The sequence below is a fragment of the Ailuropoda melanoleuca genome, chromosome 16 (genome assembly GCF_002007445.2).
Source record: "Ailuropoda melanoleuca isolate Jingjing chromosome 16, ASM200744v2, whole genome shotgun sequence".
In the NCBI taxonomy this organism is placed as follows: Eukaryota; Metazoa; Chordata; class Mammalia; order Carnivora; family Ursidae; genus Ailuropoda; species Ailuropoda melanoleuca.
Window position 1 is genome coordinate 55,373,612 of NC_048233.1, and position 144,179 is coordinate 55,517,790.

The following is a 144,179-nucleotide window of genomic DNA, read 5'->3' on the forward strand; positions in this document are numbered from 1 at the left end:
GAAAAGATGCCCAACATCACTTAACATCAGGGAAATACAAATCAAAACTACAGTGAGATATCACGTCACACCTGTCAGAATGGCTAAAATTAACAACACAGGAAACAACAGATACTGGAAGAAACTTTTGAGTTGAGAACTCATGAGAAGGAGACAGCTATGGAATGATCTGGGGAGGGGAGCATTTTATGTACAAGTTTTATCAAGTATAGGTATGCTTGTTAGAAATACATGTGGCCTATTGAAGTGACAGGGGAAAAAAAAGCTTAGTAAGGCAGGGGATAGTGAAAGAAATGAAAGAAAAGGTATAGGGAGAGTAGTCTGGGAGAAAATAATGTAGGGCCATTAACTGAGAAAGAAAAAAAAATTCTTAACAGGTGGAAACTGGCTTGCCATTCACAGTTAGTCAGTGATGTTTTCCTGTTGAACAAGGTATTTCTCTAATATTTGTACATTTATATGAAAGTTATAATATTACTTAAGCTTGTTTTATACTCTCTGCTCTCTACACCCTTTTGTACATAGTTGTTTTCTTTTTTAAAATTTTTATTTCGTTATATTAGTCACCATACAGTACAACCCCAGTTGTTGATGCAATGTTCCATGATTCATTATTTGCTTATAACACCCAGTGCACCATGCAATATGTGCCCTCCTTAAAGCCCATCACCAGCCCATCCCAGTCCCCCACCCCCCTCCCCTCTGAAGCCCTCAGTTTGTTTCCCAGAGTCCACGGTCCCAACATGAGAGACTTCTGCTTCTTTCCCAATGCCAGGTTCAGTCTCATTCCGTTCTTCTGGCTGTCTAGATAAGAATTTTTAAGATACTTAAGAATGCCTAACAGCATTCAATCTAGATCAATGTCCTACCTACTTAAACCCTTCTCGAAAGTAACTAACACATGCTTAAATTCCTTGTAAGTCATTTCTAATACTCTCTTACAGAGATTGCTCGTGGTTCCCCAACTAGTTATTATCTCTGTCATTGAAGTGAGTCAATAAACAAAACTGAGTTTAAGCAAGTAGATGCCTAATAGTCTTTCATTGAAGGGAATTGACAAGACCATTATAAGGAGCCTGGCGTAGTATTTATCCTGGTTACAAGGAGAAATTTGCAGCACCAAACCCTTTTATTAGAAAAGTAAGAAAGGTTGCAAATCGGTGACATCGGCATCTACTTTAAGAGCTGGAAAAAGAATAGAAAATTAAATCCAGAATAAGAAATGCAAAAAGGCACTTGACAAAATTTAGTATCTATTCTTGATTTAAAAAAAAAAAACTCTCAGCTAACTAGAAAATATGTATTTATAAAAAACTACAGCTATTATCACACTAATTATAGAAGATTGAATATTTCATCTGTGAGAGCAGGAACAAGTCAGATATGTCCAATTTGATTCAACATTATTGAATTGAAACCTTTTGAATCTATTAAGATGAACATATAATTTTTAACTTATGAAAATATGAAATGCATTAATTGATTTTTACATGTTAAATCAAATTTGGATTTGTAAGATACCAAGGTTGAGGTCTTAGCCAGTACTGTAAGGCAAGGAAATAACCATATGTAGGAAAGGAAGAAATAAATCTGACTTTATTTGCAAACAGCACATTGCCTAAGTAGAAAACACTACCATCTACAAAAAACTACTAAAACTAATATGTGTGTTAACATGGTTTCAGGTCATATTGTGAACATACACAAATCAGTTATGTCTATACTCTAACAACAAACTATATGGAATTGAATTTTTAAAAATCAATAGCATTTAATAGCATCAGAAAATATGAAATACCCTGAAATAAATATGACCAAAAAATGTACTAGGTCTGTAAATAGAAAAGTACAAAGCATTGTTTGAAGAATGAAAAAGAATGAAATAAATAGAGAGATACACTATGTTCATTGACTGAAATATTCAATATTGTTTGCTTGTCACTTCTCTCCCAATTGATCAATAGATTCAATAAAATCCCATCAAATCCCTACCTGATTTTTTTGGGTAGAAATGGGTAAATTGATTCTAAAATACATATGAAAATACAAAGAATCCAGAATAGCCGAAATAACCTTGAACACAAGTAAGAATCTTGAAGGATTTATACTACTTAAATACAAGCCTTATTGTAAAGCCACAATAATTGTGACAGAGTGGCATTTGTATAAAGACGGACAAAAAGATCAATAGAACGAAATGAGTTTAGCATAACCACCGGCATACATTAGGTTCAGTTTCAACAAAAGTGCAAAGCCATTGCAATGAGTAAAAGATAATTTTCCAACAATTGATGCCTGAAAAATTTGGCGTCTGTATTCAAAAAATTGAAGCTCTACATTTTGTACAGCATATAATATTAACTCAAAGTGGATCATAAGTTAAAAATAAATGATAAAATTCCTAGAATAAAACATAGGAGAAAATCTTCATAACTTTTGGCTAGGCAAATATTTAGGAGATATACCACCAAAAGGAAATCTGATCAAAATTAAAAATATCTGTTCTTCAAAAGACACCACTAAGTAAATCGAAAGACAAGCCACAGACTGAGAGGAAATATTTCAATAGTATATATCTGAATAGAACTTATACATAGAATATATAAAGAATGATAAAAAATATTGATAATAAGAAAATAAGCAAAATAGTTTTATCTACACTTTGCTGGATTGGCAAGTAGATGGCAAAAAAAGCTCATACACTGGTTTCAACACCAAGGGCTTGTACAAGAATATTCACAGCAGCTCAATTTATTACAGCTGCAAACTGGAAACACAGAAGTTCATCAACAAGTCAATAGATAATTAAATTATGATATACTTCTAAAGGAATACTGCTTAGCAATAGAAAAAATGATGAATTGTTAGTACAGAAAATAGCATGGTTGAATATCAAAATAAGTTGGCTAAGTGAAAGAGATCAGACACAAAAAAGTACGTAGTATGTGAGTCTATTACATCCATTATTAGAAAATGTAAACTAACCTATTGTGACGGAAAGCAGCCTGGGAAGGGGAGGGAAATCTTAAGTTCCACATATTAAGGCTTATAAGTAATTCTAGAATCTGTTCCAGAAGGAAAAAGAAAATTCAGATGAATGAAAAATTGCGGCAACAGAGACACTTGAAAATTTTAGACAAATTGATAGAGTCTTCTTGATTCTAGTCTTTGGTCAGAAATCTTATTGCCATAGAATTTATAATATTGGTGACCTATCGGCAAGGCCATGAGCATTCCCAATAAGCAATACCATTATTCCCTCCTCCCTAGGACACCTGTCTCAAAGTCACTGCTAGACACTGCCTTCATATTGCCCAAATAACTTGACGCTCTTCCTCCTAATGTTTGGTTTTATGACTGTGGCTCTCCTGGAGGTAGGTCACTTAAGAAATCCTGCTAGTACCATTTCCAGCAGTGTGACTTTCTCGAACACTCATAGGTGAACATTCATTCCAGGAATGCCCTGATAAGTTTTTTTTTCACGGAAGATGGCTGGATTTGCATAACCTCCATTCCTAACCCTTGAGAAATTGTGAAAAGTAAGACTAAATATTTAACACAAAGCTATATTAATAAGTTTATGTAATATAAAACAGTTTGGTTCGGTTTGTATAATCGCCTATCCACATGGTTTCCAATACTTTGCTTCTAAGAGCACACTTGAAGAGATTAAAACATTTCCAAAGCAACAGCAAACAAGTCAGACATAATTGCAATTCAATCATTTCCTAATGGTAATGATGTCTCACAGCATCAATGAAAACATCCGCTGTTTGCACACTATTCATTTGATTGACTTTCAGCTTCTGTTTGACTAGGATTATTTGCTCTAAATTCCACAATCTTCCCTATATTCATTTTAAAGTTCTTAATGTTTAAGTAAACATGCTTTTATTTTGATTCAGATTTGAACCATTGCCATAAGTTTTCTTTTTATTTAGCAGCCAAATATACCCCATTGTCTGACCTACTCCGTACAACCAGCTTGCTTGCTGGCTTCCTTCCTTCCTTCTTCCCTTCCTTCCCTCCTTCACATATTTTGCAAAAGTATAAGTCAGAAATTTGTAACACAGTTATGAAGAATTCATGATAGAGAAATAAGAACCAATTCATACTGGCTGTTGTGCATTGTACCCCAAACTAGTTTACTGTAAGAAGTACTGGCCTTAGACCAACAAAGGCTTGCACTGGCCCAAGGCTCAAGGAGGCCAGTGTTTTGAAGTGACTTTTTCAAAATTGTCTATGCTGTCCTCTGATGCCTGGTACCAACACCGGAATGTCATTCCCCACTAGGTGATACACCCCACACCTAGATTAGGACCCATATGGGACTGAGTCACTACTCCTCCATTTAGAGGCACAGTGTGATGCAAATTTTTCAGGGCTTAGTTTACAAGTCTTCCCAGAGAGAAAGGTCTTATCCTATTTTCAAATTTTCAACAGTGCCTAGATCTAGCTCAACTTCAAATCAGATTACTTTAGGGCCCTACTCCAGTGGTCTGATGGAACAAGGAGCATGTCCTTTTAGGTTATAAATATATATATATATATTTTTTTACTTCAGACTCTATTATCCTATTACACCAATGTCCTTCACAGAGTCAAAAAATATCAAGTCAAAAAACTACATATAATGTATAATGTTGGAGATATAAAATAGTCAATAAAAGCAAACTCAGACCCAAATTTAGAATAATAAGATATAAATATGATAACATTTTTGAAGAATCTGGTGGAAAAATATTTAACAAATACACAGAGATAGGATCAGCAAAGAGGTCGCAATAAAATAAATAAAACTAAAGGGAAAAAGTGACATGAAATGAAAAATAAAATGTATGATATTTGAATAAAAATAAAATTATTAGCTCCATTTCATAGCAAATTGGACACAATAAAGGAAAAACAAGTAACTTAAAAACAGACAACTAGGTCAGTAAAATATATACAAACTAAAACACATGGGGGTGGGGGGAAGTGAGAATTTTGGAAAAAGCATTTGTGATCTCTAAATAAATAGCATGTAATTGGAGTCCCAAATAGATGAGAAAGATAGCATGAGGTAGAAAAAGTTTGAAGAGATACTTGCCAAAGTTGATAAAAGACATTGACTTACAGATCTAAGAAGTTCAGCAAACTCCAAACCAGATAAATATAATAATAATATGCCGAGATACGTTAAGTACTGGGAGAAGGGAATGAGGAGAAAAAGAGGGAAGGAAGGAAGGAAGGAAGGAAGGAAGGAAGGAAGGAAGGAAGGAAGAAAGGAAGAAAGAAAGAAAGAAAGAAAGAAAGAAAGAAAGAAAGAAAGAAAGAAAGAAAGAGAAGGGAAGGGAAGAGAAGGGAAGGGAAGGAAAAAAGAAAAGAAAAAGGAGGGAGAAGGGAGGAAGGAAGGAAANGAAGGGAAGGGAAGGGAAGAGAAGGGAAGGGAAGGAAAAAAGAAAAGAAAAAGGAGGGAGAAGGGAGGAAGGAAGGAAAGAAAGGAAAAATTTTTTAAAAAAGGAAAGAAAGAGAAAGAGAAAGAGAGGAAGGAAGGGTTTAAAAAAAAGAAGAAAGAAGAAAGCAGCATAAGAATAGGCACTTAAAAGAACAGACACAAATACTGTTTTGCAAGGATTGTCATTTTAAAATACTGAAAGCAAAATAAGGAAGGAAGGTAAAAAAGGAAGAAAAGAAGGAAGATGGGAAAGCAGGAAAAAAGAAGGGAGGGTAGGAAGGAAGGGAGGGAAGGAGGGAGGGAGGAAGGGAGGGAAGGAGGAAGGAAGGAAGGAAGGAAGGAAGGAAGGAAGGAAGGAAGGAAGAGAAGAATGACAGAAGTCAATGAGAAAGTACACTATAATTCCCACTGACCCTAGGTCTCTGCACCAGCATTCTGAGACTGTCCTCTGTTAATTGCCTTGTGTGGTTGTTAATTAGCCCAGTTCTTAGGTCTCCCAAATTAATGTGTGGGGTATTCTCTCACCAGTGAATGTACCCAAAATATTAAAACAGGTCATTTTGGGGTTTCAAGAACTTTTATTAGTTGCTTCCACATTTCCAATGGCCTATCTGCTCTCTCTGGACCCTAATATCAGGCACCTGTCAGAGGGCAAGGGACACTGAGAATGATACCACTTTAGTGTAAGAACATCACTTGAGGACAATTTCTTCATCTCTGGATTTTCTTTCATCATTTTTGGTCTCTCTGTTCCCTGAATTTCACCTGTCCACCACCCGAGGGCTGGAGGGGAACATGTCTTTGGAGGGAAGTCCATGGTTCCCCGAGTTGGGAGCTGTCAGGTCACTTTCTCCAGATGGGGCTATGCTTCTTGCAAAGTATTTTAGATTCTGAATAGTGGAGACACATTGTTAACTTAGGCGGGGACCAAGCAGTTGCAGTGCCCAGGCCCCCACTGGTGACATAGAGCGCCCCTTGGCTCGGGTGCCTCAGGATCCAGGACTCACCTGGTGCTGAGGCCCAGCCCGGGCTGAACTGCATGCTGTCGCCTGCCGGGGTCCTCCTTCCCTCGCCGCCTTCGCTCTCCCTCCTCCTCCGGGTCCTGTCGCTCCGCGGCGCCCGGCTCTGTCCCTGGCCGCTGCCAGCCCCTTCCTGCGGTGGGCAGACAGAGATGGACCGACGGACAGGCGAGCGCCGAGGTGCTGTCCCAAGAGGCGAGTCCTGCCCGGGACCGTCTGGCGCAGAGGCTCCCGAGCCTGGAGGGCGCGTTGTCACTGGCGCTGGAGGCGGCGCGGGGAGCGGGAGGAGGACCCGACGATGGCCCCGAGCTCCGGTCTACGCGCGCGCGTCGCTTCTAGCCCAGGGGCACCATTGATTCCCGCTTCTGTCCGGAATGGGGAGGAGCGGGGTGGGAGTGGGGGTGGCGGCGAGGAGAAACCTAAGCTGACAATGCCTAGATAGGTGTACTAGGCAGGGAATGGGGCCAGGTTCGCGGGGAAGGAGTGTCAGGCATTTAGAGTCGCAGGCAGGTGTCCGTCACCCGATCACACAGTTTAGGGCTGTAGGGAGGGCGTTTACACATATTTTTCTAATTAGAAATGCAGAAGACTCCCCCTAGTTCAGGTGAGTGGATAGGGGGGTGAGCAATGTCCAGAAATGCGTCCCGGCCCCATAACGCCACTGCAGGTTTCTTAACAGGTAAACGTGGGTTATAAAAAGGATTCGGGTCAATCAGGACGTGTGCTGCGTCTACGTTTTGAAGATTTCTGATCTTCCTCTGGCTTTAACCTCTCTACTCCCACCAGCCGCTGACAGTGGTCTGGAACTGGTGACCAGCGTCCACTCACCTGCAGGGATTCTTTTCGTCAGGCGAGGTTCATGAGAGAGACATAAACTTTAAAGAAATTAAGCAAAATGTTAAACAATAATTAACAAGATTTGGTGGTGTTGGAAGGAGGTTTGTGTTACTGTATTTTCTAAATATTCCAAAATTTCCGTAAAAGAATGGAAAACTCTGTGAACTCAACTGCAGTCCTTTCTTTCCCTCAGATGAAACCCAGAAAGGAGGAATAACTGAAGAGTTAATCAAAACAATAACAGTAATTAACTGAGAGTGATGGAATTGGAAAGAAGAGGATTTTGTTATTAGATTTTCTATTATTTCCAAGTCTTCTATGAGGTGCATGCCATATGCAGTAAACTTTACTTTGAAAAATAAATTACACAAATGAAATTATGAAACTCTTCTACAAAAATTTTTTGTAGAAAAAAAGAACCTTCTGGAAAATCAAAACATATTCCACAGACTGAGATAAACAATTGTGGACATTAGCAATAAAATAAGTAACTCTGGATCCTGCCATATAACCTGTTGTTTACAAAGCATTACCAATTCACTATTTCACTGGATTCCCACAATCTTGAAACAGTTAGAAATAGGAATTAATTATATGCCCGTTGTAAAGTTAAGAAACTGAACCTCATCAAAGCAGTTTATTTAAATTCCTCTGAAAATGGAGTTCCTGAGTTTTCCTGCACCTAAACAAGCCTTACTCTTGAGAAAAATACAGCTAACCAAGTGCTTGGCTCAAAGTTGGGTTTCTGCAAAGATTGCTGTTCGTAGAAGGGCACACAAGATAAATTGGTCGGTAGGGATGCTTGTCGGAAGGGTTCAGCCCAAGTTTTCCATCTTAAGGGTATATTATTGACATAAGAATAGTAGATAGGATAGTTCCCTTTATCTCATCCTTCTGTTATGTATATATGTAAAACTCCTTCCTGTCTTTTCCAAGCCTTATTATGAAGAGATAGCACATACACTAATCTATTATTTCCATCTTTTAGTGGAATTGAAGTAATAAGCATCCACGCAGAACAGAAATAATATATTTAAACCTCCACCTCACTAAAATAACTGAGAAGCAACATATGCAAACTGGATACACTCCATTGGCTAATGGTAAAAGTGACACAATTACAAGTAGGCAAAATCAATTCATATTTGAACTGCATATCATTTCGTAAGTGAAAATGACAACACCCTTTGTTAATAGAGGACTCTGACTTGAAGGTTACAAAATACAATTTTATTTTGCCCTTGCTAGAGTTTGCTAACAATAGTCTTTTCTATTCAGTTTGAAAATTAATGATCTGAAGTGCATTTTTCTGCGACATGTGACCATTTTTCCATTAAAAACGTGTAAGATAGGAAACACTATTGTCATTTGAAGCTATCATTATATTTGCATGGCAAGTTTATATTTATTATCTCATGTGCTCATCACAGAAGACAAGTGGATCCAGCATTTTTATTATTCCTCTCTTTTTTTGAGGAGTAGGTGGTCACAGAGAGGTCAGGTAATTTCACAGTCACTCAGTTAAAAAAAAAAGAGAGAGAGAGACTGTATTCCAACTCTGTATCACTTTACAACCTGTTGTGATAAAGATTCCTCTGAAACCACAGAAAGGGAAAAAAAAACTCTTGCCTCTACTCGAATTTTATTACTTTCTTCTAGACATATTAGCATAAAGTAGTAATCCTCAACATCTTTATCAATTTAGAAAAAAAGATCAAAATAAACTTTGTGTGGACATAGCCCTACAAAGTCAGTCCTGCATTATTTTTGCAATTTATATCCAAAAATAATCCCCAAGTTTAAGTTTAAGTTTAAGTGACCTGCTGTTCATTTTCTGTAGGAAAAAAAAAATTCTATCTTAGATATGCATCAGCAAACTTTATCTTGGGAGTGAAACTGTATAAGATTTTGAAACATTTGTGGGGTTTAAGAATTATATCTTGAATTGTTATTGTTCAATCACACATCAGAAGTCTTTTCTTCTTGTGGGCATTACAGAACCATAGTCCTTCAATGCCCAGGATACTCTCTCTCTCCTCTGTCACAGAGAAACTACAAATTCAGAAATTGATTTTATGGCTTCAGAGGTCTGATGTATGAATTTTAAAGATCGAGCAGTGCAGACAAGAACTCTTAGCATAGAACAATCCATAGTGAATTGCAACAGTTAGTGTTTCACTGATGGAGATACTGCGTATCTAATTGGAATCTTACATATAAATAAACAATTTCACTACAATCTCTCATAGTCCAGCTTTGATTTTCTTTCTGGATTTCTTTTTTTTTCCTCTTATTTTCTTAATCTTCTTTTTAAATCATATATCTGTTGTAGAGATAAAGAAGTTGAGCCTCATGAATGTAGTTTATTTTTCTTTGAAAACTGAGGGGGTTTGGGGGGTGGAGGTTTTTGTTTGTTTGTTGTTGTTGTTGTTTTTTAAATCTAAGCTAGACTTACTCTCAAGGAAAACACAATCCCTGGACTTCAGTTCTTGATGCACTTCCATGTTTTTAATCAAGTGGGCTTATTATCTTTCTCATGACTTTGACTTCTGCCAATATTAGATAATTCCTAAATACATATAAATCTGAGCGTTATCCATTATTCCTACTTCTTCCTCTCCCCTATATCATCAAGACCTGTGGACTTTATCTCCTATATGTTCCATTTCATCCAACCTACCACCCCCATCTTCATTCTCAACCAGAGCCCTCATTTAAGTATTCATGACCACCTGTCTCTAAACTGAACTCCTTCTTCCCTGAAGTGATTTATATAGACTGCAGATCTCCTCCTTGGTTTAAACATTCTTGGAAATGACCCCTACTTTTCTTGAGAATATGTGCCTCTCCTCTTGCTATTCTCTTCCATGTTGCATTTGAACATATTCCTTCCTCTACTGAAAGTATATACTCTAAATAACATTAGAGTGATTGTAAAGATGAAGAAATATAACTTGAGGGAACTTAATTCTGTCCTTCTATCTAACATACGGAGCATTTACTATGCAGACATGTTATACCTCATATCATCATTCTTCAGGATTTATTTGAACAGATTCCAAATGTATTTTTTCTATCTGCCCTGCTAGGGGTAAGCAGAGGGTGATATGGGAATGCTCAGAGCCTTCAAACAGTCTTGAAGCCAGAGAATGCTTTTCAGAGGAGTCAACACCTGATTATATTCCTTAACAAGACAAATGGATTTGCATATAATATGTTATTGGTTACATAAAGTTTTTCACCTACAGGATATGTATTATTTAATCTTCACCAAAATGTTATAGAGTAAGAACATTTATCCTAATTTTACCGATGAAAAAAATCTAGTCTCAGGAATATTATATAAGTTGCTGGAAGTCATACAGCCAGGAGATAGTTGGAGAGAGCTTGAAATCAGATCAACTTTAAAAAAGAAAACAAAATGAGAAAATTGCGGGTCAGTAATTAGCTCAAGGTCAATAGTGTCTGGGGGATATTTGATTTGATCTTCTGATTTCTTGTTCAAGCCCTTTTAATTCTACTTTCCCCACCCCCATATTTTTCATTTCCTCCAGCAACAAATGCCACCTTACATTTACTCTGTACACTTGATTAAAGATACAGCACTGCCTAATCCATGAAAACATTTGGAGATCAAAACTAATCTTCTGAAAATTTTCAAATAGATTAATGTCTATCAGGCACTCTAAATGCCAAGTGTTGGACCTGTTAATACCTGCTATAAATAACCAAGTCACACAATCAAGGCATTCTCTAACCTACTTAGCTTTTCTAATCTAAATTTTTGCAAAGAACAATGTTGAAACATTATTTTTACCAGTTTCCTGTTAAGCTGCCTATTTTCACTTTCATTTTAATGTTCTATCTTATTTTTTAAAAATTTTAATCCAGTTTATCACCAAAAAATTACTGCATTGGATGAACACTGGAGAGAATATTGATACATGCAATTATATTTTTTCATTGCTGGTAACATTCATACACTTTCTTTGGCATTTCTGTTATTCTTCCATAACCTCCTGAAATAAAACCATGCATAGGGTTGTTGATTGTGAATTTTACTCCACAGGTCAGATTAAAAAAATGTAAGAAATCACAATCACAATGGAGGAGCTCTATGTCTCATCACATTGGATCATTCGCACTTGCCTCACATGCTATTGACCTCAAAGCTGAAATCTTAAGTAGAACCAAACCAATAGTCATTCACCAAATATTTACTAAATGACTATTTTTGTGTGAGCAAGAAATGTAAGTTAAAGCTATATACTTACACACATGTACACACAAACTTTTGCATACATATATGTATATAAAACACTATTACACATGAATAAGATATATATATATGATCAAAGTAATAAATATAAATATATAATCAAGACACATATATACAATCAAGATATATAAATATATACACGGTTCAAGGGTAGATATGTGCTGCAAATTTGACCAATTAGTGATTCCATCTCTTGACAAAAAGACTGGTGTGAGTACTGAGAGAAATTATGCATGTGAACACATAACAGAAGATCACATCAAATGTGCCATTTGAGGATCTCCTGAATAACATTTGAAGCCTCACTTTACACTGTTTCTGTGGCTCCTGTGGACTTTGAAAGTAATGGTAGCTGCCAGTCATTTCATTTTCCCTCTACTAAGGACTAAGTGGGATTTTGCACCATGCCAGACCTTAATTTCATTCACTTTAACCAGATCCCGAAGTTTAGTTCCCACAGTCTGTGCTGGCTTGCAATTTAACAGCTACTCTTTGGATTTGCTCTTTAGACTACAAATATTGAGATTTCTAGGAATTCAATGACATATTTGAATGATAATATTAAAATCCTTTTATATTTATAAATGTACAGGTTGAAAAGATTTTGTTCATATAATTATGTAGATGGAGATAAAAAGATGAAAGGGATGTGTTGAAAACAATGACATTTAATATTTTAAAAACTTTTGAAGTTGTATGCTAAGAATCACAGAGTAATCTATCATCAGAATTCTTTAAATTATCAGTTGATGACTCAATTAAACATCCCTTCTAATTTTGCTAAAAGCACATTCTGTTTTCCTGGTCAAAGCCCTAAAATGCTTCCCATGTTCTTTCAGTGTTTGAAACAACCATATAAGGCCAGGCCGTCCCTGCTCTCCTTGACCTTACATCCTACAAATCCCCCCTTGCTCACTAAGCTTTAGTCATAATAAATTCCTTAGACACAGTAGACACTGCTGCCACTTTAATTGATTTTATTTTTTTTAAGATTTTTTTTCCCGTGGGTGGGAGGGGAGGGGCAGAGGGAGAAGCAGTCTCCCTGCTGAGCAGGGAGCCCAATGGGAGGCTGGACTCCATACCAGGACCCTGGGGTCAAGACCAGAGCTGAAGGCAGACTTGGAACCGACTGAGCCACCCAGGCGCTCTTAATTGCTTTTATATTCCTTGTTTCTTCTCTCTGAAGTGCTAAAGTGCGAATGATAACTTTTCAATAAATACCCTTTCAATGACAAATAATTGTCCTCTTTACTGTTGCAAACCAGCCTCCCTACCTTGACACTATCCACCTTCTCACGCTGTTCTTCATTTAAAACTCTTTATTACTCTGTTGGGTATTTACCAAAAGAATACAAAACCACTGATTTGAAAAGATATATGCACCCCTACATATATTGCAGCATTACCTACAAAAGCCAAATTATGGAAGCAGCCCAAGTGTCCATCAATAGATGAATGGACAAAAACAATGTGGTACATATACAAGGGAATATTACTCAGCTATGAAAAAAGAATGAAATCTTGCCATTTTCAACAACATGGATGGAGCTAGAAAGTATAATGCTAAGTGAAAGGAGTCAGTCAGAGAAAGGGCAAATACCATATGATTTCATTTATATATGGAATTTAAGAAACAAAACAAATGACTATCAAAAAAGAAACAAACTAAAAAACCAGACTCTTAACTATGGAGAACAAACTGATGGTTGCCAGAGAGGAGGTGGGGGGGTGATGGGTGAAACAGGTGAAGGGGGTGAAGGGTACACTTGTCATGATGAGCACTGAGTAACGTATAGAATTGTCGAATCACTATATTGTACACCTGAAACTAATATAATTCAGTGTGTTAACTATACTGGAATTAAAATTTTAAAAGTCTTCACTATTTGCTTATTAATTTATTATGTTTTGGTCTATGTCCTCACTAGAACATAAGCTCCATGAAAGCAGGTAACTTACTGAAGGTTATGCAGACGGCAGGAGAGAACAGGGTTGCAAACCAAGCAGCCCAGCTCTGGGGTCAGTACTCTTCACACTGTGTTCCAGCCAAACGCGACGATTCCCCTCCCAACATGCCCATTCCCTTCCCAATAAAACCATTTCTTTCTCTCCTGCCTCTTCAGCCTCCTTACCTGTCAATTATGATTTTTTTTCCCTCTCTCTCTTCCTCTACTGAAGGGACGAGGTCCTTGAGTGCATCTTAGTTCCTAATAACATGCCCGCCAGTTGACATTGCAATGCTGTGTCACTTTTGAGAATTTTTAATTTAAAAAAAAAAAAACTCCTCAATAGTGAAAATGTATCATTTATAGAAGATCACCTGTACCGGTCAGAACAAGGGAGGAGGGTGCTACAAAAGGAGACTGTTCATTTCTTTATAGAAGAGCTGTGGATTTTACAATATTCTGCATGACTTTGGGTAGCTGCCTTTCTCTTCTGCCAATCCAGTCCATTTAGGAAAAGAAATTAATCTAGCACAGTGATGGGAATTTGTATGTTAAGAGGATTGAACTTTTATCACAGGAAATAAAAAAATAAAGCTCTTATCCTTTATTTTTCTCTCTGTCTGCTCAGCTAAGATTGGAAACAAGAAAGGGCTGAGCAAGCTGCTCCAGAACTTTCTATATCTTGGGGAAATTTATGTAATAGGGTACAATAATAATTCTGGTTGTGTATTGGAATTCAAACTTTGATATACTTTTTGGAAATGTTCTAGCTTCTTTTGTGGGAAGAGTAAATTTGATAAATCCTGGGNTTTGGTAAATCCTGGGGCTAACTTGCCCTGGGGGAATTAAAGTAACTCAAATTTGGATCACTTTCCAATGGTGCATGCATGTACACACACACACACACACACACACACACACTTTTCTCAAATATATAGGGACTGAGCTGAAAACTAGGAGGAAACTTTATTCCAATTGCTGCTCTGCAGGGGACTCCCATCTAACATACACTTAACTTGCCTGGCAAATGGTGTCCTGGTTTTTTAAAGTTACAGGAACAAAGGTGGCATTTTGCCAGGCACGTCCTAGTCATAGAGGAAACAGAGACTTGTGAATAAAACATCTGTAGGGTTTGTCAGTTTGTTTGTGTTCTGGCTTGAGGCCGGTGTGGTCTAGAGAAAGTGAATTTGTCTTTTACAAGCATGATCACAGAATGGCAGTTTTGATGTTGATCTGTGAGATTGTTTCCTTCTGCAGAAGAACACCATGGTCTAGCTTTAGTGTCAGGTCAGCTCCGAAAGAAAAGTCAGAGGATGCTTTTTTTTTTTTTTTTTCCTTTCTCAGCCTTAAAATCCAGACATAGTTTCAGCAGTAACATGTTCACAAATATATAGATACAGATATACACATAACTCATTCATTTTTTTTTTTAATTGACAGAGAGAGAGACGGCCAGCGAGAGAGGGAACACAAGCAGGGGGAGTGGGAGAGGAAGAAGCAGGCTCCCAGCGGATAAGCCTGATTGGGGCTTGATCCCAGGACTCTGGGATCGCGCCCTGAGCCTAAGTCAGACGCTTAACAACTAAGCCACCCAGGGGCCCTGCATTCATTTTTAATAATGTAAGAGAATCAGCTTTTCCTATCTTTTGTCTCTTTTTAAAAACAATACCCGTAAGCACTTGTATATAACACTGGCAGTTAGAGAATACTTTCTTTAGTCAACTAACTTCAAATAAAACATTAGCATGCCTTAATTATATTAGATCAAAACTTCGTGTTGAAAACTGACCAGGAGCAAAAGTTATCTGCTAATACTTTATTAGAGTGTGTAATTTCAAGAATGCAGAAATGAAGGGAAAGGAAATTGAGGCAGGGAAGGAAGGAGAGAAAATGCGAGAAAGTCTGAATACAGCTTGGATCAAGCATTAGTGATGGCTCAATCTCATGGAATTGTCTTCGGATAAACTAAACTACACACTCACTACTACATAATGACTATTCAGTAAATGTTCAATTACTGTTCCCCATAATAGCTCTTGAAAAGTGTACCCCTATTTGGATGGTTTTATTTTTCCAATTCAACAACTTCTTCACACACAATCTAGTAAACAAATACTATAAGAATTAAGATTTTGACATTATAGTTTCAGACTATAAAACACACAAATGTACCAGATACAGCAGTTTCTAGTCTGTGAATATCAATAGGAAATAAGTTTGAACTGTGTACCTTATTTGAATAAGATAAAAATATTTTATTTCACATGCATTTGCCAACTGAATAAGATAAAGAGGTTGCTACTCCTAGATCTGGGCATTCCTTTATACATGTCTTATTTCCACATGTTTTGAAATATCCTGTGTTTAGTCTTTCTTGTGCTCTAAAAATATTCCTTTATAGCTTAATTATTTAGGTGCAATTTGAGTGCAGAATATGAGCTCCAATAAGGTTGAAATTTGGTGAATTTCCCAATGCAGAGGGAGAAATGTATTATCCAAAGAATGACTCCCACATACCCATCTTCCCCTGACAGTCACCCACTATCAAGCCTTATTTTCTGCCTTGGCAAGTAAAGTAAACCTTTATTACATTGCACTATATGTAAACTCTGTTCCTTTCCCACTTGTTGCTATTGGTTATGTAAACTTTATTCATTATTTTTCACTTGCTATATTTTTATCTTAAAAAATATGGTAGTAACTTGGGTTGAACTGGAATGCATCATTATTTGTCAATTACAATCAATGGAAAACATTTCTGCTTAAAAGATACTTTATTTATTACCATTTTTTGGATGTAATTATGGCTTTAAACACAGGATATGCATATTGTATTTCAGGACAGTCTATTCAGTTGAATAAGAGAATACATCCCCTAAATTTTGTTTCCCATTGGTAAATGTTCACCCCCATGGGCATTGGCTGCCCTGTTTTTCCAAGTTGTTCATCCACAGAGCTGGATCCATGGGTTCTCATTTGTCAGCAACTGGGAGGAAATGAGCAAAAATTTAATTAATTTAATTTAATTTAAATTTAATCTAAGGTGAGAGGTGTGAGCTGTGGTGGGCTGGTAAACTGGCTTTCCAAATAAAAGAACAAAAGAAGGAAGGAGGGAAGAAAATAGAAAGAAAAAGAGAGAGAATGAAGAAGGAAGGAAGGAAGGAAGGAAGGAAGGAAGGAAGGAAGGAAGGGAGGGAGGGAGGGAGGAAGGAAGGAAGGAAAGGAGGAAGGGAGGATGGGAGGAAGGGGGGAAAGGGGGAAGGGGGAAGGGAGAGAAAGGGAGGAAAGGGGAGGGAGGGAAAGAGAAAAATCAAAGAATGCCTGAAGTATAGCACTGGTTTCATTTGTCTTAATTGTGTTATAGAAATTTTTCCACCAAAGCCAATTTCAAGCTACCAATGATTTAACAACTGGCTCTCAAGTTTCCTGAATATTTAACATCAGCTCCAGGAGCCCGTAGGGGTTGCTTCAACAAACAAGTAAGTGCGAAGAATAGTCATGAGGTGAAGCATTACTCTGCGTGCAAGCAGCTGTCACTGTGGCTCGTATAAAACAAGTGGCTAATGGCCTTAGAGAAAGACGTATGCTACAGGATCTAAATGGGTATCTAAGAAGTACGGGGTACAGGCCTCAATTATCTCAAATTTATGTTTAAAGTAGTTTTTGCTTTTTTTTTGGTCTTGACTTCCATTTTCCATTTTTAACGACCATAGCTTATAAACACGTTCAACGGATATTTGTAAAACACCCCCCCTTCATCATGGCACTACCCTGTTCATATATTATTTGGTAGCACTGTACTATTCTAACTCTACTCGGATGTGCTGAAATTCATTTCTGGTGCTGGCCATCTAGAGTTAGCATAGTTCTCTCAAGTTAAGGACTCAGTCTCCCACAAAATTGTGGGAGTCTCACTACAAGACGCCAGCTACGTGTGGGGTACCCAGGCCACCTGCACAACTGGTAGACTGGCTACAATTTCAGAGGTTTCCACAAATGCCCTCAAGTTTGATAATTTGCTAGAATGACTCATAGAATTCAGAAAAGTGCTATACTTCTATAAAGGGTACGAAATCAACAGGAGCAGACAAATGAAGAGAGGAATAGGACAAGGACTGAGAGGGAGCCCAGAATCCTTCTTGCATCCTTACCTAGACTCTTGTAATTATGTTATGCCCAGTTGTATAATCCAAGATGATGTCCCTTTTTAAGAGCTATTCAATCTGCAACCTTAATTTTCCTTTGCTACGCAATGTAACAGAGTGACAGTTCTGGGAATTATGAGGTGAACTTCTTCGGGAAATCATTGTTCTACCTTACGCACTACTGAATGTCTGTGGTAGCCTGGTTGTAATAATCATGTTTTTCCTGAAAAACTACATCTATGGTCAGTTATGCTCCACCATCAGTACAGGCAGAGCATAGTAAGGGCAACAGTTACCTCATCGATTCTTTGTCACTCCCCACCTCACCACCAACTTCCTACATTTTTTTGCCAACTTCTTCTTGGGAAGGCTAGCCATGGTGGGACTTCTACTTTCAGCCTTCTTCTGAAGGAAATGACCTAATCATATCCCCTGAAGATCTGAGGTAAGAAGTAATGTAGGTGATTCTCTTGCTGGCAGCATTCTCTTTTACTATGGCTGCCTGGTCTGGTGCTGAGCATCAAACAGAAAGACGATTAATTTAAATGATCATTGGTTCACAAACCTCTAATTGCCTCCAAGTATCCATTGCCCATATTCTGACTTAATCATAAAACTGGGATTTTTAGATGTGAGTGTTGATACAAGTCCCAGGTATAGGTATAGCCTTTGACTAGGTTTTGGACAATGGAAATTAGCGTTGTGTGGAATTTCTGTTGGTTTTAATTAAAAGGAATTTCCTTCAACTACTCCTTTTCTTCCTTACTGCTATGTGAAACAAAAATGTAATGAGTAGAGCCCCATCAACCATCTAGGACCATTATTGGGATCATGGGAAAGCAGTAAGAAAAAATAGTACTGCTCCTTGATACAATGCAACCAATAGAGCAGAGCTGGTTGCACAGCAGTGCTGGGAAATGCTTAACCACCAGTTTCAGAGTAAAAAAATGCCTTGATTTTTAGTGTTTTATGATTTCTGTGAAGTAAATATACAGAATGAAATGGCTGATGGCAAGCTACCAATACAATGTATAGCATCACTGAATGTGGAATTGGGAAGAGATGCACACAATTGGCTCTTGCGTGTCAACTTTCATTCAGACTGCTTCTTTAGGGATTTCACACTGAAGGCAGAGAAAGAGCATTGTTGACTTGTAGTTGGATTATTTACAAAAGGATGCACTAGGACATGCAGGGACAAAGCTGTTGTGTCATGTTAATATGGAGACCTATAAGCAATGTCAGCAACCTCCCCCTGCAGACACCCATAACCCAACCAGGCCTCTGGCACAGCCTTAGAGCATGAATGGTTCTTGATTTCTGTCAGTTACGAAACCTTCTTCTCTTGGTTTCATTATTTTCTATCACTTTTCTGTTTTCTATTTCATTGATTCCCATCTAGTCTTCATTATTTCCTTCCTTCCACTTTAGGTTTAACTTGCTCTTCTTTTTCTAGATGCTGAAGGTAGAAACTTCAATTATTGGCTTAAGACCCTTCTCTTTTCTACCCTTAGAATTTAAAGCTATAACTTTTTCTCTAAGCATTGTTTTATACTGAATTCCATAAATGTTGATATGTAGTACCTTAATTTTCATTCAATTAAGAATATTTTCTATTTCCTTTTTTATTTTTGACAAATGTGTTGTTTAGAATTATGCTCTTTAATTTCCACATACTTGGGTACTTCTCAAAATTCTATTTATGATTTCAAATGTATCCATTATGATTGGAGAACATGCTTTGAGTGATTTCAATACTTTTAAATTTATGGAAATTTATTTTACTGCCTAGCATATGGTATCTCCTGGAAAATGTTCCTTGTGGGCTTGAAAAGAATATGTATTCTGCTCTCGTTGGCTGGAGTGTTTCATAGATATCGGTTAGCTGAAGTGAGTTGGGAGTTCATTCAAGTGTTCTCTATCCTAGCTGAATTTCTCCCTAGTGATCCCATCAACTATTGATGGTAGGAATTTGAATTTCTCAATAATCAGTGTTACTCCATCTTGTTAACAAAATGTTGTTGTAGAATCTATTTTATCTAATATTAGTCCTGTTTCTGAGTTTGTTATTTTAATTTTTGTTTTAGTGATTGCTCCAGTGTTGGAATAATTTGATGCAAACCAATAACTGGCTAGAGACTGAGCTCAAAACACCTCGACCCAGTAAGGATTCCACTCTACCAATGCAACCATACATGGGCTAGGTGTATATTCAAAGTTCAGGCAGGTTTTGAATCTGCCACAGTTTTTGCTTTTTCTCAGAGCCCCTCAAGTCTCTCCTATGTGTATCTGCAACTACCCAAACAGCCAGGGTTTGGTACAGAGTGTGGGGTCCCTCAGACCTCCCCTACGTGAATCTGCGGTCTCCCAGTTGGTCAGGCATGTGTGGTGAATGTATCAAATGTGCCCCCTTCCCCATCCAATTGTCACTCATACCCAACATCCCCCTTTTAAATTTCTAAGTACAGGTCAATTTTCAGAAAAGAAAAGCTGAAGGGTAATATGTTATAGTTGATGTAACCAAATTAGCAAATACATAGAAATATAGCCCATGATATGTGAGGCCTGGATAGTGAATCCGTGGCAAGAATACCCACCTGAGGAATGTGTCATAAATTTAAATCATCCCAAAAAAGATAAGACAGCTTTCTTTTCTGCCATGATTCACCAAGTCTGGACAAAAAATTTTAGTGCTAGGTATCACTTTTCTCCTAGAGTCTCTTCTCTTGTGTAGTAAATCATTTATTGTTTTCAACCAATGTTCTTTTTTATTCACCTTGCAGAGAATTCTTCAAATGAGACAGAGATTTACTCAATAGCAGTTTATCATGGCATGTAGCCTTGAACATTTTACCTTAAGTACATTCTTGTTTCTTCCTTATAAGCCTTAAAAATATAAGTAATCATAATGAAATCCTGCTGCTGCTAAAAGTCTTATGTGGCCCCATGGTCCTAATTAAATAACTAGTTTCTAGAATCTTCTCTTTTATAGCAGGTAGGCTTTTTTTTTTTAAAGAGTGTTTTAGTTTTTGTGGGTTTTTTTTAGTATTATTTTGAAGAATAGGTCTTCCTAGTATTACACATATATAGATCTATATATATGATGAAAGATATATATATATGATGAACAGAAAGATATTAATAGCTTATCATGTGACTGGCACTGTGAAGTAAATGAAGAGCTCAGCTACCCCTGAAAGTCCTCCAGCACACTTCGCTTTAGGAGAACGCTTTCTCAGAACCCAGCAGAAGTAGCATCTGCAGGCTTTAGCTATGATCAAACTTACTTCTAGACATTTTTATTCCTTACCAAATAGGTTCAATCACGGTAACCATCTACTTACATAGCATTAATAATTTACATAATGACTTAGAATCTATTATTAATCTTCGGTAGCACCGGGATAATAGTATCAAGTTATAGGAACCTGGAATGCATTTGTTAGTTTATGGTTTCCCATTGCTAACTGAGTTATTGTTAGCTTTTTAAAAGGTCCTTAGTGACAAAATGAAACGGGAACGATTTCCATCTGCTATAATAAGCCCTTGCATCGAAAAAGGGCTTTTAACTTCACCAAGCATTATTACTCGCAGTGCTTCATTTCATCTAAAAGGCAGTCTTGTCAGGAAAAGATGGCAGTTTCTTGATTGCTATCGGAGACAGAGCTCAGAAACTGAGACAGAGTTTAGTGACTTCTCAAGGTCACACTGCTTGCATCAGAACTGGACTGATACGCCAAAACTCATAAGGGAAAAAGGGGACCAAATTGGTGTTTATTAACTAGAATGAGTGAGGCCCTACACTATATACTAGAGGCAATGTTTATCTCACTCAAGAGAAAACTCCAGTGAGTAGGATGTCTTTCAAAGCGATTTCACAAAATGAAAATTTGAAGCTATTAGGGACAAGCCAATTTACCCAAATTATATTCCTAACATAAGAACTGGAATTAAAACCTAAAATTTCTGGGGCGCCTGGGTGGCTCAGTCGTTGTTAAGTGTCTGCCTTCGGCTCAGGTAATGATCCCAGGGTCCTGGGATTGAGCCCCGCATCAGGTTCCCTGCTCAGTGGGAAGCCCGCTTCTCCCTCTCCCACTCTGCCCGCTTGTGCTCCCTCTCTCGCTGTATCTCTCTCTGTCAAATAAATAAAATCTTTAAAAAATAAAAAAAATAAATAAATAAAACCTAAAATTTCTTATTGGCAGTTCAACACATGGTTATATACTCCCTACCCTTAACTGAGAACCAATATTAATGTTTCTTTTTTTAAAGATTGATTTTATTTATTTATTTATTTATTTATTTATTTATTTATTTATTTATTTGACACAGAGAGAGAGAGAAAGCACAAGCAGGGGGAATGGCAGACAGAAGGAGAGGGAGAGGGAGAAGCAGGCTCTCCGCAGATAAGGGACACTGGGATCATGACCTGAGCCGAAGGCAGCCGCTTAACCAACTGAGCCACCCAGGTGCCCCGATATTAATATTTCTTAATATATGTTAAGTACTTATAATACAGCAGGCATTGTATGAAGAGCTTTAAATCTCTATATGTCTAATTAGGGATGCCATGGGAAAATAGAGGAGGCCACATTTGCATTAAGACTTCCCTACTATATACGCCAAATCAATTTACTTGAGATTTGCTAAAGATGGGGTGAATTAATCAATTCTTGTATTATTCCCTTGGGTAACTGTCCCTTAAATTGGAGATACAAACAGTACTTGTAATTGCTCATGGCAAAACAATTTAAGTCATATAAATATTCCTATAAAGGCTCTGTTTAGCTGCCTCCTATTTTGACACCTAGCCTTTAAAATCAAACCAGGTATGTGAATTTCCCCAGCATTAATGTCACTTTTGTCTCCCCTTTAACTGGAAAAGCGTTTGTTAATATACTCTGGCATCACTGTATTATTAATTCACCAACTACAGATCAAGCCTATTTAACTTCTAAAGGAATGACATTGTTTACTTTTTATATCTCACTGGATTCACACACTCTTGGAAAAATAATTTCGGCATCAAAATAAAATAAAAGCCCGTATAACATTAAATATTAATCAACTTATTAAATTTCCACAAACATATCATCATCCCCCAGAATTAGTCTTATGAAGTGCAGTTATTCATATGTCAAGTTAAATCACAGTTGATGCAACTCTCTTTTTTTGGGGGTGGGGGGCGGCTGGTCTTGCCCTAGAGGATAAGCCTCCCGATGGAACTCACAATAAAAGGAAGATTTTTTTCCTGCTTGATGTTGGCATATGAATGCCGCTTGGTATTTTGACTTATGAAACTTGAGAAAGTCCCCAAAGAGACCCTTTAGATCTGCTGTCTAGGGGTCAAAATAGTGGACATTGTTTCAAAATGGTGCCTCTGTTGCTAACATTTTGAAGAGATGTAAAATCATGTCTCGCTTCTGAAAAGCAGCTTAGAACTTTGCGGCGGGGGAGGAAGAGCGTTTTAGCTTCTATAAACTTCCAACATCAGGTTTTCATTCCCTTGGGCTGAGTACTTAACTTCAACATGAAATATCTTCAAAACACAATTTAGTTTTAATAATTTGTAGTAATATTAATGACGAGGAGATCGATCCATCAAAGATGGCTCTGCTAGAGTGCGAGTCTATCACCTGTGTTTAAAAGAAAAGCTCTCCAGTCATTTGCTTAGATGGGTTCCTAAAATAACATTTCAAAATTTCTTTATCTTCCTAATGGCCACTTTTAAAGTGGACTGGAAATTTGGAATTAATCTTGTATTAGAAACTGTAAAAATAAAAATATTTCAAATAAAATATGTTAAAACATTTCCTTTTTTTCCCTTCTTAAACAGCAAATGCAATCAAATGTGCCAGAACTAAACTTCCTCAAAGAATCAGATGCACTGAAGCTTATGTAACTATCCAGAAAGTCCTTCCTGGCCTTCCCATATTGATACCTTACAAATGAAACACAAAACAAAGAAACAAACAAAAAAACAACATAGTATCTATTGAAGGAGTGGTTTAATGACTGAAATCTATCAGTTAACGGCTTTGTGTTGTTAAAGTTATTATAACAAATCACCGTCCAAATTGATCTCTCGCATCCCCTTCCCTGCCTCTATCACAACACAGTATTTGAGTATTTATATGAAAGTGTATCTTCCAGATCAGAGTCTGAGCTCCTTGAGACAATGGGGATTTTCTTAACACTTTTCAAATCTTTATAGCTTCACCTGTGCCTAATTAGAGCTCAATAGTGTAAAAGTGAATTGATTTTTTCATATGTCAAGGAAATTAACTTGTGATTAGACTATCGTGAAAGTCATTCTCCTTATTTCCTACATATTAGGAAGTTTTTTTCTAATAGTTATATTTGCTTATCAGACAAATTAAACCTACAATTACTACCTATTTATTTGATGCTTCTGCTGTTTACCAGAGCTATCTAAATCGATATCTCTACCTATTTTTGCTTATATGTGTATCTGTCCAGATCTAATTCAACTAATGACAACCTGATGAGGTACATCCTACTATCTTCCTTTGAATTATCCAATTTCTCGTAGCCAGCAAGGCGTGGTGTGCTAGGATCCAAATCGTTTCTTTGTGATTCAGAGACTGCACACTTAACAAGCCTGCCTAAGAGAAGAAATCTAAAAAAAGTAGTTATGCTCATTTCATTTCAGCTTGCTGTTTTACAGATTTGTGAATTTGTGGATGGAAATCTTAGTTTGTGACTTAAAGTTTCGAATGTGTAATTCAAAGTGTACAGCACTTTTACCTTTGATGAAGGGTGTATTAGCACCCCAAATTGTGAGTCACAGAACATTTACCTTCTTAGTGCAAGTGTTTGTGCCCCGATCAATCTAAGATATTTTAGGCAATAGGTAAAAATTCCTCTTCTTTTCTTTTGGAAGCCCTTTTCTTTTTAGAACTTCCTGCTTCCACTAAGTTTACTCCCAAAGACATGCACAATGAGAGTTGCTGTAATCCTGAAGTTAGTAGTGTAATTGTGAAAAATGAAAGTAAACATGCTTTTAATCATGCTTTAATCAATGTAAAAATTTACTGATCCTGGAAAGTTGATGTTTGTTATCAGATAACATGGTTCATACGCCATAATTTTTTTTAAGCAGATAACATTTGTAAAAGGGGTTGCCAAAGGAGTAGTTATTTGCTAACGTTAACTTATGTATTTACTTCAAAGCAACGTGCATTTATAATTGTTTACAAATGGCCAGTGCATTTGTAGAAGTCAGTCTCTTCCCTACTCCCCCATATTTGGTATAAACTCTGAGCTAAAAATTTATTTAAAATAGTAAAAAATTGTTCAAATTGCCAGTAGTGATTGGGTTATTTTTCTATGCTCTGAGACAACTGTTTTACTGCAGGATCCTTTCCTCTTCTCTTTGGGTTTTTGGTTTTTTTTTTTTAAATCTATAAATGACAAATGGAGAAATTTTTAAAAGTCAGCTAACCGAGCTAAGAGAACTAAGTAGACACTTGAAGAAGCGTAAGATCCAAAATAATTGGACCAATATTGAAGAATAATATATATTTTTTCTAAAGTAACGATCCATATGATCTTAACTCCTTCTCTAGAATTATCTATGTTTAATCAAATAAAAAAGGGCAATTCTTCCCAACAAGATATATTTTCTTGAAATTGAGATGCAGGCAACACCAAGGAAGAAAATTTTCCTTTTGAAACAAATTACAGACATTATGATCTATTTTATTGTTATCGTGTTCTATTTTATAGCTTTAGTTTCCAAGTGTTCAGGTTTTAAAATCTGCCATTAAAAATGAGATTATTTTATATTGAGTGCTTTGATTTTACCAAATCTGAAGATGCAACATTTTTCATATGATTTTACAAAATGGTTTCTGATACTTTTTTAAAAGTGTGTGTGTTTTTTTTAAAGATTTTATTTATTTATTCATTTTGAAGAGAGAAAGCATGAGAGAAAGGAGGAGTAGAGGAATAAGGGGAGGGAGAATCTCAAGCCGACTCTGTGCTGGACATGGAGACCGACATGGGGCTCAGTCTCACGACCCTGAGATCACGACCTGAGCTGAAATCGAGTCGAATGCTTAACCGACAGATCCACCCAGGTGCCCCTAAAAACCTATTTAAAAACAGTTCTCTTCAGTGGCGCCTGGGTGGCTCAGTTGGTTAAGCATCTGCCTTCGGCTCAGGTCATGATCCCAGGGTCCTGGGATCGAGCCCCACATCAGGCTCCCTGCTCAGGGGAGTCTGCTTCTCCCTCTCCCTCTGCTCCTTCTCTCTCATTCTCTCTCAAATAGATAAATAAAATCTTTATAACAAAAACAAAAAAACAACTCTTTTCAGTTGCTGAAGCACTTTGGATTTATCATCCCCTTTAAATGTCACAGCAACTTTTAAAGTAAGGCGATATTCCTATTTTAGAGAGGATGAAAAAGTTGAGGAATGAGTTACCATGCCCATGATGTTACTGAGAGTCGGCCCTGGAACTCAACCTCATGTTTTCTATTTGCAATAGAAATATTAAGGAGTATCAAAATTGTCCAATCATCGGGGCGCCTGGGTGGCTCAGTGGTTAAGCGTCTGCCTTCGGCTCAGGGCGTGATCCCAGGGTCCTGGGATCAAGCCCCTCATCGGGGTCCCTGCTCCCCTGGGAGCCTGCTTCTTCCTCTCCCACTCCCCCTGCTTGTGTTCCCTCTCTCGCTGGCTGTCTCCCTCTCTGTCAAATAAATAAATAAAGTCTTAAAAAAAAAAAAAAAGAGAGAGACTTCAAGGCATTGAACTAGAATTCTTAAAAAAAAAAAGTCCACTCATCTTTCACTAAGCAGAGAAAGAGAGTAAAATTCAGTTATGTTAATAACCTTCACTTCAATTAATTCGTTTCTCCCAACAAATGTTTTTAGTGGTGTCAGCTATGTGTACTATTATGGGGAAGAGCTGATGGCCTACACGTCCTCTTCTAATCATGTAGGGAATGGGACAGAGGGTGGGACGGACCCCATGCCCACCTACCAGCACTTGGGCCTCTGTTGGCCTACATAATCAGCAAATATAACCTCCATCTCTGTCAATCAGTGCATCATATTCCATGACATAAGGACTGCTTCATCCTCAGGCACCTGAATGGATGAAAACTGCAATTTCTGTTCCTGGGTTGGAGAAAAGAAACTTGCCCTCTGCAGATTTGGCAGCAAAGCTGAGGGCAATTGCCGTGAAACTAAATGCAGGGCAAGCCCTAGAATTAGATTGCAGTCATAAGATGGAATTGAGAGAAAGACAGAAACTGGGCCTCTAATGACATAGGTGGATTAAAATGACAACGAAGCCCACCTTACCTCTGTAATTGCTGGTTACACGAGCCAGCAGATTCCTTTTATTGTTCAAGACAACTTGCATTTGTTTTCAGGTTATTTATAACCGAAAACATTCTAACTGATATGCTGTACATATTACATAATCATATCATCAGTTTAAAAATGTTATCGCTGCTTACAAGGGCAAGTTAAAGCACCGTCTGATTTATGATCACAGAGTTCTCATGGAATAAAGATGGGTTGTTGTTGTGTAATTAACTTTATTTAACTGTGTATCTTGTTATTGATTTTTCTTTAACACTGCGCACCTCAAGACTAGATAACGAGCTCCTTTCCTCAAATTATTTTGTGACAAATTCTAAAACGGTCCTTCTGTTGTGATTAAAGAAGAGATATATGCAAGAGCTTGCCTTCTTGTCAATCACTCTCACTGACCTCACCGACGACACTCTTGTCTCAAGATAGTTGCCAGTCTGCAAGCTACGGCTCAGAGCTCAAGGTGGTTTTCAGAATGACAACAGAATGATGGATGGAGGCTGATCAAATGCATACTTGCTCCCATTTAGGAGAAAAACCATGAATGGGCTTTGCTGCGCTGCACAAAATAATCAAGTAGACAAGAGAGTTGAGGCCATAACCCACCTTACAAGCAGGTAAAGGCAAAAAATGACAATGTGCTGTCAGCCAGATGGAGCTGAAACTGTTAACAACAGCATGGGACCTTCATATCGCAGAATATGGGATTCCAAGGGAAGAGTTGGTTTGTGAAAAGTGGACCTTAAATAGACTTTCAAGAACCAGGTCCATAGAGAAGATGCCAAATTTAAGCCATGATGCATATGCAAATTGGGTTAAAGAATTGCAATCCGAATTTAGGTCTGGGAGGTAAACTGAATGAGTAAGGTTAAGAAAGTGGTATGGAAAACATGTTCATAGATCCAGATGATTTTGCCAGCCAAGATCTTTTATGGAATGGAATCATTTTACAAGAGCTCCACTCTAACCCCTGCCGTCATGTGCCTGCTGGTTACCTTATTACGTAGGCGTTCTGTACCCACTCCACACTTGCAGCCCTTCCACCTCCTCTGCTCACCGCCTGCAGTCTGAAAGCAGCCAATCTATATCACATCTTTTGTTTAAGACAGTGGCTGAGTTGGACCCTGTTGCAGTGGCAGATTACTGAGTAAGAGAGAAAGGCTTCCTGCTTCCTACTGTAGATATTCTGAGACATCCCAAGAGAGTTGTATGTTTGCCTTTCTGAGAATCAGTGACTAAAGCTTTTGCTTCATTTTGAAAAGCAAATGTTCCTGGGAAATGTAAATTTCAAACAGTCACATTCATTCATACTGTAGAGAGCAGAGTGCTCAGAGAGAATTCTCCCATAGAGGGCAGGACAGGCATATGGACACACTGCTTATACCTTAGCGATACCGTAAGTGAAACACATATTCTGTTTTATGGACATAGGAAGCTCAAGAAGAGTACGGGTCAGATCATGAACAACGATTTATAATGAATTGGATGAATAATTACATTCATAACTTTTCTGGTGACAGATAATATCACACTTACCTAAAGGATGTGTATTTGAAACATGTTTGAAAGTACCTAACTGAAAATCAAATGTTTATAGGAGTAACGGGACATTTACTCTATTACAAAGTATGAGCCGGTGAGGTTTGCAGAGGGTTTGATGACTTTTCAGAGCTTTGAGCCGTATAGACAGGCTCAGCCTGGTGTTTCTAATTAGATAGGTGTTCAGAGATACTTCAAACAAATATCTTTTGTTACCTTGGACATTATAGAATCACATTACCAAACAGACCATAAAGGTTATTTAGTATTTTAAGCTCTTCTTTTAAGTAAATATCCTCGGGATATTAGATAATTTTATCTTTGCTAATGGAGTAAATCAGTGACACAATAAATACACAGGTATATTAATTCTAGAGCAACTCAAAAGAAATTTTTCAGTGTGTTTTAAAAAGTTTTATTGAGGGGCGCCTGGGTGGCACAGCGGTTAAGTGTCTGCCTTCAGCTCAGGGCGTGATCCCGGCGTTATGGGATCGAGCCCCACATCAGGCTCTTCTGCTATGAGCCTGCTTCTTCCTCTCCCACTCCCCCTGCTTGTGTTCCCTCTCTCGCTGGCTGTCTCTATCTCTGTTGAATAAATAAATAAAATCTTTCAAAAAAAATAAAAAAATAAAAAGTTTTATTGATAAGATAAACTCCCTATTGTATAAATACTTCCAATAAGTCCTTGATGGTTTCTTCTTATGTAGAATGACACCTAAGCCTAGACTTTGCCCGGTCTGTTCCCTACAGCCGTCAGCCTCCTCCTACATACAAGTGCATGCTCTGTGATTCTGTTACATTTACTTATTCAACAGGACAGACCACTATGTGTTTTTTGAGGTTGGCTTGGTGTGACCCTTCAAAATCTAATCTCAATTTATCTTATGGATTTTTGTTTTCACCCTTTCTTTCTGCTCTCACAGGGCATCCTGCGAATGTCTAGAATTGGGAAAAAAATCCTTTCTACATACACTCATTCTTTGGAAAATGAATGTTTTTGTCTATCTTATAACCATTAGATGGGATTTTCCTTCTTCATTTTTTAAATTCAAGCACTAACTTAAATGTCAATTACTTATGGTTTCTTCATTTATCTCAACCAGCTGAATCATTGTTCCTTCTGTTGGGCTTCTTTAGTATTTGCTCAAACAGTATTACAGAGAGAAAAAAAAATGGAAATAATAAATGACATATTCAGAGTATTTACCATGTTCCAGTTTAAAGTTGAAAGTTTAAGCAACTTTAAACTCAGCAGTTTCATGAAGTGGATTGTAATCAGACAGGAAGATGGCAGCCAACTGCCCAGTGGTCATCCACCTGATGGAGAGGCCTGTTTGTTGAGGGACAACTATATGAAGAAGTCATCTTGCAAGCTGATCTTTCAGGAGCAGATAAGTCTTTTTAATGGCATGGCCCTCTTCAGCATTTCAACTGCAACTTGATGAGAGACCTGAACCAGAATTAGCCAGAAAAGCTACTTCAGGATTTGTAAAGTGTTTTCTTTTTTCTTAAATGTTTATAATACTCTTCTAACTGAACTCTCTGCCCTTGCACTATCTTCTCTTATTTTCGCCTGCAAGTACTGTGCTTTGTTTTCTAAGAAGAAAGCCTGACTCTATTACTTTCTTATTAAAAATTCCTCCATGGTCTCTCATCAACTTTTGATCTAGTCCATCTATATGTCTCCCCCAAGCACCCACTACCATTCTTTTCACCAGATTCTCCATGTAATAGGTAAATTAGTCCTCCAAAGTTGCCCATGCCTTAATCCCTACAACCTGTAAATATGTTATGCTACCTGAAGAAGGAGACTTTAGAAATATATTTAAGTCTAAGGACCTTAAAAAATGGAGCGCATGGTAGATTATCCAGATAGGCCCTATCTAATCACACGAGCTTTTAATAACACAGAACTTTCTTTGGGTGGAGGAAGAGAGGTATGGAAAAAGGAAAAGTTGAATAAATTCAAAGTGTAAGAGAGGCTTGACCCACTATTATTATAGGGTGAGGTAGGGAGGGAAAAGGACAAGTAAAAAGCATGAGAAAGAATGTGAACAACCTCTAGAAGCTAAGGCTGGTCCCCTGGCCGATGATCAGCAAGGAAACAGGGGCCTTAGTCCTATAAAAGCGAAACTGAATTTGATCAACACCCTGGCTGAGTTCGGTTGCGGGTTTATTGCCACAGTCTCCATGAAGCCATGTAACTGACACCTTGATTTCAGGATTCTATGCTGGAATTCTAAGCAGTGGGCCCTGTCGAACCATGCTACATCCAGACTCTGACCTACAGCACTATGAGATAGTAAATTGGTGTTGTTTTGAGGTATTAAATTTGTTACAGCAGCAACAGGACGCTAATACATTCTAGCATTGGAAACCTCATTGAGATTTCGAGAACATGCCTTCCTATTTCTAGCTTCCTTGCTTTTCTCAGTTCTCTTTCCTGTCTGTAACTTTACCCTGTCTTTTATTTATATGAGAGATTTATTTTTTTCACTATATATTTTCTATCGTCTTCCTAATAAAAGATTAGGTGAGCTCTACATTTCCTAATGTCCCAGCATGCTGGTGGCTTCTCTATCTCTGCAGAGCAATGCCGTGGTTAATGCTGGAGCACTAAAGTTAAATGGAATAGACAGTATTCCCCGAGCCTACCAACTGCTAGTTGAGCAGCCGAGAGTTAATTGTTACAGTGGCCCTTCCCCTGTTAAATTCAAATCAGCTATTACTGAATTCATGTCTAGACTGTAAGAATCTGAGTGCAGAGACCATGATTTACTCTTCTGTGTATCTCCAGGTGGAGACATAGTGCCTGCTCTATGATAGCCACTTAATATCTATTTACCAAATTGGTGTGTCAATCTGCCATATCACTCATAAAGAATATTTATCAGCAATGTCTTAAGGCTCACTATGAACTCATCTAACTTTATATTAAGTATCTATCTATCTGTACTTTACATATAAGGAAACCAAAGCATAAAGAAGCTTAATGTCCAAATGAATAGATGAGAGAGCTGTTTCACACTGAAAGTTCTTATTCCAAAGGCTATGTTATATCCACCTTATCACAGCACGTTCTCAGCATGGGAATTCTCCCTTGTCTCACGGATTTCCTCATTAACTATAAGCGTCAGATCTAGATCTGAGACTTGACATCCTTTGCATCATGGGATTTAAGTTATGCTTCAAACAGTTCCCTAGGCATGATTTGATTGGAGACATGGGGGGGGCACGGTGAATAGCCCTACACTGATGCTTGAGCACACCTTACACCCCCAAAATTTTAGTGGATGACTAGATTGGGATTAATTACCTTACTGTTATGAGTCTGCCTTTCTAAAATGACTGTTCAGATAATAAAAAGATTATTCATGAAGAACAAGAGCTTAGTCACTTTATACTGTCCTATCAAGTATCCAGAGAGCTGGTCACAAGTGAACCAGAATGAATAAAAGTAATAAAAGTCGCTACTGATAAGTATCAAGTCTTTTTATTTTATGGAATTTGATATGTTAGATGAGCAATGAGAGTAGAATTTTTGCCTCTTTCTTCATAACACTGGGCAAGCTGCAATTGGAATATTCAATGCCAAATGTTTTTGTTGTGAACAGGTCATATTTTTTGCCCCTGGAAGGGGCAAACCTTCCTAACCACTGGGTATCTGGATCTTGTCCATCCTCCAGAGGTCAGGATAGGTCCTTTCTCTCCTTATAACTCTCCCAGACTATAATGTGATTCACAAGCTCGAATATATGAAATTTTTAAAACCTATTTTTGTACTTAAAAAAATGACAATTTCATGCTTCAACCTAATATACTTGCTCTGATGTCATCATCTATTATCTTCTTTACTCTTTTGCAATAGAAGCATTCTGGAAGTGCTTTGGAAACCTATTAAGTAACCATATAAAAACTCGGAATTATAATACATACAGAGAGTTACCTATGCATATGTATGTGTGTACATTTGTTTATCCATGTATCTGTACGAACAATCTATACAAACTAGTAAAAAACTATATTTTTTTTTAAAAAAAGAGAAAAATGCTAGTGTTGTTTGAATACCTGTTGAGTGTCAAATCCTGTTAGGGAGTTTAAGCACATTCTGTAATTTCAGTTGTAAGCCTTGAGTTAGGTATTAGAGCATCAATTGTAGAGACAAAATAGATTCAAAAAATTTAAATCACCATATCAAATCCATACATGTTATGAGGAATAGAGCTAATTTTCACATCCAATCATCTGTCTCCAACCCCCCCCCAAGGGTAAACTCTTAAGCTCTTTTCCCTTCTACCTTGTTAACAAGCACAGCAACCTTGGAAGATGGACCTTCATGAGGGAAGAAAACCGGATCTCTAACACACTTGGAGAGAAATGCACAATTTGAACTTTATGTGAATAAAAAGTAAACTTCTGTTGGAGTAAGCTATGATGATTCAGAGGTTTATCTATTCCAGAGTCTAGTGTCATCCTGTACAAACTAGGGTTTTGTATTGTGCTCTTGCATTCAGTTTGTCACCTGACCTAGTGTGCCAGACTTTTGTGGATGAACTCTTATTTTAACATACTCTGTTTCTTTATATTGTCTTGTATAGAGATGGAAAAACTGTTCAATCTAGCCAAAGCTAATTATTTGATAGCAATTCCCAGAAGGATTCTGGGGCTGCATCTGTCCTACAGATTGACTCTTTCTGGCTTAGTGCATTTATTACCTAAACTGAGTGTGCAAGACACACTTACACAGAGATTAATTCCCTTGGCTTCCCTGGGAGACTGACAGGGTGGGGTCTTTGGCATCAGTTGTAGTGGATCCCACAGACCTTTGGTACCACTCAAGCTGGTGGGCATTACGGCTGGCCACTGACATGAGTCCAGTGGTGTGAATGTTATGTAGGGAGTGGGCTCCAAGGCTATAAATAGTGGCACAGAGCCCCAAGAGGTTAAAAACAAATGGGAGATTTTCAGTTTCTTCTGTGACATGTGAGAAGCTTGACCTCATTGCTGCCATCCTCACAGCAAGTAAAAAGCTGAGCAAACTGGAAAACAACTCTTCTGGATCCAAAATGGAATTGAGGTCTTAAGGTAACGTGCTGCGTCTAAAACTGGAGACACAGGCAAATACAGAGAATCACAGCTTATTTGTTTAAATTTTCTGTAAAACTAAAATTGCTCTAAAAATTATCTATCAAAAAATGGGAAAATGAAAAAAAAGAAGCCGAACAACTTTCCTAGCCTTATCTAGTAGTAAATGGAGGACCCATCATTCATAACCTGTAGTTTCTGATCCAGGGTTGTACCTGGAAGAGCAGTGTTGTGCACGCAGGCTAAGACAAAACACAGGCGCAATACAATGTTCGTGTTATTGACGCAGAAAAGATGTCTACAAAGGAGAAAAGAGAGCAGATACTTCTCTCAGTTAACATTTTTGAGTGTGATTCACCATACTAAATGTGTCCAAGAGCTTTAAACACTCAACGTTTCTCATCCTATATTTCCTTTGTCTTCCAGGCAAATCGTGGTTACATCTTGCTGCATATTGCACAAGGTTACAGCTATGCAGTGTTGTGGTATTTAAAGTGGTGCCATTGTAATTTGTCCTATTACTCTGAAGAATTAAGAGCAGATAAAGGTAATCAATTATGACAGCTGTTAATCAAATGACTTATGTTGGTATTTATTTGATGAATTAAAATGTACTTTTTAACACAGTGTTTTCAAATTTTTAACTTTACATTTCCATCTGTGAAAATTTCTCAGAACTATCCATTCTCTAGTTTGTGTTATTAGGACAACAGCTATCAGCCTGTTTCCTGGGTGTCCAGTTTTATTATTTTTATAGTAGATATCAAATTTGTGTTTCCTAGATATAAAATGATAATCTAATATTAAATTTCTCCACTCAAAACTAATGCCACCCTACTTTCTCTTACCTTCCCCTTGAGAATCTCTATTGTTGCCATCCCATGTTAATCCTTTTATGAGCCCTGGTTTCCTCTCCTGCCTCCCCGGGCAGTTTCTCTCCCTTCCCTTGACTCCACACCTGCTCCCCACAAGTTGAGTCTTTTTAGAATCCAGCAAAGTTTCACCATTTTGCTAATATAAAAAAAAGCATATGCCACCACAATTTCATTTTGTCTTCTGATAGACTGCCTTCAAAATCGTTATTTGATCTAGAGGGTAGAGAAAGACAAACATACACGCAGAACAAGAGAGCACTGGAATTCAAATACCATTCTTTTTATTATTCTTTATATTCTTTTTTAAAAATTCTTTTTCTTTTATCCTTTTATTTTCTTTTTCTTTTATTTTTGTTCTTTATTTTATTATTCTTTATGTTTATTAGTCAAAGAATTCGCAATGCTCTTGTTAAATCTAGTCATTCTAAACAGACATACATGAACCTCGATTTCCACTTGTTTTCAAGAGGCTGCACAGAAGAAAAAACACAGCAAGGGAAACTCAGCATCCTTGTTTCCTTTGCTGGAAATACCTCAGTTTTGCATTCACTGCCCTATGCAAATAGGTCCAGGGAATGCTGTCTTGTGGGAGTTGAGAAGAATTTTTGTAAAACAAGCGAAGAATGACCTCTTCGCCAGTTTCGAGGCTGAATAGTGAGAGATCCAAAATGGAGAAGAAACTACACACTTGTGTTGAAGAAGTAAAGGGTGACGACAAGGTGACTCGTGAAAGGCCAGTGGCATGGTAAGAAATTCTGCTAAGGGGGAAAGGAACGTTGGAAAGCCAGTTGGAGAAAAGCCCCCAGCAGAGGTCTGAGCAGAGTGAGAGCCCACCTGTGGGGGGAAAATGGCTGTTGAGGAATGTGTGGAAGGAGTGCTGCCAAAGGAAGGGAAAAAAACCAAAAACACCTCGCCAGGGGAATGCAACTCTAAGAAAATTAGCATGGCCATGGCTCATAGAAGAGTCGTCATAGAACTTGGGTGTCAGAACCTGAGAAAATAGGATAAACACACAGATTGTTAACCATTCATCATACGGCGCCTCACAGATTCTCACATGGTAAGACATTTACTAAGTGCACTAATAGGTATTTGTTTATTTTTTTGTTTTTATTTAGCATACAGGGACCAAGCACAGCTCTAAATACAACTAGGGAATGGACACTGATGCAGTCAAGAATCAGAATATTTTCATGACTATACTCCTTTCTCATGCTGATCTTTCATAGCTGTTCTGACTTCCCTCCTGCCTCCACTTCCTACTTGGCCCACGGTCACCATTAATCCATTCTTCGTTTCTATAATTTATCATTTTAACAATATTAGATAAACAGAATCATACAGTATGTAACCTTTTGGATTGGCTTTTTCCACTCACCATAAATCTGTGTCGATTTATTCCAATTGTCACTTGTGTCAATAGTTCATGCCTTTTTATTGCTGAGTAATATGCCATGTCCCACATTTTGTTCACTGTTCACTCACTGAAAGACATTCAGGTTGTTTACAGTATTAGGCTATGACTAATAAAGCTACTATGCATATTCACTTACTAGATTTTTGTGTAGACATAAGTTTTTATTTCTCTGTGATTAATGCCCAGCAGTGCAATTGCTGTGTTGAATGGTAGGTGCATATGGAGTTTTTAAAGAAACAGTCAAACTGTTTGTAAAGGGGCTGTACAATTTTACCTTCCTTCTCACTAGCAATGTTCGAGTGATCCAATTACTACTCACCCTCATCGGCATTTAATGTCACTATTTTTACTTCCAGCATTATGAGAGATGTTAGAGATATCTTATTTTGTGCTTTTAATTTGCATTTACCTAATGGCTAATGATTTTGAGCATCTCTTTCATGTGCTTATTTGCAATCTGTTGACATATGACACCATTACTTTTACCCATTTTCTGATTTGATTTTTTTTAAATCTATGTAGATTTGAGAGTCTCCACATATTTTGATTCTGTTTTTTTTTTCAGATGTATGGTTTGCACATAATTTTTTCCCAGTCTGTAGTTATCTTTTCACCTTCTTAACAAGGTTTTTCATAGAGTTAACATTTTTAAATTTAATGAATTTCAATTTATCAATTTCTCCTTTTACGTATGATGCTTTTGGTGTCAATTGTAAGAAGTTTCTTCTCAACCTTAAAGATTCTATCTTAGGTTTTCTTTTTTTTTTTTTAACTTCTTAAAAGAGATCCAAAATGAGTTAATTACTTTATATGGTATAAGGCTTAGATATTATATTTCTTTTTCTTTTTCCTGTGAATAACCAAATACTCTAGCAGACTTCCATTTGCTAAAAATACTGTCCTTCTTCCATTGATTCCTTTTGTACCTTGTCAAAAATCAGTTGGGCATATACACTTGTGTCTATTTCTTGGTTTTCTGGTCTGTTCTAGTTTTCTGTATGTCTGTCCCCTGCTAATACCGCGGTCCTGATTGGGGTAGCTATATAATAAGACTTAAAATAAAAAAGACTGATTCTTACCACTTTATTCTTTGTTTTCAAAATTGTTTTAGCTGTTCAGGGACTGTGTATGTCCATATAAGTTTTAAAATAAGCTTGTCTGTATCTATAAAAAGTAGCTTGCTGAGAAATTGGTAGTATTGGTATTAAACCTGTACACCAATTTTAGAATAATTGCATCTTCACTATGTTGAGTCTTCCAATTTATGAACATGATATGTCTGTCTACTGCTTTAGATGTAATTTTATTTTTTCTTTAGCATTTTGTATTTTCAGCATATGCCTTATACAGGTTTTGTCTGATTTATACTAATATCTTTTATTGACTGATTATAAATGGTATTGCATTCTTATTATCTATGTCCACACGCTCATTTCTAGTATATAAAAAATCTATTTGAATTTTCTTTTATTTTGGATTCCATGGCAATAGTGTCATCTGAAAATAGGGACATTTTCTTTCTTTCTTTCTTTCTTTCTTTCTTTCTTTCTTTCTTTCTTTCTTATAGGTAGGCCTTTTATATCCTTTTCTTATCTCGTTATATTGTCTAGAATTTCTAGCACTGTTATTGAATAAGAACAGTCAGATCCAGCTTCATGACCTGATTTCTGATCTTAAGTGTAAAGCATCCAGTCTAATCACTAAGTACGATATTAACTGTAGATTTTTTAAAAAATACAGATTGTCTTCATCAAGTTGAAGAAGTTCCGCTCCTTTTTTATAGTTCTGAGAATTTTATTCATGAGGGGATATTGAATTTTGTCAGATGGTTTCTCTGCATTGATTGATAATGACTCTGTGAATCTCTCCTTTAGCTTATTTATAGGATGGATTATATTGATTTACTTTTCAATATTGAAACACCCTTGAATCTCTGGAATAAAACTCACTTGATCATCATGTATAATTTTTAATACGTCATTGAATTCTACTTATTAATATTTTTAAAGTAGTTTTGTGTCCATATTTATGGGTGATATTGGTGTGTAGTTTCTTTCTTTGTACTATTTTCATCTGGTTTTGTTATCAGGGTAATACCAGCTTCATAAAATGAACTAGTAATTGTTGCCATCTCTTCCATTTTCTGGAAGTGATTGTGTAGAATTTGTGCTAATTTTTCTTTAAATGTTTGGAAGAATTCTCCAATGGAACCATCTGTACTTAGAGATTTCTTTTTGGGAAGAGATTTTACTTACAAATTCAATTTCCTTAATAGTTACAAGGCTATTAAATGATCTATTTCATACTGTGTGAGTGATGGTGGTACTTTGTATTTCTCAAGGAATGGTCCATTTTATCTGCTGTTAAATATAGGCATGTAGAGCTTTTTGTTGTAAACATTTATTATCCTTTGATATTTGCAGGTTCTCCAGTGATACCTCTTTTTCATTCCTTACCGGTTATTTGTGTATTTTCTCTCTTTTTCTCTATCAGGATTGTCAGACTTTTGTCAATTTTGTTAATCATTTCAGTACCTTTTTGTTTCAATGATTTTCTCTATTGATTTTCTATTTTCAATTTGATTGATTTCTAGTTCTACCTTTTTTATTTCCTTTCCATGCTTGCTTTTGGTTTATCTTGCTCTTCTTAACCTAGGTTCCTAAGGAGAAATTATAGAATATCGATTAAAGACTTTTCTTCTTTTCTACACTATGCATTTAGTGCTATGAATTTCCCTCTTAGAACAGTTTAAGCTATGTTCAAAAATTTTGATATGCTGCATTTTAATTTTCTTCAGTTCATTGTATTTGTTGATTTCTCTTGAGAATACCTCCTTCTCTTGTGGCTTATTTAGAAGTAATAATAACACTTTGATTTCTAAGTGTTCAGAGATTTTCCCATTATATTTCTGTCATTGAGTTCCAGTTTGAGTTCATTCAGCTTAGAGAACACACTATGTATGATTTCAATTTTCAAAAAAAAATTTAAAAAGTGTTGTTTTCTGGTTCAGGATATCACGTATCTTGACATATGATCTATATGCCCTAGAAAAGAATGTGCATTCTGCTATGATAGGATGTAAGTTCTATAAATGTCAATTAGACCCTGCTTGTTGACAGTGCTTTGAGTCCTTTATATCTTTGATGGTTTTATCTCTAGTTGTTCTATCAATTGTTAAAGTGTCCAACTCTAAGTGTATATTTATACATTTCTCACTTCACTTCCATCAGTTTGTTATTTCACACATTTTGCAGCTCTATAGTTGATGCTTACACATTTACTATTGCTATGACTTACTGGCAATTCAAACCTTTCATTATTATGTAGTGTCTCTCTTTTTCTTTGGTACTTTTCTCTGAATTCTAGTTTACTATGATTGATATAGCCTTGCTGTCTTATTTTGATTAACAATTGCATGATACTTTTTTTCATCTTATTGCTTCCAACCTGCATATATCATTATATTTGAAATGAAATTCTTATAGAAATATATGGTTGCTTTGTATTTTCAATCAATTCTGCCAACCTTTTTCTTTTTATCAGTGTATTTAAGCCATTTACATTTTATGTGGTTATTGATATGCTAGGGCTTAAGTCTTTAATTATATTTAATGTTTTGCTTTCTACTTATTCTAGTTTATTATTACTGCCATAATAAATTGTTATAAATGTAACAGCTTAAAACAACATAAGTATTTTAATTATATTATAGTTCTGCAGCTCAGAATTCCAGGGGTAGCTTGGCTGGTTACTTTTCTCTGGTTCTCATGAGGGCAAATCTAGAAGTTTGCTGGCCTGGGCTATTCACTGGCACTCTGAGAGAGAAACCAGTTCCAAGCTCATTCATTTTGTTACCAACACTCATTTCTTGAACTGTAGGCCTGTGAAGTTCTTGTTCTCTTGTTGGCTATCTGCCAGGAGGCTTTCCTAGCTCTGCAAGAGGCTTGTATTCCTTGTTATGCTGCCCCCTTCGGGTTGAGATTAGTAAGGGCATATCCAATGAGTCTTTATACTCCTAATCTCTCTCATTTATGTCTTCTGCTGCATCTCTTCAATCTCAGTAGGAAAAGTTCTGCTTTTTAAGACTCATGGGATTACATTAGCCTCATCAGGCTAGTCCAGGTTAATAATTTCTCTATTTCGAGGTCCATAAACTTAATTATATGGGCAAAGTTCTTTTTACCATATAATATTATGTGTTCACAGGTTCCAGAGATTAAGGCATAGATGTCTTTCCAGAGCCATTCTGTTTACTGCAGAGATTTTAGCAATTTTTCTGTAAGGGAGATGTTTGACATTTAAAGTGCCATTTACTATAGAAAGATCATGGACTAACAACAGCTTGAAAAGATGCTGGAAGCCTGGCTTTTGTCCAGGCTCTGAACAATTTTATAACTTGCAAACAAATGTGGTATTTGGTAGAGTATGATATGGAGCTGCATCAGCCATGACATGACCCATCAGTGGTGTAGAGTAAAAACCTGGAAGCCACAATCGGTGCCTACCATCTCATTAGTTTCAGAAAGAAATTCGCAGCCTCTGTTATTCTTCTTTGTTGAATACAATCTTCGGAGCGTGCAACCTCCTCAAGAATTAGCATAAACAGCAAACTAAAATCCTCTTCTTATTCAAAGTCCAGGCATTAAGTTTAAATAGTTTATTAGAGAGAGAAAGAGAGAGAGAGAGAATCTGCACGTGTGTGTATCATAATTTGTAATCTATAGTACATTTCTTCCCCTTTCCAGAAGATTTTCTTGACATAACTGAGATTTCTCTGTATTTATTCTATGCTTTTGAGAGAGGAAATCCTAGCATGTCATTCTTACCCACAGCCTTCTTTGGGAAATACTAGACTGTATTGAAGAGCCAGTATACAACAAGTATCTATTTCATTCTTTTTCTTGTGTGGCTTTTTATCATAGGATTTCATGTAATTTTTGTTTGTTTTGTTTTGTTTGTTTGGGGCTTTTTTGATCTTCATCTGTGCTCAGCAATAGGCATTTTATACATTTTATATTTACTTCCCTTTCCTCTTTCCCTTTTATGATTGCTAGTGATGATTAAGTATATTTTTAGTAAATGAAGGAAAGTAATACTAAATTTATGTCTAGACGTTCTCAGTTTTCACTTTTACAACTGAGTCATAAACTTTCACTTTGTGCTGTACTGAGCTTCACTATTACTTGACTGAAAACAGGAGACTTTTCTAGCATCTATTTCACTCTGCTGATGGCAGTTAGTCTCATATTTACAACATCTGAACTTCAGAGAATTTTCATTCTTTTACTATTTTATAATGGAGTTTTATACTCAACTATTAATTTATTTACTAAATAATAATTTAACAAGTATCTACTCTGTTTCAAAAGCACTTCTAAGATTTGAGGACATAATAGAGAACAAAACAGTTACACATTTCTATTCTCATGGAACTTAAAATTGAGTGGCAGTGCAGAGCACCTCCTAAGAACCGTGAGAGCTGTGCCCTGGACAACTCCAATGCGTGATCTTCACATGAATTACAACATGAGTGGGACCCACTGGGGGAAGGCAAGATGGCAGCCTTACTTAAGTGCAGACCACCAATAAAGTTAATAAACGGCACCAGCTGATTCATTAATTCCATAAATATCATTGAGTATTTACTATGTACCAGTCTACATTCCAGTTACTTGGAATACCCACTGAGTAAAATAAAGATACCAGTTGCATACATTTTACAATCAAATAGAATGATAAAGATAATAGAAATGATAGAAAGCTTAAAATTAAATTATACTAGAAGGTGCCTTAGGAAAAATATAAAACAAGATGAGAGAGATTGGGATCCTAGGGAGCACATTTTACGTTAATAAGTGTGGTTCTAGGTACAGTTTAAAGCTAAAGTTCACTCCTAAAAACAGAAGTGAGACCTCTGGATTTAATTAGCTCCTTCCTGAAAAGGGTACCTAGTAAGATCCCCATAATTTCAACAGTCTCTCAATGTCATTTTTAAAACAAATATTCAGAGAGAATTTTTGATTGCCGTGCATTTTCCTAGGAACTCCGGGACATGACAAGAGGAAGAAAGCATAGCTCTTGAACTTAAGGAACTACAGTTGAACAAGGAAACAAGACTCTTGCATATGCAAAAAATTAACATATGAGTAGTGTGTTAAACAATCACAAAACATTAGAGGATTATGATAAATTATACAATTTTAGACTGGAACATTGGGTAACATTACATGCATAAGATTGTTTTTGGGATATATCTAAAAGGATAGGTAAGATTTTATTAGTTGTATGTACAGTTCTGCTGTTTTAAATCTCTAAGCGTATGGCAAATAATAATATAAGCTAAAAGCCAAAAAATAACATTGGCTAAATATATGCAAAACTAAATCATAATTCCTTCCTTTGCCCTTATTCCACCCTATCCTTGTTAGCTTCTCCTTCTCATCCCAAGTTTAAATAATGCCACTACTATCTACCCAGTTGTCCTCACTAGATCCTTAAATTCCACATTTTCCCCTCACCATTACCCATAATCTTCTCTATCTTGAATTCATACCCTGATCACTTATTAAATAAATTTTAACTACCATCTAGGACCTGAGCTGGAACCTAGAAATCCAAGAGAGAAAAATGCAACAGGTTAAGCCTCCATCCTCCAGTCCTAGAGACATTGCCTTAATTTGGGCCTTTATCATCTTCCCTAGTACTAATGTGCTTAGCTGATGTCTTTTTCTCCACTCTTTTATGGCAATCTGCCCTCTGGTGTCAGAGTGATAATGATCTATGTAAAATATATATGTAAAATATGTAAATATGTGATGTTATTATCAGGACTTTATTTTTAGTTTTAGTTGCATGGAAAAGAAGTTCAACTCAAACTACAAATTTCAGGTTTATTTCTGGATTTAGGTATGGCTGAATTCAGTCATTACTTAGTCTCTCTCTAACTTTAGACTCTGTTCACTGATCCTTCTAGGAAATTCTCACTAAACAAACGAGTCACTTTTGCTCATCCCTCAACCAATCACTGTTGCCATGAGAGTGGAATATTCTGGCTGACAGGTAAAAACCCAGAGATATCTTTTTCACCTGACTCATGTTTACTTTAAGTGGGGAAGGGTTGGATCCCCAAAGGATAACTGTAGTGCAATTATTAGAAGAATAAAAAAGCAGAATGGGAGGGAGGCGGAAAATGCTGGGTAAGCAAAATCAACACATGTCTACTAAATCTGCTTAAATATTAGTATGACTCATCATTGTCCAAATCCTTGGGTTGGTAAGCAAGTCTTTTATAGAAGATGGCCCTGTCCACTTTATCAGTCTTTTACCCGCCATGTCCCTTTTGAGCAACTTTTTACTCAGTGATACCAAATTACCATCATTCTCTAAATATTATTTCAACCCTCCCACTTCCACAGCTCTGCTGTGCTTATTCTCTGACTGAAATGCCCCCTCACCTTTCCCTTCTAGAGCACTCCATTGGACACTTTCCCTCGTTCTACAAGAACTCTAAATCTTATTTGAACACACTTCCTTGTCTCTCCCTCCCAAGCAGAATTAATTTGCTACTTTTTTTTCTGATCCCATTTCACCTAGTGTTGCATTCTGGCCTGAATTATTTCTGGTGAATTTCTGTTTACATTTCTTTCTGCCTCTTCAACTACCAGTTGCCAACTATCCATTTAAATGAAAGCCTGCCTTATTCATCCCTACATTTCTAATCCTTGCATAATATCTGAACATGTTAGATTTTAGTAAATTCGTATTGATTTATAATCAGAGTAAAATAAGATCTGTAAATTTGACCTTAATTTAAAAAGCCAAAATAACAGAACTTACCTTTAAATATTTTCTGAATTTAAGACTAGGCTGAGTATTTTGTGCAGGAACAAAATGCCCAAGATATGTCTGGTTACAGACTCTTGCTAACAATGAATTTCATTTATGGTTCCCTAGGCTTATATCTATATTTCCTAGTGATTAAATACAATATATTTTACTGTTGCTGTGACAGGGTTGTCAAAGGTGATGACAAGGGCCTTTATTTAAATAGCTTCACAACAAATGGAAATAGATTCCCCTAAAGGCCTTTAAGGCTGGCGTGAAAACATAACGTACTATTTGGCCAGGTAGGCAGTTGTGATCTATCCGCTCACTGATCCAAAAAGACTATTAAAAAAGGAACAAAAGAAAACAAATATCCCAAGTTTCCCTCTATAAACTCTGTGTATGTAGTAGGAGAGTTGCTGTTTAATTTGTTTCTGCTGGAGATGAGGAGTGGAAGATTTATGAAGTAATACAGGTTGGGAGGCTTAGCGGGGACAGTGGACAGTGAAAAGAACTTCCAAATAGCAACAAACTTACAGAAGGTTGTTGCGTGTCTTTTTATATCACTTACAATCTGCCAATGTTTGATGTTCAACGCTCTTTGTTCTGTGTTCTATTGCTCTTGCTGACATTAGGAACTCAGAGACTTGGAGCAGTAACCATGTTTGGCACAGTGTTACAAAACACCGTAAGTGGGAGTGAAGCTGCCCTATGGAGCCTCCGACCCCCAGGCAGGCACCCATATTCACCCGTGGTTTGTACCCTGCCTACTTCCTAAAAGGATTTGTAGCAGCTTTCAATAAAACACACATAAGTGACGTGACACCAATATCGAATTGTAGGTGAGGATTTTGGCTATCCACTTCTACATGCTAGACTAATTGGCCTAGTTCAGCCTCGCATGCTCTTCCTTGGGGTCTTTCAGGCTGCTGCTGAAAGGTTCCAGAACTCATCTTTCAATGAGTCCTGTAGCTTGGAGAAAATGGAAGAAATGCAGGATGGTTAGAGTTCACGCACTGTTTATACCCTGCTCTTGCTCTCATTGAATTTTGCCTGAAGAGTCCTAGTTACTATCGGGTAAGGTCAATTTTCAATCAATGAAATGCTCCCTCTCTTAGTTCCTAAAAATGGTGTGTGTGTGTGTGTGTGTGTGTGTGTGTATTTATATGTTCTGTAATTTATTTGTAATTAAACCAAACACAAGCTAAATTTAAACACAATGAAAAAGCCATACAGTACAATGAAAAGAGAAGACCCTGGGCCTCAGCTTCTCCATAACACTACAGGCAGTGATGGTCCTGGCCCTTCCTTCCAGTCACGTGAGACACTGCACCCACCATCTGAATGGCAGCTCTGCTCTGTCCTTGGTACTCTCTGACTTTACTTTTCTCTGACCACTGATGCTAGTGTGATCTTTATTTTATGCACACCATTCACTTCCTCTTGGGAGATGTGTGCTTTCTATTGTCTTTTCCTCCTTTAGCTTTTATTTACAGTAGTGTAAAAGAAAAAAAATGAGAACTGTCTGTAATTTTATGTCAATATGTTATATTTGTTACTATTTTTAGGATAGTCTCCTCTATGGATTTGTGATAACTACCAACATTCATTAGACCTCCTTTCATCAGTGCCCTATGCTTTCCTGCTTGCCTGTACTGAGTCTCATATCTTCCCACCTTAGTGACCTTCAGCCCACCTTACAAATCCCTACTCAAATTCTGTCTTCGTTTTTCACCTTCCACATATTACCTGAAAGTGAAATAGATGTTTTATTTATCTCGGCCTGTTATTTTAATGTCCATAAGGTTTAAAGTAACAATCATTCTATTGAATGCATCTTCCCCAATATTAGTATTTGGAGCCTTCCCAAGTAAGAAGATGCCTTAAAAAAAAAAAAAAAGAGCATTGTCAGAAGGAGTGAATCTAGTTATAAGTCATTATGTTAGTAGCCTAAGAAAGAACATATTTAACATAGACTTGAAGACATAATGGATTTACCTGTTATACTATCCAGAAATTCCATTTATGAAAGGAAGCATGAACATGGGTTTAGGAACCAGAGTTCCCAATAAAATTCTCAACTTCATTATTTACTCATGAGAACTTGAACAAATTATTTAACATTTTTCAGCTTTATTGTTCTTCAGTGTTAAAAGTAGTTAAGAACCCATCTCCCAGATTTTTAGACATCAAGAAATGTAATTTCACATCTTCAAAGACCTACAAGTGACCGAAAAAGGGAAATCATTGGCTTAGGCACTTTTCCCTCTTTTTGACAACCCTCTTTTTTTGGTATTATTCTTCTCAACAGAGTTCACAGATCCACTCTAGATACATATTTCTAATGTTAAAATACATCCTTGCCTAAAGCTGAGGTTTGCTTTGCAGATTCTCCATCATTGGGGTGACAATGGAAAGGCCTCATAAGAATATATCTCTAGGCAATCCAGTATTTGTTAGGTGAAGAATCATTTAGTCCTAGGCATGATTTTAGAAGAGTTTAATACAGGGGCATAAGTAAATAAATTTCAAATGCCCAGATACTTTGAATTAAAATAGGTGCAGTTCATTCATTTGTTCATAAGTCTCTGGTGTACTGACTGTAACACCAAATAGCTATGGGCACTGGGAGCACAGTGAAGGGCAGGACCAAGACTGCTCTCACAGAGCCCGTGTGAAAGCTCTAGTCTGGATTTAGAATCCAGGAGCTGGCCAGTGTAGGTCTAGAGGATGTCTATCAAAGTCTATCATGACTATAAAGCTTTAATGCCAGTTAAAATCTAAAAGGCACAGTGCTCACAGTAGAGAAGAAGAAACATACGCTTCCAAGCCACCAGTCCTGGGAAGCACACGTCATGTGTTCACAGGGGATTTTATTTTTGAAAATTTGCAAAGAAAAATAAGCAAAATCCGTTCATTCCACTGCCTCTCTCCACTCCAACTTCTCCTATATTATATTCCCTTCATGCCAAGTGGCCTTAGAACAGCAATGGGCAGTTTTGGAATCCAGCTGAGAGACAATGACATAAGAGGTATATTTAATTTTCAGTTAGTAAGATATCATTCTGTGCCTGCAGTCATGTCTCTTCATAGATGTGTTCTTGTTAGTCATCTTGGGCAGAAATGGCTTCTGGGATTTTGCCCATCCTTCACTTGTCACTTACCTGGCAAACTGATGTGAAGGTATGGGGCCAAATATGGATATGGATATGAATATGTGGCGTAAATATATGCCATTGAGCTTAGTGCTGGAAATAAGGGAATATTACATCAAAGATAAGGTTTCAAACACAGATAACCAGAACTTACTTTTTGGAAAATGTTTAGTTCAGATATGAAAGCAGCCTGAGAGAAATATTTCCAAATTTGAAAAGGATCTTGGAGGTTTACTTGATATTACCAAATTCAAGTTGTGGAGCTTAAGAAACGTTTTATAAAATCAATAATAGTCACATTTCAAATAACTATGTGAGAGAAACGTTGGCCACTTGTCAAGAGGGGTGGAGTCGGAAGCAGACAGGCAGGGGTTAAGAGCGAAGGGGCCTGAGCAAGTGAAAGCAGCCTAGAAAGTGGTGCTCCCTGCCTTTCTAACGTGGGGGTGCAGTAATTTGAAGTGAAAGGTTTCCATGACCACTGCTGCGCTAATTGGCATTAGCATTGCATATAGCTGGCATTTTAAGTTAAAATTACTGCCTTGGTTCCTACTCCTACTGTTGTTATTAAAAGGCTCTCCTACCTCATGATTTAGAGCTGTTAGTCCCAAGAAACAGGTTTAGATGTTTTGATAGAACCATTTTTACTTTTGCCTCTTCTTTTTCTTAAAATCGCTACCACTTCTGTCTCTTACATGAGTTTCTCAGACTGTTTTTGAGAAAGAAAACCCCAACATTGGGCATAGCATTAATTTTCAAAAGGGTTTATAAGGTTCAATTGCATAGACATCACCTTGCCGTGTTATGGCAGTCTCTTGAAACTCCTATATGGTAGGAGAAATTTATTATCTACTCATTACCTCCAGACTCATACGATTTCTTTAATAAAATGATGTTCCCATTTTTATGTATTCATGCATTGCCCCAGAAATGGCTGTTTGGATGTCCAGCCAAATTACCAGATATGTTTGGGATAGTATGACATAAAATATATTATGTGATATATACTATTTGAGAATCCAAGTACTACTGCAAAGTATCTTAAAATATATCCACGTGTGTATGTGTGTGTGTGTTTAGAGAATAGTGTGGCACATCATTTCAAAAAGGTGAGTGAGCTGAATTGAGAAATAGACACTCAACATTTTTTTTTCCCCAAGTAGAAGGATGACAAGTAACTATTAATTTTCTAGTTGATTGCTTTTTCCCTCTGAGGATGTAATTTAGAATATTCATCTGAAAATTTCATCACAAACACAAAAACTCTTAGATTCCTATCAGCAAAACTACTTCTAAGAAGGTATATTGGAAAGAATCTGAAATTGGGGTGGAAATGTGCACTATCAAGGACAAAAGAGGTAGAATAAATTTTGGCTATTCGGAGAGGTTGTCATTGCCTTTAAGAGACAAAACTGAGACCAAACCAGTGATTGTGAGATTGTGGACCGAAGTGTATTTTCCAGCTTGAGCCGGTGAAAAACAGCACAGGAAGAGCCATGACTGGTTGAGAATAAGGAAAGACTTCTCAGTCTCAGTTTGACAGACACAAGAACTAAAGGTGATTTTGAATATGATTTGAATCCCTGTTAGGCTAAGAAATCAAGTAATCAGGTTTACTGTAGGAAATTTGCCGCCAATTTAAAACTCTGACCTAGAAAGAGGAACTGAAGTTGTAAGTTGAACCAATGGTAAGCTCATGTGTGAATCAGTTATTGTGCTCCCAGGTGAAAGGTTTTCTTGTCTTTAAGTATATAAAATATAGAAATGTAAATATAATCAATTAATTAATCTTAATATTATATATATATATCTTTGAAATATCACTGATCTCCTTAAACACTAATTCCTTCAAAGTAGGAATTTATTTCTAAATTTCTTTCTCTTTTCTCCCTCTTTCCCCCTTTCTCTTTCTGTCTCTCTCTGTTTACAAAAGATCACCACCAGGGGTGCCTGGGTGGCTCAGTTGTTGAGCGTCTGTTTTCCGCCCAGGGCGTGATCCCAAGGTCCTGGGATCGAGTCCCACATTGGGCTCCCTGCTCCACTTGGAGCCTGCTTCTTCCTCTCCCACTCTCCCTGCTTGTGTTCCTTCTCTCGCTGGCTGTCTCTCTCTCTCTGTCAAATAAATAAATAAAATCTTGAAAAACAAAACAAAACAAAACAAAAAAACAAAAAATCACCACCAGAAGATGAACAAACAACTGATTTTCTCCCAACCATCTGATGGGACAATGGACCATTTTTCTTCACCACTGCCCTTACTCCACCAGAAATTCTTTGGCATGAGGAAAACACTCCAGGGAAATCTATTCTCCATACTAAAGGAATGGCAGACTCTCTTTGTAATTACGTCATTCCACTCAATAGAAAATTATGTTTTATCTTTGTGAAAAGTATAATGGCAGATGTCCTTTTACTCCACTAGAAAATAAAAAAATAAAACCAGTCTCTCAAATGTCTCACTTATTAATTCATATGTTTTTCTATAATTCAAATATTCAGAAAGACATTTCCCAGTTTTGCCCTGGAGTCTCCAGCAACCTGAGGGTGAAATCTTTTACATGTGAATCCCTGTATCTCAAAGATTTTCACTGGTGCCCTGTTGTCTGCTAGATTAAATGTAAAGCACTCATGAAAGAGGCCAGACGTGAAAGTTGCTCACAGATTCAGAATTCTAATAATTCAGAATGAGTCAGATAAGGACAGGGAGAAACTAATTTAAGGTGAAGATTCTATCCTGAGTGTTCACCAAAAGAATTATTTACGTGGATGTCCCCAGTTCCTCTACCTTACAAAGATTTGCCTCACCTAATTTTTTATTTTTTAATACAATTATCATCAAGGCTTTTTCCCTTACATAATGGGGAACGGAACAATGTTCCCATATATCTGGAAATTTTGAAGGGATGCATATTTTACTCCCATTTCTTACTTCTGATAGAGTTGTTTTGACACTTGCATCGTGTTGGGATTCTTAAACATCTGTCTCTTTTCCATTCCAAGTTTGTGAGCTAGGTAGAAGGTTCTATCAAAAGTTTTTGAGTCAGTAGAAGAGATACATTATTCTATATCACGGCCAAGACATATTTGGTTTTAGCAGTTCTCATTTTTTAAGAATGACCCAGCATTTTTTTTTGCCCCTCCATAGACAGGACATAGAGTCCTATAACTTGATTCTATGCCTGCTTTCCTTGACTGTTGATGCTTTTCTAACTTAAATCCATATCTATTGCTACCTACCCAAGCATGTTAACTATTTCTCTTTCCTGATTAAGCTTGTCTTAAGGTCACTGCTTTGGAATATCATCTAAGAAAACTTTCATTAGCTACCCGATTCTAACTGAATCCTTAAAAGTTATGATTGTACCAGAAATTTAAAATTCAGCCAAAGACACTATCCACATATTTTAAAATACATTTTAGTCAATTGGAAAGAGCATAGCATCCTTACAAATGCTACTTAATTATAAAAAGAGATATTTGCCATTCCACATAAATCCTAAATATACCTCTGACATTCCTCTATCAATCTGTGATTGCACGGAAGGCATACAATATTAACATCTGAGAATTTGCCTTTAAGTGAGATCCAGAGTTATCATAAAGGAGAAAAAAAAAAGTATGCGAATCTTAGAGAGACAGAAGAAGGTAGTAGAAAATTAGAAGAGATATCTATTTTTACTTATCTTCACTCAAGGCAAATTAATCACAGTGGCAATTAAATGGATTGCAGTGATGGCAGGTGCTATGCAATTAAACCATAAAGTCAAATGATTTGGAAGTAACGCATGGCATAGCTAAGCAGAGAAGCAGAAAACAGAGCCTCCAAAATTTCTGCTTTACTACATACAATCCTGAGTTAATAAGCTTTCTTATAAAGTAAATGAATCAAGGACACACCACAGTTTATCTGTATCGTTTATCATATTCTGGCTGATCATAAAAATGTCAGTCTCCTTTTCAAGGTAACACCGTCGAAAACTTTTTTTCCCCCATTTCTGTGTATATTTTTCACAGTACTTCTAAATATTAAATTCTATTGAACTTTCTCTGGTTGAGGTTTCTTACCAATACTACTTGCAAGAGTAAAAACAAGCAACAAGTACAAAACAATACTGTGCTTCAGGGGTGCCAGGAGAGAAGTGACAATGATAAAGAGATTATGTTACTTCCTTGCTGTGTACCTATACAAGTCAACCTTTGAATTTGCTTTACTATTAAGAGAATAGAGATCCCGCCACGCTGCCCACAATACACTTTATATGACACATGCTCTTTGAGTATCAAGTCTGTGTCAGGTATGATTCTAGGTTCTGGGGAGATAATGGTGAAAATGACAGAGAAAAATACTCCCCTTCCTGGAGAACAAATTTTCATGGGGGGAAAAAAAACCCGGAAAATAAAATAAATGAAGGAATGCATAATAATGAGAAGCACTCTGAAGAAAAATAAAGCAGCGCAAATGGATGGAGAAGTAAATCCTGCCTGAGGAATTGCCATGTGACTGGAGTCTTCTATGAACAGACAGTGAAACATACTTACAGGCGGAGAAGAGCTTTGAAAATTGTTAATACACAAATACAAGTGCATACATATGCAAACATGTGTAATAGATGTAGAGAATATATACACGTGTGTGTACAAATACTATCTTCCTACTTCTTAACTTTAAAAAAAAGTGATAGGCATCAGCTTTGATATACAGACAGTTTCTGTTATAATAACCCAAAATATAGTCCCAGAAGTCAGAACAGGGGATTTGTTAGACTAGTTTCCTTTTCTGGCTTCCAGAATATTTCAGAGACTGTATAAAAAATTAGAACTACTGTCTCTGACAGTCTTTTTAGTCGTGCCACAATAATCCAAGTTCTATGAAAGGACGGTAATTGTCTTTTTTCCCTCACACCAGTTTGGCTAGATGACTAGTGACAGAGGGTGGCCGTGCATCAGGGAAGGGCGAGTGTTTGTTTACATTTGAGATTTCTGCCCTGGCTGTAAGGATGAGGAGTGGAGGCTTGCCAATCAGGTAGTCATCATCCGTATTCTATAAAATCAGCTTAATATCTATGCTGCTTCTCAAAAAATTAAAAACAAACTATGGACTATTTTTCTTATATATTCCAAAATAGATGCTCAATAAAATTTGATGAGTGACCAGACAAAGATCAGTTTTCATAGTAGTTACTCCCCTATAGGGGAGTTAAAAATTATGAGAATCTTGGAGAGACAGAAGGTAGTAAAAAATTAGAAGAGCTATCTGTTTTTACTTATCTTCATTCAAGGCAAATTAATTACAGTGGCAATTAAGTGGATTGTAGCGATGGCAGGTGCTATGCAATTAAACCATAAAGTTAAACGATTTGGAAGCAGTGTATGGCATGTGCTAAGCAGAGAAGCAGAAAACAAAGCCTCTAAAATTTCAGCTTTAGTACAGTTAATAAGCTTTCTTATACAATAAATGAATCAAGGCACACCCTTAGGTAGTTTATCTATATCATTCCTATTCTGGCCAACCATACACATGTTAGTCTCCTTTCTAAGGTAACATCACTGAAACCTTTTTTTCCATTTCATTTCTATTTTTAACTGTATTTCTAAATATTAAGTGCTATTGAACTCTCTCTGGTTGAGGTTTCTTACCAACAGTATTTGGAAGAATAAAAGGTACCCAGGAAGACAAACAAGCTATTTTCAACTTATTTTCCAAAAGTTTGCTGCAGCTGCAGATAGACGAATCCAAGCCTTTGATTTGTCAGAAAATTCCAAGCAAGGAAACCACTCGAGTGTAGCTGGTCGGAACACGTACTCAGGATATGACAGCTCATTGCTTTCACAGTTCTGTGCATCGAAGCGGTTTCAGACAAGCATCCAGTGGTTAGTAAACTCCCGTCCCCCTTCTGGAACCAACGCAAGGCACTTCAGATCCTTGAGTCACCAACCCATGGCGGTGATGAAACTAACCAATGGGTTCATTTGCGAAGTGCAGTGTCATCCCTGACTCACTGAAAATCCTTTCAGATTCTGTGGCATTTGATACATGCATTTTTGCCATTTCTCTTCTCACAAAATAGGAAATTAATTTGAAAAGATATTTTCAACTCTCTTCTTTGTGCTTCAGTTGCTGAACTTAATTTATTTTTACATTTGGGTTATAATTGTAAAATCTATCATTGTAGAATGAATCATCCCGTAATCATTGTAATGTAAGGCATTGTTTATATTAACATAGCAAATAAAATCATTCAATTTCTTAATCCTGCTTTACTGTGGGGAGTGTTGCTTTGCAATTTACTTATTTGTTCCTACAATTACCTGCTAAGTATACATTAGGTTACTAGGAAGATGCTGTCATCTGTCACAAACTGGTCCTGGATATGGGGTCTTCAGCTCCAAATGACCACCCCCCAATCTACTCTTTTCAATGCGATTGCTTCCTGAAGCACCTGAACATTCTCTCTACTGCTTTGTCCCAAATGTTGTCACAGACCTTTGCTTTAATTACCCTTAATAACAGCTGAGACCAGATGGCAAATTGTGATGAGAATGAACCACAGATTGAGAAATGACCCATGAGAGGTACAACCCAAGAGCAGTAGGAGTGACTTATAACTTCATAGAAACCCACAGGTCAGTCCCAGCTTAATGGGGTTCCTGTTGAATTCAGAACTTTTTCATCATGGAAGTTGTCAGCTTATCCCTGCTCCTTCATGGCATTTTTTACTCTCTCAATTGTCAAAAATATTAAAGATAAGAAAGAGTATATTACTATGTTTTAACTTAACATTTTAAAACATTTAGATAAATTTAAGGATTTGAATATGCTCCAGATATGTTTATTTTATGTGACATATTTCTTCCTAATCGTTGTTTATTTTATACTTTTTGCCTCTTTTGTAAATTATTATTACATTTTATTTTAGTTTCTATTCTACCACACTTCCATAACCCAGGTTTTAACCTAATAACTGGATAATTATCATTAACTTGAATTTCCTGCGTGTTTCTCTACCGTACCAGCATTCGGACTCTTTCTAGTCAGTTCCCATATATTATTGTGACACAAACTTTATCCATCTGAATTAATTTTCCCTCTTTTTTATAGTAATAAAGTTTAAACTAGGCATTCAAATACCCAGCTAGAAAACATCATTCCCAATCTGGCTAGAATAGCCATGTGACTAATTAATTTTTTTAGGTATAAAAACATTAAGTAAAAGGATCGAATTTTAAGCATATAATTTAATCCATTTCCACAAATGCTTAGATTTGTGTAATCCTCACCACTAATAAGACAGAATATTTCTATCACTACAGAGTTACCCTGTGCCCTTTGCAAGGTAATGCGTCCCTGTATCAAAGTAAACAGTAAATTCTATCACCATATGTGAATTTGCTTTTTCTAGGATTCATATAAATACACATTCTATTTTGTGTCTGCTTTTTTTTTTCACACAGCATTAGGTTTTTGGGATTGCTACATATATCAGTAGTCTGTTCTTTTGTATTGCTGAGAAGTATTCTATTGTATGAATATAACACAATGTTTTTCCAATCTCCTGTTGATGGATACCTGGACTATTTGCAGTTTTTGGCTAAAATGAGTAAAATTTTAATGATCGTTCTTGCACAAAGTTTAAGGTGGATATATGTTTTCATCTCGAATAAATGCAGGTGTATTGCTGAGTTGTACGGTAGATATAGCTTTTTAGGAAATTATAATATAGTTTCCCAAGTTGTTTGTAACATTTTACCTGCCAAACGAGATCATCATGAGGGTTCTGATAATATTATGTCATGAGTCAGCAATGTTTTTCTATAAAGGGCTCTCGAGTAAATATACATACAGTCTCTGTTGTAAAACTCAGCTTTGCTATTGCAATGTGGAAGCATCCACAGAAAATGCACAAATAAATGGGCATGACTGGGTTCTAATAGAACTTTATAAAAAAAAAAAAGGCAACAAATGGATTTGACCCATGGGTCATATTTTTCCACCCTGGCTCTGCATCATCTCCAACATTTGGTGTCACTAATATTTTTCATTTTAGTTATGTGGGTAGATGTGATTTTAAAACTTTGCAGTTCCCTGGTGACTAATGATGTCGAGCATGAGATCTTATGCTTACTGGACATTTATACATCTTCCTTTCTGAAATGTCAGTTCAAATTTGTTTCTCATTTTTATCTTTTTATTACTGGGGAGTAGACAGGTCCGTTCTTAAATGTACATTTGTGAATATTTTCTTTTGCTATGGCTTGGCCGTCTATTTTCTTCAGGTGGTGTCCTGAGCAGATGTTTTTCTTTTGCAAAAGTTCAAATTATACTTTATCTTAAAAAATTCCTAGTGTCTTCCCTTTTCTTTTTATGAAATCTTAGCTTACATTGGGAAGATATTCTCCAGTGATTTCTTTTCCAGAAATTTCATAGTTTTACATTTTACATATAGGTCTGTAACCCAACAAAAGAAGTAATTAGAAAAGACATCCTAGTCCTTGTCTCTGAACTTAGAAGGAAACACTGTCCCTTATTATCATGTATGATATTAGGTTGTTGGGTTTTTTCATAAGATGCCATTTACTGGAGGAAATTCCATCCTGTTCTTATCGTTGATAGTTTTGGAAACAGTGTTGAATTTTGTCAAATGTTTTCTATGAATCCACATAATTAAGCTAGTAAATGATAAAACCAGATTAGAACTGAGGCATTCTGGAGGCGGGGCCTATAATCTTATTGACTGATGTATTTAAATTTGAAAAAAAAAAAGTGTGGATATATATAATATATAGTTACATGTTTCTCAGTTTGAAATACCCAAAATAGGACATGGGCAAGACCTTTGACCCAGTACATGTAATCATTTTATTCAAACTAGGACATTAAAACAAAGAAGGCACTGGGAATTTGTGCACATACCCGTCCCCTACCCTCAAGTCACCCAAACAGAAGCCAAGAAAACAAAACAACAACAAAAAATTCAGGAACTTCTCAAGGAAATAGAAAAATGAAAGATGCGATCATTTCTTCCCTTTTCTGAGTTTAAATGAGTAAGTATAGTAAACATATAAAAGTACCATCTATGCATGATTCACTAAAATAGAATTGCTAGCATGATCCAGTTTTTAGTCTGTCAAAGCTGCCAGCTATGAGTGATCCAAGAATTTCCCTATAGTATTTTTCTTCAGCCTCTTTACCTCATGTCAGTATCCGCAGTCAATAAGTAGGAGAGACGGACTTCAGTGAGTCACACGCAAGCTGACAATGAGATGAACAGGACCAGTTAGCTAAGTTGCTGTTGAAATGAGCAATGACACTCAAGCTAATATCCTGATGTCCTGCTGCTCATAAAAGACAGAACAATTCTCTGTAGTTCTTGAAGCAGATGACAGGAAATATACACCATCCACTTCATAGAAATGAATACACATTATGAACTTCAGATAATTGTACCCATGGATGCCCTGAGTATATAAGCTAAATATACTGGACGTTTTCATATATGTCCTAAGCTGACATTCCCTTCATTCTAAATTGTGGGACAGCATTCAATGTAAGTAGGCTTCAAAGGTTAACATTATCATCAGAAAATAGCCAAAGGAATAACAGGACCTTGTCACTACAACATCTCCTTTGATATCTTATTCATTTATGAATGACAAACAATATGTTAGAGGCAGTTCATATTTTTGAAGAAAAGTCAATGTTGAACATATGAATTCTTTTCTTGCCTTTTTCTTTCTTTTTTTTGGATAAATGAATTGTTTTCTGATGGAGAAAACTCATTTCATCACTGGTACTATTCTTAAATATCCAGGTTAAATATGGTAAACAAAACATTGGGTGATATGATTGATGCAGAGAAAAATATAATTGCAACATAAAGTGTTTAAAAAATAAATGCACATGGAACACTACATCAAAAACTAATGATGTGCTGTATGGTGACTATCATAACATGATAACACAAATATAAAAAAAAAGAAATGCACATTTAAGTCTAAAATTCCATGTCAAAATGATAGATCCATATTAGAATTAGTACTTACCAGGTCTTGACAAACAAAATCCTGGATCTATTGCATTTAGGTACCATGCAATTAGTAGTTTATGTTTTCAGCAGCATACAGAAGAGCAATAATCAATTTAGTAATAATTAAGATAATTTGAAAAGACTATGTTACAGTTACCTTAATGTGTGAAAATTAACCAAGTAAATACAAAATATGAATACTTGAATAATGTATTCTATTTGATGAGCTATAAGTAATCATAAGGGTTGAACAATTAGCAATTTAAAATTTCAAAGAGAAAAATAGGTTCTCCAAATAATTATGTATCTGGCTTTTAAGACTTTATCTGATAATAAGCAAACATTTGTAAACAAATGCTAACAGTATGCATTAAGAATTGAGGTATTTTCAAATGTCTTTATTTTTAAAAGATCAAGAAATATTTTGCCTGCAAAATAATTTTAACAATAGGATGTAGAGTGACAGTTTTATAGAACATTATCTATAAATAGTTTTTGATCACTCTAAATAAAATAAATTGTAAAAAGAATAAAATAAGAGCAAATGATCAACACCTGGACATGTTTGACCAATCTCATCTCATCCCTACTGAATATTACAGAAATAATAATCGATAGTGTCTTTAACATATGAGTACCTGTGCTCAGGTTCTAACATGTTCTTATGGTCATTAAAGCGTAATATCAAAAATGTATATATTTTAACTGCTGTAATGTTTCATATGTCATTATAATGCAGTCTTAAATTATAAATGACGCCAAATAAGAACTGTCCAAAATATGAGAAAACCAATTTCTTCCTAACCATTTGATAACGTTTTGTACTCTTTTGGCCCACATTTGCGAATCACTCTCTTAAGAGCCATCTCACTTCTAATCTAACACTCCCTCGTTGATTTATCCAACCAATTCCTTCTTTTTTTTTTTTTTTACTGCTATCTACTGTTAGGAATTTTAAAATTTCAGTACAACCTAATCATCCCCTACAGGTAAACTCATTGAACAAGATAGCACAGTTACTGCTCTGTAAGTCTTTCCTAACCTTGGAATAAGAGTAGGGGAATTGAATATCTATGTTTTTGAATACATTTGGAGACTGCGTAAGAACAACATTGCTGTTTTGTATCAAATTGCCAACTGACACCTGTTCTGTGGAGCATTGTGCTGTGCATGAGAAATAAAGAGGTCTCGAAGAACATTTAGCCTCCTGGGGAAAATAAACATCATTAATCTTCGTATAAAGCAATGTACTAAGAATTACAGTCCCAATGTTTAAAAATTTTACTCAAATGCCAAAAAGGCCTAAGGGCCCCTGGGAAGATGTCATTTAAGCTGACTTTTTTTGGATACATAGTGTTTTGTTAGAGAAAGAAGAGCTTTGGAGGAAAGTTCACAGCATTGAATAGAGAATTTGCAAGCGAAAGTGTAGCAGATATAGGGGTATAGAAGTGAGAATGCATTTTCACATGGTTTGTTCCTATGCATACAGTGCTTATTACCCAATAACAAGAATGCTGCAATCAGCAGCCACTTTTATCCACGGTGTAGATAGATACAAATCAATCGGATTTCTCATTTGCTTTCACACATTTGAAACGACACTATTTACTTAGCAGATGCTCTGCACAGTTGCCTTGACAACTACTCTTTTATAACCATTGAGCCATGAAGACAAAAGTTCCTGAGCAAAGTAAAAAATAGCTATTCTTTTCAATCAGTTGCTCTGTTCAACTAATTAATCATAGTAAATGTGATATTGCTGTGCAGTTTTAGCCAGTTTCAGACCAATAATTAACATGTGTTCTGCTTGTATAATTGGTACCAATTATCTTAACAAAGGTCAAGAGCATCACTGAGGCTTCTAATATTAAAGATTTGTGATGAACAACATTTCCAGTATTATGTGAGCTTTCTGCACTGCTTGACCTAGAAAAAGACACTGTCTTGACCTTTCTGAATATTGATCTGTACAGCAGACCATGAACAAAAGATAACACAGAAAAACAATCATGGGAGCGCTTTAACCAAAATGGATAGGTGTTTCAATCAAGCAGTTCCAAATTTCTAATAAGGTACAGATGACAAAATGCTGAACAAGCAAGACAAGACAAAACAAACAGAAACCCAAAACAACAACAAAACAAAAACAACCAGAGTTAAACCTCATTAAGGCAGTAAATATGTCCTTGCTGCTCAGACAGAGGAACAGGTGAGTAGCTCATATTTTTCTGTTTCATCTTCGTATTTCTTACTAATGTAATAGTCAAAAGTCCCCTTTCTTTAACTTAGTCATTTACATGGATGAATTCAGTATGTAGAGACACAGAACCTTGAGACTGCCAACAGCAAGAGAGCTGTGTAATGGTAAACATGTCAGAAGTCTAGCCAGCCACTGTCCGCTGAAGGGGCTACCCATGCTCAGAATCCCAGTACTACTGCTACCGTTGTCTCCAGTTCAGAATTCTAACTGCATTTTAATGGCTTGCAATTATCCTGCATTTCAGATTTTTACTGGAAGATGTGTGTTCTAATCTTTGCTTTAAAATCTAACAACGATATAAATTTTGTCCAAAAATTCCGATGTCTCCTTTCCTCCTCTTAAAAATTGAGTTAGTAATGACTTGCCTCCCTACTGAAACTGGTTCATTATGGAAATCCAGAAATATAATAGACCTTAAAATTGTTTCGTTGTATTTCACATGGAAAACGTATATGACAGTTTTTATTATGTACGAAAGTTTTATTTTTTCCTAGAAAGAGTTCTTCTGGTGTTCTGAGGGATTCCAACTTAAAAACACGCAGACAAGTAGAGAGAAATCAAAGTATTTGTTACTAAAATTGAGCTAGAGAATCTGGCTTGGACTTGATTACAAAATGTGCAGTTTGCAGTATTTCTACCGAATTGCAATCATTCTCCCAATGACCTACAGAACACCCAAAGATTCAGCAGGCTTTCTGGAAGTGAAAGATGTCATAGAGTGCCCTCATATCATGGACAAGAGGAGAATGGGCTCAGCTTAAAGAAAGGACAGACCTCAATCAGAGACCCAAAAAAAGGGTAGAGCACATTTGTGAGGATAATTTTCTACATGTTGCCAATCGAGTGAGAAGAGTAAATAAGCAGAGAAACGTTAGTCTCCTCCCCAATATTTCCAAGATGGTGGAAATATTTATTTTATGAATCAAGGTAGAAATGCAGGGAGACAGGAGGAATTTGAACCCCCTAGATTCCTTATATTTTGTCATTTCTTATATTTTTTAGTTTCGAGTCCCACGCTTATAGTTAGCCAGGGCTATCGCTGGCACCCAGAGGGGAAGACAAGCAGTGCACTCAAGGAATCCTATTCTGAGCTTTAAGAAGCAGGCTGCTAATATGAACTGTTTGTACAGCTCCTTTTGAAAACTCCCAAGAAGTCCACATCCCAAAGGTTCTGAACTTGATTAGAAAGCTAGGGTGAATTTTTTTATCCCCATAACCACTAAAATATGTTTTAATCTTGCTTCAAGCCACTTCCAGGACTAAGAAAGAAACCATCAGCTCACTTTTTTATTTGTTCATTTGTCCAATTACATATTGAATAATAGATCGGTGAATAAATATCTATTCACCATGGATATAATAGAATGGATATAGCTCTTGCATATCAGATACTCTTACTGGTGCTGTTTTACATATCAATAAGTAAAAGAGGCAAACAATCTTTTTTCTTATGTAGTTGCATTTTAATGAGAAATTGACAGGCAATGATGTAATACATAGGTAGTAAATTATGTAATTATGACTACTGTGGCAAAAAGAAAAAAGGAAAAAAGAAAAGGGTGGGGTCCTAGAATAAGAGAAGGGAGATACCTTTTTAAGTTTGGTGATTACAATAGCATTGTTGAAAAGGTGACATTGAACAGAAACCTACAGGAGATGAAGAAATGAGCCAGCATTCCATGTTAAAGAAAAAAAAAAAAAGAGGTCTCAATATGACTTTATCATCTATTACTGAGAAATGCATTTCTTGTAAAAAAATTAAGAAGGTATGCATTCAAATGCAAACAGTGAAATGTCTAAAATCAGAGTATTTTAAAAAAAATCAATGTTCTGATGAATAATGCTATTTTAGTGACCCTAGGTTTATAAACTGCTTTTGGCAATAGAATCCTTTCTTTATGTGAATTTCATATAGTGTGGCACCCAGGATATAAAGCAGCTAAAAGCCTCAAAGTGGGAATGAGAAGCCTCATTATAGGTCATAGGTCGCACAAAGAACACAATTTGATTTCTCAAATAATGAAGTGCCAATTAAAATATGTAAGGTGGATTTATATCTGTAAATATGGAAATGTGTTTCATAACAAAGTGAAAAAACTGTACAGAACAATTTGTATTATGAGACTGTCTTTGAAAAGTGTGTGGTGTATAATGTGTGTATATAGGAGAAAAAGATCAGGAAGAATAACCACTAACAGTGGTTACTTCACGAAAGTGAGCTACGGAATGCAACAAAAGTATCGACATTGTTTCAGGGGCTCACAGTGACTTTGCATTGTTTTGCTAAATATGTATCCTTTTTTTAAAATTTTTTTTTTAAAATTTTTTTTAAAGATTTTTTAATTTATTTATTCGACAGAGATAGAGACAGCCAGCGAGAGAGGGAACACAAGCAGGGGGAGTGGGAGAGGAAGAAGCAGGCTCCTAGTGGAGGAGCCTGATGTGGGGCTCGATCCCGTAACGCCGGGATCACGCCCTGAGCCGAAGGCAGACGCTTAACCGCTGTGCCACCCAGGCGCCCCTAAATATGTATCCTTTTAAAAAAGAAACCACTGCTCAATGTTGTATATAAGTTAAAAAATACGTATTTAAATCAGATTCTTTTCAATTTAAGCCAAACTCAAAGAGTAAAACCAACATGATCATTAGGTACCACCGTGGAATTCTATGCAAACCCCAGAGATGATTTTTATCTGCCAAAGTACCCCTTTTGCACAGTATTATCCATCACTCAAACTCAGTATTAACACTGCTAGAGCAGATGGTAGTTTCTAAGATCAATCATACCCTATGGTTCATGGGAGGAAGCATCTCTCTAAGGATTATATGGACACTTTGGATTTGCAGCACATATGCCATCCAACACCTGTCAGATAACAACACTCTTCTCTGCTGATTACTAACTGCAACCTTGTCCCCTAATAAAATAGTTGTATTAAGTAAATGGAAAGAGGGAATGACTTATTGAAAAGATTTTCAACTGTATTTTTAAAGACAATTTCACTTAAAATTACCAATTCATATGCTTCTTATGAAAAAAGAGTTACAGACACAAAATACTCTTCCTCTCTGAAAAAAAAAAAAAAAGACTGTTGATTCCACATCTTTAAACCACAGATTATTGGGGGAGGGGGGGAGAACAATCCAGACAAGGCAAGAGAACTAATATATGCAACTTCCAATAATACAATATTTTAATAATGCCACAGGCACTTCGATAGTTTATGTGTCAGCCTGACCAAGCCAGAGGATGCTCAGATATTGGGTTAAGCATTGCTCTAAGTGTGTCTTTGAGGGTATTTCTGGATGAGGTTGACATTTGATTTAGACTGAGTCAAGCAGCTCGCCTGCCTCAGTGTGCGTGGACATCATCCAATTAGATGAAGGCTTGAATAGAACAAAAGTCTGAACAAATAGGGAGAATTATCTTTGTCTGCCTGACTAGATTAGAGCTGGGGCATCCGTCTTCTTTTGCCTTCAGACTCAGACTCAGACTGGAACCACACCATCTGCTTTCCTAGGTCTCCAACGTGTTGACTACAGTTCCTGGGACTTAGGGACTCCATCATTACATGAGCGAATTCCTTATTTTATCCATCTACATAGATGATAGATAGATTAGATAGATAGATAGAGAGATAACCTATTGGTTCTGCTTCTCTGAAGAACCATGACCAATACAGGCACTTTTTAAAATTAAAAAAAATGTTTACAAATAAAAGGTTTAAAATTTTCTCCTCATTCTCCACTTTGTAGGCCGCCGATCTAGAACCGGGAGAGAGACTAGCTGAACCCTCTCTCTGCCTACTTACTGGGAGTTCTATAATTCTGGTCTTTGCCTAAGAACTACTTTAGCCCTTTGGTTAGGACAAGATATGGCTCCTTCTTTCCAATTTGCAATTCCCTCGTAGATTTTGCAGGAAAAGATATCTGTCAGCATATAGCCCAGTAACCCCAACATCCAGAGAAGAGCCACATGTACAAGAGAAAATTCTCTTCCCATTGCTCTCTTTGCTGCAGTTTTTGTTCACCATCTTCTCTTCTATCCCTCATGATAATCTGCCCTTGATTCAGTTTTGTTTTTAATCCCTTTAGGATGTCAACAACAACTCTCAGTTAAATTCAAATAAGTAGGAAGATTAAAAATATAAACTAAAGGAAAATAATACTGAGTTGGGAACATCCAACTAGATAATACTCAAGAGAATCACTAGAAAATAATTTATCATAAAAATAATTTTTCATCTCTTCCTGTACATGAAGCTGGTGCTGAAAAATCAAACAAATAATTAAATAAGACTTTTATGCAGCCACACAAATCTTTAATGACTGCTTCAGAGACTCAAAAACAAAGTGAGTAAGAGATAGAAGAGATACTATGAATCATCTGGAACAGTGTTTCTCAACCTTTTCTTTAATATCTCCCTCCTAAGAAGCTATTTTAGATGTATTATTTTCTAACTGTGAACCAATGCAATTCTAACATCACACTTAGTACATCAGTTTACATACCAGGTGTACATCTGTGTTTTATACATAAAAAAAAGCAAGGTTTTTTTGGTTCCCCCAAAATGATTTTTACTCTCTTGGGGGCAATATAACCCCATTGAAAATACATAATCTAGCACTAATGTGGAAATGGAGGCCCTAAATGGCAAAATAACTTCTTGATGATCCAGTTATAACAGAGCTAGTATTCAGATATACTCTTTTTTTTTAAATTTTATTTTTAAGATTTTATTTATTTATTTGACAAAGCATGAGCAAGCAGGAGAGCAAGTAGGGGGAGCAGCAGGCAGAGATGGAGGGAGAAGCAGGCTCCCTGCTGAGCAGGGAGCTTGGTGTGGGACTCGATCCCAGGACCCTGGGATCATGACCTAAGCTGAAGGCAGATGCTTAACTGACTGAGCCACCCAGAAGCCCCGATATGCTCTTTTTTAAAAAAGATTTTATTTATTTATTTTAGAGAGAGAGAGAGAGTGCATGCGAATGGGAGAGGGAAAGGGAGAGGGGAGGGACAGGGAGGGGGGCCAACAGACTCCCCATTGAGCCCAGAGTGCTCATTTTTCTGCTGACCCCTTCCTAGTGGCGCCCCTTGATATGCTCTTTTCTAGTAGAAAATTCTTTGCACACAGTCACCTTATCACACCAAATCTGAAAACACATAATTTTGTGAACAATGGAACATAATTTTGGCTGGATAAACAGAGATACACAGAAGTGAAATAAAAATTAGTACTAATGTGAATTCACACTTTGAAATTGTATTGAAAATATAACTGTGCTTCGTTATAATTAATATGCTAATGTAGAAAATATCATTTGCTATTTTTGTTATCATCACTGTAATTATATGTGGTTCATAAAAGTGGCCTCCTTTATGAAGAGTATGAATTAGAGTAGACTTTATATTTATTAGACATTTTAGGAGAATTGATTAAATTTAACTTTCATTGGAAACTCAAAATTGGATTTTAAAATGTTATAGCTCCATGAGTTATGGACAAATTAATGGGTAGCTTAAAAATATTTTTCCCAAAATGAAATGTCCTAACTATATTATCAAGCAAATAGGTATGTTTTCAGTAGGAACAAAATATATACCTATATGGAGAGTAAGAGGAAAATTAAAAGGTAGGGACATTTGTCTTTAATATTTCATTTTTGTCTTTAATATTTACTACTCAGTAAGTATATACATTCCCTATGGAACCACCTGGAAAATATAAAAATACAAATTACAGAATCTGCTTCTTTCTCGGTGTTTCCTCTCTTGGTAGGGGGCAACAGCCAAAAATCTGAGAGTCATCTCTGACCCCTCCCTCATCCTTATTCTCATTATACAAAGTTCTGTATGAACCTGGAGACATTCACTGGTTTCAATCTCTGCTTTCACACCCCACACTAAGCCAGTAAAAGTACTGCATTGAACTGGCCTTACTGATCCCAGTCATGCCCTTTTCCAGCCATTCACCTCATAATAAGTACTGAGCCTAATTCAATATTTTTAAAGACAAAAAAGCAGTTGAGTCACATCATTGCATATATAAAATCAGGTAGATAAAATGATATGTTGTTTTCATTCACATCACTTTTTAATATTAAAGATAATGATTTTAAACATGTGTGTGTATTGGGGGGTTTCCTAAAGTTTCTGTTTCATATCCTTTCATATTTATATAGCTTGATTTTAAAGTATTTAAGATGATTTGCCTAAACTATTTGTAAATTTATAATTGAACTCTATGTAATATTTATTTACTGTAAGCATTTTCTAATATTCATCTTAACTATATTAGACTTTTGGCTTACATAAATTCTTTTTTTTTTAAAGATTTTATCTATTTATTTATATAAGACAGAGAGGGAGAAATCACAAGTGGGGAGGAAGGTCAGAGAGAGAGGGAGAAGCAGACTCCCAGCTGAACAGGGAGTCCAGGGTGGGTATCCATCCCAGGACCCTGAGTTCATGACTTGAGCCCAAGGCAGACGTTTAATTGCTTAATCAGCTGAGCCCCTTGCATAAATTCTTAATATTTACGTAGAAAACATATTTCTTTTGTATACGATTTTAGCAATACATTTAAATGTTCTTAAATATTTATTATGGTTTATTTTTTATGTTTTTTTTCCAAATTGCAGTTTGCTTTGTGTAGGTTATATTTACAAGTGTTAGATCTATTCAAAGATGCTTTCTTTATTTCTGATTTTAACTAATGTGTTCTTTTTTACATTACATTACTTTATGATTGATGTGCATGAAAACCCATGAGATCATCATGTTGTTTAACTTACTAGTTACATTTGGTGTTATAATTTTATCAAGATCATAATATACATTAGGAAACAATTTCCTTTATTATTTAAGCAGACAATCAGATGATACATCATGGAATACTTAGTTACAGGGTGTATAAACTTGAATAGCATGCACAGGAATATAGCTCTTCTGCTGCTTTGTTTCATTGGTTTTATGTTTGTTGATCATAACAAAGGAAAGGAAGGTAGGAAGATGGTAGGATGTTTAAGGTAGAAAGAAGGGCTAGCCAGAGATAGAGAAGAAGAGGAAAAGTCTTTAACATTGAGTGAAATGTTAAGGTAGCGAATGTGTATTTGCTGAATGATACTTCAAATTCTCATTACTCATTTAAAGTTTTTATAAAAAAAATCCCAACTTATTGCAAACATTTCTGTGGGAAAATTTTGTTATTCCTCTTTGATGTTTGCCCACATAGAAATAATTGTTTTTATAATCCAATATTTCTTAAAGTGAGGCATCTTAAAACGTAATTGCCTTATTATTATAGCTGCATCCATGATAGTCACGTCCACGTTGTCAATGTGCATTCAGACTTGGTGTTTAATGCATGTTTGTTCCATTATCTCCCAAGACAGGATGTGGTCTCTGTGGTCTTTTCTAAAACATGGACCCCTTGGCACACATATCCTTTAGGTATAGAATGAAAGCCTTTTTTATACTCATCAGATATTCCTAGCCATGGGCTGTGTATCTTCTTGGCCAAGTCTGCTTCTAAGAGCCAAGGGAAATCCTTCAAAGATACAAGGGGACTTGCGAATCTTTATTAGCCCAAACTTGCGAAGCAGCTGTAAAGTGGTGTGCTGTGCCAGTGAAGAGGCAGAGTAAGGTACCTTATCGTGTATTATACCCCGTTAAGCATATAAAATCAATGTTGATGACCAAAGTCCTCAAATGCATAGTTAGTAGGATAGCTGCCGTTACATTTGTACAGTAAAAACCAAACCAGAGAAATAATACAAAAAGTATAAGTACATCTTTCTATTTTATCTCTTCTATTGCCTTTTTTTTTTTTTTTTTGAGACAGAGCATGAGCAGGCGAAGGGGCAGAGGCAGAAGCAGGCTCCCCACTGAGCAGAGAGCCCAATGCGGGTTCAATCCCAGGACTCTGGGATTGAAGCCAAAAGCAGACACTTAACAGACTGAACCCCCCGGGCGCCCCGCTTCCACTGTCTTTTTATCTATAATGTCGGGTGTGTGTGTGTGTCGGGTGTGTGTGTGTATGTATGTGTGTATCTGTTTCTGGAATTATAGTATGTGTTCTAAATTCTAGAATCAACTTTGAATTGATATTATGCCAATTCACATTAAAATATAAGGAATTGACAATAGGATATTGTATTTACACATCCTCTGACCCTTTGTGTTATTGTTGTCATATATTTTAATTCCACGTATATTAAAAAGTCCCATAATACATTACCATTTTTTAAATTACAGTTAATTGTCTTGTAAGGATAGTAAGAAAATAAAGAAGAGTGACCTTTTGCAATTACCACTATATTTAGCATTCCTGTTGCTCTTTATTTCTTCCTGTAGACTTAAGATTGCATCTGGTGCTATTTTCCTTTGGCCTAAAGAGCTTCCTTTATCAGTTCTTACGGTATATGTTTGCTGGTGACAAACTATGGAAGTTCACTTAGCTGAAAATGTCTTTATTTCACAAACATAGCATTATAGATAACAAAACAATAGAAGAGATGGATTGGGTTAATATAAATACACCAAATTAAATCAAAAGAGGTCAAGAAAAGAAGAAAAAACTGATCAAAGAACACACTGAATAAATAGAAAATAAGTAGCAGATGGACAATACACACACAATTTTATCAGTAATTTTTAAAATATAAATTAAAAGATATTGTCTGAATTATTTAAAAAATAAGGACCAAATAGTATCTGCCTACAAAAATTGGAGAGACAGTTTAACCACTTCTATTTCTTTTATTCAAGAGAAATGAATATATATATGTGTGTGTGTGTGCGTGTGTGTGTGTGCGTGTGTGTGTATAACCATAAAGAGACTTATACTGGAATGTTCATAGCAGCTTTATTTATAATAGTCCCAAATTGAAAAGAACCCAGATGTCCATCAATAGTTAAATGAGTAACCAATTGGGATATGTTTATTTGATGGAACGATACTCAATAATAAAAATGAATAAGGTACACAACAGCAGGTTGTATCTTAAAAATACTATGGTGAGCCAATGAAGCCAAGTATAAAGTTTCATTTATATGAAGTTTCTAGAACAGAAAAATTAATCTATGGTGATGGAAATCAAAAGGATGTTTGTCTATTTTAACGTGAGAATTAAATGTTAATGAGGTATGAGTGAAAGTTTTAGGATAATGAGAACGTTTCACTGTTGTTTTGACTTAGGAGCGGTTACACAGATGTATTATACATTTGTCAGCTCATAGACCTGCATAGTTAAAATCCCTGCATTTTAGTGCATGTCAACATACTGCAATAAAAATGGAAAGCAAATATCTATAGAAAGTACTGCAAATCATTTCTGAATAGGGATGATAACAAATAAATACAAAATTAAGAAAATATCAGTTTTACCTACAAAGCCAAAAGGCGTGTTTGATACGTATATGGTAAACCCTATTATTGGATCTGATCACAAAAAGAAATAATCTCATAAAGGGAATTATCAATTTTGTCATGTTATAAATGAAACTCTCTTTTTCAAGGCTTTGGAAAAATCAAATATTTAACTTCAACATTTTAGAGGATAATTTATCAGTATGATATTACCTAAATATCATTACTTAATATCATTACCATGATTTTAGGCTCAGTCTAATTGGGGCTATTTCATGTGGTGGAAATAGGAAGGGCTTTAGAGTCAGACACTTGACTTCAACAACTAGTTATATTACTAAATAACAGATATTACTAAATACAAATAACTATTGAAATAATATTACTGACTCAATACGGCAACATTGTAAAGGAAAGAAATACAGTAATTTTATGTAAGGTCTCTGGCATATGGCAGGATCATGTTAACTCTTTTCCCTAATCTTGATTTACTAATGGACAAGACACTACATTAACATGAGTCCACCACTAAAAGCATCAGCTTTCATTGATTAGGTATCCTTCCCACTCCATGGAAAAAATAATATTGGTTAATGAGGATTGTTCTAAAATGCTAGGTAATATAATACTTTATTTTTAAATATAAATTTAGCAAAGGATCTTGGATATAACCTAATGTGAATTTTGTGTGGCTTTTCTTCTGTTCTCAGGTTAACATTATGCAGTATTGATTGCTTTCACTAGACAGTGTTTTTCTTTTGAATTAATAATATTAAAATGACATAAAATTTTCAGCAGTGAAAATGCCTGGAATTTCTTTCTTTCTTTCTTTCTTTTTTAAGATTTATTTATGTATTTGTCAGAAAGAGAGAGCGTGAGCAGGGGGAGCAACAGGCAGAGGGAGAAGCAGGCTCCCTGCTGAGCAGGGAGTCCGATACGGAACTCAATCCCAGGACCCTGGGATCGTGACCTGAGCCAAAGGCAGACACTTAACCTTCTGAGCCACCCAGGTGTCCTCTGGAATTGCTTTCTGATAGTGGTTACTGAAAATACTTGGCATATAGTCAGAAATACAGGATTCAGGGACTATGGTATTAGTGATTGTTTAACTTGTTTCTTTGAATTTTTTAAAAAGATAGAATGCTATTTTTTCCTGTTCATTTGGAGATTAAAAAAAAAAGTTTCTGTATTATTCCTGAAGTTGTTTTTGGATTTGGGCAAGTCACTTAATAGTTTCAGCCTCCTGAATAGTAGTAAAATCAAAATTGCCTGGAACCAGACTAACTGGATTAAAATTCTGATTGATATTTAACTTTTTACTTACCCAATGTGTATCTCATTTTTATCATATTCAAATGGTCATAATTATAGACCCTACCTCATAGTAATAAGAAGTGTAAAGGCAACAGCATAGCTCCTGTGCTTAGAACAATGCCTGTCACAATGCCTGTCTAATTGTTAGACATCAGTCCTTCACCTACCAAAGTCTCTGAAGTGGATCGCTAATGTTTTTCCAGTTCAAACTTCTTAAGTTTACAATTCTGGTTTTTTTCTATCTGTAATAGTTTTTGTCTACTATATTCTAAGACAGTTTCCCTGTGAGCCAATGTATTGTTTACATCTTATATGTTTGATTTTTATTGCATATTTCAGTGTGAAACTTGATTTACTAACATAGATTGCATTGACTTTAGTTTTTTCTTTGCATAATCTACACAGCCACAACATATTTTTTAAGATGGTAAACTATTCATTTGTTTTTGGAATATTGTGAGGTAAGATGGGTTCTATTTTAATTTCACTTTGATTCAAGATTTCCTAGTTTGTCCTCTCATAGAGAAAACTGTGCTCCAACGTCGTTTAAGGGGGCAAAAAAGAGGGAAAAAAGCTAAAGATGTGCTTTTTTTTCCCCTTTCTTTTCAGATTTGTATTATGTTCTGTCTCTTTCACCTTTATTTATGCTAAGAGAAGAAGGCAGAAAAGTCAGGGAGCATAAGACCTCACTGAAGTCTTGCTCAGCAGTGTGTAATCACAGAGGTCCCTGTCCATCATGCCCAAACAAAAATGACCAGGCAAGTTCAAGCAGATGGCAGCTTGCAAGCAGATGAGCAAATGGCAGAATTCTCCTCACATGACTATTTGTTTTCTAATCTACTCTAGTTACGTGTCAATGTAATATGATGAAACACTTGTCTATTTGATTCCAGCTGTTGGAACTTCTGCCCACATTTCTTCTTTCCCTATTTTACCAGTCTTCTTTCCCTGTGTAAACTTCTTGATTAAAGTGTTCCCATTAAATACTACTAATATTGTTATATGAAACTATGTTATTCCCTATATCCTGGATCCAATTTTTATCCAATGTACTTTATTGGGATTATCTTAGGCAGTTTAACAAGAATTTAGAGTGTGCATGGTTAAATTTGACTAGTAAAATAATTTTTTATTATATAGTTTTGTATGTGGTGATTTTTATGTGTAAATGATATTTCTACTACCACAGAAATATAGACGGAATCATTATCAAATGAGATGAGCAGAAATGTGGAGAAGGCTTCTGGTTTTTGTTTTTAATAAGGTGAATATTGTCAACCAAAGGTCTTTTTATCATATATTGGTACATATTTATGACTTTGTGCCTACCTTTCACGATGCACAGAGGCTCAAGAAAGCAAGGTTCTTACATAAGCAACCTCAATTTTAAAGATCTTAATGTGTTTATTTCTTTTACACATGTCCTCACGAATACCCTGACATTTGGTAATGAATCAAACTTAGATTATAGAAAAAAGCAAACAAAAAACTCATTATAAATCATATCATGCATTTGATAACCTTTCACCACAAGTTATATTGTCCTGAAATGAAGGTTTCTTGTTAGAATTAAGCACGGAAAATTTATTTAATTCCTCACATTTAATTACTTTATTTTGGAAAGCAACCTTTACCAAAATGCTAAAATCGTTTTTACCTGAATTCATTATATAACTGAACTTATAAAATTTCTTGATCCAAAATAAAACTATTCTCTTAGCTTTAATTATTAAATATTTTTTAAAGATTTTAAAGTAATCTCTACACCCAACATGGGGCTCAAGAGTCCCATGCCAGGCTCCCCAGATATTTTTTTATGTTGATTTTGGTTTTTGTTGTTGTTGCTTTTTGGTGTCTGTGTGTGTGTGTGTGTGTGTGTGTGTGTGTGTGTGTATCTGTGTGCATGTGTTCGTGTTTAAGCATTGCATTGAGAGCAGTAACAATCAGACTCAAGGTCTTATCATAGATTCCCCATTGTCTGGGGTAGGAGTAAAGTCAAAGTTGTTCCACAATTTAAAGAATTACATCGATTTTTTAATCTGTTAAACACAGTATTTCAAAGGATAACCAATGTTCTCTTTATTCTTTTCTCCAGGAGACAAAATATTATTTTTTCATTCTTAGTGTGTGTCTTCTATTATACTGGATATGGAGTAAAAGTCCAGAATTTATGATACTTTGAAAGGCCAAAGTTGCTGAGGCAGCACAGGGAAATAAATTGGGCCCTTAAAGGATAAACATACGCTCCTTGTAAATTACAGTGGCACTGTGAGTCTTCAGTAGGAGACTTTCTGGATGTTAGAATTCAGGAGGAGTTCGCAAATAAAGGCCTCCCAGATTCCTGGGCTCAGGCCAACTCTCTGAATCTTTAAATCTCTCAACGTTGCATCTCTCTGGCCATTATTCCATAGTCATGTCTTCCTCTGAATGAATGCTTCCAAGAAATCTCTGCTTTCAGGGATTCAAAGGATTAGATTGATCCCATTTGGATAATCTACCATATCTCCATTTTAAAAGTGTCTGTAACCTTAATCACATCTCCAAAATGCCGTTTTCAATGTAAGGTAATGTATCCACAGGTTCTAGGGATTTGGGGGGTAGAAATCATTAGAGGATTATTATTCTGCCTACAAGAATGTTAAGTACTTTCACTAATAAAAATAATTAAAAGATAGTGCAAAAAGTAAAGGAATACCAATGGTCTATACCAGTTTGCAATGGACTGAATTGTGTCCCCCCCAATCCATAGGTTGAATCCGATTCCCAATGTGACCGTATTTGGGAAGAAGGTCTATAGGAAGTACCTAAGGTAAAATGAAGTCACAAAAGCGGGGCCCTCATCCAGTAGGGCTGACGTACTGCTTGAAGTGGAAGAGACATCAGAGGTTTACAGACAGATGTCTGAAGAGACTTCAGAGGTTTCTCTCTTGCCATGTGAGGACACAGAGGGAAGGCAGCCATTTACAAGCCAGGAAGGGAGCTCTCACCAGAAAGGAAACTGTCTCGTACCTTGAGCTTGGACTTCCTAGCCTCCAGAACTGTAAGAAAGAAATCGTTCTTGTTTCAGCTAACCAGTCTGTGGTAGTTTGTCACAGCAGCTCGAGCAGACTGATAGAGCGTTCTACTCATTTCAAATTAGTAACGGTGTCTATAAAGGATACCCTTCATGCTGTAATAATCTCAGTAATATATTTATACACGTGTTGTGTTTGGTTTTGAACATTATAAGCAACACAACGATTGATTTTTAACATTTACACTGGTCATAGTTTATATCTAAACACATGCTACTTAATACTTCTGGTAATGAGTTCAAGGTGAACGGATATCACTCCGTGTCTCCTCTTCCAAAAGAAACCTGTCGTTCACCATTCCTCCCCTGACATTTTAAGAAAGGAAGATCAAATTTCCATCACCTTTTGTGCATTGCTAAATCTTCACAATATATAAATTAAAAAATAAAGAAGGTAGCAGGAGGAAAATGTATTGAACACAGACAAGGAAATAGCAAGGGTACCATCTAAGCTCAAAAAAGCAAGGCCCAGGGGCACCTGGGTGACTTAGTCAGTTAAGCAGTTGCCTTCAGGTCAGGTCGTGATCTCAGGGTCCTGGGATTGAACCCCACATCGAGCCCCACATCGGGCTCCTTGGTCAGCAGGGATCCTGCTTCTCCCCTGCCTGCCACTCTCCCTGCTTGTGCTCTTTCTCTCTCTCCCTCCCTGTGTCAAAAGAATAAATAAAATCTAAAAAAAAAAAAGAAGAAGAAGCAGGGGCCATACAACTTTTAATATGCCAACAAATAGTACTCTATTTAGAGTTGTTGAACTCTGAGTTCTCTACCGTTAGTACTCTAACTGAACACTTGTTGAATGACTGAGTAGAAACAGATTCCTTCCACAAAAACACAGCACATAGCCAAGGTAAAAGCCTGCAGCATTGTTGAATCATTCTATTGGACCCTGACACTAATTAAACCTGCATGTTAACCAACTGCACTTAAAAAAAAAAAAAAAGCCTACAGGAAATGACAATAGTTATCACTGTGAAAAACCAAAGATGCACCAAGAAGGAGCTATTCATTTTATGTGGATTTAGTAATTTAATCTTTGTCTTTAAGTTGGGGGTACTATAATTGACTCCATTACATAGATAAGAAACTGAAGCTCAAAAAGTTTGTTTTGTTCAGTGTTAAATACAGCAAGGAGCTAAAAGTCCAGAACTTAAAACCAGTATTAGCAGATGTCTAAACCCATATGTTTGCATAGATTATACTACCTGCTCCAATAATAAATAGCTTAATAGATCATTTAACAGCCTTTGGACATGGAACACCTTTGTCTTGGAGAAGCATCCTCAAACAGTAGAATTTAATTTTCTTCCATGTATGTTGAATATAACAGGGATAGATTTTATGGATTTCACTGTTAGGTAGTTTTGGCTAGATCTGTCTTCCTCCACTGGCCCCTGGGACTCCCAGTCCCAGATCCTGCCTGGACACCAAGAGTCATGTTAGGAAAGTACTGGTGCTGCTCTTTCAACTCTGTTTTTGATAGGTTGTGTTTGTGCTCATAATTCAGCCCTGGAGGAGACTGATTTGAGAAATATTAGTTTAAAAGAAGTCAATTTTTATCTCAGGACTTAGGAAAGCCTATAGCATGGCAACGTTTAAGCTACAATGTCAAAGGATATAGCCTGATGCCTTTCTCAAATCTATTTAATCCTTAATCCTTTAATAACTGATCAGTATTCGATGTAACACGCTTTGGGAAACACTGGCTGGCTAATTTCAGAACTCTTTAAATCACTTTCACAAAGACACTGAGGATTAGATAATGTATTATTAAGAGACCTAAAATTAGAGTCAAAAATAGGCTAGCTTTACATAATCTCAAGGCAGCTGAAGATCCCGTGCCGTTTTAAAAAATGAATTACTTTCAGAAAATGCTCAATTCCAATAACCTTGATGGCAGAAAGGATGACATTGGGGGAATAGGTAAGGACATCTGCATTTATGAACACAAGGAGAATTCAGAAAAATTAGGCTCTACATGCCAACAGGTTTTTAGAAATAATTAACTGATTGCTGATATTTTCCAGGGTTTTTTTTTTCTTTTTTTTTTTTTTTTTGGTAAATCTAAGAATGATATTGATAAGACTCCAGGCTAAAAGAATTCTTTCTACCTGCACATAATTAGTGAAAAGATTATGACATAGTATAAACATGCTGCTTTCTATTTCTTAGGCAAAAAAAAAATGTAATAGAATGTCTTAATTTCAGCCCTGTCCTAGAATGACAAACTACGGTAATTTTACTTCATAACTGAAGAATCTGGAGCTTAGTAAGGCTAACTTCTTTGTCGAGGAACTTAAGGTCTAAAAAGACCTAAAGTGATTAGATAATTTCAAAAAACCATAAAGGTGTACATCTTGCCTCCTACATTGTTATACTGAAACTACTTGGAGTGAGGATTTAAACATACATCAAAACAAACAATTTAAGAAGCCTGAGGTAAGCTGCTGGGGCGTCCTACGACCCAGTTACTCTGCAGCGGGATGACCAACAAGACAATGCAACAGCCGTGGCCACCCTCTCTGACATTTGTGAATTCCTTAGATCTATCTTCTTACAGGAAGTGCGTATCAATGGACTTCTACTGACCGGGTTTCAAATAGAATTTTTGCTATTTAGAAGTGTTTAAAACAAATGATTAAATGATTATGCGTATGTCATTATGGTTCACTCATCGGGGCCTCTACATATGTTGGATCCTGGGCCAGGAATCCCCCTTTTCCTGCTTTCATCCCCATTGGTATCGAAGCCTCAGTTCCCACGAATATTTCCTCTTCTACAACATTGTCTTGTCTCACTTTAGTTTTTTCCTCCACCTGAGATACTGTGTCCTACATTACATTGCTTCTCTAATGTCATTATATTTGTGTCTGCCTCTTTCACTAACTTGTAAGCTCTCTTATGAGACCCTGGGCTTAGCATTGTATTTAACACATAGCAGCTATAAAGTAAATCATTATTACGTAGCATATGAGATGATTCAGTCTGAAGTTTTACTCTGAATGTTTCAGCCTTGATCAGGAACGCTGAGGCACAACATTTTATGAAATTTTAAATGTGTTTTAAGAAAAGAAATTAGTCTTGAAGCAATAAAGTAGAGAAATAAATGTTCTCATGCTTCACTGGAGGTAAAAATGCAGAGACAAAGCAGGAAAACAAATACTTGGTTTATTTTCTCAAAAAACTGCCATTGAAATTGAAGTGGTTTTTATAAATAGTCACGCTGGTAATGCAATCCAGTCAGTGTGGCTTACTTGTTTTAGTAGAGGTTCCTAAGGGTCTGAGTTATTTTCATTCTTACTATAAATTTATTTTAAATGTATTAGAGAGAGAAAATAATAAAAATGTACTCAACTTTCTTTGCTGTAATACAAGTATCTATTGGAGAGGTTGATAGGAATTCCCTCAAGGCAAAAATAATGAAGCCATTATTTGGCTTAATCTCATTTGTACTAGGATGTTTGTGGGATTGGACTTGATGCTTTATTCTGTCCTTTGGAGGGAAAGAACACTTCTAGTGAAACAGAAATAAGATTCTGGGTATAAGGGGAATAAAACTGATCTCTGAGAGTTTAGTATAATCAACATACAATGAGATAAGGGAGAAAGTTTATTAAACCAGGTAAAACCGCTCTGAATTAATCTGCTTAAAGAAACCAAGTATCAGTGGTAAGAAGTAGCCAATTCAGAAATCAGGGTTTATAATATCTACCCATTCCCGACCTTGCCGTAATTTTTGCTCATTAGGGAATCTTCTCATTACTATTTTGAATGTCCCCGTGCCCAGGTACAATGAAATTGCGTGTGCGTGTGTGTCTGTGTGTGTGTGTGTAGGGAAACCCTAGCCAGGAATATACCTTGAACAATAATAAACTCATGAAGAAAATGCTACTTGTCACTTGGCCTTCTTTTGCTGAAAGCCCTCTCTCCATCTCAGGACCCATATAACTGATCTCCCCACTTTGAATATGCCTTTGGTTTTTATTCTGTTTGCAACTATATCACTACATATGTTTGCCTTCCTCTTTGAACATGCAAGTCATGACCTTAACAGTCACAGAGATGAGATTCATTTCACCTTTCTAGAATCCAAGGCACAGGCTTGATTTTATGTTTGGCAGGAATTCAGCTAGTAACCATTTCCCCCAGATGTGAACAACTACGACTTAGCTCTGAAATGAAAACTTCAGGTGAGTGCCTCAAATGTTACCAAATGCCACTTCATAAAACAATTTTTTTTGACAACATCATGCGAGCAAAGGTTGGCAGAGGGTCATAAAAGTTCTCAGAACCAGCTTTTGCCTGTAACTTTCACCAAATAAAATGTGTTCCCTCACTGGTTGTAAAGCGATGGCTTAACGACTGGTAATCCAGTCCCTCACTGTCCCTGAAGCCCTTTCTCTGGTTGAGCAGAAGTTTTAAGACTGAACTCATTTATTTTTTTAATGTGTCATTTATCAAACAGTTTTGACTTGGTTTTCAGACTAGCTTCACTTCTTTGAAGAAATTAAAATGTTCTGTTTTGGGGCGCCTGGGTGGCACAGCGGTTGAGCGTCTGCCTTCGGCTCAGGGCATGAGCCTGGCGTTATGGGATCGAGCCCCACATCAGGCTCCTCTGCTATGAGCCTGCTTCTTCCTCTCCCACTCCCCCTGCTTGTGTTCCCTCTCTCACTGCTGTCTCTATCTCTGTCGAATAAATAAACAAAATCTTTAAAAAAAAAATAAAATAAAATGTTCTGTTTTGATCTTTAAAAACTGTGGTTTGAAATGGGTGTGATGTCTCAATGACATTCCGGTTTCTAATACAGTACATGGTAGTCTTTAATCCTGAATACTACTCATACATCTTGCAAGGGCATCTGTTCCTTCCTTCCTACCTGGCATATGATCAAATGATATGGGGTCTTTTTTCTAGAACGTAGATTTAAAGTTCTCATGAATGAAATATTTCTTCCAACAGGCTTGGACTTTATATCACTATTTCTATTTTTACTGTGTAATTTTTAACTTGAATCTTTACTGCTTAATTTTTCCTGTTTGAACAGATCCTATGTATTAATTTCATGCCAGTGCAACAGCTTACTTTCAGAATTTTACATTACAAAAATTGGCTTATTGAAAAATGTTACCAGCTGAGTGATCCAGTTAACTGAGCAGTTCATGATTGAAGAAGGAAAAAATATAAAGAAACGATATGAATATATTTATAAATCTAAAAAAAAGTGGGGCTCTCATGAGTTTCATTTCTAAATCCAGCAAATAGATTTTTGGGTTTTTCTGTTTATTTTTCAATGAGCAGGTCTCAGAGATCAGCGGTTGTTAAAGTATGGTTCCCATTGCCAGCTGCCCTGCAAAGACCTCAACCTGAAATTTATTAGAAAAGCATATTTTTATTAGAAAAGCACCCAAGACCTACAGAATCAGAAATCAGGGATTTGGTCCAAGCAGTCTGTGCTCTTAACCAGCATCTAGGTTACTGTGTTATGCATTATAATTTGAGAACCACTAAATTGATATAATTCCTCATTTTGAAGAACTTTCTCATCTCTATCTGGTAAGTACAACACTGTATTATGTATGGCCTCCCTTGCATAAAATGTCACTGCTTTAATAGCACTCTGCCATTCAAATTGTGTATTTATAGAGTTAGTTGAACTATGTAAAAGAAAATACTAGTAAGACAGAGGACAGATTATTAAGCTTTACAGATATTTTGGAAACTTGATTTATTGGCATTAAAATAGTTACCAATTACTGTTTTATTTAGTTATTGCCACAATAATGTGAGATAGAAACTCCCCCAAAACTCAATACTTAAAACAGTAATAATTTATTTTTGTTGGTGCATCTGTGGTCATCTGGGGGTTAACTTATCTGGGTTCCTTGGATCTTGTCTACAAGTTGCAAGTTGCACCTAGGTGTGCTTCACACATCTCTCATCCTTTCTGAAGTAGCCAAATACCAAAAGCATGTTTTTCTCGCAGCAATGGTCAGAGTGAGTATTTGAGATGAAGAGGGGGAACATAGGGTGCCTTAGTAAGATCTCGATTTGGCACGCTGCCACTCTCATCGACATTTCACCAGGATAAACCAGTCATGGACACACTCACCATCAGTAGGGAAGGAAAGTACATTGTACCTCGAGTGGGAGAAACTGCAAAATCATATGGTAAAGCCTCCATACAAAGAGTGTAGTGAAGTCCTGAGAACAATAATGCAATTTACTTAAGTACCCACGGCAGCCTCATCACTTTTCCTAGCACCGAGAATGCAGATGAAATAAACTAAATTCCTCTCTTTTTTTTTAAAGCTTTTATTCTAATGGAGGATATAGACATTAAATAAATAGATAATACAGCAGATAGTAAGAAAGAAATACTTGGGAAAAAATAAAGCAGATAAGGAAATAGAGAGTAATGGGAAAGAGGGGAATAGTTACTTTTTAAATTTAAATTCAATTAACCATTGCATAGTACTTTACTTCTTTTTAAAACTATTTTATTTATTTATTTGAGAGAGAGAGAGAGTGCACAAGCAGGGTGAGGGGCAGGGGGAGAAGCAGAGGGAGAAGCAGGCTCTCCGCTGAGCAGGGAGCCTGACGTGGGGCTTGATCCTGGGACTCCAAGATCATGGCCTGAGCCCAAGGCAGATGTTTAATGTACTGAGCCACCAGGTGCCCCTCCATTGTTTTAGTACTTTAAATAGGATTATGAGGGCAGGTGTCTGAGGAATTGAGTTTTGTGTGGAAATCTAAATAAAAAGGAAGGGATAAGACATTAGAATGCCTTGAGGACAGAGCTTTCCTCATGCAGAGTATGAGGACCCTGTAATATAGGATGTTTGGTATGTTCGAGGCACAGTAGGGAGGCCAGTGTGGCTTCAGAGCCTTGGTGGAGTTTAGGAAAAAATAGGAACAAAGAAATAGACAGAATCTGATCACAATGGCTTTGTAAGTTATGGTATAGAATTTGAATTTTAATCTATAGGTGATGACAAGCCTCTGGAAGGTGTAGAGCAGAGATGTCATGACATTTAAATTTTAAAAGAATGATTTTGGATGCTTTATTGAGTGTAGATGAGGAAGGACATGTAAAAATACTTGAAATTTTCTTCTCACGTTTTCAAGGTTTACAAGAGACACTATAATTTTTAATATGCATCATTTGAAGATTATATCTTCTCTTGGAATAACAGAAATTCTATTTGAGTAGACATTGTTCATTGTGACCCCGGGAATAATCAAGATTAGACAGATTAGTTAGGCTGAACAAGTTTGGAACAGTTTAATTGGTTCTATGATGATAATTTCATTATGGAATAAGCTTATAGATTGGTCTTGTACGGTTTCTTCTATGAACTGAATTATGTTCTCACAAAATTCATATGTTGAATCTGTAACCCATAATGAGATGTTATTTGGAGATGAGACCTTTGGAGATAATTAGGTTTAGATGAAGTCATGAAGATGGGACCGTCATGCTGACCTATATAAGAAGAGAAAGTGACTTTAGAGCTCTCTCTTCAATGTGTGAGGATACAGTAGAAGGCTACTGTCTGAAAGCCAGGAAACAGGTCCTCACCAGGAATGGAATTGGCCAGCATCTTGAAACTTAATGAAAGTCTTATGGAGAACCATATATGTCAGATATTTAGCTGTACCGGATGAGTGGGAAATTTTGCAGAGATCAGAGTCAAAAGAGATTTACAAGAGTTGATTAAAAGAGTAGCCATGAGACTTCAACAGGCTTTACACAAACACATCAGAAGAAGCACTCAACACAAAATGATCAAACACTACTTAGAGAGTTGAATAGCCTAAGAGGCACATAACCAGCAAAGCAGAGGTTGAACCAGAGGCTCCGGCTAGAGGAAAAGACTGAGAGTAGCCTTTGCTGGGACTGATATTTTCCTTGAACAAAGATATGTTCTATCAGAAGATGGAACCATAAAAGAACTTAGCGCTAATTTGTTACTGTTCTTCCCTGGAAACAGAAGACTCTTTTAATATGTTTGAAGAATAGCCAGCTAGATTTTGCTTGAACACTTTCCACATGAAAAGGTCATTTCTGCATAGAGGAACCATTTCCACTTTTGGAAAAACTTCATGGTCAAAGAGTTCTTCCTTATATTTATAATGCTTCTGTATGTCCTCTCAGATGTTCCTTTTTTCCTACCCTCTGGAAACTCAGCTTGAGGCAGGGGAGCTTCGATCATCCAAGCCATTCTCTTTCAGGTGGTTATTCAGGGCTTTCTCACTCCCCCACATATTCCATCAAGCTAGAACTGAGTCACATGGCCCTACCAAATTGAAAAAAGAGTGTGTGAAATGTAGTCTATGCACCACAGTGCAGGGGAGAATGAATTTATTATGTTAAGCTTCATATATGCAACTCAGTAAGAATGTGGAGCCCTTGAGGCTTGCTGTCAAGCTTGGGAGTGACAGAGCAGAGCAGAGTTAGGGCATATATGCTCTGTTTAATGAAGAAAATAAACTGTTAATGATGCCCTAAGAGGACTTTTGTCTGTTTCTAACTCCATGTAGGAGAATTAGTCCATTGCCAATTAAGCTTTTACTTTTTCCATGGTGACCATCATATCACCTACATAAAAGACAAACATATATATTTTATCACTACACTTAAAGCACCCGAGTTTGAAGCCCTGTGTTAATATAAGAGCAGGCCTTGTTTTTTGTTATTAGTCTCACTTTGAAATGACTCACAAGATAATGAGGTTTCTCCACCTTTCCAATACAATTTAATCAAATTTCAGTTAGATTAAGAGTCAGGAAGTAACTATTGGGTCCTAGGACATGTAATGTTGTGGTAAAATTTGGTTGATAGCTTCAGCATTCCTCATAAAAATGGGCGAAGTGAAGGACAAAATATGCAGTTGACTCTCAAAGTATATGTAGAACTAGCTGTTTTAAAAACCTGTCACAGGGGGCATCTGGGTGGCACAGCGGTTAAGCGTCTGCCTTCGGCTCAGGGCGTGATCCCGGCGTTCTGGGATCGAGCCCCACGTCAGGCTCCTCCGCTAGGAGCCTGCTTCTTCCTCTCCCACTCCCCCTGCTTGTGTTCCCTCTCTCGCGGGCTGTCTCTGTCTCTGTCGAATAAATAAATAAAATCTTTAAAAAAAATAAAAACAAAATAAAAACCTGTCACAAAGCTCTCTATTCTTTTACTCAGCTGAAAAACTTAAGCAGCCTTGTCATGGACAGATTAATTTGGAAAGCAGTTGGGCAGAATAGAACTCCTTCTGAGAAGCACAAAGCTCCAGGCCGATTTTGAGCTAGGCAGTAATGTTGTAAGTAGTGAAAGATATTTCAGATGTTACCAAACAATAAAGTCCCCATGCATGTTTGTGAGTAGAATGGGCAGTTGGTCCTATAGTACCCTGTTTTATTTTATCTGATCTGTGAAGGAACATTAATGAATGCTCTTAGTACTAAGATAAAAGGCTACAACCACAATCAGGGATGACATGCAGTTCAAAATGATGTAAAGGTGTGGAAAAGATACTAACATTGGTTTCAAGAAGTCAGATTGGATTTGAGCATATGGTAACAGTTGGATAATTAGTTAAATAATGAGTGAAAAATGACAAAATCTGGAGGAGATAGACTGATCGTAGCTATATGTGGGGCTGAAGCCAAATGATGTAAACAAGGAAATAGCAAATGAATACCAAAAGGTTAAATCAGTTGAGACACTGTGTTTCTTACAGTCAGCTATTTTGTATACTGACCTTCCTTTTGTATATCTATGTCCCATTTTCATAAATCCATCATTGTCTACCTAGAAGGGAAGTTCTCTAAACCCAGCATCTACAATGTTTTTATCAACAAGGCTTTAGAAAAATGCTTTAATATTCAAAATTTATATTGTTCTACTATTAATCATTTTGCATATGATTTACAGATGGGAAATGCAAAATCTAATTGCAAGTTCTGAAGAAAAAAGTCCAAGTGATTGAGCAGAAAGTTGTATTGCCCCCCCCCTTTTTTTTAGTATAATAAAATGCCGTAATTTTATATGGATATTTTCCAACAATAGTACTCTTTTATTTGTAAAACATGAAGTTCATGTCCCTGTCTAGGAAATAAGTAAAATTTCATAAAGGGCTACAAAACTATGAGCTAAAAATGAATTGCCTATGCTTCAGACCACTGGAAAACCTTATCGATATGGCAGGTCATATCAGTGTGACTATACAATCATTTCTTAAGGCCTCAGAAAGAGCTGAAGCAGTGCTTTAGACAAAAAGTCTTCTAAAGAGATTAAGGGTGTGCTTCATAGTTTCTGCCTAGCAAACAACAGAACCTCTCACAAAGTCACAGGAGTTTGTCACTCAACCTTCTCAGCAGAAGCCAAAAGTGAAGACAAGCTCATCTTGAAATGATGTATGGGTTTGGCTTTTTCCCTTTGGAGTAGACCTTGATACTATCTACAGAGAACCCACAAAGCTTTTAAAAGAATAATATATTCAGAAACACTACCAGCTTGGACTGAAAAGGAAAAGAAATAGTAAAAATAGAAAAGAGGCCTTTAGACTCCCAAAATACTCCCGGCAGGAATCAAACTGAGGAATCCACTCAGGGGGCGCCTGGGTGGCACAGTGGTTAAGCGTCTGCCTTCGGCTCAGGGCATGATCCCGGCGTTATGGGATCGAGGCACACATCAGGCTCCTCCACTGGGAGCCTGCTTCTTCCTCTCCCACTCCCCCTGCTTGTGTTCCCTCTCTCGCTGGCTGTCTCTATCTCTGTCGAATAAATAAATAAAATCTTTAAAGAAAAAAAAAAAAGAAATCCACTCAGATGCAAGAATGTATTACCTTTCATAAAAACAGAAGGATGATTTAGGATGGAATTAAGAATCCAGAAGGCAGGACCAAGAGCCATCAAGAATATTTCCTGGTACTTGAGACCTAATCAAAAAATGTCCAACATTTGCCAAAACTGATTTCAGAATTGCTATGGACCAATGACTCCTTGATATCTCCCATTTTCTCCTCCATTTACCAGTAATGTCTATAGTAATTATTTTATACCCGTCCTATGATTACGTGTTAAGTGTGTCTGTGGAGAGTGACTTTTGTCAGTCTCACGAGTTGAAGGGACATATACTCAAGTAGTCATACTTGATGAGCTATACCCCAGGAGTCTCGTCTGGACCTTGTTTTAAGTGTCACTTAATGCCAAGTTTTTGGGCATTGCAAGGGAGTGTGTATTGAATGTGAAAGGAACATGTGTCATTCTGGACCAGAGGACAGTCTGTGCTAGCCAGACTCCAGAATGGTTCCAAATGATCCCTGCCTTTGGTATTCACGTCCTTGTGAATTCACATCCCATACTGTACTAAAAGTTGTTCTGCATAACCAGTAGCATATGGCAGAAGTGATGGTAAATTTAACTCCTGTTATTAAGTTATAAAAGGGACTGAATCTTCTCTCTTAGTTTCTCTCTCTCTCTCTTTCTCAACACTTCCTCTGAGAAAAGGAAGCTAGGAAGCTGGCATGTTTGGAATAGCTCTATGATGATGTTCACAAAGCAGGTTACTGAAGCATCTCACCAATAGTCAGTAAGGAACTGAGGGCTGCCAAGAACCACATAAGCAAACTTGGAAGAAGCCCAGCCAAGTGTTGAGATGATTGTAGCCCTTGCCTACAGACACTAAGCTAAAACTATTCAACTAAGCTGTTCTTGGATTCCTGACCTTCAGAAACTGGGTTAGATAATACATGTTTATTGTTTTGAGCTGCTAATCTTTGAGATAATTTTTTATGCAATGTTTGTAAACTAATATCTTTATCTAAAATGAAAATTCTCCTTCTTTTAAAGGTTACTCTTTCATTGCAATTATCACATTAAATTATGATAATTTATTTACAAATTACTAGAATGTGAGGGAAACTGTATTTAAGTCTGTTTCTCCAGTGGCCAGACTAGCAACATGTAAATACTAAATATTTACAAAAAGGAAGGAGGGAAATAAGTGTTTCTTTTTTCTTACATTTTCATCAATTTTCTAGACACAAATTTCACTCAAACAAAAAAACAAATGAAAACTAATTAAGGCCCAAGCACCCCAAATCAAAATACTTATTTTTTCCCGTTACATTTATCTTTGAGAAATCGAAATCTAATGGAATCATGAGGTTAAGCAGGTCTGCGTTGAAAAGTTAAAGACCATGTGGGCTATGCAGCTATGTGCTAAGTAAAACAAACAGTATTCTCAATCCCAAATCACTTCCCCACCTTTTATTTTCTTAGTTTCTTTACAACACACCATGAAAGACAAAGTATTATCTCCTGCAATTGCTAAACATCTTCACTGGACATAGATTGTTGTTTACCTTTGGTATGATTTTTCTTCTCCCATTTAAAAAAAGTGTTAAAATGACAGCACAGGCAGGTGAATAATAACATGTCATCGTGTGAAACAGTTCCATAATCTCAGACAAAATGGCATCTGAGGTAGATGCAAGCACATAAGAACATTCTTAATGGACCAAAGGGAAAGACTGCAACTAAACCCCTGACAGAGGAGCTAAGCTCAGCAAGCTGGGCTCTCCAAAGTTAATGCCCTTTTTGGGTTAACACCCAAAATATATAAAGAACTCTTACAACTCAATATCAAAAAACTAACAATCTGATTTAAAAACAGACAGAGGAGGGGTGCCTGGGTGGCACAGCGGTTAAGCGTCTGCCTTCGGCTCAGGGCGTGATCCCGGCGTTATGGGATCGAGCCCCACATCAGGCTCCTCCGCTATGAGCCTGCTTCTTCCTCTCCCACTCCCCCTGCTTGTGTTCCCTCTCTCGCTGGCTGTCTCTATCTCTGTCAAATAAATAAAAAAAAAAATCTTTAAAAAAAAAAAAAACAGACAGAGGAAGGGCGTCTGAATAGTTCAGTTGATCGGGCATCCGACTCTTGGTTTTGGCTCAGTTCATGATCTCAGGGTCATGGGATTGAGCCCCATGTCAGGACTTATGCTCAGCATGGAGTGTGTTTGAGATTCTCTCTCCCTCTCCTCCTTCTCTTTCTCTCTCAAGTAAATAAATCTTAAAAAAAAAATAAAAATGGATAGAGGACCTGAATATTTTTTCAAAGAAGACATACAGATGATCAACAGGCACATGAAAAGATGCTCCACATTAGTAATCATCAGGGAAATACAAATCAGAACCACATTGGGATATCACCTCACACCTGTCAGAATGGCTGGTGTCAAAAAGATAAGAAATAACAAGTATTGGTGAGGATACAGAGAAAAGGGAACACTCTTGCACTGTTGGTAGGAATGCAAATTGATACAGCCACTATGGCTATGGAAAACTGTATCGAGGTTTCTCAAAAAAAGTATAAATAGACCCTCCAAACGATCCAGCAATTCTACTTCTAGGTCTCTCTGAAGAAAATGAAACCACTAATTTGAAAAGACATTAAAAAAAGACTTTTTTTTTTAGTTCATCAAGAATTTATAGACCAATAAAAACAGCACACTCTTCAAGAAAATACAGTTAAGATATGAATAAGCGGTGCTCAAAAGAATGAACATAAATGGCCAATAAACATGAAAAAATGCTCACCATCATTAAGCAATCAAAGAAACAAATTTTAAAAATCATCCTTTCCTGTAATTATTCAGTTTGCAAACACATATGAACGCCTATGTTTATTGCAGCATTATCTGCAATAGTGAAGATATGGAAGCAGTTTATGTGTCTATAAATAGACGTATGGATAAAGAAGATGTATACACAATACATCTTTATATAAACAAGAATATTACATAAAAAAACAAAAATCTTGCCATTTGCAACAACATAGATGGACCCAGAGGGATCATGTTAAGTGAAGTAATTCAGAGAAAGACAAATACTGTATGAATCTACTTATATGTGAAATCTAAAAATAAAAACAAAAACCAAAAACCAAAAACCAAACCAAACCAAAACAAAAAACCCCGAAACAAGTGAAGAAACTAAACAAACAGATATAGGGAACAAACTGATGGTTGTCAAGGGGGATGAGAGATGGGTGAAATACCTGATGGGGATTAAAAGGTACAATCATCCAATTATGAAATAAATAAGACATTGGCATGTAATGACAACGTAGGAAATGTAGTCAATAATATTGTAATAGATTTGTATGAGGACAGAGGGTAGCTGGATTTACGGTGGTGACCATTTTGTAATGTATATAAATATAGAATAATTGGGTTATACACATGAAATTAATACAATATTGTATGTCAATTTTTCTTCAATTAAAAAAACCAGACAAATAAAAAAACAAACAAAAAATAAATTCAACCCCCTTTTCAATTAAGAATGTTTTGGCCGCTTTTCACATGCACTGGAAGGGAGCTCAACTGTCAGTTGTGAGGGAAGAAATTATGGGGCTTAATGTTACCAGGTAATTAGTAAACTTTATACGGTCTCACCAACACAGGATGTCCCCAGCCAAACTAGAGCATTCACATTCATCAAACAAGACCCATACTTTACTAGTTCTCATATTTCTCTCCCTACTTCGAATCCTTTTCCTTGCTTATAAACTCACATATTCCTGATTTCTATTGGAATTTAAATAATATATGAAATGTCATTAAAATTTCCTTTAGATGTCTTTGAGAACTTTGCAAACAACATAAATTCGTTAAGCAGCAACGTCATTTGACGTAACAAAGCACAGACCAAGATATCTGTATAATAGTTTTTATTCAATCTTCAAAGACTGTCATTAATTTAGGAAACTTTAGAATCCCTAAGGCAAGTTACAATCCAGAACTCAAGAAGAATCAAAGCTCTAAAATAGTTCATACCTGTTTTTATAAAATGAATTGAGCACTTCTTCATTAGTCCCCCCCATGACACTTACAAAAATGATTATATTAATTACCTAGAGTGTGAGAGAACTCTTGCGCTCCATTACATGCCAAAGCCACTCATCTGAGTGCTTCAGCCCCTTGCTTCCCATATGAATATAGCTTTGGCAAAGCTCCAGCTCATTGTTGTTCAGCCTGAAACTCAAAGGGCTTCATGGTAATCCACTTATTTTTCATTGTTAACAGACAAGTTTCTTTTTCTTTGAAAAACCATGTACAGAGGCAGAGGGTATATGCATACAAATCCTCAGACTAAAATGAAGGTCAGAATAGCGCACTAGCCAGAATCATTCAGATTGGCTCAGAGAATAGATAGCACCTTCTGAGATTAAGTAAACTCTGGGTCGTGATCCTATTATGTGATGTTAAACAGGGCTGAATCTCAAATCTTGCTTGTGTACAAGTCTTGCGTCTTGTCCGCAGGCATGTAGCTGTTTTCTTTAGCCTTCTCTCCTTCTTGGTATGTTCATCCCCTCATTTTTCTCCTAGACATACACATAGCTTCTTCTTTTTTTTTTTTAAGGTTTTCTTTCTTATATAGTTTTACTGAGATGTAACTGACAAAGAAAAACTGTGCATATTTAAGGTGAAAAACGTGAAGCTTTGATACACATATACCTTATGAAATAATCAGCACAACCGAGCTAGTTAATCTACCCATCATTTCACTTAGTTATCATAACTAGAATCTTTTTCAGCAATTTTTTTTCTAGGATGCTCTAACTTTCTTAATCCTGCTGCCAGAGTCCATTCCAAACAGTGGGCTGTACAGTATTTTGTTCTTATTAAATACAGTAATGAAAAAGTTGGATTGTAAGATCGAAATATCAGTTCTACCATGTACCTGGGTTATTAATTTCATAGGCTTGTTTCCTTGTTGTCTTAATGTGCTCTGTGCAGTAATTGGCATCTTATGAGTTAACAATATTAACTGTTAAAACTATGAGTGTTAATGAGCAAATACCTAAGCAATGGAGCCAATAGATGATTGTGGTTGTTGTGAAAGTGAGGGGCTCTCATGAAAAAACAAAGAACATAAAACAAAACTCCCTGGGAACTAATCCTTTGGTACCAGAAGAGTGAATAAATTTACCATTTACCCCCTCATAAGGCATTTTATAATGACTAATGGAAAAATGTCTTGCTGAATTTTCAGCCATACGTTCTTACTTTTTGCCCAGATGTCTTCAATTCATCCCATCTTTCTGCTGCAATAGCCACTTCTCATTTGACCCCATTCCCTCTTCTAGATTCAAAATAAATGCCAAGTTTCTCATGAAGGTGCTAGACGCCTCTACTTAATTGCTCACGGTAAAACCCAAGCATCAGATTTGAGCATCCCTCCCTTTGACTCTCTCCAGAGTCCATCAGCAAGTCCTATAGCCATTTTACCTCCAAAATATATCATCAACCGTTTCAGATCCACCCAACCCTCTCCATCTCCAGTACTGTGAGGTCCAAGTCCCCACTGTGCTTCTCCTCTTCCGTATTAATGGCATTCACTTGGGTACTACTTTCTGACACATACCCCCAGTCCATTCTTCATACAACTATCAGCCTGACTTTTTATTTTTTTTAATTTTTAAAAATATTTTCTGCACAGTGAATTATCTTTTATTTTTTATTTTTTAATAATATTTTTTATTATGTTATGTTAGTCACCATAAGCCTGACTTTTTAAACATCAAACTAACTCATATCCTTCCATTTCATAGATTAGTACCTCAACTTAGAATGGCTGGGAAGGTCTTGGAAAAATAGCTCAGCATGCTGTCTCTCTTCCCTCATCTATGTTTGCTACAGTCAAATTATGCTCAGTCTCTTTCGACTATGAAATAGATTTTTTTTTCATGAGGGTTTTTGAAATTCTTTTCCCTCTGCCTAGAATTCCCTTCCTCCAGGTGTATGCATTATTAAGTCTTTGCTATAATACACTTCCAGAGAGATCTTCTCCAACCACCCTTTTTATTCTTTTTTAAGTTTTAGTTTTAAGTCCAGTTAGTTAATGTATAGTGCGATACACAAGTGCGCTCCTTAATCCCCATCACCTGTTTCACCCATCTGCCCACCCGCCTCCCCTCTGGTAAGCCTCAGTTTGTTCTCTATAGTTATGAGTCAGTTTCTTGATAGCCACCCTTTTTAAAGTAAGCTGCTGACTCCCTGTCATTTTACACAATCGCTTTCTATCATATCACCTTGTTCCCTACCTCTATAAGAATTGCAATAACTTAAGTTATCTTTTTTTAATTAGTATGCTTATGTACAGTAGAATGCAGCTTCATATAAGTATTTTGGCCTATTGATGTATTTCTAAAATCTAAAAGAGTTTCCTTTACATAGAAGGCAATTGAAAAATAGTCTTTTAATAAATAACACTGTTCCAGCCAAACATTATAGTATTTTCTTTGCTATAATTCCTTATGGTATTTTATTTTCATCTATTTTATGAAGCAGGTTACATTTGTTGTAAGTATAATATTTTCTGTATATGGTCTCTCGGCTTAACTAAAATCAGTCTCTTGAGGACGCATTGAATGTCTTCTAAATCTTTGTCTCCCCTGTGGGCAGCAGAAGGTAAATTGAAAAGAAAGACCATTACTTCAAACTTAATTTAGGTTCACACTGTGCCTCTCATACTTAATAACTACAATCTGGAGAATTTTCTCTGAAACTTAGTTTGGGCAGCTATGATAGTCCTTGAAATTAAATTAACATATCAACTATCTGGCAAGCTGACACCCAAATGCTTTATTGATTAGTTTCCTATAATGTCTAATATCATTTCTTGGACACAGATAATAGTCAAAAAATTAATTTATTAATAATAAAACAAAAACTCTATTTAGCATTTATTGTGTGCCAGGAATTGTACTAAGTATTTTATTTAAATTACCTTCCATGTTCCTAGCAGCTCTGAAAAGAAAATATTGTCCTCATTCTATAAATGAGAAAACTGACAATTTAAGTTATCAAACAATTTCCCCAGGTGATTTAGCAACTATTCAGAAGATCAAAGATTAGAACCCAGATTGGTCTGTGCTTTTACACTAGAGAATTCGGACTTTCAATTCATTTGTTTATCTATTCATTTACCTAGAAGAATTGAGCATTGAGCATTTTTTAGATTGTGATTACTATTAAGAAAAGTAATTATAAATTCTAAAAGATAAAGTCATATAATTTTCTTTCAAATGTGTCTTTAGGCTAGGTATAAAGAGAATTGGCCTAAGAATCAAATACGGATTTAAAAGATTATCTTAAGAGGTTTTCCCCTATCTTTTATCATATTCTCTATTACATAATTATTTTAATTACGAAGTAGAAAATGGCAGTTAAGTTAATTCACTGGTGTTCAGTACGTTATCTCATGATATCAGTATCTAAGGATAACAAGATATGATCTTATTACTTTTGTGTTTTCTCTTTTTGTTTTTGTATTTTGTGTTGTTTAAAGGAAAGGAATTAGAAGTCATTACAATATGGATTCTTAGAATAGGACACTTCTTTTCCTGGAATACAGCCTGCGTTGTGTATCTTCTAAGGGGAAAGACTAACAGTTGGATCTGCTTCCAAATGAAATAACTTCCAATATCTCTGTCTTTTTCTGTAAATCACTAACTACTCTTGTAGAACTATGGAATTGATGTATAATCCAACAAACTGATCCCCTGAGTGATGTTTGTATTCAATGAATAAATTCCGCTTTGCTGCATTCTTGATCCATTTATTGGTCCATAAATTCACGAGTGCCATGTCCAGGGACTGGTTGTGTTTATTTAGCAGGAATATTCCTCTTTGCAGTCAATATTCTGTACATTCTACTTATCCAGATGACCTCAGCATCTGGGAAGTCCTGCATAATTCAGTGTATAAATAAGATGGGGAAAAATCAGAAAAAATTTAACACTCTGGGACTGTGCGTATTTTCAATAGCAAAATTGCTCAGTTTTTTGTGGGTATTATTTGATTGTCAGTGAATTTCCGCACTGGAAATTTGTAAAAATTTCCTATATTGATTTTTTGGTTAACAGGGTTTGCTACAAAGTACAAAGATGAGGTAGGAAGCTTTCTTGAGCTTGCTATTCATTTTGACACTAGTAACTCTTTAGAATAGCTCTAAACTCATTTAAACTCTCTTGTTGGTTTTTTTGTTGTTTTTTTTTTTTTACCCTGTGACTAAAGACAGTGATAGTGTAACATGCCAGGTGACCACGTATTTTATCTTCCAAATCAGGCCAGTTTTGATCAAAGGCAATGCTACTACTAACTATACTAAAACAACAGGTGCAATCCCGGACCATTGTCCTCTGCAGTCAGGGTTGTGTGACACTACAAGCCTAAGAAAAGGGCATGGAATTTAGGTTCAGACATGATTTGAATATTACTTCTGACCTTTGTTCGTTGTGTGAACTTATGCAAGTCACTTTAATTCTTGAGCCTTAGATTCCTTACCCAAAAAATCAAAACAATAATTGAGTTGATTTTATAATTTGTGAAAATTACATTCCAATTATATCAAATACAAAGAAGGGATTCAATAAATGGTAGTTAATTCATTGTTATATTTATACTCTCAGGACTTACATGGCTTCTGACATATGGATGATGATCAATCAAGATTTGTCGAATGAGTGAATGAGTAAATGAACAAATTAATCAAATTAATAAACTCAATAACAAATAAATGAACAGATTAAATGTATACTGAATGAAGTCACAGGTGCTGCTTATGATGATCCCGCAGATGATAGATGGGTCAGGAAACTGACAAACCATGTATCCTTGGGAACTGTCTCTCAGGCACAGAAAAATGACGAAATAAGGAAAACAATCCCGAATTTAATACTATGAAGCAGAGCAATAATTTAAATACTTTCCTGTATACATTTAAATCCCTGGATGATCATAATCATAATTTCTATGCATTCATGTTAATCATATAAAAGAGAGTAAGACATTTTCTACTTTTGTTATCAAATGTTTTTGGCTTTTTCCTTGCTTTGTTTTAATCAGTGTTTCATTCATTATGATAGGCTGTTATGCCATATTAGATAAGCACAAAATACCAAATGCAACAAGGATTTATCTTCTGTGTGTGTAAAGGCCTTTATGGCTCCAGATGACACTCTATAAAGCAACTGTCCCCATTAAAGCAGCTAAGTGGTCAAGGGTGTTTTACTTACGGCTCCATCATCATCTGCACACAAGGATTCCTCTCTAATCTCTATTTGATGAAACATTGTTTTCTCTTGCCTGCTTTTTTCCCTGGGACTCAGTCAGCCTGGCCATTTTTCATAATATGCTATAGCAATTTTGGATACAGATACTCCTGTCCTCTGGGTTTGTTTTTGTTTGCTTGCTGGTTTGATTCGTGGCTTTGCTGACTATTTTAGTGAAGTCTGTTCCCAACATACTGTGCAGTCTCTGAGGTCTCTCCCCAGAGCGTGCAGCCTTGGGTGTGCACGCTGTCGTCCTGGGACAACAACAGTTTCAGCAGGGCTCCCTTTGATTCCTTTTCCCAGAGCTCCCCAGTGAAGATGTCTACCTCTGTTAGTATTATTTCCAGCTGTTAGCCTCCACTCATTGCCAGCTGATTGCTCTACTGATTTCTACAGTGTCCTGGAGGCATAAATGGTTCCCCATTCTGATCCCATTAAATCTGGGCTGCTTTGCTGGGATGGTTTTTGAGACCTGTTTTTTAGGGATTCTTTTTGCTTGTTTGTTTTCGTTTTTTCAAACTCCAGGTGGGCTCTTAGTTGTGTCTTTCCTTGGTTCTACTGATCAGTTAGTTGGGTTTAACTCTTCGTGAAGCTACCTACTTCCTCTTAATGGCTTTACTGCCAACATTGCCACTGTTTCTGAGAATAGCTTTAGATTTCAATTTGCAATACTCTGTTGCAAATAAAATCCATTCCCAGGGAAAGCTTTGAATCTCTTTGTCTGTAAGGTCAGCCTCTATCTCCTGGCAAATCTCTTCCACAACTCTGGAGATGGGGGTAGAGACAGTGGCCTTTTTCTTGTGGATTGATACTCTTGCTTTAGAAACAGGGCCCTGGGCAGGACCAGTAGTGTCTGGTTTTCTTGGCTTACTTCTCATGGTGGGGGACCTACACCCTATAAGCAAGCTGGAGAAAGGGCAATTGGGGCCCAAGTATTCCCAATGGACTAAGGTAGGGCCTCTGCTCTACCAGTGGGGGCAGAAAGGAGGTAGGGAGCCCCCAAACTCTTGCTCTTACTTGCCTGAAATTTAGCTTCTAAAACAAGCGGGGGAGGATGAGAAATGATGGCAGTATGTCCTTCCTGGGGAGATACTACAGCTTCTGACCAGTAGCTGGGAGGAGAAGGGGTTGTCAACTTCTGCTCAGAGTGGAACTTACGTTACAGTGAGTGAAGGAAGAAGAAACATGTTGGGGCTCAAATATCATAACATTGTCTCGTTAACTAGATTCAGTATTTTTCTTGAATAAATGTGTCTTCATTTGTCCTTAGGGCAATTTTCAGAGACTTTAAATATTGTATTTTTGTTGTCCTTGTTTTAATTTTCATCATTTATGGTTGTTTTGCTGAGATGAGGGTTCATGGAGCTTCTACGACATGTATCTCCTCGGGTGTTTCTTAATTCTTAATGCGCACTACACATTTCAGGGGGGAGCTTTATAAGAATATCAATGCCTAGCCCAAATCTGCAGAAATTCTGATTTAACTTACTGAATGGCATTCAAAGAAACCAAATTAATGGTCATAACTACATTTATTTATAGTATGTCTTAATACCATGCTATCAAATAGTATTAGTGCTCATTAATATTCCTTTTGTCAGCCAGCTACTGGAAATTCAGAATACTATTTTTTCTTTCCCCTTATGTGACCAGATATTGTGAAAGACAAGTAGTGACATATATCATTTGGGGGAACAAATGCTTAAGCAGCGGTGTTCGATTTTCTATTCTTATTTGATTCAGTTATTTTTTCCTATTCTGACAAGCCTTGAAATCTCATCTTGAGGTTGAAGTGACAGGAGATCAGTGCAGCCTGAAATCCTGAATCCCTGGCAAAGGTCAGTAGCCTTGAAGAGCTATCTGAGTCTATAGCAAAGAAATAAAACTGTGGTGTGGATATCCTTGTTTCTTAGGCAAAACCTAGTTTAATCTGACTGAATCAACCATTTTTACCAATTGTCCGCCAAATAATTTATAGACTGAATGCTATTTGAATAAAGATGTCAACAGCATTTTGGGGGAACTTGACAAATTGATATTAAAATTTAAATGAGTAAGAAAATAATTTCTTAAGATGAAAAAGTGCTAACAAAAATTATTGATGTGTTTGACTACATTAAAGTTAAGAACATTTTTTTCAAGAGACCTTAAAGCAACTACAAATCCAAGCCATAAACAAGAAGTATTTGTTACATCTATCATTTACAAAGAATTAATGTCACAAATATATGAGGTAAAACTTTATAAGAAAAGTGCAAGTAAAAAAAGCAGATATAAAATTAACATTTCCTTAAGGAATCATAAAATGAGATATTTAATCTCACCCTAAGTTAGGGAAAATGCAAAGTGAGATCATAATGATTCAACTTTTAAATTGCTCAATGGGATTAATTAGGATTAATTGAATAATATAAAAATGAGTGTCGGATAGTCTATAGCTCAATTCTGTTATACTTTTTGTTTGTAGTGTAAGTTTATCATTCACTTTGGAAAATAATTTGGCACTTCCTTTTAAAGTTGAACATGCATATATCCTAAGATTTACCATTCAACTCCTAAGAAATGTGTATATAGATGTTTTCAAGAATATCCATAGCAGCACTAATTTAATAGCAAAAACTGCCTGGACACAATCTACATGCTAGCAACAGGAGGAACAAACAAATTGTGTTATGTTTACATAGTAATTATTATGTAGCCATCCAAAAGAATGACCTAGTGTCCCACATGACAACATGGGTGAAAATTTAGATCCTAAAATTGAATAAAGAAATCCAAGAACCTAGAGATGATACTTAATATGATTACCTATGTAAATTTAAACTAGGCAAAATTAAGCAATTAATGTTTAAGAGTGTACGTATATTTGTGTGTGTGTGTGTGTGTGTGTGTAAAAAGAAAAAACAACAGAAAAGTGATATGCACAAAATTCAAAATGGTGGTTCCCTTTGAGCACTGAAGGAATTTGGATAAAGGAGGCATTACATATATAAGTATAGATAATAAACAATATTTTAGTCCTTAAATTGAGTGGTGGGTTTAGGAATAAAATAATAATGAGCCAAGATTGGGTCTATGATATTATCATGTCTTGAACCAAGGATAATTTTTAATTTATTCCTGTGCACCTAAGATCCAATTAAAAAATTTCCCTGGTTGGGGCGCCTGGGTGGCACAGCGGTTAAGCGTCTGCCTTCGGCTCAGGGCGTGATCCCGGCGTTGTGGGATCGAGCCCCACGTCAGGTTCCTCTGCTGTGAGCCTGCTTCTTCCTCTCCCACTACCCCTGCTTGTGTTCCCTCTCTCGCTGGCTGTCTCTATCTCTGTCAAATAAATAAACAAAATCTTAAAAAAAAAAAAATTTCCCTGGCAATCTGAGTGTATAGCCAAGGTTGAGAATCACTGAACTAAATCAATACTTGTTATTCATTTTATGATATGACAATTAGCAGAATAAGAATCCCCTGGGAGCTGGGTAGACTCACTGCATCTCAAGCCGCGGTCAGACCTACCGAATTAGAACCTAGCTAGTGGTTATGTTCAGTGCTATCTTCAAAGTGTGGAATCTTCCTGGTTCTCATAAATGTTGCCAAATATGACATAGTACTGCCTCTCCAGTCTGAGATCCCTTATTCTCTGCTCTTGCCTAGAAAAAGACTCCAGAAATTCACCTTCTTGCTTGATTCTCTCCTAGTTCCTCTGATTCTATTCAGTGCTTCCATTTACAGTACATTCTTGGAACTCATACAATTTTTTCAACCATCTTCCTTTCCATTTTAATCATAATCATTAGTATTTGGAGATGGGGTCTTTGGGAAGTGTTACATAAGGTGATGAGGTGGGGCTCTCATGGTGGCATTAGTGCCTTTATAAGAAGAGGAAGATCTCTTTCTCTCTCTGCCTTAAGTGATAACATAGTAGAAGTCAACCATCTACAAGCCTTGGGGGTGGGGGCGGGGGAGGAATTCTGACCTAAATCCAACCATGCTGCCACCTTGATCTCAGATTTCCAGCCTCCAGAACTGTGAGAAAATAAAATTCTGTTGTGTAAGCCACCACTTTATGATATTGTTTTGTCAACCTGAGCTGACTAAGACACTTGTCGTTGCTATGTTCTATTTATTATTTTCAAGATATTTCTTTTTTTTTCATTATTTTTTAGGAATTTGGAAGGAGATAAGAATTTAGCATCCTCTTCTCAGGAAGTTGGTTCTGACAGATTTACAGTGGAGTTTTCTATAAATTTTAAAGCAAAATACTTAATTAAGCCAAGGAAAAGTAGAGAAGCATTCCAACACATTTCACACCTCAAGGTCAATTTAACTTATTATCAACCTAATTTTTTCAATCAATAAATTGTATAAAAAATATAATTAGTGAATATACACAGAAAACCAGTGATGAAATTTGCCAGTTATTCTTCATGAAAATTCAAATAAAATGGAAATAGTAGTTGTAGCAGTCAGCTTTCACTAAGATATATATTGTAGCTACAAAGAACGGGGAAATCTCAGTGGCAATGAACGAATATGTCTTTCTCAAAATCCATTGTACTGTGGATTGGCTGTGTTTCAACTTCTCTCTCTCTCTCTCTCTTTTTTTTCTTTTCTCTCTCTGTTTCTTTTTTATTCTTGTCACCACTCTGCTCAAAAGCCTTCAGTGGCTTCTGGTTTCTGCTTATGCTCTATTTAGCAGAGCAAGCCGTACACGATTAAGACCACCGCTGTCAAGACTGCTGTCCCAGGAGCAGGGATATAACTCCTTCCACAAGGAGGCACTGCAAGTCAAATTACAGTAGGTAAGAAACTACAGCCCTTTTACAGCAAGGGCAGTAACTACCTGGAACAATAATTAAATCTATCTCAGAGGTGACCAGTATAAACATCGAATAAGTTTCATAACCTAAGCTTCTCAGCATACGTGATACTTGACGGTAAAATGTTGATATTATCTTTATTAACAGCATGAATAAAACAGGAATGCCTATAATTAGCTTTATTAGTCATCTTTGTGTCAGTCAACTAGTATTTTAAGATAATATAAAATAATGACTTTAAATAGTCAAAAAGAAGACAGTGCTCTGTTGTCATTTAGTAATAATGTTATTCAGTATTTCAAAACGCTGAGGATCTCTATTATTAGAAAGATGGGAGAGAGAGAGAGGAGAGATGTGGAACAACGCTTATTTACAAAAAAAAAAAAATCTAAATTAGTCTGTAATGGAAAACAACAAAATCTCCCTTACACAATGGTGGAAAAATTTATGCAATAACTAGGAATAAAATAACAACAATTAAAAAATACTGAAGATTTCAAATAACTTAATGTAACCCCTGATGACAAGATAGAATGCAAAGTTCCAAGATAAGAAGATCTAATGTCACAAAAATATTAAAACTTCTAAAACTAAAATACAAATTTAATGGCACTGAAATCAGTATCCCAGTTGTTTTTTTCTAGAGAAATATATTTTAAATTTCATATAGTTGCAATGGCATATACTACTGTTCCTTTTACTTCCTTTGCTACTCCTTTTCTTTTCATAAGTCTCTATTTTCCTATTATTTAAACCCTAATGGTTCTTGGAAATGTACTGTGGGACTTCTTTGTCACTCTTGTTATACTCTCCCTAAGTGACATCAGTCATTCTTACCATGTTAACTGCCATTTAATGCCAATAATTCTCAAATTTTTGTTTGTAATACTACACTGTCTTAGGCTTATACAAGTATATCACGTGAATTGATTGACATGTCCACTCGTATATTTCATAAATATTTTAGACTCTATCAACCTAAAACCTAACTCCTACTTGTTTTACATATCTGGCTCATTCCATTGCTTTCTCAGAGCAGCTTTACTTGTAATAGCCCCAAACTCCAACCGACCCGCTCCAGCAACAGGTGAATGAATAAACAATGTATACTCATATATCAAAGGAGTACTGAACAATAAAAAAGAATAAACTATTGATTCCCATAGTATGAATGAATCTCAAAATAATTATGTTGAATAAAAGAAGCCAGACAAAAACAATTAGGATATAGTGTATGACTCTATTTATTTTTTAAAAAATTTTCTCATTATTTAATTCAAGAATCCCAATATAACTACAAACTTTATAAGTATATAAAAAAAGAATATCATGGATATCAATACACATTTTAAAACTACCACAAAAAGTACGATAATTTTAAATATTCTGGCACACATTATTTTCCTCCTCCATTCCCACATTATATACCATAGTTACCAACTTTCTTTAACAGAAAATCACTCTCTCAACACAAGTCTTTGTATTAAGTGATCGTGAAGATTACTTTTGTTTTAGTCTCACTAGGATTCAACTCAGATTTTTAATTATTTATTTATTAAAATTTTCCCCATTTTTAAAATTTAAATTCAATTACTTGGCATACAGTGTATTACTGGTTTCAGAGGTAGAGGTCAGTGATTCATCAGTCTTACCCAACACACAGCGCTCACCACAACACAAAGCCCCCCCAGTGTCCATCACCCAGCCACCCCATCCCCTCAACCCCTCCCCTCCAGCAACCCTCAGTTTGTTTCCCGAGATTAAGAGATTTTTATGGTTTGTCTACCTCTCTGGTTTCATCTTGTTTTATTTTTTCTTTCTTCCCCTATGATCCTTTGTTTTGTTTCTTAAATTCCATATATCAGTGAGATCATATGCTAATTGTCTTTCTCTGATTGACTTATTTCACTTAGCATAATACCCTCTGGTTCCATCCATGTCTTTGCAAATGGCAAGATCTCATTTTTGATGGCTGAGTAATATTCCAGTGTATATATACATATATACACCACATCTTCTTTATCTATTCATCTGTCAATGGACATCTGGGCCCTTTCCATAGTTTGGCTATTGGACATTACTGCTATAAACATTGGGGTGCAGGTGCCCCTTCAGATCACTATATTTGTATCTTTAAGGGAAATACCTAGTAGGTCAATTGCTGGGTTGTAGGGTAGCTCTCTTTTCAACTTTTTGAGGAAACTCCATACTGTTTTCCAGAGTGGCTGCACCAGCTTTCAATCCCACCAACAGTGTGAGAGGATTCCCATTTCTCCACATCCTCGCCAACATTTGTTCTCTTGTTAATTTTAGCCATTCTGACTGATGTGAGGTGGTGTCTCATTGTGGTTTTGATTTGTATTTCCTTGATGCCAAGTGATGTGGAGCATTTTTTCATGTATCTGTTGGCCATTTGTATGTCTTCTTTGGAGAAATGTCTGTTTATGTTTTCTGCCCATTTCTTGATTGGAATATTTGCTCTTTGAGTGTTGAGCTTGATAACTTCTTTATAGATTTTGGACACTAGCCCTTTATCTGATACGTTATTTGCAAATATCTTCTCCCATTCTGTCGGTTGTCTTTTGGTTTTGTAGACTGTTTCCTTTGCTGTGCAGAAGTTTTTTATCTTGATGAAGTCCCAATAATACATTTTTGCCTTTGTTTCCCTTGCTTTTGGCAATGTGCCTATCAAGAAGTTGCTGTGGGTGAGTTCACAGAGGTTGCTTCCTGTGTTCTCCTTGAGGATTTTGATGGATTCCTGTCACACATTTAGGTCTTTCATCCATTTTGAGTCTATTTTTGTGTATGGTGTAAGGAAATGCTCCAGTGTCGTTCTTCTGCATGTGACTATCCAATTTTCCCAACACCATTTGTTGAAGAGACTGTCTTTTTTTCCATTGGATATTCTTTCCTGCTTTGTCAAAGATTAGTTGACCATAGAGTTGAGGGTCTATTTCTGGGTTCTCCATTTTATTCCATGGATCTACGTGTCTGATTTTGTGCCAGTACCATACTGTCTTGATGATTACAGCTTTGTAATAGAGCTTGAAGTTCGGAATTGTGATGTCAACAGCTTTGGTTTTCTTTTTAATCATTCCTCTAGCTATTTGGGGTCTTTTCTGGTTCCATACAAATTTTAGGATTATTTGTTCCATTTCTGCGAAAAAAGTTGATGGTATTTTGATAGGGATTGCGTTGAATGTGTAGATTGCTCTGGGTAGCATAGACATTTTAACAATATTTGTTCTTCCAATCCATTAGCATGGAATGTTTTTCCAACTCTTTGTATATGACTCCATTTAGATAGAATTCTAGAAAATGCAAACCAATTTCTTATGACAGATGCACATTGATGACTGCCTGGGAATAAGGGGGTTTGTGGAAGAGGGAAATTACAAAGATGCATGAGAGGTGATAGATACAGTCCCAAGGGTTTTCATATGCTAAAACTTACCACTTACATGCTTTACACATGTGCAGCTTGGTTCATATCAAGTTTACCATAGTAAGAAGTAAGATGTTAGTAGAAATCTGTACCTCCTACTACCTGAGGTCTTTCTTTAGTTTCTAGCCTAGACAATTTGTTTCCTGTACTTTTTATCAGTGCTGTTTCCTCTGGCTTGAGCCCTTTTTTCCTTGCTTTTTATATGTCTGGCTGCTTCTCAGTTTTCAAGTACTGTTTCTTTGAGACAATGCTACTGAAGGTAGTAGGGCCCTCTCCTCATCATCCCTTCCCTTTATATTTGTGTTTCCTTGTTTTTGTCAATATAAGGATGCTAATATTGCTTGCTTCCAGAAAGAAATGCAGCCCTGTCAACATCTTGGGGCTAGTCCAGTGGGACTCATGTCAGACTTCTGACCTAGAGAACTGTAACATAATACATTTGTATAGTTTAGGCTTCTAAGTTTGTAGTAATTTGTTAGGGAAGCAACAATAAAAATAACATAATCAGTCTCTGCAGTTTAACTTCAAAATCAATTAGAGCAAGAACCAGGTCATTCTTGTTAATCATCAAAACCGCAGCATCCTGTAAGACTTTGGTACGTGGTAAGGGCCCAATAAATGTTTGTTGATTGAATTAGCTACACCAGTATCAACAATCTAGAAGTCTGTCATATCAGATTATTGTATTAAGTACTTCACTTCCTTCTATCCATATGTTGTCAGTGCTATTACTACGCATGTGCATAATGCAGTACTGTGGATTCTATGAAGATGAACAAGTTTTGTCCAAGCCAGTGAACTCATTAAAAAAAAAAAGATGGCACAAAAGAAAAACATGATCTTTGCCTTGAAGAAATATCCTATTTGATGAGCATGACAGGTAGACATAAAATGAAATATTACACAAGGCAAGATTTACAAAGAAATTGAGACCAGAAACTGCTATGTGAGAGAAAGTAAAAATAAGTGATGCAGTTTTGAGATGTCAGAAAAACTCTTATGGCTTTGATATAAGCATCAAAGAGTTAGAAGAATATCAACAATCAAAAATGTGGGGAAAGTTCTACACAAAGAAAATTAATATTGCTATCAACTTATATCAAGTTGAAAAAATTAGGAGGTAATCATGATAGGTATAATGCATCATATTTATTCTCAATGCAAGAAAAAAAGGACCATTTGGTTATCTGTGTGGCAACTTGACTTTATTAATTTGGGTATTCATTTGGTGATGGTATTTAACTTTAGAAATATGAAATAAGAGAAAATCTTTTAGATTTTTTTCTTTAAACACACTTAATGTAATTTCTTCTTTGATCTTCTTTCTGCCATTCTCTTGCTATCTCTACTGTCCTCTTCCTTTACCTTTTCATTTTAAAAATATTATCACTTTCAAGATTAAAAAAAATCAGCAAACTCTTCTCAGACCCTCACACTGTACAGCAGAAATAGAATATGATATTGAAAGATTGAAGCTATACACAAAACAGGCGGTGAGTTCAAGACATGTTCCAAAATGTGAAGATAAGATTGGTATCTGGTAAACAAAATTGATTAAATTATTGATTTCAGGGCACACACATTAAAAATTCATCATGGGCTCTACAATTCACAGAACCTAACAATACGCAGGGAAAAAATCCTGTTCTAGAAACATGAGTTTCCACTTCTAAGGAGAGTAAACCTTCAGGTCAGTCTTTCTACCCAACACTGACAAATGTAAATGAAGGTCATTCTATTGTTTACAGAATATAGTATAAATTTTCTGAAGGCATTTCATTCTTTGAACACAGTTTAGCCAAAAGAGAAATTGTAAAAACTATGTGGATTACGACACTGACCAAATTTCAGTCTGTGAAGTTTTTCTGTGGAAAGAAGACAGTAGCATGCTGGTGAATATTTAACAGCCAGGTCTTTATGCAAGTACGATGAAAGCAAAACAACCAAGAAATAATAAAGATGTTTGTCAGAAATTCACCTATTTGCCAATGACATGGGTGACTTCTTTGCTAAATTGGATAATAGTGTTCAAATTCTGAAAGAATATTTTCTCATTTTTTTGTGCTATTCACAATGTAATGCTAACAGATGCAACAAAATTTTTAGTTTAATCTGTTATTAACATTTCATATCTTAAATTGAGACAATCAGAAAAAGAATAAATCAAGCCCTGATTTGTAGTTTCTTCTGATTTCCATGGTGCAAATACTCCCTCCCTGGCCAGTTTCAAGTGAGCAACATGCCATCACTGAATGGACCTGGAAAGAGATTAGAGCAGCACATTATATGTATTTACCATGTAGATTCCACAGATGTACATAACTTCAACAGAGAGCAGTAAAATATAGTAAAATAATTAGAAGCCAATGCATTTTGAGTATTTAGCACCTTGGTTTAATATAATTTAATAAAATATAAGTCTTAATAATGATTGCATTTATCTACTAATGCACAAAACTTCTAAATATTTTAACACTAAGCTCTCTGATCTGATATGAACCAACTCAGCAATGAAAAACAATTGATTACTCTTCTTTCTAAATTACCCAACCATGGAAAGTGTATTTGGGCTTATCTGGTATAACATACAAGGATGAAGCTTGCTCCTCTTCTGTCTACCTCATCTCAAGGAATGGTACCAACTAACACCTAGATATTTCACCTACAAGTAACAAAAACCTAATTGCAGTGACTTAGACAAGTGAGGGTTTAGTTGGTCTCACATAACCGGAAGTCAGAAAGTAGGCAGCCAGCACTGATGCCGTGGTTCAACACTGGTATTAGGAACCTGGAATCTTTGGGATCTACCATCCTACGTGTTTGGGCTATTTCATCATGGTCTCAACTTAATTACTATACCACCAGGGAGTCCCACAGAAGAACACGGTTAAGGAACAAAGAATTGCCAACTCTTTGTAATTCTTTGTTTTTAAAAGCCAAGGATTTTCCAAAAATCTCATCTAGACAATTACTTATCTGTTTGGCCTGAACAACCTCAATTGGCAACACCTTTTTTTTTTTTTTTTTTTTTTTTTTTTGTACATGGTGCTGTTAAGTGCAGGCAACTGATATTAATCCCTGGATTAGTGTGATAACCCCTCACTCCCTCCAGTAGTACCCTCATCAAACCATTTTCCTTACTCTATGAAAAGTGGACTTCCTGAAATGCAATGCTGATTATGTAACTCTGTTGCTTCTAATCCTTACTATGGTTGTTCTTCCTTACAAAGTCTGTGTTGTTTAATATAACAAATAAGACCCTTTATATTCGTTCTGGCTACTGCTTCCCTTTCCAGACTCACTACTCACCAATCCTCCATCAAAGGTTTTGGGGAGGGGGTGGTGGTAGATTGAGGACATCCTCTTTGTCACCATCTAGGAATTAAAAACAAACAAACAAACAAACCCCAAAAAAGTGGGATTTGAGTTGACAGTAAAAGAATGGAAAGCAGTTTAAGACTCCTGGCAGACTGGTGCTGTGGAGTCCTGTCTAATGCAAGCCTTCTCAAGTCAAGCCCATTCTGCCCTAGAGTCTCATCTCGTCTAAATGCCAAGTCAGTGATGTGAGAATCCTGGATCACATCTGGAGAGTTTTAGCCTTTTAGCTAACAAAAAAATCAAGTCAAATTTAGTTAAGTTCTCATTAGCATCCTATAGAGAAATCATCCAGACGATGATCTGAATTGATTAAGTGGTTTGTGATTTTGTAGTTGCAGCAACTGTCCAGAATGGGTAATAAGATCAAAGCAGCTATTAACATGCAAAAAGGGATGTGAAAAGAAAATTGTAAGCAGCTCATTTTCAAAATTACAGTATACAGTTGAAGGGAAAGGAAGCTAGTGTTAACTGAGCACCTCTTATGTATTAAGCACCTTGCAATGTTATGTTGAACCCTATCTTCTTTCCATAAATCTCCTTTGAAGTAAGAATTATTATCTTCGTGTTACAAATGAAGACATAGAAATTACAGCAAAATAAGAAACTTGACAAAAATCACACAAGTATTAAAAACCTGATATGGAGTTATAATTCAGGCATTTTATTCTCTTTAGACTCAACTCTTTCCACTACAAGTTTCTCAAAATGGGGAAGTAATTTTTATATTATCTAGAAGTAAAAAAAAATTATGAGAAAAAGAACCAAACATAATTTGAATTTAGCACTCTATGTAAGGTCTCACATTGAAAATATAATCAAAATACAGATATACTGACTGAAAGTTAATACTTTCAATATTTATCATTTTTCTGAACACTGATATTTGAATATAAAAAATTATAGTTTTTCTTTACAAAAAGTAAAGTAAAACTTCCCTACTGGCATATGTGACTAGGTATATAATTCAGAGTTAAATAAGCTTTTAAAACTTTGTAATACCTTATTATAATGAAGAGATTCTAAAGAATCCTGATAGGTGATCATTTCATTGATTTGCAGATAAAAGTTTACTTAGGCATATTATGAAAATGTTATTCAGGGGACAAGCAATTATGCAGTGTTGACTTCTGTCTGAATATCATTCTTAGAACATGGACGTTTAAAAAACATGAGATCAAGAAAAATGAAAGACTTGCTGTGTAGATTTTAACTAAAACTCATACAAAGCTATGAGGTTTTTGTTCTGTTTTGTTTTGTTTGTATCTGAAGATGAAGGTTTTTTTTCCCCTAAGTTCCAATTAAAGTCTATCTGCCAAAATCAATAAACACTGTAAGTGTGTTAAGTGAGCACTGTGGAAGATTCAGAAACTTTACCACCTTGAAAACTAGTCCAGTCTGTGAAATTGCGCTATCACTATTTTGAAAGAGTAAGTTCTTGCTATCATAACAAACAGAAAACTATTAATTAGAAAACCACTTCAAAATCTCAAAACACATTTGTTGAAGGCAGATGCTTCTTTTGTGTACTGAGCTAGGAGCTGTTTACACCTCCACTGACTCAAACAATAATGTATTTTTATTAGGCGGATTGTTTTACTTGCGTTGAAAAAGAATTGCTAATGAAAACATACTTACATTTTTTAATTTCAATTTATAATTACTTATTGTTTCTAACACTGTAGGTAAAACAGCTTGAAGTTATTATGTCTTGTATTTGCTATGCTTTTTCCCCCCAACTTTCTGTACTGACTGTAAACTGTAGACTGATCACAGAGAAGCTAGTAAATTATCACAAAGAGAAAGAAAAGTGTAAGTTAAATACAGATTAATGGCTTTGCTAATTCATTTGCCTTCCACAGTGCTCAGCTGCTATTTTCTTTAACCTTCCATATATAGTCACGGATTTTATTAAACTCTTGGGAAGGCAATAGGCATATTTATTCCTATACTTGTTCTCTTTGCAACTTTTAAGTTTATACATCAAAACACTGTGAAATTTCAACATAAGTAGTAATAGCAACCTCAGTATTTACTTCCGCTTTCTAAGTTTATCTTTCCCAGGCTTTCCTTCTTAACAATACAAATATTTTAGAATATTTTCATGCCATCAACTCTCTGTCCCTATAAAGAATGAAGTTAATAAAATGCAAAATAAGCTAGGATGTCTTTGTGTTGATGTCTTCCAATTTGAGACAATATTAACAGGGATCAAGACAGGGATTGAGTCAAAGAGTCTGGAAAATGTCAAATTAGACAAAGATAAACGGGCATCTTCCCTGAAGGATTTCTCACACCCATAATGTGAGGTTGTAGATGTTAAACTCTAGGATGAAGATTCATCAGGTAATGTTTCACAGAATTACTGAATCATAGCATTCTATTTACATCTCCAAGACTGGTTGTTTTGAAAGAAACAGTTTTGTAAAAAGCAGTATATGCAGTTTAGTCAGAACAGGCAGGTGGGAAAGAGAGAAAGAGGTCAGAGGTCAAGCCAAGTATAAGGTGATGGTATTTTTGAAATGTATACATAGAAGGTGAATTTTTATTATTATTGCTATTAGGATTTTATCCATCTAGTATATTCTAACTTCCACCAGCCCAGTTGGAGGCATATGGACCAGGAGTGGAACAAGGACCAACTCCGGTGCTGTTATCTACTTTTATACCAAATGTTATTTTCTCCCTGTTCCATTCATTTCATTTTCTTCATAACATATATTTGCTGAAATTATCTTGTCCATTTACTTACTTGCTTATATTCTTATTCTTATTCCTTTCCTTAAGAGAATAGAAAATTTGACTTCTCCACAGTGCAAACTTGTTACACACGTTTGAGTAAATAATACAAGAATCAAATTGGTTATTGGATAGCTTGAATGTTTTTTTGTGATTGTGTATTTTGTCTCTTTGTTCATTCAATTATTTATCTATTGATATATTTATTTATGGTGTGAGAGTAGGCAGTAAACCCTCTCTCCATTTCCACTTTGGTTTTGGAGACTATTAGAATTGTAGAAACAAGGGGCACCTGGGTGGCTCAGTCATCAAGCATCTGCCTTCGGCTCAGGGCGTGATCCCAGAGTCCTGGGATCGAGCCCCACATCAGGCTTCTCCGCTGGGAGCCTGCTTCTTCCTCTCCCACTCTCCCTGCCTGTGTTCCCTCTCTCGCTGTCTGTCTCTCTCTCTGTCAAATAAATAAATAAAAATCTTAAAAAAAAATTGTAGAAACAAGTTCCAGTGGAAACTGCAGGCTGGAAATATTAAGCCAGAACTTACTAATTTTTATTACGAATGATGTGATGTCATTTGATTTTAAATCTATATAATAGCACTCTCATTAAAATAAAAATTAAAACATAAAAGTTGTCTTTTCTGTTTATGTGTATCTTTCTGAGTCTCTTCCATCCAGTTTTCACAGACAAAATGAAAGAGGCATGAACCATTAAAGTGCCTATTAAATAAGTGAAGAGGGGGAGGAAATATGCCTGAGATCTGAGCACCACTTGGATAGGATAATGGGTGATTTCTGCAATAACCTTTATGAATGTGAGTACTAGATACTTGAAAGCCTAGAATGCAAGAAGTAGGAGTTTGAATTCTACCCAATTATTAGTGACCTTGAGGACCAATGTTGTTACTCTTTAAACAGTAAAGAAATAATTAAATTATGTATTTATCCTACGCTGAATGTCTTTTTTTTTTCCCCTCTCTCTCACTTCTGAAAGTTGTTAGTGCTTTTCTGAGCAACATGATTTGAAAAGAATGCTTCAAGGATAAATGGAAACATCAAGTATAGAGAGGATTAAAATAATAGCCTAACAGTTAACATTCAGGTCTGAGTTCAAATCCTGACTCTTGGAAGGCATTTGTGGTGGCTATGAGCAAGTCAAGTCATCTCTCTGAGCCTCACTTCCTCACCAATAAAATGACAAATTCCTATACTAGGCTTTTCCAGGAGTAAATGATGTACTTATAGAAAGTAACACAGAACCTGATATGTGATATGGACCCAGCAAACATTAGCTACCATATTTTTAAATAAATTGGCTGATAGTTCATTTTCTCCTAATGCCTACATAGATTTATAACAAGGCAGGAAACATTCTCAGGAAACTGCTTTGATAGTACTACTAAATATGTCTTGATTGCATTGTCTCACTACAATGATACTGGCAGTCTCTGGCTCTGTTTGGGAGGCACTCTACACATGAATGCACTAGTGCATCAGAAAGTGAAGCTAATTTTATTAAGAAACTCCATTTTTGGCCAAAGTTGTTTAAAGAAGCACAAGTTCTTTGCTATTGCCTTTCCTAAAGATCCTTAATATCATGTATTCCTAAGTCTGGAAATAAACTCAGCTTTAGAAAAACAGATCCAATAATCACCACGTGAATGCAAGAGGTGATGTTCCTGAGTAGACAGTAAGCATTTTGGGATTAACACTGAGTAATTATATATGAATTTAGTGCAATTGGCCATGTAAATAGTGGGGGAGTTGCTTTCAATGTGAAAATACGATTTTTAAGCATTTAAGGAAGACATGCAGTTCTAATAAAGAAACTTCCTATTATCATATTGTCATTATTTATGATTTTCACAAAAATTAAAAGCAGGAAGAGTAAGAAAAGAAGATAAAATTTTAAATGATATCTCAAAAGATATTAGAATTTAGGTTTGAGTTTGTCAATATGCTCTTCATATGATTTATTTTTCTTTTAATGTAAGTACTATGTACTACCCACTTTGCTTCTTACTCAGCTAATAATAACAATACAAATTTCCTGGGGCAGATTAAAAGAAGCTTATAACACGTTTTTCAAATATAAATGCTTTGGATGTACAGAGATGTTTTTATTAAGCGAGTCAAAATATTTTATGTCACAGAGCTCAAAATTTTAATCAACTTATTTATTATTTTATTTCATGCATAAAATATAACACTGTATCTTTTGAATATGCACTGCTTTTGTTTTTTTAATCATTTTTGTTCTTGTCTGAATTGGGTATTACCCATATTAATAATATTAGTAGCATGAGTAACACATGGGCAAATCAACATTAATTTTATCTATTACACCAAGAATTTTAAATTTAAATTATTTACATTGTTCATCGTGATTTGTAGGACAATAAATACAAGAACAGACCATTTATTAGCTGTCTGTCCATCTGTCCTTTCTATAATTCAAATCTGGAAAAGGATATAACTGAGTTCAAGGAATTGCTGCTGTCATTTGCCATATACATTTTTTATTTTATACATTTGTTATTAATATGATTAATAATAACAATTTTGCCCAAGGGATAGATTAACTGGAAAGGAAGAAGGGAGAGCTTGCAAATGTTTTATTGTGCAAATGGCCCTACATCTTGGAGACCTAATATCTTTTTTCAAAATGAAAGGAGTGCTCATGAAAAGGGAGATAGAGCTTAAAAACAAAGAAACATTTAAAAACAAAAGTGGGATTCCAAAATAGAAAGCATTTAAAATGTTAGAATTGATCCTTTATGAAACTTAAAAAAATCAAATTTATACTTGGGAAATGCCTAATAGAACCTTTTCCAAGTTTAGTATTTAGTAACTATTTTTTTCCCCCAATTTAAGTCAGAATGTGGCTCTTACAGCTCTGTGCTGGTCAACTTTGTGGAATAATAGCAAATTGACATTACTGCCAATGACTTAAGCCATTGATAAATACAGACGGGGTAGACAGGAATTAAAGAGTAGCGTTCCTGAAAACAAACCGATGCACATACAAGGATGTCACTTCTATCTCCATGAATGCAGAATAGGAAGCTAAAAACAAAGAAACGCACTGCATCTGGTCTGCCACTGACTCACTGCACGTCCTGTGTCACCCACAAGATCCCAACACCTGACCTTTACTGTCCACCGGCTTGTACTCACTGACCTTTGTCTTACATTTAGGAAGGCAGATGAAACCCCAAACTACCCCTCAGGTGATAGCAGCAGCCCGGACAAGACCTCCTTTGGGCCCAGACCACCCAGATCCCTTGGGCTAACCCACCCCCCACTCAATTGGCACCTGCACAGATGGACTATGGAGTGACTCCTGGAATGACCCGCAATTACTTTTACCTCATTAGCATACTAAAATCTCCACCCATGGAGGACCCTCGGCCTCATTTACATAACATGCAAAGTATAGTATGTATACACAGGCATGTTCCTTAAGGCATAGTCGTAACCTTGTGCCCGCCTCTACGCACAATGACAAGGCTTCCCTATCTCAATATTCACCCTAACCCTAAACAAAAGGTGCCCATTCACCCTTTCCTGAAGAGTCACAGCTTTGAATGCTATTCCCTGTGAGCACCTTATTTGCTGAAAATAAAGTTTACTTTGTGCAACAACTCCACCTGGTGTATCTGTGACTCACCAAGGAGACAGCTCTTGAGTTGGGTTACACTTGCACAAACTATTTAAGCTTCAAAGTTTCAATTTTCTCTTCTACAAAATGAGATTAGCTCTGAAGTGCCTGCCAGTGGCCAAGCTTTCCCATTCTGCAGTACTATTCAAAACCTTGTCTCTTCTTCCCCTCCTTCATCTCTTCTCCTCCCTTCCTGCCTTTCTCTTTTTCCACATGAGGTTTTCTTTTTCCCTTCTTCATTTGTGTGTGCATGCGTACAGAGTGAACATAAATATACAGACTTCATTACAATACACATGTATAACTTTTTTTAAAAAAGATTTTTATTTATTTATTCGAAAGAGACAGAGACAGCCAGCGAGAGAGAGAGAGAGAGAGAGGGAGCACAAGCAGGGGGAGTGGGAGAGGAAGAAGCAGGCTCCCAGCGGAGGAGCCTGATGTGGGTCTCCATCCCGGATCGCCGGGATCACGCCCTGAGCCGAAGGCAGACGCTTAACCGCTGTGCCACCCAGGCGCCCCCACATGTGAAATTTTAAACAGATTGTCCAATTACGGAAAAGTTTTGAGCTATAATAAATTTAAAAGTAGTTTTTATTATTAAATGCAAAAGATAGATGGGTGAGAAATTGATTTTTCTTTGTTTTTTATGATTTGTCTCATTTCCTTAAGTTAAAAGAACAGGTGATTAATGACCCAGAATAAAAAGAACCTGGAGTTCTTTGACTCCTGGCTAAGTAATTTAATTGGATACAAAAATAGGATTGATTAGGATAGATACACATATGCGGGTTCTAAGATATAAATGCATTTGCATTTGGTTTTATAAATAGCCTGTTTAAAATCAGAGTTCATTAAAAATGCTGAAAGTACATTCTTTTTCTTCCTTCTTTCCTTCGTTCTTTTGTTCCTTCCTTCCTTCCCTTCTTTTCTTCCTTTCTTTTAATTTGATACAACCTGACTAATGAAATTCGCTTAATCCCATTTAGTATGACAAAAGAGGATAGCCAGGAGAAGGACTATTAGGATTTGCTCTTCAGTAGAAATAAATCCTGAAGACCATGCTTCCATCTATTATTCTCAGCCTTTATGCAAGGATATTTGCATTACAATTAGCTTCTTATTTATTGTGCTCATATCTGCAACAGCTGATAATGGTCTTTAATTTATTTTTCACAGTTAGTAGCTAGAGAAATGATTATGACTTCAGTTAGAGTAATCACAACAAGAAAGGAGAGCTAGAAATATACATGTATGTACACGTGCTTTTGTCTGCCTATGTACATGTATTTAACACACACATTCATTTAAATACTTAATCTTATGTTGCTTAAATTAGGTCTACCCCAGCTTACTTTTAACTTGCGAATCTAAGTCACTTGGTCACTGTTAAATGGACTGAATCCTATATCCCGTCTTACCCACCCTGTAAGACCTTGTATTGAAATTGATTATTTGCATCTTTCTGTCCTCACTTCAGAGCAGTAAGTATGACTTTTTACATTTGCCAGGGTCACAGATCTTCAGTAAGTGTTCGCTGAATGAATAACAAGAAAAGAACATTTGGAATGTGATACTATATAAATATTCTAAATATCTAAGAGAAAGGATTTTGAAGAAGGTAGTTATTAAACTTTGAAGATTATTGTAGTTTTAGATCATGCTTTCTTTATATTTTAAAATATTTAAAAAGAAGCCACAAATTATCTAAGAAAACAGCAAGTAACAAAACTGCAAAATCTTTTTTCCAGTGACCGTTTGGAAAAACTGTTTAATGAGAATCAAGTCAAGAGTAATTCCTCCCTCTTCCCCAATTATAATTTTGACCAATTATTCCAAAAACCAGCTAGGTTTAACTGACCCACTTGCCAATATTCCAAAATTCTCACTGTTGACATATTTGGGGAAGAGGGAGGAATTACACTTGGTTTAGTCGCTGTTGACTGGGCAATTTGTGTTCATTTAAAGAAGTATGGAAGACAGAAGCTACAATAAAATGCATGAAGGATGGGGAAAAAGAGCTATGATGGCCAAGGTAATGTGAGGGTCACAGTGGAATAATTTTAGTATTTTAGAATTTCATATAGTCTTCCTTTTGGTCTATAAGGATACCAAATCTCATGTTTTAGCCACATTTTGGTTTGCTTGGTTCTCTAGAGGCACACCTCTTAGGTCATTGAAATCTTAGACTTGTTGCTGATTGAATGCATATTGGGCACGTGACTCATTGAACACAAATAAGTGTAGGTATCTTTAATGACCTCAAAAATAAAGATTATGGTGACACTAGTTACAATAGTATTAATAAACATTAACACTTATTGAGGGTCTTTTATAAGCATAATGTAGATGATTTACGTACTGTACTAGTATTTTATATATCTATAGTGTGTATATATATATTTATACATATATATATGATTTGTTATAAGATATTGGCTTAATTGACATAATTAATGGAGGCTGAAAAGTCCTAGGATCTGTACTTTGCAAGCTAAAGACCCCAGGAAAGCTAGTGAGCCAGTGGTATAGTTTGGCAAGTTTGGCAGTTGAGAGCCAGAAAGCCATTGATACAGATTCTAGTTTGGGTCCGAAGGTTTGAGAATCAGGAACATTGAGGACAAGAGATCATTGTCCCAGCTCAAGAGTCAGGCAGTCATTTCAACTTTCCTCCTTTTTGTTCTATTGAGGCCCATTTAGATTAGATGAGCCAAATACCTTACTCAGCCCACCCGTTCAAACGTTAATCTCTTCTGGAAACCACCTCATAGGCACATCCAGAAATAATGTTTAACCAGCTATCTAGACAACCCATGGCTCAGTCAAGTTGATACATAAAACTAACCATCACACATACATGACCCCAAATTTAAAGATAACCCCAGAGATCAATATTATTATATTCCATTTATAGAATAAGAAACACATCTCAAAGAGGACAAGTGATTTATATAATACTATAAAGTTAGCTTATGCCAGAGGTAAGATTTGAACCCAGGCAAAGCAGGTGCTCACTCTTCTCTAATTGACTTGAGGGAAGGAAGTAAAAATGAGGTGTTCCAGTTACTGAACAACCTCTTCTCCAGCTCCTGGATTAGCTGTCACAGAAGTCGGGGGGCAGGCAGGATAACTGCACATCTTTCTGGTTCTCACATGTGCTTATTCATGCTTACTGTTTTTAAGTTGACACAGAATTGCACATGATTAATAAAGCATTAATACTTGTAAGGAGCTAGGGCAGGCTGCCCCTAGATGGGCCACTTTGGAAAAAGATTATTTCGAGATAAAAGTAATGAAAACCCAGCCCATGCGGGAAAAGCTTTCTGCCTCCAGCTCAACTTCCTAAATTTGCAGTGAAAAGGAAAACTCTGTCCTAGGAAGAGAGCTTTTAACAGAGACTCCCCTTTACCTAAGGAACTTGGTAAAGGACTGCATAAGAGAGCAACCTTATTTTTCCAAATATCTGCTCTCACCTTCTTACTAATGATCATTCTTCTTTTTGTATCCTCAGGTCCCTCCCCTGTCCTTAGCTCATATAACTTCATGTTGCCTCATTGTCTTTGTAATCTCATGTCTGTGTGGATTTCCTGTATGTATGCCTATTGAATTTGATTTTCTCCTGTTAATCTGTCTCATGTTAATTTGATTTTAAGTCCAGCTAAAAGGACCATGGGGCAGAGGAAGGTCTTCCTCCCTCACATACTTTATAGTTTATAATAAATGACAACTGTCTCCTACCCCTCCCTTTGACCTTTCACTGCTAACTCCAATAATTATGCTTATCCGGGTAACTATTTTTAATTCCTCTGTTTCTTTTGGTAGTTAATTCAATATCTCTAAATAATATGCTCAATGTTTTCTTCTTATTTAATGTTAAAACCTTTTTTGCATTATTTCATTAATAACATCTTTACTTCTATTGTCTCTGCTTTCACGTCCTGGAACTCTATTTGGTCATTATTAAATTCCCATATTCCCATACATATCTTTGTATTTATCATAGTTTTCCCATATTTCTAACCCTGAAAGATTTTTAAATTTTTATTTTCTAGGTTATGTGTGTGTGAGAGAGAGAGAGAGACAGAGAGAGAGAGAGAAAGAGGAGAGAATGAGAAAGAGACATACCTGTACCCCTATATTCACTGCACATTATTTACAAGAGCCAAGACAAGGAAACAACCTATGTGTCCATTAACAGTTGGATGGGTAAATAAATATTTAGGAATATTATTCAGCCATGAAAAAGAAAGGAAATTCTGATATTTGCAGCAACATGGATGAACTGTAACAGCATTATGCTAAGTGACTTCAGACCAAGAAAGAGAACTATCATATATTATCACTTATATTTGCAATCTAAAAATGTGAACTCAGAAACAGAGCAAACTGGTGGTTGCAAGGGAAAGGGTAGTAAGGGGGGGAGCTAGAGATGAGTGAAGGTGACTAGAGGGCACAAAGTCCAGGTTTTTTTTTTTTTAAGATTTTATTTATTTATTCGACAGAGATAGAGACAGCCAGTGAGAGAGGGAACACAAGCAGGGGGAGTGGGAGAGGAAGAAGCAGGCTCATAGCAGAGGAGCCTGATGTGGGGCTCGATCCCACAACGCTGGGATCACGCCCTGAGCCGAAGGCAGATGCTTAACCACTGTGCCACCCAGGCGCCCCACAAAGTCCAGTTTTAATATGAATATGTTCTAGGGACAAAATATATGGTATGGTAACTCTAGTTAAAAGCCTTCTATTGTACATCTGACTGCTAAGAGAATAGATTTTATAAGTTCTCACCACAAAATAAATTGTTATTTGAGGGGATGGATGTGCTAAGTAACCTTATTGTGGTAATTGTTTCACAAAATACACATATATCAAACCATTACATTATACATATTAAAACTGGACAATGTTACATATCAATTATATCTCAATAAAGTAGGAAAAAATCAGAAAATGGCACAAGAAATCTACATATATATATATATATATAATAGTATATTATAGTATATTAGTATATATAACTGAGACTAAGTCCTTGAATTATTCCACTATCCATTATAGCATCTGGAGTATTACAAAGGGACATTTTTATTGGGATAGCCAGAATATATTAGTCTATTTTTAACAGATTAATCTTGTGATAATCTTAGTGTAACCCACAATATAACTGCTATTTATTGTGATATTTGATTAAATGCTATTATTAAGTTGATTGTTTTTAACAAACCCTATAAAAGTATTAATATTGATCATGGATTTTAGGACATTGAATTAAAACTCCCAAAAGATATTATTTGCTATTCCACCAAGATGTTCTAAAGTGTTTTGTCTTTATAAATATTTTTAAAGAATTACACAGCAGGACTCATATAAAAATACACAATAATCAGAAATACAAAATCATTCAGTTACATCTGAAGTTTGTCATCTAATAAGCAGCTTGGTTCTTTCCCTGAGGATGACATCCTTACTTTTATTACAGTCATTTATTTTTCTATTTATGTTTGTAATGAATAACACATAAATGCAACAATTTGACTTTTTACATATAGGTCTTTGCTTTAAAATCCTGGAATTTCAAAGCAGAGGTCCTTTTTCTTACTTTATTCATGAAGTGACACACTCATGAATACAACCTGTATTTTTCCAAGGGGTAAACTTTCCTTCTCACAAATATACCTGTGATAAGAGAATTAAGAACTGATTAAATTTGTGGCAGCAGCAATTTTCTGGGAATCTGATTTTCTCTCAGAAAAGTTAAATCCAGAGAAATGTACATATGCTTATTACTGCTTATAAATAAAAGCTAAATAGATTTTCATGGTAATCCAGTTCAACAGAAAACTGAAGCTACTTTGTTTTACATTTTTTCCTTACTTTTCTTTGAATTATAAAGGAAACGGACATAAAGAGCAGGAGCAGCATGTGATACCATGAAATACACAACGGTTCAAAGCCAGCAAACCTGGGAACATTTAGTACAACTGAATGATCTTAAATATAAGGGCCCAGAAAAACGAAGTAATGTTACTCATCAGTTAGTACTCTTGCACCTTACCACATTCACCATTTGTCTTGCCTTGTTCTTATTTTTGGATATTTGTTCATTATCACAATACAGCTTATCATGTTCTTGAAACCTATTTTTTTAAATTGCCAAGGTTAATCTTAATTGTGTAATTTTCACAGTAACCCTGAAACCTTGTAATATTGAAAACCTCATGAGAATAAAATATTTATTAATTGCTTTTATTTCTAATAAGAACCAACTTATGGGATCTGAAGGGAACTGAACATCATGTATCATGATATTTGATTTAAAAAAAAGTACAGATATTGACAATAGTGCATAAATTAACAAAACTTTCTCCAGATGTGAGGTTACATGACCTAGTGGAAAGTTAACTGTAAAGGGACTCAAAGGCTAAGATAATTCCAACAGTACCATTAATTCTCTGGTATGTCTGTGGACGTGACTCTATAAGCTGCAGTGAGAGCACAAGAAAAAGAAGTGAATAGATTAGTTAGATTAAAAAATATATATATATCCTCTGAGGGGGAGGAGAGTTAAGATGATGGAGGAGTAGGGGACCCCTTTTTCAGCCGGTCCCCTGAGTCGAGCTGGATAGGTACCAGACCAGCCTGAACATCCATGGAATCAGCCTGAGACGCAGGAAGATACATCGGGATCTCTACAAATGAACATCTCCAGCGCTGAGTATTGAGGTATGAAGCGGGGAGCTGTGAAACCGCGCACAGATATCGGAAGATAAACGGAAGGGGGAGGGAGCCGCAGCGCTCGGGCGCTGGGAAGCGGTAGCCACCTGCACGGGGGAGCGGGCAGATATCAGACCGGCACCCTTGAGACAGCAGACTGAGACCATGAGCTGGGGGCCGCGCACCACCAGACTGAAACGGAGCTCTGGTGTGATCACTGGAACCAGACTGAGACCGGGAGCTCTGAGAGTGTGGAGGTGGCTGGCAGCTGGTGATGTTAGAAACACAAAGGACAGAGACACGCCGGCCCTGGAAGTGAGGGCTGGGATGCCGGGTGTGGGGTGAACATCCCGGGATGCTGCAGGGTTGAACACCACCAACAGAAACAGAGTTAAAGTGGCCAGAACATCAGTGGAGAGTGGTCCACGATCCCTCTGTTCTGAGACAGAGGCTGAGATTCGGCCACTGCTGCTCTGTCTCTCAGAAGAGGCACAGCAAACTGCCAGGAAAAGCCGCCAGAGAACAAAAGCCTGGAAATACCGGCTCACAGTGTGCCCATCCCCATCCCCCCTCCCAGGGGACACGGAGACTCTACCCAAACAGGGTTGCTTGAGTATCAGCGTGGCAGGCCCCTCCCCCAGAAGGCAGGCTAAAATATCAAGAACCCACATCCCTAAGGTCCCTATAAGACAAGGGCACACGGCCTGGGTCCCGGTCAATAATTTAGGCTCTAGACAACCCCGCAAACTCTCCTCATCAGAATGACGAGAAGGAGAAATCCTGCCCAGCAAAGAAAAGACAATGAGTCTGTGGCCTCTGCCACAGAACTAATGGATATGGATATAACCAAATTATCAGAAATGGAATTCAGAGTAACAATGGTCAAGATGATGTGCAGACTTGAAAAAAGTATTAACGAAAATGTTAATGAGAATATAGAATCTCTAAGGGCGGAAATGAGAGCAAATCTGGCAGAAATTAAAAATTCTATGAATCAAATGCAGTCAAAACTAGATGCTCTGACGGCCAGGGTCACTGAAGCAGAGGAACGTATTAGCGAATTGGAGGATGGGTTAGTAGAAGAGAAAGCTAAAATAGAAACTTGGCTCAAAAAAATCCAATCTCAAGAATGTAGGTTACGGGAGATTACTGACTCAATGAAAAGTTCCAACGTCAGAATCATCACCATCCCTGAGGGGGTGGAGAAAAACAGAGGTCTAGAAGAGATATTTGAAGAAATTGTAGCTGAAAACTTCCCTAACCTAGCAAAGAAAACAAGCATTCATGTCCAAGAGGCAGAGAGGACCCTTCCCAAACCTGTGCCACGTCACATCATAGAGCAATTCGCAAATATTAGATCCAAGGACACGGTATTGAAAGTGGCCAGGCCAAAGAAATTTCTCACGTAACAAGGCAAAGTTATCAGAATTACATCAGACCTGTCTACACAGACCTGGAATGAGAGAAGGGTTGGGGGCACATATTTAAAGTTCTTTCAGAGAAAAACATGCAGCCAAGGATCCTTTATCCAGCAAGGCTGTCATTAAGAATTGATGGAGAGGGGCGCCTGGGTAGCGCAGTCGTTAAGCGTCTGCCTTCGACTCAGGGCGTGATCCCGGCGTTGCGGGATCGAGTCCCACATCGGGCTCCTCCACCGGGAGCCTGTTTCTTCCTCTCCCACTCCCCTGCTGTGTTCCCTCTCTCGCTTGGCTGTCTCTCTGTCACATAAATAAAAATTAAAAAAAAAAAAAAAAAAGAATTGATGGAGAGATAAAGACCTTCCAGAATCACCAGTCATTAACCAATTTCGTAACCACGAAACCAGCCCTACAGGAGATATTAAGGGGGGGTTCTATAAAGGTAAAAAGTCCCCAAGAGTGAAACAGAACAGAAAGTCACAATCTATAGAAACAAAGACTTTACAGACAACATGGCATCATTTAAAATCATATCTCTCAATAATCAGTCTCAAAGTAAATGGCCTAAATGCTCCCATAAAACGCCACAGGGTTGCAGATTGGATAAAAAGACATGACCCATCCATTTGCTGTCTACAAGAGACTCATTTTGAACCTAAAGATACATCCAGACTGAAAGTAAAGGGATGGAATACCATCTTTCATGCCAAAGGACCTCAAAAGAAAGCTGGGGTAGCAATTCTCATCTCAGACAGTTTGGATTTTAAACTAAAGACTATAGTTAGAGACACAGAAGGGCACTATCTTATTCTTAGGGATGTATCCAACAACTGGATATGACAATTATAAATATATATGCCCCCAACAGGGGAGCAGCAAGATACACAAGCCAACTCTTAGCCAGAATAAAGGGACATATAGATAAAAATACGTTAATAGTAGGGGACCTCAACACTCCACGATCAGCAATAGATAGATCACCTAAGCAGATAATCAACAAAGAAACAAGAGCTTTGAATGCCACACTAGATGAGTTGGACCTCATAGATATATATATAGAACACTACACCCCAGAACAAAAGGATATTCATTCTATTCTAATGCCCATGGAACAGTCTCCAGAATAGACCATATTCTGGGTCACAAAACAGGTCTCAACTGATACCAAAAGATTGAAATTATTCCCTGCATATTCTCAGACCACAACGCTTTGAAATTGGAACTCAAACACATGGAAAAATTTGGAAGAAACTCAAACACTTGGAGACTAAGAACCATCCTGCTCAAGAATGATTTAATAAACGAGGAAATCAAAAATCAACTTAAACAATTTATGAGACCAACGAGAATGAAAACACAATGGTCCTAAACCTATGGGAAACTGCAAAGGCAGTCCTAAGGGGGAAATACATAGCCATCCAAGGCTCATTCAAAAGAACAGAAAAATCTAAAATGCAGTTTTTATATTCTCACCTTAAGAAGCTGGAACAGCAACAGAGGGAAAGGCCTAATCCACGCATGAGGAAGCAGTTGACCAAGTTTAGAGCAGAAATCAATGAATTAGAAACCAGGGGTACAGTAGAGCAGATCAACAGAACTAGAAGCTGGTTCTTTGAGAGAATCAATAAAATTGACAGACCACTGGCAAGTCTTATCCAAAAGAATAGAGAAAGGATCAAATTAATAAAATTATGAATGAAAAAGGAGCAGTCACAACCAACACCAATGAAATAGGAAGGATTATTAGAAACTTTTATCAACAGCTTTATGCCAATAAATTAAGCAATCTGGAAGAGATGTAGGCCTTCCTGGAAACCTATAAACTTCCAAGACTGAAACAGGAAGAAATTGATTTTTTAAACAGGCCAATTAATTATGAAGATATCGAGTCAGTGATAAACAACCTTCCAAATAACAAAACTCCAGGCACGGACGGTTTTCCTGGGGAATTCTACCAAACATTCAAAGAAGAAATAATACCTATTCTCCTAAAGCTATTTCAAAAAATAGAGACAGAGGGAAAGCTACCAAACTCATTCTATGAGGCCAATATTACCTAGATCCCCAAACCAGGCAAAGACCCCATCAAAAAGGAGAATTACAGACTGATTCCCTAATGAATATTGACACCAAAATTCTCAACAAGATCCTTGCTAATAGAATCCAACAGTACATTAAAAGGATTATCCATCGTGACCAAGTGGGATTCATCCCCGGGATGCAAGTGTGGTTCAACATTCGCAAATCTATCAGTGTGATAGATTATATCAACAAGAAAAAAGGCAAAAATCATATGATCCTCTCAATAGATGCAGAAAAAGCATTTGACAAAATACAGCATCCTTTCCTGATTAAAACCCTTCAAATGTAGGGATAGAGGGTACATTCCTCAATCTCATAAAAACCATCTATGAAAAGCCTACAGCAAATATCATTCTCAATGGGGAAAAGCTGGAAGCCTTTCCCTTAAGATCAGGAACACGACAAGGATGCCCACTCTCGCCACTATTATTCAACATAGTACTAGAAGTCCTTGCAACAGCAATCAGAAGACAAAAAGGGATCAAAGGTATCCAAATCGGCAAAGAAGAAGTCAAACTGTCTCTCTTTGCAGATGACATGATACTCTATATGGAAAACCCAAAGGAATCCACTCCCAAACTATTAGAAGTTATAGAACAATTCAGTAAGGTGGCAGGATACAAAANGCAACATAGCACTAGAAGTCCTTGCAACAACAATCAGACAACAAAAAGGGATAAAAGGTATCCAAATCGGCAAAGAAGAAGTCAAACTGTCTCTCTTTGCAGATGACATGATACTCTATATGGAAAACCCAAAGGAATCCACTCCCAAACTATTAGAAGTTATAGAACAATTCAGTAAGGTGGCAGGATACAAAATCAATGCCCAGAAATCAGTTGCATTTCTATACACGAATAACGAGACTGAAGAAAGAGAAATTAGGGAATCCATCCCATTTACAATAACACCAAAAACCATACGTTACCTTGGAATTAACTTAACCAGAGACGTAAAGGACCTATATNACATGATACTCTACATGGAAAACTCAAAAGAATCCACTCCGAAACTATTAGAAGTTATAGTACAATTCAGTAATGTGGCGGGAAAGAAAATCAGTGCTCAGAAATCAGTTGCTTTTCTATATATGAACAATGAGACTGAAGAAAGAGAAATTAGGGAATCCATCCCATTTACAATAGCACCAAAAACCATGCGTTACCTTGGAATTAACTTAACCAGAGACGTAAAGGACCTATATGCTAGAAACTATAGATCACTTTTGAAAGATATTGAGGAAGACATAAAAAGATGGAAAAATATTCCATGCTCATGGATTGGAAGAATTAACATAGTTAAAATGTCCATACTACCCAGAGCAATCTACACTTTCAATGCTATCCCGATCAAAATACCGAGGACATTTTTCAAAGAACTGGAACAAATAGTCCTTAAATTTGTGTTGAACCAGAAAAGGCCCCGAATCTCCAAGGAACTGTTGAAAGGGAAAAACAAAGCTGGGGGCATCACAATGTCAGATTTCGAGCTGTACTACAAAGCTGTGATCACAAAGACAGCATGGTACTGGCACAAAAACAGACACATCGACCAATGGAACAGAATAGAGAACCCAGAAATGGACCCTCGGCTCTTTGGGCAACTAATCTTTGATAAAGCAGGAAAAAACATCCGGTGGAAAAAAGACAGTCTCTTCAATAAATGGTGCTGGGAAAATTGGACAGCTACATGCAAAAGAATGAAACTTGACCACTCTCTCACACCATACACAAAAATAAACTCCAAATGGATGAAAGACCTCAATGTGAGACAGGANGTGAACTCTAAATAGATGAAAGACCTCAATGTGAGACAGGAATCCATCAAAATCCTAGAGGAGAACATAGGCAACAACCTCTACGACATCGGCCAGAGCAACCTTTTTCACGACACATCTCCAAAGGCAAGAGAAATAAAAGATAAAATGAACTTATGGGACTTTATCAGGATAAAGAGCTTCTGCACAGCCAAGGAAACAGTCAAAAAAACTAAGAGACAGCCCACGGAATGGGAGAATATATTTGCAAAGGACACCACAGATAAAGGACTGGTATCCAAGATCTACAAAGAACTTCTCAAACTCAATACACGAGAAACAAATAAACAAATCATAAAATGGGCAGAAGATATGAACAGACACTTTTCCAATGAAGACATACAAATGGCTAACAGACACATGAAAAAATGTTCAAAATCATTAGCCATCAGGGAAATTCAAATCAAAACCACACTGAGATACCACCTTACGCCAGTTAGAATGGCAAAGATAGACAAGGCAAGAAACAACAATTGAACAACCTTTTTCATGACACATCTCCAAAGGCAAGAGAAATAAAAGATAAAATGAATATATGGGACTTCATCTCAGATAAAAAGCTTCTGCACAGCCAAGGAAACAGTCAAAAAAACTAAGAGGCAGCCCACGGAATGGGAGAATATATTTGCAAATGATACTACATATAAAAGACTGGTATCCAAGATCTACAAAGAACTTCTCAAACTCAATACACGAGAAACAAATAAACAAATCATAAAATGGGCAGAAGATATGAACAGACACTTTTCCAATGAAGACATACAAATGGCTAACAGACACATGAAAAAATGTTCAAAATCATTAGCCATCAGGGAAATTCAAATCAAAACCACACTGAGATACCACCTTACGCCAGTTAGAATGGCAAAGATAGACAAGGCAAGAAACAACAATTGTTGGAGAGGATGTGGAGAAAGGGGATCCCTCCTACATTGTTGGTGGGAATGCAAGTTGGTACAGCCACTCTGGAAAACAGTGTGGAGGTCCCTTAAAAAGTTAAAAATTGAACTACCCTATGACCCAGCCATTGCACTACTGGGTGTTTACCCCAAAGATACAGATGTAGTGAAGAGAAGGGCAATATGCACCCCAATGTTCATAGCAGCTTTGTCCACAATAGCTAAATCATGGAAAGAGCTGAGATGCCCTTCAACAGATGACTGGATTAAGAAGATGTGGTCCATATATACGATGGAATATTACTCAGCTATCAGAAAGAATGATTTCTCAACATTTGCTGCAACATGGACGGCACTGGAGGAGATAATGCTAAGTGAAATAAGTCAAGCAGAGAAAGACAATTATCATATGGTTTCTCTCATCTATGGAACATAAGATCTAGGAAGATCGGTAGGAGAAGAAAGGGATAAAGAAAGGGGGGGTTATTGGAAGGGGAAATGAAGCAGGAGAGACTATGGACTCTGAGAAATAAACTGAGGTCTTCAGAGGGGAGGTGGATGGGGGAATGGGATAGGCTGGTGACGGGTAGTAAGGAGGGCACGTATTGCATGGTGCACTGGATGTTACATGCAACTAATGAATCATCAGACTTACATAAAAAACCAGGGTTGTACTGTATGGTGAATAACATAATAGAATAAAAATATTATTATGGAAAAAATTTTTTTAAAAAAATTTTTAAAAAAAGAAAGCCTTTTGATAGAAGAATTTCCCCAGAATGCATTGCACTGAATGTTTTAAGATTGCTTATAGTATGAAGACATTTTTAAAAACCACATAATTAATATGGAGCCATTATGAAGAAAAAGTAATTTAATATGTAATAGCTGAGGTTAGGTAAGTTAGAGGGGGGAAATCTCATTCAATTTGTCCAGTTCCCCTCACTTCATCAGACCAGCCAAGGTCCTGAGAGGGCCTAGCACGTGTTGCATGGCCATTTTTAAAAATAAATTTTGCATTTCACTATAAAAAAATAAAAAATAAAAAAAATACAACCCTCTAAATTCTTTTATACGATCCTAGAAATAGGGCACCAGGGTGTCTCCAAATTCCCAGTTTTATAAGCTTTAGTCATGTCTTTAAATGAGTGCAATTTTGCAACTTCATTTGCCATTTTGCATATTTGAGACCAAATTCTTTGCAGTGCTCATGTGTACAATTTTAATAGTCTAGAAATGAGGATGATGTGTGAGATATCAATTTTTCCTTCCATTAAGTTTAGACTCACTGAAATGACTTTAAATTAGAGAAAATGGTTTTAATATGGCAGGTTATCAACTCATCAGTTACAGACATGGCCTGATTTTACTGGGATTTATTTGCATGACAAGTCTCTGATTCATCATTAATATAATAAAGCACTGGCAATTAAGCATTGGGGTTTGTTGGCCTAGTTAAATATTGTTCAATCTACTCATTTCTCACGTTTGTCACGTCTGAACTTTTAGTTAGTATTAGTTCATTTTTAACAGAATTCAAATTGCTGCAATTTGTGTTCTAAAAATAAGTACTTTAGTGACCTCAGGAGAAACTGAGGCATGTAATGTCAATTTGTATGTCCTCAAATAGTTCAATTTCTTAAAAATTGAGTAGCTTACAGGAAATTTCAATATAATCTATATAAAATGCTCATGTTTGTTGGTATTTCCTTTGTGTGAATTAAACTTAATCAGTGAATCTAGGGAAAAATTTTAGTTCACAATTTGTATAATTTTGCACTGTATAATTATCTTCCTTCAGTAAAGGTCAAAAAATTTCTTAACTTTAGTGACATTCACTGTACAAATAAGATAAACCACCTATTTGCCTGAGATAAAACTTTGTTTTCCTAGGACTCACTTGAATTCTCACCAACTGAAGACAATGGCTTAATCATGTTAATGACAAACCCAGTTCAGTTTGATATCCTGGAATAATTTTGTCCACTCACAGAATATTTACGAGTCTCATTTTGTATTGTTTTAATGATACACAATGTCATTTAAAATGAAACATACTTGAAGTATAGCCCCATGAGAATGTATACAGAAGGACTCTAAAACAAACATTTTGAGAAAAATAAAAATCTTTGAAATCCTTTTCCTTTAGTGACTTAGAACCCTCACTAGGTTCTAATGACCCAATGAGCCAGCATAGGCATTTTGTACACACTTGGGGTTAATGTGGTCACTGTGGCATCTCAACTTCCCTTGGTATTTTTGTTCTTGATCCTGAAACTGTGGCATAACGATTTCTGGGCTCCAAGCAAATGGCTACATTAAGGCTGATACTCTGTTACTACTGGGAGAACAATCTTTGCTGCCATCAATCCCTTCCTGTTCCTGTAACACACTATTATCCAGTGCTGCAGTCTCAGAACCTAATATAACATTGAAAACAGAAATGTGTAAAGTAATTTGAGGAACAACAAGCGCTATCTTGCATCTTCTCATTTGTTTTTGTAGGATTTTGTGTTGAAAATGTCTTTCAGTTACATTTTAATTTCTTCATTTCAATTAAGTAAGGCTTTTGAGTAGGCACAAAGATTCTTCTCTGCTTTTATTTGTACTCTTAAAATTTTATAGACCCTTCATTTTATTATCACTGAAATGAGCTAATTTTCATCATCATTTAACAAAACCACTTTCTTGCCTTTGTAGAGCCCAGATGTGTGAAAATAAGTTAATTTTGGAAAGTCTATAAATAGACTTACATGGTTCTAATTATATAAGTATGTAGAAACAAACACTAAATATATTTCCCTAAGGCTGACCAAGTTTTATTCAAAACTTTACCAAAGCAACACATTTTTTAAAAAGGTATTTTATTCAATGTTTCTTAACTGTTTCTGGGTATATAGTCAATGAAGAAGCATCAATCCACTCTTCAAGAACATATTTCAAGTGGACATTCTTTAAATTTGTATTGCTTCAATTTTCTTTAAATGATCTATCTTGTTACACGTCAAATGTTACCTCCCAGAAATACCACCAAAATAATGTTTTTGGTAAGTAAAGCTCAGTGCATCACTCTGAGCAGGGTCTCAGCAGCATCTCTGTGACAGGGTCTCAGCAGCATCTCAGAATGGTTAGAGCGAATTTGGGTTATTTATTTAGCTTTTGCTAGGCCTCCTGTTTAATCATGCAGGGGCTTGATTATGATTGGTAAGGATTCTAATATAATAATTTGGAATTGGTAGACTCAGTGTGGTGGGATTTTCTAGCAAGTCTGAGAGACTGTTATTTCATGCTATCTATTGAAAAGTTAAGTATTCTGATGTTTGTTTCAATAGGTTTGCCAAAAGTTCCTAAAACAACAGTCATTTTCCATTGTTGATCTTTTTTTTTAAAGATTTTATTTATTCATTTGACAGAGAGAGAGAGAGACAGCCAGAGAGAGAGGGAACACAAACAGGGGGAGTGGGGGAGGAAGAAGCAGGCTCATAGCAGAGGAGCCTGATGTGGGGCTCGATCCCATAACGCCAGGCCTGAGCCGAAGGCAGATGCTCAACGACTGAGCCACCCAGGCGCCCCATCCATTGTTGATCTTAACAGGCAAAGGGTGAGTTCCTTAGGATAACAAAGTTGTGTTAATGTGCACAGAAAACTATACGGGAGTAGATGGTTTGTGGTCTTCAGGTTATTCTATTTGTTTGAAGACCATCTGTTGGAACATTTGATGATACAGCACTTGCACAGCAGAATTTAAGTCTCCTGAGATAACAATCTGAACACTTCAATATAGAAAAATAATAAAAAAAGATTATCCTCAGAGTTTGTAATAACCAAAAGCCAAGAGTACCCAGCTTAAGCTACACAAACAAAACTCATCTCAACGTAGAGTCTACAGAATGAGATATGAACGATTAGGCCAATTTTCTAATTTTATTGTTTGTTTGCTTGCCAAATATTTTTTGTAATATTTGAGGATAGTAATATTCAAGAACTCAGAAAAGTGTTCACAGCCTTCTTAAGACTTTCCCTAAAACAGCACATGATCCCTTCAAACATGTCTCTATTCTAAACCTGTCCAATTCATGATCCTATCAGACAATTAGATCTACAGCATTGGGTGCATTTTCTATCACTGCCTGTTACATTCTTCCTATTACTTTGGTCTATTGTAAAGCATGAAATTGAAGAGATTTAGGGAGAGAAGAGACCATTTCAGAATTCCCCTTGAGTGACAAGGTTTCTAGTTCTCAATTGAGGCTCCATTTTGCTCCTTCTTGAATTAACTTATCTAGTGATTTCTTCCTCCAAGAAGGAAAATGGATATGACAAAAAGGATCCTGGGTGATGTCAGGGACTTTCTGAAGGCAGCCATTAGTTTACTAAGGTAACAAATTCCTGTACAATTTCCAAACAGTAGCCACTAGACTTTTGAGCCATAAATCCAATACTAGTCATTGGACATCACCCAGTGATCTGTTTTCAGCCAACATATCTCTATGACTTGTCAAATGGTACTGTTAACATTTTGGTGCTCCTGATTCTTGAGATCTCAAATTTTGGCTCAATTTATTGAAGTATCAGTAAGCTAGCTTCTAAATTATCTCATATCCTCATGAATAAGGCAGCCCTTAGCTAGCAAGGAAGAAACCAGCCGAATATTTAATCTAGTAATTTCATCTGCGCTGGAAGTCCCTCCCTATTAAGTTAGTTGATGTGGTATCACAAAGGACAAAGGAATGAAACTCAATTAAGGCCTGTGATAGTATGGGCTGGGTCATGGCTACTGTCTGAGATAATAGAGCTCGTTGCCGCCTGAGAATTGACTTCAAGGGAGAGATTTAAGGGTAAGGAAATTTAGGTACTCGATTCTGTCTCAGAGCTATTGTCCTTCAGAAAATGTATTCAAATATATCACATAAATGTAATCTCCATACAGAGATTTAGCTTTATAAATATGCATAAAATGTGGTGAGTCTTTAGATGGCATAAAATGTGAAAGATTCCTGTTTCCTAAGATAACTTACATTTTTCTTTTCAATTTATTCAAACTAGTTCTGAATTCATTCTAAAACCTGGCTCATCTTTCTTGTGATGATTCATTCAGATAAATACAAGAAGCCTGGTGGTAACCATCACTGAACTTACATTTCTCATATTAAAAAGAAAAACAAACAAGCAAAAACCCATCTCTCTTCTATTTGGTTCTATTTAAGCAGGATGCAGAAGGCTGATACTTGAAAGAAAATTAAGTATGAGTGCCTGGGTGGCTTAGTGGATTAAGTGTCTGACTTTTGACTCTTGATTTCAGCTCAGGTCATGGTCTCAGGGTTGTGAGGTCAAGACCCTCCTTGAGGTATGATGAGCTCCATGCCAAGCTGGGAGTCTATTTGGGATTCTTTCCCTCCCCCCTGCCACTCCCCCCTCTCTCTAAAATAAATAAAGCTTTTAAAAAAATTAAAAAAAAAGAAAATTAAGTAAACTACATTATAATCTTCTGTAGTACTTTAAAAATAGCATTAGCTCAAAGGCTGTAAGATACTCAATATTCTCCTTAAATTACAAAAGCATATAAACTAATGCTTTAAATAAATCCTTATGTTCACACTTATTAGAGGTGATGTACCTTATAACAGAAGTCCAACTTGTTTTGTCTTTATGCAAACACCACTTTTCCAGAATACCAAATGCTTTTACATTAAGCAAAATTCAATATTGGGTGTATTTTTATGCAATGAGAGAAATAATTTCCAACATTCATTTTGCCAGGTGGAAGAAAAATCTAAAAAAATGCAGCCAATTGCTTCACAGCCTTTTGGCTAAGATCAAATGTAGTAAAAAAAAAAAATGCATCCAGTGTGATAAGTATATATTTTAGAACATATTACCAAATCCTACTATTTCATATTTTATCCATTTCATATTTAATATTATCATGAAGCTAACTTAATTTAATAAATATGAGTCAGGCTTAGAGTATGGCATATCTTTGAAAAGATTAGACCTTTTGGAACTTGGGTTTGGTTTTTATTATTTTTCAGGTATTAAAACTCACTAAATCTTAATTTCTTCTTTCTATGATTCTCAGCAAGAAAGTAACTAAAGTGAAAAATGAAGGAAATTTGTTTATAGGCACCTGCTTTATCTTTTTTTTTTTTAAAGATTTTATTTATTTGTTTGACAGAGAGAGGGAGAGCACAAGCAGGGGGAAGAACAGAGGGAGAGGGACAAGCAGGCTCCCTGCTGAGCAAGGAGCATGATATGGGGCTGGATCCCAGCACCCTGGGATCATGACCTGAGCCAAAGGCAATTGCTTAACCAACTGAGCCACTCAGGTGTCCCTAGGCACCTGTTATATCTAACATATAAATGATGAATGAAAAAAATGATATAATTACATTAACATATTTCCCGGAATTACACGGGAGATTTTGTTCATAAGAAAATAACTTTTTAGTAGAGATTTTAGAAGTGGATTTGTCTAATGGCATGAAGAGGAAAGAACTTTTGTAGACACTAAGGTGGATTTCTACTGGGTTAGCAATAGGGGGCCAAATATAATCAAAAGTAATGAGACAAAGATTGTTTTGCAAGATAGTATGTTTAATAGTGAGTTACCCACATTGTAAATTAAAGAAGATATTCTCAAAAGCAATGTACTCCATGGGTCAAAATTAATTCAAAATGATTGATAGGATGGCATGAAGATATACTCTATTAAAACTGAAGTTTAGAAGAAAAATATCTCTTTTTTTTCTGTTTTCCAAAGGAGAAAATACTGTTTAATCCCAATTTACAAAAACTTGACAAGGCATAATTACATTCATACTTTTGTCCCAGTGATTTTACCAGTTTTGTTAGTATGTGGAGGAATTGTAACAGACTATGTTATAAATGGAATTGTATCTTCCCCAAATTGAAATGCTGAAACCCTAATTTGCAATGTGATGGCATTTGGAGATGGGGCCTTTGGGAGGTGATTAGGTTTAGATAAGTTTAGAGTCCTCATGATGGAATTAGTGCCCTTATAAGAAGAGACACAGAGAGCTTGTCCTCTCTCTCCTGCCACAAGAGAGCTTGTCCTCTCTCTCCTGCCACGTGAGAACACAGAGGGAAGGTGGCCATCTGCAAGCTAGGAAGAGAGCTCTCCATGGAACCCAACCATGCTGGCAGCCCAAACTCACACTTTGAGCTTCCAGAACTGTGGGGAAACAGATTGCTGTTGTTTAAGCCACCCAGTCAATGATATTTCATGACAGCAGCCCAAACTGACGAACATAGACTCTCTCTGAAGGGAGTGTTCTCCCATTGAGTTTCATGGAAAACAAAGGCACTTTTACAAAGGATTTCTCTATCTGAATAGAAAGAATGTTTCCGGGAATGTAGAGACCCGGCAAGGGCGATGCTCTTAGGATAATTGGCACCGGTTGATTGTCATCTCTCAGCGAATCTATCATGTGGAAAGTCACGGCATACTTTGTGGACTACGGTGCAGATGATACTGTGACGGCATCCCAAAAGTCTGGGAAAGCTAGAACATGCAAGCTGACTTCCTGCGGAGGTTTTCCAATTCATATAATAACGACGGTGATAATTTATTATTTACAGATGACTTTGTTCTCAGATACATCACTTGATCCTTACAACAATCTTCTGGGCTGGTCAGGGCAAGTATGATTTTTACCATTTTGTAGATGAGGAATCTAAATGCCTAGTGATTTCAGAGGTGACCTTTATCATAATGTGCTGTCAAATACTGTGTTCCCTCCACCCAGCAGTATATCTCTAGTTGGTTTATTCAGTTCCACCAGTCTCTACCTAGTAAGGATTTATTATCACATCATTTACTTATAGAGGTTTTATGGCATGTTTTAAAATCCATGGGACTACTCACCCACTGTAGTTTTCATTTTCCATGTTTTTATGGATACTCTTGAATATTTATTTTTCATATCAATATTACTATCAGCCTAATACTATTTTAAAAAAGGTCTTCTTTCTCTTTCTATCTTTCTTTCTTTCTTTCTTTCTTTCTTTCTTTCTTTCTTTCTTTCTTTTCTTTTCTTTTCTTTCTTTTTTTTGAGGAGATAAGAGCATGTTAAATTTATAAGTTGACTTAGGGGCAATTGACATATTTATCATGTTGAATCTGCCTGAGAATAAGGGATGCTTTTCCATTTGTTCCATTTGTTCCATTTGCTTGTTCCATTTGTTCTAATTTATGTCTTTTAGAAAAGTTTTAAGCTTTTCTTCATAATGGATTTTGCATATTAGTTTAAGTTTATCTCTATATATTTTATCTTCTTTGTGGCTATTGTACTTGGCATTGTCTCTACTATTATACCATATGAATTGTTGCTGGGGCTTATGAAGGTGAATGATTTCTGTAAGCTAATTTAATATCCTGCAACCTTACTAGATTATTTTGTTTGATTTACTTTTTTTCATTAAGGCTGTAATGATTTCCAGAGACACTAAAATAATATCTGCAAACAAAGATTGTTTTGGTTCTTTTTTTCAATTATATCTTTGATGTCTTTTGTTTCATTGCATTTACTCTTCCATCTATCGCAATGTTAAGTTACTTAAGGGAGACAATAGCAAATCATGTGCTTCATATATAGTTTAATAAAAATGCTTGTATTGTTTCCCGTTGAGTAGGATGCTACATGTAGTTTAAAGGTGTATTTATCTATCATCATCTTAAAACAATGCTGACTAATTCCATTTTCTTGTGTCCTTTTATCAGAGATAAGTGCTGAATTATGCCAAAAGCTTTTTCAGCATGTGTGGAGATAATTATATAATTTTTACCCCCAGATTTATTAATAAAGTGATTTATATTATGGGTTTCTAATATAAAAATCTTCTAATCCCTAAGATAAATACAACTTGACATTAGTGTATTATTATTTTTAATGTGGTTTTGAGTTTTGATTGCCAAAATTTTATTTAACTTTTTCTCACTGATATTTATAGGTAATATTATCTATAATATTTTGTAGTACATTTATCAGAATTAGGTATCTAGTGATATACTCGCTTCCCCAAATGGAAATTTTCGTTCATTTCCTATACTCTGGAATAATTCTTCTAACCTTGGGACAATCTGATATTTAAAGACTTGGTAGAGGGGTGCCTGGGTGGCTCAGTCTGTTATGTGTCTGCTTTCAGCTCAGGTCATGATCCTTGGGTCCTGGGATCAAGCCCCGTGTCAGGATCCTTGCTCAGTGGGAAGCCTGCTTCTCCCCCCGCTTGCAGCTCCCCCTGCTTATGCTCTCTTTCTCACTATTTCTCTCTCTGTGTCAAATGAATAAATAAAATCTTTAAAAAAAATAAAGACTTGGTAGAATTTGCTTTAAAACCATTGGGCATAAAGATTGGGGGGGAGCTGTCCTTTAACAAGATTGTCTATTATTTTGTAGGTACCAATTTGCTTAGACTTTTTACCTGTAATTGGTTTAACTTTGATATTGAGTTTAAAAATGAGATTTAGCTAGAAAATGCTTATTTCTTCTAGGTCTTTATGAAGGTTAATAAAATAGGTTCATAAATTTTAAAATTCCTCTGTGTCAATGGTCATTTCTTCTTACTTCTTATTTTGTGTATTTTTGCTTTCCTTCCATTTTCTTGACTAAGTTAGCTAGTGGTAGCTTTATTATGTTATATTTTCACAGAACATGGTTTTTATTTATTAGTCAGGGATACCTCCTTTGCATTTTCTATGTAATTAATCTCCTTTTCTTTTTATTATTTCCTTTCTTGTCTCTTTTGAATACACTCAAATTATTGAACAATAAAAGGAAACTTGCTATACACTTAATTAACTCCACATAACTGTTTATGTCTGCCCATTTGTTGTAAAATCTCTTTCTTTTTTTTCTCTCCTATTTGAAAGTAACTAATGCACTTGGTTCCTTTAGCCTATCAGTGTATATTTCTTATTAATAAGATATTTTTCTGACATTTCTACAGAGCAATTCTCAAAAATCAGGAAATTTAGCATGGATGCAATGCTATTATTTAAATATATAATCTATGGCCCATATTCAGATTTCCTCACTAATTCTAGTACTGTTTTTTGTTTTTGTTTTTGTTTTCCTCCAGGACAGAATCCTATCCAGGATCATACACTATTTTTTTAAATTTATTTTTATTTTTTATTTTTACTAACATATAATGTATTATTTGTTTCAGGGGTACATGTGATTCATCAGTCTTACACAACACAGAGCACTCACCACAACACAAAGCCTCCCCAATGTCCATCACCCAGCCACCCCATCCCCCTACCGCCCCTCCCCTCCAACAACCCTTAATTTGTTTGCCAAGATTAAGAGTCTTTTATGGTTTGTCTCCCTCTCTGGTTTCATCTTGTTTTATTTTTTCTTTCTTCCCCTATGATCCTCTGTTTGTTTCTTAAATTCCACATATGAGTGAGGTCATATGCTAATTATCTTTCTCTGATTGACTTATTTCACTTAGCATAATACCTTCTAGTTCCATCCATGTCGTTGCAAATGGCAAGATTTCATCTTTTTTTATGGCTGCATAATATTCCATTGTGTGTGTATACACACACACACACACACACACACCACATCTTTATCCATTCATCTGTCAATGGACATCTGGGCTCTTTCCATAGTTTGACTATTGTGGACATTGCTGCTATAAACATTGGGGTGCATGTGCCTCTTCAGATCACTACATTTGTATCTTTGGGGTAAATACCTAGTAGCGCAATTGCTGGGTCGTAGAATAGCTATATTTTCAACTTTCTGAGGGACTGCCATGCTGTTTTCCAGAGTGGCTGCATCAGTTTGCATTCCTAACAACAGTGTAAGAGGGTTCCCCTTTCTCTGCATCCTTGCCAACATCTGACATTTCCTGACTTGTTGATTTTAGCCATTCTGACCGATGTGAGGTGGTATCATTATGGTTTTGATTTGTATTTCCCTGATGCCGAGTGATGTTGAGGACTTTTTCATGTGTCTGTTGGCCATTTGTATGTATTCTTTGGAGAAACGTCTGTTCATGTCTTCTGTCCATTTCTTGATTGGATTATTTGTCCTTTGGGTGTTGAGTTTAATAACTTCTTTATAGATTTTTGATACTAGCCCTTTATCTGATACGTTATTTGCAAATATCTTCTCCCATTCTGCTGTGTTTTTTTTTCTTTCTTGGTTTTGTAGACTGTTTCCTTTGTTGTGCAGAAGGTTTTTATCTTGATGAAGTACCAATAGTTCACTTTTGCCTTTGGCTATGTGACTAGGAAGAAGTTGCTGCAGCAGAGGTGACAGAGGTTGCTTCCTGTGTTCTCCTCAAGGATTTTGATGGATTCCTGTCTCACATTTAGGTCTTTCATCCATTTTGAGTCTATTTTTGTGTATGGTGTAAGGAAATGGTCCAATATTTTAACTGCCATATATTTTTGATTCCTATTCATCTGGAAAGATCTCTAGTTTTTCTTTGTCTTTTTTTTTACATTGATACATTGATTTGAAAAGTCAAGACCAGTTATTTTGTAGAATGTTCCTCAATTTGTATTTGTCTTATGTTTCCCGTTAATTAGATTCAAATGATGCATTTTCATAGAAATAAATTTATCAAGTATTGACAATGTTTGATCATTTGGTTGTAATGATATCTGCCAAGATTCTTCACTGTAACTTACTACTTTACCCTTTGTTATTGAAAAGTAATCTTTGAGGGAAATTTTAACATTATGCTAATGTTTCAATATTCTTATACTTAATTTTGATGCTTAAATTGACCTATATTTGGTCATTATGAACCCCTTCAAGCTCAATCCTTTGTTATTTTGATATATCCTCATTATTCCTTGAGTACTTCCTGACTTTATTATACAGGAAGATAGCTCAAGCTCATCTCATATATGCTTTTTCACTCCATCTTGAAATGTGTCTTTACTAGAAAGAGTCCTAGGTCTTTTTATTGAAGATTGGGGTTGAGAAACAGAGATCTGAATAATAAGTGTGCTTAATGCTACTCGGGTGTCATTGTTTCTAGGCTTCCTTACTGGACAGAGTTGGGGGAAACTATACATAAATATACATTCCATGTACCTATGTATATATTCCATCTATTTACATGTATATGTCTTTTATATCAATACTTATCTAGATATCAAGCATCTTGAGTTTATACTTGTATTTCCACTATAAATCAACACTATAGAGTGCATTCTAATTTTCTTCCTTCTGATACTTGTAACTCTCTTTTCCAACAATGAGCCTCAATATAATTTCCCATTTGCAAAAGACATTTCTACTGTTCTTCTTCCTGTAAGAGTGTGTTTCTATCAGTTGACATAATTTTCAGAACATAGAATTCCCTTTAGAATATCCTTGTAATGACGATCGGATGGAGAGTTATTTTTTCTGCTCCAATGTCTTCTCTTCTAGGACTCCCATATCTTTGATCATTGCCAGATACTACTGCACAGAGGGCTGACGAAAATCCTAGATTTTAGTAAGATTTTCATATACCACGTGGAGAAATTTTGCAGTCCTTCGTACGTCATCTTTCGTTAACATGAACTCTGCATGATCATCACTATTTAAGCTTCAGGGACATCAAATGCCAAGTATCAATCTATCTGTCATAAGTATCTGCAAATGACATGCATAATGACTTTAAAGTAATCGAAACTATTATTATTTTATGTAGTTAACTTTCCTGGGGGAAGGAAATAATTTTACTACCACTCTGAATCCCCCACTGTGCCTCTCTCATTGAGCTGCTCCTCAAAAATCTTCCACTGATTGCTTATATGTCCCCCTACTGATCTCCATTTAATTCTTCATCTCCCCAGGGCCTACTGCAATCTCATATTAGACAAGCTCCAGAGAGTAGAGAAACAATATAGTGTATTATGTGTGTTTACACTGATAGCTCTCTATTTAAAATATGTATCTTGCAGGCAACATTGTAATAGCAAAAAAATCAAAGGGAAAAAATTGGTACAAATTCTATCTCTGCAACAAATCAACTTTCTTATTCCCCTGTTGCCTTTCAGTCATTATTAGTGGGTTCTACAATTTTGCATATCTAAAATAACAAGTTGGTTAAAATGTTATACTCAGCATTAATTACATTTTTAATAAGTTTATAACTGAATGTCTATTATGTGCCTAGCACAAAATGACAAGCCAAGCCCTGACAGTTTGTAGGGAACTTAGATCAACCCATAAGTCCATTGAAATGGCCATGGAACACAGGTTATTAAAGATTGAAAAATACATGATGCAAAATACTGGCTTTTTCTGTAATGAGTAACTCCCTTAAAATTGAGGCTGTGGAAATATGTATGCTAAACAAATTTTATTCATTTATGCATTGAGAGCAATTTGGAGAAAATGGAACTTACAGATGGGGGAGAAATGACTTTGAAAACCTGGGTTAAAAATATTTTGAATCTGTCAGTAGGCTAGAAAGAAGTTGAAGAAATGAAACAGGATCACAAAATGAGTTAAATATGGTATAATCATTCTACTGGTTGGTTATTATTGATTCTCTTTTCCCAAAGAAGACAAAATGGATCTCAATTGCCACATCTTGCTGAGGAGTATGGGCAAGATGAATAATACCAAAGTTCTTTTTCAATCTAACGTTCTAGATTATACAGTATTGCTTGACTCTAAAAAATGTGGCCTATGGGAATAGATGGATGAAATCAAATCCCAAGTAATACAGAGTTTTATTTGGCATTTCATCTGGTCGTGTAAAACCCCAGTGCTTTCCACATTAAAAAACAATCTAATTATTATATACAGAAACTATACACAAAGGGGTATATTATTTGCATTCCATCTTAATACATACCACAAATGTTCTCTATTCAAATGTACTAGATTTAACACTGATTCTACTATGAAGTCTCCTTCATGTGCTTATTATGTCTTTTCATACTCAGCTGCTTCCTGAATATTTAATGGAAGGATAGTGGCATTTGAGTAGAAAATTTGGAAACACAAATTATTTTTGAAATCTCTGTTACTATTGAATATGGATACTTCCAATTAATAAAATATTTATGTCTCCAGGAATCAAAAATCAGGATTTAATGTGACATATGCCAAATGCTTACAGGCTTGCTATAAATATAGGATTGTTTACTTGCATATGTAGAATGCAAAAATGACACTTATGCAAAAATTCGTCACTAAAATTGACTGAGCACACACTAAAGGTCATGTAACCTGTTAAGTAATTTTCCTGTATAACAGCCCTGAAAAATTTGCACTGCTCTTATTTACAGATTAGAAAGCAGAGAGCTAGTTCGATTTAAAAAATAACCTGAAAGTCACATGTAGGAAATGAGTGATGGATCTAAGCTTTACACACAGATCTGTCTAAATTCAAAACCCATATTATTTTAACATTGAGTTAAAATTGGAACTTTTTCTATTGTTAACAATGGAGGCTATATTGGAGGAAGTACCATCCAAACCTTTCTGATTCATAGTAGAATGAATTACTCATGCACACACAGCACTATAGATAAGGTTAATTTTGATCTGTTAATGAATTTTGAACAAGTTCTCCTTTCAAAAGCATGATCAATTTATTTAGTCATCATTCTTGATCTTATATCACCATATAGACATTTTAGAGTTTATAGAACACTGTCTGGTTTGAGCCACATAACAATTCTGTGACAAAGGGAAGTGATTGGGACCATCATTTAAGATAGAGTCTCAGAGAGGCAGAACCTGGTGGTTCTAGGTTTTCTGGAAACTAATGTGATTTTTTTTTCAATTGTATCACTTGAATTTTTTTAACAAATATGTTTTTAACAAATATATTAAAAATTTGGGGATTACATTTTTTTCTCACGTGAAGCCATCCTTTTTCTTTCTTTCTTTCTTCTTTCTTTCTTTCTTTCTTTCTTTCTTTCTTTCTTTCTTTCTTCTTTCTTTCTTTCTTCTTTTCTTTCTTTCTTCTTTCTTTTCTTTTCTATTTTTCTTTTCTTTTCTTTTTTCTTTCCTTTTCTTTTTTTTTCTAAATTTCTAGTTCTAGTAGTGTACCATACTTTGCCCTTGCCCTAAGGTCTTTCTGATTCTTCTATGTAAAACACTGTCCCTATGCCTTTGAAGGCCCTTTACCCAAACATTTATATCCTTCTCAAGGAATCTCAGCTTTTATTACACAAAGTAGCAAACTGCTGTCCCCATGTCTCCACAATGAAGAAGAGGCACATCATACCTAATACACATTATTATCCCATCAATCTTTCTGTTCCAAAAAGATATTTGCAACCTTGCACTTATTTGTGGAAATATTTACTTAATTTATCTCTTCCCACTCCATCCCCCTGTAAGCTCTATGACATCATCCTTCTCTACCATGTTCATTTTTACCCCTACCCTCCACAGCACTCAGAGCTTTGTTCAGCATAGAGCGTCTGCCCAGTACATATTTCTGGAGTTGAACTGAATATGGGTTACTTATTTCAAAATGTATTAGCAGTGATTAATATGGTATAATGAGACTAAATCGACATTTAGAGTTGATTTGGTTATCGAGAAGATAACCTCACTAGGCAGCAATCTGAAAGAGAACTTTGCATGGGGGGGGCAAATGAAGAGCTTTCAGTGCTGTTTTTCAGCTCTGCCTCAGGTGTAAGACCTGAGGCCTCTGAAACGATAGTTTTTTGTTTGTTTGTTTTAATCTTTTGCTTTGTTTTGTTTTCCTCTCATATCTGCATGAAACACAGAAAGATCTGGGACAATGAGAATAAAAGGGAACTTAGTTTCTTTTTAGAATCCTCTAGGATAAGCATATGTGAGAACTCAAGACAACAGATTAATACCATCAGTGAAGACAGTATTGTGGTATGTGGCAGAGGGTCAGCAGACAAGCTCCAACCTCTGGCTGGACAGTAGTAAGTACTAACACCTCCCAGTAATAAACTCATACTGGGCTACATGGAAAAAATTATCTGTGAATTCCCAGAAAAATAGGATGGAATTCTCAGGGGATGGAAGCCCATCACTTATTCAGAAAGGGGCTTTGAGTAATGGTACCCAGGGCAAAACATTACCCACATTATCCACAGTTTAATTCAACTAGCAAGTGTTGTATTACCAGAGCCGGAAACTCCCCGGTGTTGATGATATTAATCAGTGATATTAATGAATGGAGAACAATGTCTGAATTCTAAGAGACCTGACTTGGAATTCTGGTTCCGTGTGAAACCCTGGTTAATCTCTCAGATTTTTAGTCATCTAATCTTTAAATTTAAGATAATGTTTTTAACGTTAATAACGACATTAAGATGACTAAAGGAAATAGCAAATATTTCACATTACTTTTTCAGAGCACATAACAGATAGCTGGTACTCAATAGGTCTCGTTTCCTTTCTGCCTTCTTATTTCTCTAATACAGAACATTTTATGACATTTGCATTTATGGTGTTTATATTTAAATTAACATTTTAGTATGTAATAGAGCAAAATGTTTTTATGTGCATAACTCTAAAAATGAAAAAAGGTGAAACAAGTATTTGATAAATGGATTTAAATTCATAGAGCTGACTTTTAATTTTTCATAAAGTGGTTGCCAGCACAAATGCAAATGAAAGCATAATTACCATTATGTTGTTATTTTTGACCCTTTTACAAACCAACAACCAGCTATTTTTAAAAAATGCCATTCATTTAGACAGGGTTGTGATAAGGATTATATTTTGAAGCATTAATGTTTATAATTGACTGAAACAGATTGGTCACAGTATAAATAACAGACTAAGAAAATAGCCATTTTGGGAAATTTACATAAAATATATGTGGGAATATTCCATTCTTCCAAGGGTCATATATTTGACAACATTAGATCCTTAAAATGAAACTAAAAATGAATATACAGAGAAAAACAAAGTAATTAGATAGCATTATATCCATAACAAAATGTTTATAGCGAAGAATATAGCTATATTATTATAGCTTCTTATTAAAAGTATTTTTCTCTGTTTGTAAAAAAATTACATTTTATGAAAATTATGGAACATAATGAAAGATTAAATAAAGGCAAAAACAATCGTTCACAATCCCATAATATTGAAGTATATTTCCTTCTTTTCTCTATATATGTTTTTGTAAACTACAGAGTATCATAATTGACAGACAAAATAATTACAGACTTAGAATAACAAGTTTGACATACTGTCACTGTTCAGGGTTAGTAATAATAACTGCTGGTATTCATTAACCATTCACTAGTGTTCTAAGCAATGACTATAAATGTATATTTTTATGTAATTTATATTACATACACCACAAATAATCTATTGATGTGGTTACTAATAGAGACATTACTCATGACGAATGTGGGATTTTAAGATATTTTCTTATTGAAAGTTACACAGATAACAATCTGTGGATTGCAGAATCAAATCCAAATCTTTCTAAATCTAAAACTTATTTTTTGTCAATATACCATGAGAGTCAAAACATTTTATTACTGCCTCCCCTGTATAACATGTTTGACACACATTCAAAAATCATAAACATTTTAAAAAGTAAGAAAATTTGATGGGGGGGGCATTCAACAAAGAAAGTAGTCCAGAGAAGCAAATCCAGAAATGGTCCAGATATTGAAATTGTCAGACACGTAATTTAAAATAACTATGTTAAAACTTCTAAAGTATATAGGGGAGGAATTTGGCATCATGAATGAAGAGACAGGTATTTTCAGTAAAGACATGGAGAAACTTAAATGAAAATTTTAGAAATAAAATTTTAAAATCAGTAATGAAGATTTCCTGATATAAACAACAGAGTGGATACAGCAAAAGAAAGGATCAGTGAAGTTGAAAAGAAGCTGATTGAAACCATGCTGAGACATTAATAATGGTGATTATAATAGAATGAAGTAAAATAAAACAGCATGAGCAAGAGTTCTGTGGGTAAGATCAGTTAGTTTAACACAAGCATATTTGGCAATCTAGGAGAGAAGAGATGATGGGGCAAATGAAATTCTTGACAACTGATGGCAATGATATAAAGAAGAACATTAACCAACATATTCATTAAGTTCATTGACCACCAAGTACTATATAAAACAAACACAAACCAGGTAGGCATTCTATTTTTTCAACAACTGAAAATCAACAGAAAGGTTCTGACATTGTTAGGTTTGTTTTCAAACCACTGAGTTTCTTCACATGGAGTATTTCATATATAAAATTTATCGTGTAGGTATTACCTATTTCTAGTTACAAAAATTTGTGTATTTAGTAAAATCCAAGTTGCTAGAGCCTTGTGTGTTTTCAGTTTGCAGAAAGATAAGATTTCATAAACCCTCCATTAATTCACGAAGAGTATGGAACTTGTACAAAAGACGATCTTTGCCAAGAATTTACGAGCTAATGAAATTAAAGAAATTGAGATTACTATTTTGCAGATTTGTTGGTAGTCACTGGCTTTAAATAAATGATTTCCTCAACTGACCTAAATAAAAATCAGAAATTGCAAGTACCGTGAAACTGTATGCCAACAAAGTTCAAGGATTCAAAAAAGAAAAATCAGACACTGGAAAAAGGAAGTGGGCTAATGTACAAAATATTATATTTGTATGTACTTGAGGGGAAGTTCCATCATTAATTTTAAGTATTTTAAAGAAATATAATTTTATTCAGGATTCATTCTCTATATTTTTAGAAAATTTAATGTAACACTTCTTTTTAAAGGAAAAGAAGTTTGATCTGCAAAAGAATTTCTCTTTTGAATTATATTATTTGAAAATCAAATTAATTGGCATTTTGTGTTGGCAAGCAAAAAAAGTAAAAAAAGTTCCTGGCAATGAAATAAAAAAGCCACACATATTTTTTTCTGTCAAGTGCTACCTGATAATTGTACAAAATCTATTGTTGGTAGTGACTATCAGTAAAATGAAGACATTATTTATATACACCTTGATCAGAAATTGTAGCTCACTATTTAAGCATAAAATTGGCTATAAAAAATATGTTCATGAATACAAACTCAAGTCTCTCAAAGAAAAATAATACAGTGTTTATTTTCCTTCGACTTATGTAAAAAAAGTGTGACGACTTACTTCACCAGGATTCATATAAATACACTGAAAGCTCCACACTGTAACTCAAATTTCCAATTAAATATACTTTCCTCTATGGACAATAATGGAGAAATCACCGAGAAATGTTGTATTATCATATATTCTTTCTGATTATCTAAAAAAACAGAAGCAGATCTGAGATTTTTAATACTTGACGAAGTCCTGAGGAGCTAAAAATTCAGATGATAACTAAACTTCAGACAATGACAAAGTTAAGACACCTTGCCAACATGTTATCTCTGGAGCTTAGCGTGAAATGAGACTATCAATCAGTTGGAAAAACAAAACAAAGAAAATTACAAAAATGTTAAGAATTTGGTGTTTTTTCTGAACCAAGTCAGTTTTCTTGGTTATGGAAAACTACAGCAGTGCATGGACCATAGATGTGTCAGATGGTATAGATTTTAAGATTTGGACAGAAGTAAAATTCTCTTCGTTAAAGTTCAAAAGATGAGTATTAGTACTTTTCACCCAAACAAAAGGTTTAACCTAAATATGTTCCCTTGAATATGAGTCTATAATTAAATATTCAAATGAGACACTTCTGAGGGTAAAAAGTGACCCTGTTAATAAAGATCGCATAATGATTAGCACAAATCAACCTGGTCCTGAGCAAATCAAGACGTATTGTTTCCCTGATTTTAATCCTAATAGTAATAACAGCTATAATTACTTCTTACTTACTGCTGTGTAAATTGCAAAGGGCACCATTTTATATTCATATTATGTTGCATTCCAGATGTCACTAATCACATAATATTCAATGTGAATGCTATTCCCTAGATTTGTTGATCCCATCATTTTGTCTATCTCAGCACTCTTCGAAAGCTTTACATATTTTAAATTATTTGTTTTTCATAACAATTCTGAGGTACACGGTATTATTACACTCATTTTACAGGTGAAAAAAAAGAGGTAAAGAGCTTGAATTAACCTATCCATAATCTCACAGCTAGTCAGGGATGGAGCTGGTTTGAACACAAGGAATTCATCACTCTATCCCAGGCTTTTTATCACTGAACTATAACTTTCCCCATTAGCATTTTTTCTCCATTCTGACGTCCTCAGCACTAAGCATAAT

At 36.1% G+C, this 144,179-nt stretch overlaps 1 long non-coding RNA gene across 3 annotated transcripts in view; it reads right to left on the bottom strand.

Moving 5' to 3' along the window:
• Positions 1–6,800, bottom strand: part of LOC117796775 — a 21,147-nt gene extending 14,347 nt beyond the window's left edge. For all 3 annotated transcript variants that reach the window (XR_004621433.1, XR_004621432.1, XR_004621434.1), the window contains exon 1: positions 6,445–6,800. This is a non-coding gene — a long non-coding RNA (uncharacterized LOC117796775). The remainder of the gene's footprint in view (positions 1–6,444) is intronic.
• Positions 6,801–144,179: the final 137,379 nt, after the last annotated feature.